Genomic DNA, 144,179 nt, shown 5'->3' with positions numbered 1-144,179 from the left:
TTCAGACTGTGGAAATGTGACTATATTTTCTATATTTAATCGGAATGTTAGTATAAATCAAGACTTTGACCACCACTATGAGTGGATCCTATTACGTTCTGATTAACCCCTACTGAATCTAGAATGGACACAACCTCTGTTCTCAGAGGGTCTTCTGGATGATCAAAATGAATATTAAAATCTCCAACAATTAATGCTTTGTCTAAAGAAACAACCAGGTTAGAGATGAAATCTGCAAATTCACAAAGGAATTCAGAATATGGGCCCGGGGTCTGTAAATAATAATTAGCGGAATTGACTGGGTAGACTTATTTTTTGTTTTTAGGTTTTAGTGTGATCCCTAAATTATCATTATAAATAACTGCAACACCTCCTCCTCTGCCAGTTAGACAGGGCTGATATATATAACCGTATCCAGGATGACTAGCTTAATTTAATGCTACATACTCATTTGGTTTAATCCATGTTTCTGTTAAACACAGTACATTAAACTCCTGCTCAGTAATAGTTTCAGTAACAATTGCACTTTAGATCTAAGATCTAATATATTACAGTCCTAACTTCAGATCAGAGATGCTGGCTGTGCATTCGGTATGATTTAATTTTATGCAGGGCGTTTGGAGGGGGTTATTTTTTGGGCTTATTTAAATATTCTACAAGAGAGCTGCATGACCCCTTTTCAAAATTACTCACTTTTGACAATCACCGTTAATCTTTTTTATGTTAAGTTTAAAGATGAATGTGTTAAACTCATTACAGACATGTACAAAATACACTCTTACTATCTAAGCAATAGTCTTCATCATTAAATTATCTGGAACATTATCCTGCATGCTGATGTATGTAATGTATATAAAAAGTTGTATTCTAAGCTGCATTTTATTCTCCATTGGAGCCACGTCTGTTCGTTGTATGTGACATGCATCAAGTCACATGGCTGCTGGATATTGGCAGCGAATCGCCAGCAAGCAACTATATTTAGTAATGGGAAGATCAGACAATTTTACTGACTTGAATCTTTGACTCTCGTTCAGCAAAATTAACAAATCTTTATTCATTTCATTTGTTTGAGTAGAATTAAATTAAAATTGTATATTTTCAGTAGCCAATTTTTTAAAATAAATATGTAAAACCCTGTTTTGACAGGGAAAGTTTTAATGAATTAATTTGCCTTTTCTCACAAGACTAAACAAATATTACTTAATGAAATAAACTGAGCCTACAAAAAGCACAAAGTATTATTTGTTAATTTATATATAAGACCTAATATTTTGTATAAAAAGATTGATCAGAAAGGACAGTGGTGTAACATAAATGCAAATAACATAAATCATACAACAAGGAGACCTGCTTTATTGATGTAATTATCCCCATCATACAAATAAAGTTTAAAGCATTAACTAACTCCTTATTACCAGATTCCATATTATGGAAAAGAACCATCATGACAGAAATTGATACATTTTATAAATTGTAAGAAATAAAAAAGCTAAAATTTGAGACCAGAAATGCATCATGTCACTATAAGAGTAAAAATCAAACCTAACTACCAGCTTGTTTGTAAGGAAGGTTGGGAATTATGAACTAATTTCTATATTCAATACAGAATATATGCGGCTGTCACGTCACAAATGAACAAAAGACTCGGACCAGAGAAGAGACAGAGGAGGTGAACTAATCATTTCTGTTTCCTGTACAGACCCTAAGCGGTTTTCACATTACAAACAACAAAGGATGTTGTGTGTGCGTGGCCAGCACAAAATGAGTCAAGTGAAAGACAATTTTATATATAGAGCACATTTAAGACAACGAAAGTTGACCCAAAGTGCTTTACAATAAGAAATACAATGGTGCTTGAAAGTTTGTGAACCCTTTAGAATTGTCAGATTTTCACACAAGCCCTAAAAAAGTAGACAAAGAGAACCCAATTAAACAAATGAGACAAAAATATTATACTTGGTCATTTATTTATTCAGGAAAATTATCCAATATTGCATATCTGTGAGTGGCAAACGTATGAGAAACTCTAGGATTAGATGTTAATTTGACAACATATGTCTGTGGAAGTGTATCATCGCACGAACAAAAGAGATTTCCAAGGACCTCAGAAAAAGAGTTGTTGATGCTCATCAGACTGGAAAAGGTTACAATGTTGGTTCTTGATTGGAATTCTAAAAGTTCCAGATGAATTTCAGAAGTGGCTGGTATTTAACACAATAATAATAATAATAATAATAATAATAATAATAAAAGCCACAGTGGCTGGTGGAAGAAAATTGTAATTTCAGGCCCTGTTAATAAACCTGACAGATTAACTGTCGTCACATTAAATCCCCAAATACCTGTCGACTTTAAGCATTTAATCAAGATATTTGAAATACTACAAAAAAACAGTGAATTCAGAGAGAAAAAAACTTGAAAACCTCCAGCATAAATATTACAAGGATGTGGATACTCAGCAGTCTAAATGTAAACATCCAAAGTCTAAATGTAAACATCCTCTTTATTGGGGAAATGCAGACTTTCAAGAATGAAATACCAGACAAATTAAGAATTTCAGCATAATGTTCATGATTATAGTTCTGAGAAATACAGAAAAGATTTGTTATTTCAAAATGATGCAAACAAAACAATAAGCAAAAATACCACGAAGATGAAACCTTCCATATTCATAAAATACAAACAGGTTCTGAAAGGTATACAAGAAAGCTAAAAAAAAACAAAAAAAAAAACAGAAGGACCCTGACTTTAGTATTAATTATTTTCACCAACACATCAGTAGAGGTGTCTGCCACCGTTTACCCTTCGGAAAATCAGATTACTATCAGAACAAATTAGAACAAATAGCTACACTGGCTAAAAGATGTATTACACTGAAATATTTACATGAATGTGATGCTGTATGTGAGCATGAATGCCATGTATCTAATAATCCAGCTTGTAAATTATGGGTTTGCTATACATGACCTTGTAAAATCCTCAGTGGTAAACTGCCAGAAGAGAGTGTTGCAAACAATATGCATTTAGAAGAAATTCCAAAATAACTTAAATGTCTCAACTCAGTAGAACAACATGTCATGGCACGAAACATTCCTTTCATGAAACTGCTCTGTCTTCCACGTGGGAAACAAAATGGCTGCCATGGACCTGTTGTGCGTGTTCCTGTAAACATGACAGCTGTGATAAATATTCTTCCACAAAATGAAGGTGATGACAAGATGATAAGGAGAAAACTGAAATGAAAAATAACATACAAATTCTATTATGAGTACAAGTATGTTCAGACTGATAGTATCAGAGATGCTCTGAGATATTTGGTGAGACATAACAAATGGTATGAAGATGAGGAGTTTAATAAGCTGTGGGTGAACTCTGAGAATGCTGAGAATGATGACAACGATGAAACAGATAAAAACAATGTTAAGAATGAGAACAATAATGAAATACGAGAACAGGACATAGCAGAAAACAGTGGAGATGGGAATACACCTGAGGAAGATTGAACCGATGAACCAGGGGAAGATTTGTCATATATTAAAGAGCAAAATGATCTTTTGTCCTATAATAACCTTAATAACCTGTTGACCTGGGTTCAGAAATACATGATCAGTATTTTAATGATGTAGTAAATGTGGCTCCAGCTGAAGGCAACAGTCCTGTCAGGTTGTTATCAAATAAAACCAATGAAGGAAAATGTTTCCTTATACTCTATCCAACTGGTAGGCCAACTTTTCATGATGACAGAACAGAAAAACTAACACTCTCCTGATACCCGAATGCTTGATTACCCAATGCAGATGGATGTTTTGGACGGAGCACAGACTTCATTTTTTATGCACAGTACATGTCAGAGGTTGATCAGATTGTCTGTAATGTGTCCATTGCACTACGCAAAGGATCTGAGGAAATGTTATTTAAAGATGTGACAAACTCTGAATCATTGAAGAAAATCTTAAATTATGATGAGGGGTACAAGTTCTTGAGACCAATTCTTAGCAAACCACCATTCTGGTAATCTGCACAGAAAGACCTGTTTGCCCTTATAAAACAGCTGGGAATACCCATTCTTTGCATCTTTTAGCTCTGCTGATCTGAGATGGCCTGAAATGTTGAACACAATTCTTAGGCAAGAAAGGAAACAAATAAATGTTGATGAGCTTGGCTGGTCTGAAAAATGTAGATGCATAAGACGAAATCCTGTTACAGCAGCAAGAATGTTTGACCATAGATGGCACTGTTTCCAAAAAGATGTCTCCAGCTCAACCAACTGGATAGATAAAAGACTTTTATCTTTTTTTAATCTTTTACTTTTATCGTGTCAAGTTTCAACAACGTGATTCTCCTCATGTCCACTGTCTGTTTTGGGTTAAAAATGTTCCAAAACTTGATCACCAAAGCAATTGTGAAGTTGTTGATTTCATAGACACAGAAGTTGTTAACAGTGTCCAAAAACACAGCTCCAGACATTCAAAGACATGTTGGAAGAAAAACACAGTTCGCAGATTTAATTTCCCATGACCACCATCTAGCCGCACTTTTATCACAAGAGGAAGGAATGGTGATGATTTGAAAGCCAAAAATGAAGACCAAAGAGCAACTGAAAGTATGAAAAAAGTCAAATGTGTGCTGACAAATTGTGACACAAAATTTGATTCAACAAATGCATTTTTTTTTTAAACTATTGGAATTGATCAAGTTCTGCTTGAAAAAGCATGCAACATATGTTCCAAAAAGAACACCATTGTCTTAAAAAGAAATCTGCACCTGCACCTGAAGGAATGGTCTCGTACAGTAGCGTTTATCCCCACTGGAGAGAATCCAGTAAAGATGAGTTTGCCTTTGCATGTGCTACAAAGCAAAGTTGAAAATGAACAATGTAGTGATGGAAACGTTTTTGGATGATGAATGCAGTTGACAGGTACAAGAACAGACCAAAGACAGAACAATTTGAAAATGTATGTCTAGCAAGTTTTTGTTCTGAATACAGAGTACTGTCAAGTTCAACGTTTTCCTCAGAAAAACACTCAGAAAGTAAAACAATTAATCAACAACTGTGGCTATGTGAAGTGTAGAACCTGCAGTTGTAAGGTATCCAAGATTTTCACCTACAAAAATCCATCATTCACTGCTATAACTTTTCTTGCCACTTTATGAAAATTGTCAGCTGAAATTTTTTGTATCTGATACATTTGAGGATTTTTATAACAATGGTGCTGTGAAATGTGGTGATGACATACAAAAAGTGAAATTCATTGTTAATACAGAGGACTGTTTAAGAAAGAAAATGACAAAATCGAGAATGCTAAAAAGCTGTTTAGCTGAATGTAGAGAACCGATGAAAGAACCGATGCAGGCAGGTTGTGGTTTTCCTGTCAGATCTGGAATCAGTTGCTCAGTATCATCTTCATCAGTCAATACTTTATCTTTCATTAGTTCTCTACATTGAAACCAACCATTTTTCTATGCCAAGAGAAGAAGTATTACTTTTACTAAGATCATTAAATGAACAGCAATCTGCAGTATTCTACAGACTCTGCAAGTAGGGTCTGGAGAAAGTACTTGGACAAAACCCTAAACCCTTCAGATTATTTATTACTTGTGGTGCAGGTACAAAAAAAGCCATTTAGTTAAAGCAATACACTATGAATCTACCAGACTATTATCTCAACTGTCTGAAAATCCAGATGATCTGACTGTGATTTTAACAGCACCAACTGGGGTAGCTGAATATAACATTGGTGCAACAACTATTCACAATACGTTTTCAATTGGTGCTTATGTCAGATTACCACATCAGCCCCTCGGTGATGACAAACTCAATTCTTTACGTACTAAAATAGGCAGTTTGCAAATTTTGATCCTTGATGAAGTGTCCATATTTGACCATCGCCTTTTGGCATACATTCATGGAAGACTGTGACAAATCAAACAAACTGGTGACTACTCCTTTCTTGGAAAAGTGAGCATTCTTGCAATGGGCGATTATCTATCAGTTGCCACCTGTGAAAGGAACCCCTCTTTATGCTAATTCAAAAGGAGTGAATCTGTAAGACAATAACTTTGAACTGGCTGAACTAACTATATTTGTCAGGCAACAAGATGCAACTTTTGCTGAAATGTTAAATCGCCTGAGAGTACATAAGAAGAAAGAATGTTTAAGCTCCAGTGATAATAACATTTTAAAGCAGTGTGAAACAGGTGAAGAATGTGAAGAATGTGTTATATATTTCCTAGAAATACTGAGGGTGACATGTATAACATTAAAAAAATCATAGACTGGTATGGGTATGTACAGTTCACAAAGTGCAAGGGCTCACAGTGGACAAAGCTGTTGTATGATTTGAAAAGATCTTTGCAGCAGGGCAAGCATATGTTGCACTGAGCCATGTAAGAACCATTAGTGGACTAATCATTCAGGACTTCAAGGATTCATCCGTAAGGACAAAATAGAGTTGGCTATGAAAAGCATGCCACAAATCACTTTGGAAAACTATATCACTAAATTTGATGGTACATTCAGAATTGCAATGCACAAAGTCTGAAAGCCCACTGTCGTGATGTTCAGGTACATAAAGTCTTAATGAGCAGTGATTGCATTTGTTTAACAGAAACATGGCTGACTGCTGATGACACACAAAAGGTATCACAAATACCAGGATTTGTCGTCAAGCAAAACCCAAAAGGTAACTTTTATGATATCAGTGCTGAGCATTTCACTAATTTAAAAGCTCAGAGAGGATGTGGAGTGGGAGCATATTATTCTAAAAACACTGAGTCAAACGCTTTGTTCCAGAAACCTGTAACTTGGAATGTCTATACTTTGAGGTTCCACATATCAGTTTTACTGCAGCCCTACTGTACAGACCTAGTTCTTTTCTTAATCTGAATTAGGCAATTAGATTGCTGCGTTTACATGACTCAATACTAATTAGAATATTGCCAAATTCTGATTAATATCGGAATATTGTTGTGCATGTAAATGTAGCCAGTGTTATATGGAGAAAAGTCCCAAATAGCATTTAGTGAAAATATCTGTCTCTTGTCGTATTAACATTGTATTGCTCCAAAGCACTATTGCCTGGGTTACCAGTAACTTTACATATGAGACAGAATGCAGTGGTATGTCTAGGTTTGTATGTACAGTATATTTTAAATCATTTGTAGCTTTATATAAAAGATCTCTGAAATAAATATGTGTAAATTCACACTAAATGTAAATGTGTTGGCAAATGAAAATGTACATGTACTGAGTACATCTCAACAATAACAAGTGTTACATGTGCAGTTATTCTGTTTAACACTTTCATCACAATTCTGGTCTTTTATTAGTTTTTTGAAAATAAAATATTCATGAATGCTAATTTTCTTTTAGAAATATTTGTAGAATTCTATTATTAATTTCTAGTTTCTAGTATATTGATTTGTTAATACTTAAAATGTTAAAACTGATAGCCTATATATTTTTGTTTGCTGTAGTTTTTTATTATGAAGTCACTGTTGATTTAATGCCTGCTCTTTAATTTCCTCATACATAACTCAATAGTGATTCCTGAAGGATGTGTATTTTATTATTTGTCTTGCATTAAACAGTTAAAGAGAAATGGCATTAAAATTTTCCTTAAATGTAATTTAAACTTGCAGAGAGAAAAACACATTTCTTCTTATCTAGGATTAATAGTACAAATGCATATCTATGCTATGCTACTACCAAACACAAGCGAACACTTTTAACAACAAAACCACATAAAAATGTTAAGTACCAGCCAGTACTCTCATTTGCACTCACGTTGTGTAGGTTAACATGTAGGTTAACATTACCACTCTTTGTTTCTTGTAAAATAATAGACATCCTTACGTGTTTACTTGTCATACATTGCATCATTTCCTGGTTTGCCAAAGGGCCTAGTAGCAATTATAAGACAGAAAAGTTATCGAGCCCTCAAGACATAGCTCTAAAGAAATGTACCAGGTTTGGTGTGACAAAGAAAAAAGATATTGCATTGATATGGCATCACTTCCTGTTTCACTACAGCAGGACCCAATATAAAATATTCAGTTAGTAACTGTTATCAGTAATAGTCTCCAATTCACATAATTCCAATTTGGTGAAGTTTGGACAGCAGTGAGTGGAAGAGTAGCAAAAAAAACTCATTCTGATCAAAATTAAAATGGCGCACAGGCAGTATAGGGCACTCTTACAAATTTATACACTGTCAGGAAAGTAAAACAAAGGAAAACAAATGGTGGCAGAATTATAATTGCAGGCAAAGAACTTCAAAAGTTATTAGTAGTATTATCCATGATTTATCAGTATTTTCCAACAGGGGCAGCTAGTATTGAAGATTTCTTTCAATAAATAAAGTTGTAGCTGAGACAGTCTCACTTCCTTTATGGCACTTTCAAATTTGTTAGCAATTATGGCACATGCATATTATTGGAAAACTGTATAAAATATCATATGAAATATGGAAAACTATATAAAATATCAAAAATCATTTGATAACTTTTGTAAGGCATGAAACAAGTTTCAATGAATTTCAAAATGACAATCAGGAAGTACTTTTGAAATTCAGATGCTGACATGCATTCACTTAAGCTCACCCAAGAGAATCATAGGAATGTAGAACTAAGAATGTAGGACTGTGAATTTAGCACAAGTTCTTAAAATAAAATTAGGAAAATTATGCAAGTTGTTACAGTTTGTGTAGGTGGCACAGTCATTGAACTTTTCGGGAACATTAGGGCGAGGCCCTGAAGATCAAGTCTCATGGCAATATGCAAATGTCTTACTGAGATACAGCCTATCATCCTGTTTGATACATTTGCCAGTCCATTATGGTCTCAAAATGATGTGATCCAAATTTGGTGAAGATTGGACAAAATTTGGAGGAGGACGAGTAGTAAAAATGGCACTTAGATGGAAGAACTTACAGCATGTCATTGTAACTTTTGGCCAGTAAGTGGCACTATCACAAAATTTGTTGCATAGCTTCAGATCATGGTCCCGAGGATGCCTACCAAGTTTTGTGTCAGTGCGCAAAGTCATTGCTGAGATACAGCCTCAATTCCTGTTTGGCGGCTTTGCCGTCAGATTTGTTGGCACATTGTGGGCAAACCATTTGGAATATTGAAAATTCTTTTGATAACTTTTGTGAAGCTTAATCTGAAGCTGATATTTGCCAAATTTGGTGATGATTGGACAAAATTTATAGGAGGAGTAGCGAAAAAGCTGTTTTTGACAAAATTCAAGATGGCGGAAAATCTAATTAGGTGGAAATTGAGGTTATAGAGTACATTGAACTCGTCTTGATCCAGGGAATCCAGGGATGCATGGCTTTTTAAATTTTGGGCACATGGTTCATAAGTTACCATAAATGTACTTCCAAATTAGGCTGAAATTTGACCCGATGGTGGCGTTACAGCATTGGCAACACTTGACCCAAATTTGGTCAGAATGTTCCTTAGACCATCCCCAATCAGTTTGCCAAATTTCACAACTTTTTACCAGATGGTTCTATGGGCTGCCATAGACACCCTAGCCAGAAGAAGAAGAAGAAAAAGAAAACATAGAATAACAATAGGGTGCCTACGCACCTTCAGTGCTGGCCCCTAATGAACATAGCAAGGTGTTGAAATCAGCTGTTTTGAAGCTGGTGTTGTTGTCATTATAGATAGTGCATGCAATATGGAGGTGGCAATGAGAGAGGCATCACATGGTGTTGCTGGTGGTATGGATAGTACTACATGCTATATGGAGGTAGCAGCAAGAGAGGCTGGGCCACTGCCATACAGAAAGTGCTTACACTGCATCTATGCATCATTTGTTTGACAAATCGAGCAAACCTGACAGACAAAGCATATGGACCTGAGAAGGAACAACCCCCTCTCAAGAAGATAGAGATGGGACTCTTTTTGAGTCAATAAGCAGTTAGCAGGACAGTCCAACGGTTGGAAAGAAGCTGAAATGGATACATACAGAAAATAAACTTCTATTCTATTCACTAGCTGTTCTCTTGGTAAAATACTCAATTGTACTCGTTGCTCTCTTCTCTGGCCAAAGCTTACATTTACATCTTACAGCTTACATCTCATCCACTGAGTAGTTAAAGATTGTAGCTTGTTCCTGAAAATGTGGATATTAGTATTGTTACCTACCCTGGATAAGGACTAGGAATAAATGGGGCCTGTAGCATTTTACTGTCCAATGGTGGATGAGAGCAGGCAACCAGCAACCAAAAAGATTACACACACACCAGAAGAATGCATCTCAATGCATTTAATGTGCATATAGACCCGGTATTTTAATGCCATGTGGCCGGTCAACAGAAAAGAAAGTACATGACACAGTACATAGAACAGTAAACAATCTTGAACAATCTTGAACCCACCAGAGAAGCGGAGTGTAGGCACGCATCGGTCAGGTATTCCTTGACCTGCACACAGGGAAAACATGCAGAGTGTGCCTACATGCTCTTGCATGTACCATTATTAATATTAAATATTGCTAGCTATATACTTTTAGCTATATTAATAAAGGGGGAAAACTCAATATCCTTGCCTAGGGATGTAGGCTAAGTGTTATATTTTTTCCTTTTTTCAGTATTTTGTTCAAAAAATATATTCATAATATGATGAATTGAATTAAATAATCAGCTTACTGTATTCATTCATTCATTCATTCAGTGCAGTATGTCCTTGGAACACTGGTAGGTATACATCCTTGATGCTAGTCCCAGTACATAATAATTATGGCAAATGGGACTTGATTGCAGATGTTTTACATGCAAATTTAGTAACACAGCCCCTAGTATAACAGGGCATACGGTATACATGGCATCTCCTTGGTGTATGTATGAAAGCTAGAATTTGGGAAAATTAAGAGAGAATTGGCTGATTGATTTGCTACTATTTTTCAGAAAGTATCAATTAAGTGAATAATATTAATTTATGACTGCAGTAAATAATAACAACTACTGTAGTTATTGTGGACATTAAATCTGAATAATTCACAAACAGCTGAAAGTGGTAAGCAACATACTTTAACCAATCAATACAGTAAAGTATAAAAAAAGAATATGAGATTTAAAAAAAAGAATGTGACTATAAGAGTGTAATTTAATGTCATCTAAATATTCCAAAAAGGTCTTTTTAAATTTCAGTGCCAATATGCTAATTCTATATCTGTAAAAGCTTAAATGTTCATTCATTTAATGATGGCTTCATATTTTATTAACACACACACACCTGTAACTCTCAACACACATTTATACCACATGGACTGTGTGAAGTGACAAAGTGGAGACTCATCGCACTGAGAAGCAAAGCCATGCTTCCAAGAAGACAAAATAATAACAAATTACACCCATTATTCTGCTGAAACAAGACATGTTTAGTTTGTGTGATTGTAAAAAAGATTGTGCTGTCACTGAAAAAATCAACAAAACATGTTATTTGGCCTGGGTTGCCTATATATACACACATACACACTATATATATATAGAGTGCATATATATAAACATACACACACACACACACACACACACACACATTTGTCGTTCTTTTGTGATCTTTCGTGACAAAAAATTTCCAAAACATTAATCATACCATGGAACACCATGAAGGCCATCATCAACAAATGAAGAAAATGGGGCACCACAGTGACATCACCAAGAACAGGAAGTTTCTCCAAAATTTATAAAAGGACAAGACAAAAAACTTAACAAGGAGGCTGCTAAGAGACCTATGGCAAAATAAAGGAGTCGCAGTACTGATTCCAAGTACTGATTACTCTTTGCATGTAACAACAATCTCTCATATTCTTCACATGTCTCAGCTATGAGGTAGGGTGGATAGACAAAAGCACTATCTCACAAAAAAAACATCCAAACTCAACTAAATCACCCCAGACTATGTGGCAAAATGTGTTAAGTTCTGATGAGACCAATTCCAAGGTATAATAATTCCATAATTCCAAAATGTATGTTTGCTGCAAAAAAAACAAACAAAAAAAACCACATCCCCAAAGAACCACATACCCACGGTAAAGCATGGTGGTGGCAGCATCATGCTTTAGGGCTGCTTTTCTTCAGCCAGAACCGGGGCTTTTATCACGATGGAGGGAATCATGAATAGCTATAAATACCAGTCGATTTTAGTGCAAAACCTTCAGGCATCTGCTAGTAAGCTGAAGTTGAAATTTCCCCTTTCAGCATGACAGTGACCCAAAGTATATATCCAAATCAACAGAGGAATGGCCTAACCAAAAGAAGGTCAATGTTTTTGAATGACCAAGCCAGAGCCCAGACCTGAATCCAACTAAAAATCTGTGGGGTGACCTGAAGCGGGCTGTGCACAGGAGATGAAGTTACAGTTGATGAATATAGAATGTTTTTGCAAGAAAGAGTGAGAAACTATTGCCAAGTCAAGATGTGCCATGCTGATAGACTCTTACCCAAAAATACTGAGTGGCGTAATATAATCAAAAGGTGCTTCAACTATGTATTAGTTTAGGGGTGTGCACACTTATGCAACCAGGTTATTGTAAGTTTTTTTTTTTTTTTCCTATTTTTCCCTAAAATGTTTCTGATTGTTTTTCACTTAATTTTCATACATTGTTATTTCACATTAAAGATGGAAAAAGTTTTGACATGATTTACCTTGGTTTCATTGTTTTACATCACAAAAACCTGCCATTTTAACAGGGGTGTGTAGACTTTCTATATCCACTGTAATTGTACGAGTAGGATTTTAAAAACAGTCCCATGCACTGCTGTAATTGAGACCGGTTATGAACTGGAGTGATGTAGCTGAGGATAAGAAACTGTCAGAGCAGAATTTACACAATGCTGACACTGATAAAATGTCTACATCTGGGTTAAAAAAAAACTTCGGGTTTTACAAATACTTTGGGTTTATATCAGAATACGGAGACAGATATGGATATTTGGAGGAAGAAACAGATTCAGACAGTGTCTTTGTATACACACACACACGCACGGATGCACATACAGGTTATGCTTGTTTTAGATATGCTTGCTGATGCAGTGGCATACAGAACAATTAAAAACCGGTTTGACAGTACACATCAATGATGTGCCATTTAGATTGCTAAAATTTCTTCTCTCATTTATTTTCCATCATGTTTCATTTAAGACATAACACAATACATAACATATAGTGGAGTTGAAGTGAATGTAAAAGCATTTTGTGTGTGTGTGTTTGTGTGGGGAGTTTTTGAATATATGAGCACTTGAGTGTTTGAGGTAAAAGCAAGGCATATCATGTACAAAAGTAAATGTGAAAATATTTTATATCTGTCTTAAGGCATTTTGTCTGTAGATGACCATTAGTGGTAAAAAGAGAGACTATATGTAACTAAACACTGGGCACTAGGCTGGAATGAAACCAGAGAACACCCATATGTCTATGGGTAGAAGATAAGTAACCCGAACTCAGGATTGATCCGTGGCCCCTGTATTTACACTCACAGACCACCTTATTATAAAAAAGATTTATTAGCCAAGATGAACGTATGAATGTAACACATTGTGTTATATTAAAATACACAAATTTTGTCCATTGTCATTTATTTGTTTGTTTGTTTATATTCATCATTCAGCAATCTCCAATGTTGTACCTATAATATGGTAAAAAAAAAAAAAAAAAAAAAAACATTGTTTCATTACTTAAGTGCTGTGAATTTAACACGATTTCTCCTGATTTCAAATATACCAAACTGTAAATTGCATGGTGGTGTTGGTAACGTGCTAGTGTATGCATGCCATATGTTGTTAAAGAAGCAAATAAAAAATGAGGAAGAAAGAGGGTTAGGTATTCTAATTGTCATGTAATATTTAAAGAATATGTGTGCAGAGTGCAAGCAGGGACTCTGGCAAGCAGCCACTCCACTGTCAACAAACCTAAGTGAACAAGTCAGAGTGGGGGGGCGACAGCATCCAAACATCACATTCACCACAGCTCTCTAAGCCCGTGAACCCTCCAGATCTGCTCTTTACCTAAAAAAAAACTATTGACTAAACAAATATGTTTTCTGCCTAGACATAAACACTGTGTCTGAGTCCCGAACACTAAATGGAAGGCTGTTCCATAACTGTGGGGCTTTGTAAGAGAAAGCTTCTACCCCTTGCTGTAGCCTTCACTATGCAAGATACCAACAAGTAGCCTGCACCTTTGGATCGAAGTAGGATCATAAAAGACAGGGTGGATCATAATAGACAAAAAGTTCGCTCAAGTACTGTGGCACGACACCGTTCCATGCTTTATAGGTCAACAGTAGTATTTTATAATCAATGTGAAATTTGATTGGGAGCCAATGCAGTGTGGATAAGATAGGGGTGATGTGGTCATATCTTCTGGTTCTAGTAAGAACTCTGGCTGCTGCATTCTGGACTAACTGGAGCTTGTTGATGCAACTACTGGAACATCCAGACAGCAAGGCCTTAAAGAATCCAACCTAGAAGTAACAAAAGCATGAACTAGTTTTTCTGCATTGTGTAGTGACATTATATTTCTTATCTTAGCAATATTTCTGAGATGACAGAAGGCTATCCTAGTTATATGATCTACATGAACTTCAAATGAAAGACTGGAATCAATAATCACACCAGGGTCTTTTACTGCTGCACATGATGAAACAGAAAGGCCATCCAGAGATACTATCCAATCAGAATTCTTACTTCTAGCTGCATGTGGTCCTAGTACAAGTGCTTCTGTCTTGTCAGAATTAAGTAGAAGGAAGTTAATAAGTGTTTAATGTCCTTTACACATTCCTCAACTTTATTAAGCTGGTGTCTCTCATCTGGCTTTGCTGAAACAACTGTGTGTCATTAGCACAACAGCGGAAGCTAATACCATGTTTATGAATAATTTTACCCAGAAGTGGCATATATAAAGAAAAAAGCAGTGGGCCTTAAGCAGAACCTTGCAGAACACCAAACTTTACATTAATATGTGTAGAGAAGTCACCATTTACATCTACAAACTGATAACAATCTGCCAAATAAGACCTAAGCCAGGAGAGGGCTGTTCCCTTAACGCCAACAACATTTTCTAGTCTATCAAGGAGAATAGTATGATCAGTGGTATCAAAAGCTGCACTAAGGTCGAGCAACACAAGCAAGGAGACACAGAGGCCAGTACTACGTCATTTACCACTTTAACCAGTGCTGTCTCTGTGCTATGATGAGGCCTAAATCCTGATTGATACATTTCATGAATGTTATTGCTATGTAGGTATGAGCATAGCTGCTGTGCTACAACCTTTTCTAGGGACCTAAGGGGAGGTTTGATATTGGTCTATAGTTGGACCACTTACATAGGTCGAGGTCAGGGTTTTTTAATCAGTGGTAGGATAACTGATAATTTAAAAGAATTAGGTACATAGCCAAAGCTAAGAGAAGAACTGATTATTTTTAGAAGAGGTTGAATTGCTTCTGGAATTATCTGTTTGAAGAAACATGTAGGTAAGTGATCTAGTATACAAGTTGATTATTTTGATAAATTAGGAAATTAGTGAAATAAGTTCAGTCTCTCGAAGACAGTAAAACATTCTAATTGCTGATCTGTTATATTATATACAGAGTTAGTTATCAAATTGTCTGGTTTTAAATTTATAATTCATAATGTCATTTAAAAAAATCATGAAGTCATCGCTGCTACATATTGATGGTGTGCATGTTTCTGTGGTGGTCTTTGCTACAGTATTAAATAAGAATCTAGGATTATTTTTGTTATCTTCAATTAGGGTGGAGAGATACATTGATCTAGCAGAACTAAGGGCTTTTCTATAGCTCACGAGGCTCTTCTTCCATGCTGTTTGAAATACTATCAATTTAGTTTGATGCCATTTATGTTCTAATTTTTTAGTGACCTGTTTTAAGGTGCAGGTGTGAATGTTATATCAGAGTGCTAGTTTTTCTTTCTAATTATTTTTTGTTTAAGTGGAGCTACATTATCTGTCATGTAACGGAATGTTCACTCTAAGCATTCAGTCACCTGATCAAGTTCTGTGGGGTCAGACAGTGATCCAATTGTAGTTGATAACTCTGGGAGATTATTGATAAACTCTGTGCAGTAGCTAACATGAATGTACGGCGGTACCATGGTAAGGTGCTTATATTATGGCTAAGACACATTTTAAATGAGATAATGATCTGAGATGGCTTCAGACTGTGGAAATATGACTGTATTTTCTATATTTAATTCGAATGTTGATATTAGATCAAGATAAGTGGGTCCTATTAAGTTCTGATTACCGCCTACTGAATCTAGAATGGACACAACCTCTGTTCTCAGAGGGTCTTCAGGGTTATCAAAATGAATATTAAAGTCTCCAACAATTAATGCTTTGTCTAATGAAACAACTAGGTTAGAGACGAAATCCACAAATTCACAAAGGAATTCAGAATATGGGCCCGGGGGTCTGTAAATAATAATTAGGGGAATCGTCTGGGTAGACTTATTTTTTGTTGCTACGTATGTTATGTTAGTATAAAGAACTTAAACACTTTGAATTTCTGACTCGGTTTTTGTGTGACACCTAGGTTATCATTATAAATAACTGCGACACGTCCTGCTCTGCCAGTTAGACAGGGCTGATGTATGTAACTGTATCCGGCAGGACTAGCTTCATTTAATGCTACATACTCATTTGGTTTGATCCACGTTTCTGTTAAACAATGAAAATTGTTTCATTAACAATTAGCTCTTTAGATGTAAGAGATCTAATATTTAACAGTCCTAGCTTCAGATCAAAGGCGCTGGCTGTGCATTTGGTATGATTTAATTTTATGTTAATTATGTTGCTAAAACTTCTACATTTTAGAAGTTTTAGAAGTTTTTTAGAGTTTTTTCTACATTTTTGTTTAGCCTGTGGAACAGAAAGAGTCTCAGGAACGTGAGTGATGACACATTAAAAAAAATGTCATGACATATTAAATATTAAATATTGAAATTAATATTTCACACTTTTTAATATACAATAACTTGTTCTATACCTTGTTCATGGACTACACCTCATGTATGGATTGAAGAGGTTTAGTTTGAATGTTTGAGATGGGTATGTTGGGTTTGTTTAAGGGTGTGTCCTTCAAACATTTCTTCAGCACAATAAATAGACAACAAAGATGTGAACCCACTATTATTCAGATGATCCTGAATGTCTGGGTGTGCAGGTCAGGTGTGTTATTTGAGGCCACCTGTTTACAGGTGTGTCACATATCAGAATTCCAGGTGGTGATACTAGACTTAGTAATAAAAACTGTCCATCTTAATCAATCTATTGTGACACTCGATATTCATAAAACATGCATACTGTTGCAAGTGGTTTTGCAGTAATGTTTCCAAACATTAGCTCACTCAAAGAAACTCCAGCAGCATTCCAATGAAGATTGTGTAGCTAAAATGGACCACATATGACAATGTATAAATACAATGATAAGGAAATCTGTAGTAGACAGGAAATAGCAATGCAGATCGTTATAGTGATTTCTAGGTGCAGGTTTCAAAAAGAAGTCCCATTGATATTTAAAATTTGTAGCTGTTGTAAAAACACAACACTCATTCTTTGTCCAGAGTGTGTTTAGGCAACACTGTTGGTCAAAGGAAAGGCAGAGAGAAGGGGTCAATCCAGGACTGAACAGTTAGGCCAAAAATACATATAAAACAATTAAGGCCGCTTTTACACTAGTGTATTTTCTCAGCTGCCAGCACACATTTTACATGTAATCCTACAGGATTCAAAAGTGCTGCTGACTGATTTTTTTTTTTTTTTTTTAAGAGAAAGAGACAGAGAGAAAGAGAGACAAGTTTTTAAAAATTTTTTACAAATGCACTGAATGACATCAAGCTTTTTTTTTCAACCAGTCAGGTCGCATTTTTTCTTCTCAATATTGTAATGTATAAGTGAACTATGTTATTTGTTTTCTTGACTGTAATTAGAGTACCTGTTTATGGATTGGATAAATTAAGTGATGCTGAATAGTAAGGGATTTGCCACTGTTAAACCTAAAGCAGATATAAAATTTGTAGACTTGTTGACTAAAAGGTGGAGATATATTTACTAAAATAAGACTTACTACTTACAAATCAAGGGTGAGCATGGTCAGTTTATCATGTGATTAACTAAGAATGTACATGTAAATACACATGCTTTCCTGGGAAAACAATACAGTCAGCAATCTAGACGAGAGAAACACACTGAATGTTTAACATAAACACAACTAGGTTTTAAAAAAAATGTATTAATTGAATTAATTAATGAATATAGTGTTTATCCCAAACAGCAGAATATAAAAACATTCCATAAATGTTATTTCTTGAACCTGCATGATACTGTTGAATTCACCATGTTATTCACCATGTAACATGGATTAAAGTGATATCAAACATGCCCTGAATGGATGAATATTTTGGTTATACACAATGTAAGTAGCCAGATTTATTCCACGTGATCTCTCTGACCCACATTTGTGATCATTTTACTCTGACCAGTCCAGAATCAACTTACTGTCACAATTTATCTACTTTTTTTTTAATTTATCTACTACAGGTTCTCAGTAACAAGCTTTTTTATCTTATTAACATTAAGAGAGAGAAAAAAGTGAGAATACTGCTGCATTAAAAGAATTAAACACTAAAGAATATGCCGTTATAAGAAAATAATTAGCTTCAGGGTGGTGACAATAACTACTCTAACTGGTGAATATAAAAGGTCTACACACACCTGTTAAAATAGCAGTTTGTGATGTAAAAAAAAGAAATCAAGATAAACCATCTTAGATATTTTTCTACTTTTAATGTGATAGCAATCAACAAAAGAGAAAAACAAATAGAAATGTTTTAGAGGGAAACAACCTACAATAACCCAGATGTATTATCTAAAACAAAAATATAAACTAAAATGATCATAAACTAGACTCTATTCAGTGCATTTGCTCTCTGAATAAATTATATGTAAAAGTAGAATGTGTATGGGAGTGTAAATTAACATCTTATTTTGACTGTTAAAAAAATAATGAAGTGACAATTACATATCACAGATGTGTTCTCATGTTCAGCCAATTAAGTATAGCTTCATATATGTACAAACACACAGGCACCAATCAGCCTATTACTCTAGCACACATTTATAGACTCTGAGAATTATATTAAAAGTAACAAGGCAGGGTTTTATAGGAGGCGGAGAGTCAGAGCGCTGAGCATCACAGCCAACACTGAGAAAGAGACAGAGAGAGAGAGAGTTAAAATCTTTTACAAAAAAAGATTTACTAAATAGATTAAATAGCTGATCATACATATACAGTATAGATTTTTGATAATCTCTTCAAACTGAAAATCTGATGGATTATTGTTGTGCTTTTACACTTCAATAGTAAAACCTACCATTAGTGCAGAGGCTTACAGCATTGCTGCTGCTTGGATTCAGGGCAGTAGGATCAGACAGGTCTATTGCCGTTTTGGAGTCATATAGTACAGCTGGATCTCCCAGTTGAGTTCCTGTGGGATTGGAGTGAAGAAACTTTACTGAAAAGGCTGAATTCCTGCTGCCATCTTAAGAGCAAATGTTAGATGAGGAACTAAGTGAACATGGCGATAGACCAGGGGTGTCCATTCTTATCCAGAAAGGGCCAGTGTAAATGCAGGTTTTCATTCCAACCAAGCAGAAGACACATCTGATAGTCTATTGAAATCCAAGACCAATTGATTAAACAGGTGGAATCAGGTGTGGCTCCTGCTTGATTGGAAAGAAAACCTGCACCCACATCAGCCCTTTGTGGATAAGATTGGACACCCCTATGATAGACATTCAGTCTAAACATTCACAATAACTTTCATCACCAATTTTTTTTGAAAAGGAAAACTCATCAAATATGAATGACTTCTAAGTAAATTGGTCACCTGCAACCTGTTTGTCTGAGAGTTAACAAAGCACTTGATGGCTGTTTTAAAAAGTTTAAAACTTTTTTTAAAAAAAAACCCTTTTAAAAGCACTTGCTTCCTGTAGGATTAAATGTAAAACATTTGCTGGTAGATGAGGAAAAAACCCTCAAAGTATGAAAGCAGCCTTGAACTCCTGACTTATTATTTAATTAATAAATATTACATTAGTTAGTAATTACTGTTAAACTAATAAGAAAGGTGTGTGGTTTCAAGAATGAGGAATGTGAGTCTGGATCCACCAAGAGAATTAAAGCCTGATGTACATTATATGGCCAAAGGTTTGTGGACAATTGACCATCACACTCATATGTGCTTGTTGAACATCCCATTCCAGATTTAGTCCCCCTTTGTTGCTGTATTAACCTCCACTCTCCTGGGAAGGCTTTCCACTAGATTTTGGAGTGTGGCTGTGGGGATTTGTGCTCATTCTGACTGATGTTGGGCGAGGAGGCCTGGGGTGCAGTCAGCGTTCCTGTTCATCCCAAAGGTGTTCAGTGGTGTTGAGGTCAGGGCTCTGTGCAGGACACTCAAGTTATTCCACTCTAACCTTAAAACACCATGTCTTCATGGAGCTCGCTTTGTGGACAGGGGCATTGTCATGCTGGAACAGGTTTGGGCCTCTTAGTTCCAGCGAAGGGAAATTGTAATGCTACAGCATACAAAGACATTCTATACAATTATGTGCTTCCAACTTTGTGTTTGGGGAAAAGCCACACATGGGTGTAATGGTCAAATGTCCACAACAGAGATTATTCTGATTCTGATTCTGTTGATTATGCTGGATTTTATTGGATTTCACAAAACTGAAGCTGTAATATAAGCTATAATTTAATATGAATAAGTAGAATGTAACTGTAAAAACTCACCGTTGGTGGTTCCACTCATGATGGTGACTTGGTACTTAGTGTCATCAGCTTTGGTGCTGAAGTTCAAAGTGGTGGTGGTGTTGAAGATACACTGAATAAGAGTCTGGTTTTTTGATACTACACCTTGATTGTTGTATACAGTGGTCTGAGAAAAGAGAAAAAAGATAAACTTGTGTTCAGTCCCACCTTTTATTGTTAATTTTATACAAGATCGGGTTCATAGTTTTGAGTCTTACCACATTTGTAAGGGTCAGACTTGTGCCATTTTTAATAGCAGTTTGAAAGAAGAAATTGCCGCCAGTGGTGTCATTGCCGCAGATAAACACAACAGTAGAGTTCTAAAAAAAAAAAAAAAGAAAAAAAAAAAAGAAAATATATATATATATATATATATATATACATATATATATATATATATATATATATATATATATATATATATATATATATATATGAAAACAGGAGAGAAAACACACTGTAGAATATTGTATTTACATTAATATCTACATTGTTCATTCTTTACCTGTTTCATCAGTCCCAGTGCCACATATCCCGCTTTCGTGCCACTGAGCTCAAAGGAGAAATTTTGACTTTTCGTTTGAACTGAGCTGAAAAAGCAGCTGGAGTTTCCTGCAGGATTGCAACCAGATGCGTTTGAGAAACACAGCTTAGAGCTGCCACATCCGTCACGCGTGATGTTGAGCTGAAGATTAAAAGAGAGAAAACAAACCAACATTAATTCAAGTATGATCAGTGTCATTAACATAACTCAATGAGACATAACTGTGTAGTTAAACAGGAGAGTTAGGAAGAGTGATGCTGATTGTGAATAATAAACTCCATTACCACTACCACTGGAATATTGCTCTTGGGATTTGCCAGGTCTAATGGTCCGGAGCTAAATATTGTAGTCAGATTTCCCAGGGCTGTTCCTGTAGGAATGGAATGGAGAATCTTTAATGAACCTCACTTTTGGTTGAACCCCTGCCACTATCTCTATAATCACTATTTTTTGAGAGAAAATCATATGATAAGTATTAGATGTATTTGAATTGAATTGAGTTAAAATGCTTGATTTACAAAGATTTACAATGACTGTTGGATGCAATACACAAAATGTAACAAAACAACGCTCTTACCAGTCCTAGTTAGTATCAGCTAAGTAACTAGTCTGACTTGCTCTCCAGATTGAATTGAATATTCTCTGTCTCACGTATTCCCCTTGAAATCTCAGCGTGCGTCATGGCTTTTAGGCTGTTTTGCTTGTATTGCCATGTGTGTTTTGTTTTGGTTCATGTCTTTTCTGGTTGTCTTACTAGTGTTTCATTATTACTCTCACCTATTTTCAGTTCCTCCCTTAATTAGTCTGTGTATTTAAGCCCTTGTGTCTCAACGCAAAGTCTAGAGAGAAAGCGACTTGACTTGACACAACTGCAGGAATTGAATCAAACATGCCGTGTGTTTTTTGGATGAAACATTTTTATGTAGATGCTGTAACTGTAGAGCTGCTAAACTGAGCTTCGAGGCTTAAACTGAATCAAAGGAGAGAGCTGTAGCACTGCAGTAATGGCATGTGTTCTGGAGATTTGGACTGATGAAGAAAACGCTGGATGAAATACACGAAATGTTTTAAACTAGTTATTTATATAATTATCTAGTCATTTATCTAGTTATTTAATGTTCTCCATGCTCAGGGGATTTTGTGATTTCTAAGAGCACAAGTTTGTTTAACTTTTTTTGTTTTACTTTCTTATTGCTGTATTTCTGACCAATGAATAAAAAGTTCCCCAATGGCCATGTGGAATTTTTTGTTTGTTAGTCTGTTTGTTTACTTTTTTACTTGTTATATGCAATGTGAATCCACACTAAATAGTAAACTAACCAATAGTATCGATTTCACACTGATTTGGACTCAATGACTGATAGGTGTAAATATAGGTGTAGCCAAATGCATATTTTTCTAGATATTTATTGATATTGGTATTAATCAAATCCAAAAAACCTGCAAATGTAAATGTTAAATGTGAATGTAAATGTGGTTTTTGTTGGATTTTACATAAAAAAGAAGTCATAAGAAAGGCTTTAAGGAATTGGTAAGAAGCACGAGAAATGTAAAAACTCACCATTTGTGGTTCCATTAAGGATAGTGACGTTGAAAGGCAGCTGAGTGAAAGTAGAATTGAAGGTGATGTTGAAGGTACACTGAACAAGACTCTGGTTTGCCATTACTGAACCCTGAATACTAGTTATATTTATGGTGCTCTAAAAAAAAAGAGACAGACACAGAAGGACAGAGATAGAATATTGGTTAGACACTCATCTCCATCAGTATTTGATGTAACATAAACTTTTGACAAATATTGTCAAAATAAATTACTGTAGTGATTTGTTTGCCAAATCAGTCAAAATAAAATATTTATTTCAACTCAATTTATTATGTATATTGTTCGTTTGTTACAGGGGATTGCCCCTGCTCTTTTGCCTTAGGTTAGAGTATATTTTGGATTTTGTTGTTTGTCTAATTGACTAGTTGAATTCAGGTTTGACTCCTGTTATTATCCAGGGGTAAATCGTACATTATTTTGATGATTTGTGTAAGTTTTTTGTCTTATTTTGTGTTGCTGTATTTGCTTACTTGTGCATATTTTCTTGAACAAACCAACTGTAGTCTAATCCTTACATATTAGGTGGAGTGGACATGTAGATGAGGTGTTGGTGACACCGGAGGGCATGGGTGTGGTTTAATTGCAATAATTAACTTTGTTACTCACCTTTTGCAGTGTGCATGTGTATGTGTGCGACCTTGGGACACGGGCATGCGTGGTATGGTAAGAGACTAAAGGTTCCCGTTGGTAAGTCCTCCCTTCCCAGCAGCCAAATTTATTTGCTCAACTTGTTATATTTTTTCCTACTTTACAATCTACTATGACACTGAGACTGCCCATTGAGGCCTAGCTTTTATGGTGAATGATAAACCTGCATTTTCTGTCTTACTCATAGTGGGTTTAGGGTTTGTACATGACAACATCATTTTTAATAAAATTGTGGAATGGTGAACTTGAAATTATTTCTCTGCTCTTGTTTTATCAATCAACCTGTGAAAGTGTACTACAAGTTCTTATGTTTTCTTGTGTAACTACCTTTTAGGTGCAGTCTGTCATATACTATCTACTTTACCCTTGCCCAGATTACATTTATAAATGGTTACTGTTAGCAGCTGTAAGTTTGGTTATTGTCTGTAGGAACTGCCTTCAATATGAAATTCAATGAAGTCTCTTATTGAATTGTTAGAATTATTGCAAATTTTGAGTTAGATTAGGTTGTTAGTATTAACGAACTCTTTCAGTGTCCATCACTCACATCTTACCGTATTAACAGGAGTCAACTGTGCGCCGTTTTGAGTAGCTGTCTGGAAGAAGAAACTGTTGTTGTTGTTGCCGCAGACAAACACAGCACTGACTCCCTAAACAGAAAAGAAATCAATAAAATAGTAGCTCAGTAGAAGGGATGATTTGGACAAGGAAGTAAAATCCTTATTCGAACAGGTTTAGCAGCATATTCTCATTGTCTTATGCAGTTAAGTGAAAACAATGGGGAACAAACTTTTACTTAAATGGTTGCCCATGGTCAGAAACGAAGCTGAGGGTGCCAATACTTTTTTAAAAGTGTGAAAAAGTTTTTGGTTTTATAAACTTCACTGAGAATGGAGATTTCAGAAAAGATCCGGGCAAACAAAAAATCTGTGGAATCGAAAGCAGTAGTTCCAGCTCATTGTCAGGTAAGTTGTTTGACAGTTTATGACCTACTGTTGCCAACTAGGCCTAGGTTTGCTCAGGAGCTTTTTTTTGTGCATGTGTGCATGCGTGCGTGTTTGCATGTGTGTGTGTGTGAGTGTGAGTGGGCGGAGATATTTTCAAAACCTTTGTGGAGGTCAAATTTTTTAAAACAGAAGAGTAAACACTGTTTCGGTGGATGATTTGAAGATAAGCACTACGATTTCATCAATGCGTATACTATACAAATAACAGTTTCTCACACAGTTTACCACTTGTCTGATTGTGGTAATTTTTAAGGAATTCAATTTTGAAATGTGATTTAAAAAAATTAACTACTGAACACCTATTACAAAATCATCATACAAAATATTTGAAAATTTTTAAATGTTCTGTTCCTGACTTGTTTTTGACATGAAACATTGTTCCTGAATTGATTTTGATAGTGAATGGCTCAGACATTTCTATTAGATATACATCTTGAAAGAGATAAATTAAAGGAAACTAAATTAGCTTGAATTAAATTAGCAACTAAAACAGTCAAAGCTGAAATGTTTGTCAATAACAAAGCAATTTTGGTCATATTTGTTTTGTTACTAACATTCAGTTGTCATAAGACATTGAACCAAACCTTGAAACAGAATTAAATATACTGAAGAGCAAAGCAAAAAGACTGTGCGAGTGTAGGCAGAGGATCAGAAAGTATCTGATACAAGACATTATAGACAGAATAAAGGTTTAATTTTAAAACCCAGGACTGATGTAAATACTGTGAAATATGAATATATTGTAATTTAAATGACTGACATTATTGTGTATGACATTATTGTTCAGTCTCAGTGTACAATAAATCATGCACATATTATAGGTACACAACTTGCAACACTTTGTACTGACTGCAAAACCAGTAAATATATTTAATATCAGTCATTTATTATTTATTCATAAACTTTTATTATTGTTTCTAAATTTGTCAACCAATAAAATGTGTTTGTGAGTTAATAATGCTACCTGATTTAGTGGCTGGGTTAGGTTGGTAGTGGCTATGAGTCCCAGTGCCACGTATCCTGAAGTACTGCCGGAGATTTCCACAGTCAGTACTGTACTACTGAGCTGAGTAGAGCTGAAAAAACAGCTGGAGTTTCCTGAAGGATCGCAATTACCCGGAGTCGACACACACAGCTTAGAGCTGCCACAAGTGGTACGAGTGATGGTGGTCTGAAGATCATAAGAAAGAAAATGAACCATCGTTAACCCTTCCGTCCTGTTCATGACCTGACCAATTTCATATCTTTTAAAATAAATATAGCTTATACTGACAATCAGTAAATCAAAATAAGATATATTGAGTTTGTTAAATTTGAGTTACACAACATAGCCTGATTTAAGTCCAGTGATGCTAATGCTGTGTTTTTCTTACATTGAGTGCTGTTGGTGCCGGTAGCTGGGCTTCAGTGAAATGACAAACAGAGCAAACAAACAAAACCACCGCAATCAGTCTGGCCTCCATCTCTGATAACAAGAAAGACACACAGCAAGGCTTTTATGGCAAATTTATACAAATATTTATATATTAATAATATAATTTATAGAAGTAGGGTGTTTACTAATGACTAGTAAAGAAAATAATATATTAAATATAGTTAAAGTTAAATAAAAGCAAAACTGTTTTAAAAAGAAGATTTAAAAAAATTACCTGTAATGATAAGATGGATGATTTTGTATGCTCTGAATAAGATGCGTTGTAGGGTGTGTTGATGCTAAGATGGGTATGTCTTTTTAAACTGTGAGGGCGTGTCATATTCAGCAACTAGCTAGTAAATATAAAAGACCCAAAGTTGAATAACTGGTTTATTATTGGTGTAACATTCCACTGGTATTACAGGAAGAGGAATTCATACTGGTAACACTTTATAGTGAACTATTTAAAACACCAGAGACAGTGCTCATAGAGAAAATACACACTAAAATAGAAATTAACCAAGAAAGTAATAATCTGATGAACATTTGTCATTTAAATTATGTTATTAAGAAATTAGTTCATTTCTTTACTAATATCAATTTTCATGTTGTACTCTTGCTTGGATTGAACAGGAAGAAGTGTTGACCAGACAAAATATTTTGTTATGAAATATATTAAATTGTGAATTTATAATAAAAGACAAAAACGTTTGGTGATCTGTGTACAGTGTGTTCATTTGTTTTTCATTTCAGAATTTAAGAAAATACTAAAAAGCTGTTATATCATCTCCAGAATAGTTTCTGGCTTTAAAACAATAAAAATGACAAAAGAATTCTTGTATTTCTGCTTTTTTTTCATAATTTTAGGTTAATTTTGGAGCTAAAATTAATTAAGGATTTTTGAATGAGCTGGATGTGTATCATGAATTACTGGGTAGATTTCAGATCAGTGTTCACTATGGATCACTACTGACTTTAAAAGAGGTTCATGGTAAAGGTTCATGGAAAAAAAAATCTGGACTTTTACAGGTGCTGCAATTTACTACCATTAAAAACTTCTATTTTAAAAAAAATTATTTTTTTTATTTAAATTTTTTCTCACAAATGTTTATCCCATTTATATCATATCTTTTGTAAAACAGAGGCAAATATACTGAAAAGAACATCAAAAATATTGAGTGAATGTAGGCAGATGATCAAAAAAGGCCCAAATAGTTATCACTAGAATGTTTAACACAGAACTTTAACTTTTAACAAAGAAAGATTCAAACCCTTAGAGAAAAGTAACATGAACTTCACATCAATAATGACAGAATTCACGCGTGATATTTACATTTGTGTTTTTTAGACACTTCACATGTTATATTTTACACATTTTCCTTATGTAGAGCATGTTTTTATTATTCATATGCAGTGTTCTGACATGAATAATTCTTTTTCACACATGATCACATATTCCCATGATGTTATGTGTGGAAAAACAGGAAATAAAAAATCAGGCATGTAAAGAATTATTAGAGATTATTACATACTAAAACATTGCGAAAGGCCAGTTAGACACTCAGTGGTAAAATGGTTCCCACTGAGAGTTAAAAGATTTTAGAAATTTAAGGTCATAAAATGTCTTAAAAATGTATCGATTTTTTTTATGTATTGGTTGGTAACATTAGTGTATATTTTGGAAAATTACACTTACATACACCCACACAAAAGTATTACATATTCTTCCTGTCAGTATTTTTATTGAAAACTCATGTTCTCTTACCATGAATTTTCAAAGTGAAAATTAATTATTGATCAGCAAGTATTCCAAGAAAAAACAAAAACTGAAAAATGCTGCTTGCATAAGTATTCAACCTCCAGAAGCTACAAAAGAAAGATATTATCTAAACGACAACATTATTCAATTATAATTGGCCTTAACCTGTGAAATATTAAAACAGCTCCCATTTTCTGAACAAAAACTACCTCTGTTGAACTATCATTGAATGGACTGTCAGAGATGTGTGATGAGAACAAGACCAAGATATTTGTTTGAGACAAGTTTCAAAGCACAAGAATGGATGGATGGAACAAAATACATGTGAGATTGGATGGAGCAAAATACAGGTGGATACAGGTGAAGAGAACTGGTTTCAGTCTGCTACAAAATCTAAAACTTGGGAGACACTTCACCTTTCAGCAGGGCAATAAGCCCAAACACAAGGCCAAAGCAATCCAGGAGTGGTTAAAAACAAAAAAGTAAATGTTCTACAGTGACCAAGTCAAAGTCCAGATCTGAATCCCATTGAGAATCTGTGGTACTGTTTGAAAATTACAGTGAACAAACGTCATCAACAATCTTGAAGAACCTGGAGCAAATCTAACCAAAGTAATAAAAAAACAGCAAACAGGTTAATCTAGTGCCTCTCATTTTGCAAACCCGTGTGCACAAAAGAGATGTACAGAATTGCACAATCAAGCCACTGTTTCGAGAGTGCTTTTGATGTGAAAGCAAACCTGAGATAATGAGCCACACCCCTAAATGATTCCCTGGCCCTGATTACTCAATTCTGGGACAGCAAATGTAGCATGAATAAGACAGGAGTAATGATCTCTGAATACCTATTCCTGATTTTCACATTATTTTTACACACCATTCATTCATTTTCACATGTGATACTCATATGATGTAACATTTACTTGAGGTCATGTGTTTACTTGAGCTTACATGTACAGTTTCAGTTGAAATATTTTTTCACATGTTCTTCACATAATCACATGTGAAATTTGTCATTTTTCTTTAATGTGAAAGAAGAATATTAAAAATGAATTTATACATTTAGTCAAAACTTTGACTGAATTAACGAGACAAGTGAAACATTAAAATGTTCAGCAGAATATGATGAATACAATCTAAAGTGAAAGAAAGTAGTGATGGCGAAACTCGCACTGCAGGTTGTATGGAATGTCTTCCTGTAAGAACCACATTTTATCATAATGACAAACACAAGCCCATCTCTCTTTACACCTCACTTCAAACTTTACCTGGAATGTTCTACTTTCAGTGTCTCGACACATGAGAATGGCATGTCATAAAGTCAGAAAGATGGTCATGAGAGAGGTTTTAGTGGCATACAAGGAAGTTTGCTGACTGCAAATAATGGGCAGTCACAGGATATCAAGGAAGAGATTAGAATTCACCTGCAGGCTGATTTCCAAGAATCCCCCCAACCACACCCACACACACACACACACAAACACAACTATAGCTAAAAGTTCTTTCTCTGTTCACCCAGCGGAGACCCCACCCAAAAAACATATAACACGTGGATCAGGTGGACAGAGTAGATGCATTAGCACACTAAATAAACTGCTTCACTTTTTTTTTTTATTATATCCAATGGGGAAAAAACTTTTTTTTTCAAGATGTTGTAGGGCATGTTGTAACAGGATCCATTACAGGCACTGCGTCTGTGTGTCATGATCCTTAAAATAATATCTGTCTTTCTAAAAATAAAAAAAGAATTGATTTGTACACTCACCATCCACTTTATTAGGAACACCTGTACAACTGCACATTCATGAACTTATCTAACCAGCCAATCATATGGTGTATGTATAGGGCCCCAACTTTAACCGTGGCATGGTTGTTGGTACCAGATGGGCTGATTGGAGTATTTCAGAAACTGCTGATCTCCTGGGATTTTCACACACAACAGTCTCTACAATTTATACAGAATGGTGCGACAAACAAAAAACATCCTGTGAGCGGAGGGTCTGCAGGCTGAAACACCTTGCTGATGAGAGGGCTCAGAGGAGAATGACCAGACCAGTGGAAAAAGCCCAGGTGATTTTTTTTTTATCTTCAGCTGTCCAGTTTGGTTGAGCCTGTGCCCATGATGCCCTCAGATTCTTGCTTTTGGCTGACAGGAATCGAACCCAGGGGGGTCTTCTGCTATTGTAGCCCTTCCACCTCAAACCAATCCGGCCATTTTCCTCTGACCTCTCTTATCAACAAGGCATTTCCACAGAACTGTCATTCACTCAGTGCTTGGTTTTTTGCACCATTCTGTGTAAACTGTAGAGACTGGTGTGTGTGTGAAACTTCCCAGGAGATCAGCAGTTTATGAAATACTTAAACCAGCCCATCTGGCACCAACATCCATGCCACGATCAAAGACACAGAGATCACACTTTTTCTTCATTCTGATGTATGATGTGAACATTAACTGAAGCTCTGCCACATGAGTGGCTGATTAGATGATTGGCTGTGTAACAATACCAAACTAAAACATTCATTGCATTACGGGAAAAAATTAGCTGAAGCTGGTCATTTAAGGTTACAAAGTAAATAAGGTGATTTCTTACAAAATACCTTGGGAACTAAGAGAAAAAGCAATTATACTGGTTAAGAAAAATCATAAGATATTTTGTAAAAGCTTTATATCACAGCACTGTTGGATTCTTGAATCCGTTTGCTCAGAAGCTGTTCATTAACTTTCTATAACAGCAGCTGTGATGATACCTATGTGTTGACGTGATGAGTATTTGTTTTGTTGAAACCCACATTTTAGTTTGTGGTTGGAATGTCTTCCTGCTGAAACCACATTTTTCTCTACATTCCAAACCAGATTTAATCATCAGACCAGATGAAACTTACATTCCACATACTTTTATTCCTGTAAGAAACAATGGCACCTTATGTCAAAGAGGATGGTCTGTTTAGCTACCATAAAGATAGTGATATGACGTACTGGGAAGCTTAATGAATCTTAATATTGTTACCACAAAGCAAGGTCATTAAAATAATGAACAATGATGCACAAATGAACACTGATGTAAAATCCTAAAAACTGTTTAAATGTAACAGATAGCTATGAAGTAAGGTTTGTCTTTTGTGTCTTACAAAAACGTTCACCTCAAAACACTGCCAAACTGAGAGGAACCAAAGACTTTTAATACACTTAAAGAGACTTTTAAACAGGTAAAGCTGTAACTAATTTTTTCCAACACGGGCAAGTCTACAAAACAGGAATTTACACTTTGCACTTTCCCCCTAAGATGACAAGTGGCAATTTTTGTATAACTGCTTATAGCTTCTATAATATAAGTGATAACAGGAACTTGTTTCAGAGATGTTCCACAACATTAAATTTAACTATAAATAGATAAAAGTAAGATGTGTAGTTCTTTAATAAATAATACATTATAATCTTTGTTAAATTGCTGTTGTATATGACGATTAAAACATTTAGGGATATGTTGTTATAGGACAAAAATAATCTAACAATTAACAGTAATCAGTAGGGTGGTAACCTCCACCTCATCACACAAATATGTCACTCAGTTAGCTATAATACTCATACTATAACCACGTCACACACACTGATTTGTTGCCTTACTTATCATGTCTATGTTATATTGTAATATGATTGAAAATAGAAACAATTGTTTGGCGTGGGATAGAAATGGGGGATTACACCAAGTTTGATTAGATCGTTTGTTAAACAAGAAAGCCTTCAGAGCATCTTCTTCAGACGACAAAATGAATGATCTTGTTAAAATAATAAAAATATTTTTAATTTATAAAGTAAAATAATAATTTAAATCCCAATTTGCGATTCAGTTTTCTTCATTGACATGTTTTGGGTATGAAAATTGCAAAAATGAACTTTGGTGCCATCTAGTGCTTGCTTCTGTGTTTTCATTTTCAAGTTGACCAACATGTAAACATGTGGCTATAATTACAGACACTGTTGGTCAAAATGTCAGGTCTGATTGAGATGGAAAACATTGTGCTAAAACAGGGAAGTAATGAGTAGGACTGTAGTTAAGAATGCTGTTGTAGAGTCCAAGACCAGGATTAGCCAAAATCTAGTCAAGGCCATGTCTTAAGGGGGTCAAGAAGAAGTCAAGACCCGAATTCAAAGAAAATAAGGCGAGATCGAGACTGAAACCCAGAGGACTTAGGGTTCTGGGGGCCCCTGGGCTTGAACCATTGTTGTTGCCCTATACATACACCAAGGCATGAATTTACAATTGTTCAAACCAGAAAAATCAAGGCTGCTATAACACAAAATAGAAGCTACTATAACAAAAACAGCAAGTATTCTCTGAGCAGAGAGACACAGAGTCAACCATTATGGACATCCATTGCAATGGATAAGATTTAAGATATAATTAATAGCCATAACGAGACAAGAACACGAAGTTAAGCAAATTATTTTGAAGTGTGTGTGTGTGTGTGTGTGTGTGTGTGTGCAAATAAGGAGAAAAAGAACAGAGATTACCATGGCAAGCAAAAAGTTAAAAGACCACAACACAAAAGAGACTGAGAAAGTGTGAAATGTCCAAAGGTACACAGAGGAGTCGTATAATCTAAGCAATGTGCAAAATATGCACAACTTGTTTTAGAGCAACATTGTCATACTCAGCCACTCTCATACATTAATTGTACCTTAGATTTTTTCTATTTCTCTGTCAGTATCAATTGCTAATGATTATTTAAATTCCATCACATGTTCATTACAAATATGAGTTTAAAAATGCCCAATTAGTGAGTGTTTTTGGTTTTATAACTAATTTTGAACTGTTATAATGACAAGTTTTACTTATTTCCAACTGCAAATTTAGATAATCATTTTGTCTGTGGTGGTAGTTGGTTTAAGTGGCTTGCATTTCATAGCTCCTATACAGTAAGATCCTACAAATTTAGGATCAGGTGGTTGCAAATGTCAAACTTTTCCCACTTTCCTACTTTAGTGTCAGTCCCTAACAATTCAGCGATGCAGACACTCAGAGAGAAAACATTTTTATTAACTCAAGTTTCTTGATCTGATTAAAATGGGTGTAGTTTTACAAAAGTTTGCAGTGCCGTTCATGAGCTGTGGCTTACCCCAGCAAAAAGAGGCATGATGCCACATGCTTAACATCAAACCTCTACGTAGCTACACTGCACACTCTATTCTAGAAAGGTCTTTACCTTTTAGAAGTTATATTGTCAGGATTTATTTGAATCTAATCTCCAAAGGCTTTTTTCTTTTTTTGTATGTTTTACTATCATATTTTCTGTTGTCCATCATTATGACAATCAGCTACCTTCTTGTGCTAAGACCTTCTGACACTAAGCCATAATGGTAGTGGCTGCTGGTACCTTTCTACTTTTCGCCTCAAATCACTCGTATCCGAAAAAGTCCATCAAGGATTTTCATGAAATTCTGAGCCAAATTCTCTCTGGGACATTCCAGAGTTTATTCTTGGGTTTGCATGCTAACATGTCATAAAATCCTCTGTACTAATTCAACAGTCCATTTTTTCTTCAAATTATCCAGGCCAGCTCAGTGACAGTGGAAGACAGGACACTGCTCTCCTCAGTTCAAGTGAGAGTTTGTAATAGAAAAGTAGAATATGGGCGAAACAAATGCAAAGTGGGGGCATGGTGGCACAGAGTTTGCATGTTCTCCCTATGCTTCTGGGGTTTCTCCGGGTTCTCTGGTTTCCTCCCCCAGTCCAAAGACATGTGTTGTAGGCATTTCAAAATTGTCCATAGTGTGTGAATGTGTGTGCGATTGTGCCCTGTGCAGGGATAGCACCCTGTCGAGGGTGGCCCCTGCCTTGTGTCCCAAGTTCCATGGGATAGGCTCCAGGGTCCCCTGTGACCCTGTGTAGGATAAGCAGTATGGAAAATGGATGGATGGACAAATGCAAAGCAACAGAGAAAAAGGAAATGAGAGACAGTGTCCTGAATATCAAACAGACAAGTGACTAAAAGATTACTACACTGATTACTATGACTCAGAAATATTCAGAAGTACTAAGCTATTTTTTTTCTAAAGTTAGGAAAACTATTCTTCAGTTTTCCTAAAGTGAAATGAAAATTAATTGGCCAAAACATACCTGGACCAAAACCCACAACAAGTTGGATAAAGTTTTTTCCCCCTACCTTAGCTATGATGGGATTCTTCTTTTTCTTTATGTTCTTTTCCTTTGGCTTTAGTGGGTAAATGTAAAAAAAAAACAATTATTATTATTATTATTATTATTATTATTATTATTATTATCATTACTATAAAAGTCTTCAATAGAAATCTTAAAATGAACTGAAATGCATAAGATATGGTGATTATACCAGCTTTGCATGTCCTTGATTCACTACTAGGAGCGCTAATCCGAGGACCACCACATAGCGATTAGTGATTAGTGATGCCACAAACATCATCTCACAGGCATATTCTCTCCCCTTCAGTTACAGTGACACTAGCCAATTGTCAGTGTCTGTGAGCTACAAAAGTATGTATGCAGAAGAGGCAGTCAGCACTAACTAACATCATGACAAGGCATTAAAAGCACCACAATTTGCAGCCTACTCCCACACTATGATCTCCTGGAGGATCTGGCCTCCCAAAGGGATAGCTACCTCTGCTGCTCACAAGGTAAGTGCTGCTAAGCTAACTCGTACCTGACAAATACAAAGCCAGCACGAGGTGCTGTATGATGCTAGCACAAATCGCCAGTTTTTCAGGACAGGTTGACCTGTTGCCAAGAATGGATTACTAAACGGGTCTACCACGTAAAGTATTATTAACTACCCAGAGTCAAAGGGCCAAAAGTCACCCTGAAACAGACTAGATATAGCCTACACAATAACTTTAAAGAAGTCACAAGAAAGAAACCATCATTACACCTTCAGCGTTTATCACTTTAGTTTTCTTTAGGACTTTGGGGAGCAAAACCTCTGTTAGTGATGACATTCAATTTTTCCTCTTAGGATAAATCTGAAAAGAAAGTACAAAACAATGGCTCCATTAAAAGCTCTAAGGGGCCTCTTAGGGGTGCCAAGAGAGAAACAGATGAGGATCCCCACTACGCCCCTTCAGAAACTATAAATACAAATAAATGTGGTCTGCAGTCTGTCAGAATAGAGCCCCTAGCACATATAACATGGTCCTCCAGACCAGTGTACAACTACAACTACCTGAATTTCGCAGGGCAGTGTGGGCCGTTAGAGGTGCTGAAAGTGCTTCCTGTTGAAGCGTTTTGTGCTGTGAAATATCATGCATACCAGATAACCTACACTGTGCTCTTGTGATGTGTCATTGAGTCAGTGCTCCTTTAAATATGTAATGCTAGGCCTAAACTGGAACATATAAATTTCTTTATATAATCATAATTTTATGATTTTTAATAGCTTATAGGGCCCTACAGCTTGCAAAAAATATGAGGATGCCCCCTGTAATTGCAGATATAATATTGTCTAATATCATCATCCTTTAAGAAAGGGATGTTTGTGTGGACTAAATGCTTAAAAAAATTAGTCTTGTTAGTGAGGGAGAAAGGTTTGAGAACCTTTTGGAATTATCTGGATTTCAGCATTAATTACTCATATCAAAGAATAATTTAAATTCGTCTGATGGTTTTAAATACAAACATATGACAAACTGTCTGTACTGTTTATTGACTTGCTTATATTCAGTCTGTTAATCTTTTGAATATTGTACTTTGTAATTGTGTATGATTGTTTTTTTTTTTTTTTTTTATTTTAATTAGAGTACCTGTTTAAAGATGGTACCTGTTTAAAGATAAATTAAGTAATAGATAATCATGTTTAGAAGATACTCACTTTTTCCCCAAAAACAGTCAGTTTAATGCTGAATATTAGGAGATTTACTTCAGGTTCCTGGGAGTTCAGTTAGAGGAAGGCCTAACCTGGAACACAAACACCTCTGAACTGCTGAAAAAGGCCCAGCAGAGACTCTACTTCCTCAGGGTGCTGAGGAAGAATAACATCACTCAGAGACTCCTGCTGTCCTTCTACCGGTGCTGCATAGAGAGCATCCTGACCTACTGCATCGGTGTATGGTTCACCAGCTGCACAGCGGCTCAGAAAAAAGCGCTCCAGAGGGTCATAAACTCGGCCCAGAAGATCGTTGGCTGCCCTCTCTCAACACTGGAAGAACTACACAGTTCCCACTGTCTCAAGAAGGGCCAATACATCCTCAAGGACACATCACACCCCGGGCACTCTCTATTTGAACTGTTACCGTCAGGACGGCGATACAGAACAATCAGAGCAAGGACAAACAGACTGAAAAATAGTTTTTACCTTACAACCATAACTACACTCAACAACCATAACTATACTCAATAAAACGCTGCTTACACGGGAATGTGCAGTAGGTGGGAAGTATGTATGAGGGTGGGTTAGGTTGTTTTTAACTTGCTTTAGCTTATTTTAGTACAGTATTTCTTTTATCTTTTTTATGCTACTTAGCATTTTTCTTTTATATGGATGAAAGTTGAATGTATGTATGACTGCGCACCTTAAACTGATTGACACTTTAAATTGCGTTGTACATGTGGCATGTTACAATGACAATAAAAGTCTAACTAACTAAATAACTAAAGGAAGAAACTCATAAAATCACTCAAAGCCATAATCACTCAAATATCGGCAGCCTGAAAGTTTAATATGGACACAATTAGGTAAGAAAATTACTGCATTTTTAATTTGATTATTAGTCCAAAATATTTTAATCTAATTAATTAAATATGTTTATCTCATAGTTCTGGTCAGAAGGTGTTGATTAATTTTCTGTAACAGCAGCTCTGACAGTAGTGCAGCTGCAAATCACGTTTGCATTAATGCGCTTGTTCTAATACGTTATCATTTCTATAGTAACAGTTTATTCCCAAGGACTTGTATGACACTGTAACTTCAGCTGTAACTTTAAGGTTTTCAACACAGAATATCAGTTTGCGTCACGATTGCAACTAAACCCAGGGTTAAAATATCACATCTTTGGTTATGTATTTAATATATATACAAGAATTTCTGAAAGAACATACTGCAGTATTATTATTTTAGGTGAACTGACGAAGTGAAAACATTTTTGTTGTGGATTCAGAAACAGTGATTTACAAACAACTGAAATTATCACGTAAAGTTCTCTGATTAAATTGTTATATGTAAAAGTGGAAGGTAGAATGTCTATGGGAGTGTAAATTAACATCTCTTATTTAATTAAAAAAACTGCTACATTTACAAATCAGAATGTATGCAAATTAGATCTCTGTAAAAGTCAAACACAAACATGCTTTCATGTTCAGCCATGGATGGCTTCATACACACACACACACACAAATGATCCTATCATTTTAACATTAAATCATAGACCCTGAGAATTATGGTAAAATTAACAAGGCAGGTTTTTATAGGAGGTGGAGGGTCAGAGCGCTGAGCAACACAGACACACACACAATGTAACACCTCCGACCTCTCTTTTCCACCCACAGAACTGTCGCTCGCTCAATATTTTTTTGTTTTTTGCACCATTCTGTGTAAACTCTAGAGACTGTTGTGTGTGAAAATTCCCAGGAGAACAGCAGTTTATGAAATACTCAAACCAGCCCATCTGGCATCATCATCCATGCCATGATCAAAGTCACAGAGATCACACTTCCCTCATTCTGATGTTTGATGTGAACATTAAATGAAGCTCTTGACCTGTGTCTGCGTGATTTTATGCATTGCACTGCTGCCACATGATTGGCTGATTAGATAACTGCGTGAATGTGCAGGTGTACAGGTATTCCTAATAAAGTGGGTGGTGAGTGTGTACGTGTGTGTGTTTACATGTTAAGAAGCAACACATCAGTAAAAACCTGTGTAATATGTGTTTACCCTGAGTCCAGAGGCTGATGATTGAGTTGCTGCTGTTCAAGACGGTGGGATCAGTCAGGTTTAATGATACTTTGGAGTCAAAAAGTATAATTGCATTTCCCAGTTGGGCTCCTGTGGAATTGGAATGGAGAATCTTTACTAAAAAAGAAAAAAAAAATCATGCTGCCAACTTAAAAGCAAACGTTAGATGAGGAAATGAGTGAAGCTGAAGTCATTAATGTCTGATGCATTTTCCTTAAAATGAAAAAAAAATTTGCAGATGAAACTGATTTGAGACGACTCTCACAATTTGTGTTGCGTTTTACAGTAGCATTTTTTTGCATCCAATATAAGCACAGTATGAAAACAGCCTTAAAATCCTGGCTTATTTTTTAAACTTAACACATTACTGTTAAACTAATAAGAAATGTATTCAGTTTCGAGAGTCTGGATCCACCAAAAGCATCAAAGCCTGATATAAATGTTGAATGTGAAGGTTATGTTAAATTTTATTTGACTTCATATCGGCATTGAACTCTGATTTCCAGAACACCTTGTGGCCTACGCTCCAGATTACAACACCCAGCATACAAGATCACTGTCATATTCCTGCTCACCCCATGACTGATTGCATTCTCTGTTCCCATCATCGACTACACATCATCCACTACACACACACGCACATATATATATGTGTGTGTGTGTGTTTTTGTATTTTTTTTTTTTTTTTTAGTTGTAAGAAATGTGTGTGATGTTTGGGGAAATGTGTGTACCTAGTTGGGAAAAAGCTGTAAAGTATACATACATAAAAACAAACAAAAAAAAAAGAAATAAAAAGGACTCTTAGGCATCATCTTGTCGATCATGAGGATTTGGCCACAAAACCTCCTCAACATCACAACTAATGTGGTTTCATTCATTAGGAAAATGAGACAGCTCTGATGCCAATGGGAAGTACATAGCGTGTTGAAAGTGTTTATAGAATTTTGCAAAATTAATGCAGCAGAACTGCAAACTCTGTTGAATCAATAAGAGTGTGTTTATTATTGTGAAGGAATATTGTGTGATTATGGGATTTTAGCATAAGGAATCAATTATTTGGTGTATTTATTCAGTCACAGTGTGTATCCAAAAGAGAAAAACTGTATACAAAAGGTACAGTCAGTTGTGGAACAAATATACATGTAAATACAAGCCATACATCTCAATTGTAAAATCCAGTAAAGTACAACAATAATTTCTATAAAACTATACAAAGCAGTTTAGATTGGGTTGGTGTCGTTGCTGAGCTTCTCTCATTGTGAGTCCATGGACAAGGACGTTGTCAGTCACAGTGACCCAAATTTCATTTGATATATCTGTTCTTCTGGCATTGTTTTGGTCCATTAAAAAAAGAACACACATGTTGCTCTTTTATTCCATCCTGAAGTTCTGATTAGTGTGTGAACAATTTTGCTGCTTAGTGTTTACAAATGGAAAGTTGTGTGTTAATTGTGTGTTAATGGAGTTCATGTTGTGATGTTAGTGCTTTCTGAATGCAACCTGTGCTTTATGAATGAGATTTACATGTTAAGTTCTGCGCAAATAGTGCAACTGATCAATAAACATATAAAAAGTGTTTATAGTTCTGGGAAATGTGTCATTCGTTTGAAAACAGAAGTGAAGGATATCTTGTTGATTGTTCCAGGTTTAATGAGTATGCAATCAATAAAAACTTCAAGAGAGAGAAAAAAGAGAGGCTGGTGAGGGAATAACTGTTTATGGCTGATGTAACGTAAGTGAGAACAGGAACGAACTAGTTTCACTGACGTTCCACAACATTAAATGTAACAGTAAATGGTTAAAAGGTGCAATGTGTCTTTCAGTGATACACTGAAAAGGAACACTTCAGGACGTGAAGAAAAAATAATTGCCTCCGCTTTGTGTCACGATGTGTCACACAACTCCATCATGAGTCATAGTTTCTTTGTTACTTTACACATACGCACGCATATTTCTGAGTTTAGATGAGCCATCTGACATGCAAGAAGAACAAAAAGAAATTACCAGTTGTGTAGACTCTCATTCACAATCTTACGTGTACATCACTCTTAGATAAAGACATGCGTCTGTGTTTATTTTTTTACGTCACACAGAGAAACTTTAAACAATAATGTGCGTGAGAGAAGCAAAGTGTGTATATGCTGTACGAATATTGTTGGGAATGTATGTATCAAAATATGAGAAGGCTATACTCTGGATCAGGTGAGTGTGCTCATATAATCAGTTAAGCTCATATAATCAGTTTAAGTGTCTAAGTGATTGAGAAAAACTAAAGTCATTGCATGAAGCTGAAGATCCTGTTTATACACACTTGTATGGCCCTAACATATACATAGTTAACTGTTGGTCCTTTCCCAACTAATACCTGATATTGACATAATTACAGGTTTTTTCTGGCATTTGAAATTTGAAATCAGTAAATTCAGTGCACCACTTTTCAGTGCAGTGTTAGTCAACCCTGTCTCCTGCATTGGGCCACAAGTTTTCATTCACATCACACCTTACTGTGTGTCTTCTCGAACACAATTTGTATTACAGAAGTGTTGTCAAATCTTATCCAGAAAGGGCCAGTGTGGGTGTAGGTTTTCATTCCAAACACGTAGAAACCACACCTGATAGTCTATTTAAAGCCAAGTCTATTGAAAGCTAAGATTAGCTGGATAAACAGCTGGAATCAGGTGTGGCTCCTGCTTGATTGGAAAATAAACCTGCACCCACACTGGCCCTTTCTGGATAAGATTGGACACCCCTGTATGACAGATTAGGCCCATGTTTGCTTACAAAAATCATTCCAACGATGTCCAGTTTCTTTGTGTGGATAGTAACAAGTGGAAAACAAACACCTGGGAACCTCTTCAGCTACACCGGGGCTCACCTGTGATTGGTTGATTATTTGTTTATTTATTTTTAGATATTATCGTTTTTAAAATGTAATTTTAAATACAGTAAAACATTTTTTTGCTGTTTTGCTGGAGGTTGACTTTGAATGAGAAAAGAAAATTTGAAATTTGAAATTTGAGTGTTGAGAATGTGTGTAGCTAATTTTTAAAACTTGAAATCAGATAAGAGATCCAAGAACTATGAATCAGCCAAGTAAAAAAAGTACATTGTAATCTGGATTTACAGATAAAAATAAAGCACGCTATACAACATTTCTAACATTCTTTGTATGTTTTTTGAAAGAAGAACATCTTTCATGACCTGTGCTGTGACTTTTCTCACTTTCCTGAAACACTAACATAATTCCAAAAAACCAGTAAACGCACCACTCATAACTCTATACCAGCTGTGGAAAAGACTTTCAGGAGACCTCATCCACGTATGTCAAAACATACAAAGTCAGGACAGAGGAGTTTACACTTTGTGGTTTCTTGGTAATGTGACAACCTGCATTTATTTGGTCTTATCAATTTCAAGAAAGAAAATAGAGAGGCTGGTGAGGGAACAACTATTTATAGCTGCTATAACGCAAGTGAGAACAGGAACTAACTTGTTTCCTTGATGTTCCACAACATTAAATGTAACTATAAACAGACAAAAATATGTGTTGTTCTTTAATAAATTAACCACTTGTAATCTGTAAATAGCTGTGGTATAAGAGGAATAAAACACTTAGGGAGTGTGCTGTTATAGGAAAATAATCAACAGCACACCCCAATGTGTACTCTAAATTTTGCTCTTGCTATTGAACTGCAATATTCAAGTGAATCAAATAAAAAAGAATCTCAAAATGTATTAATCATAATTTGTAAGGGGAATGTAGAAAATCCTGAATCATTATGTTCATTAGTGTTTCATTATATGAGTAGTGTGTTATGTGTATTATCTTCATATTCCATCACACTATAATTAAATATATGAATGGAATAAATTTTTTAAAAATGAAGTGATGAGTATTTGTATGCTGAAACCAACACTTCATGTTGTTTGGATTGTCTTTCTGGTGAACTCACATTTTATCTGTTCATAAACCATAGAAACAATCTTCAGAATTGCTCTTGTATGACACCATGACACCTCACAACAAACAGGGCCAACTGTTTAAGTGAAACTAGCAGGAAGATGGTAATAAGATTAACTGAGTATCTTAATAACATACAAAGAGGCTTGTTTGAGCAAAAAACAAATGAACACTGACATAAACACCTAAAAATCTAAGTCTACATGTACATGGAAACTCCCTTTTTAAGAGCACATTCTGAGAGTTATTCTCTTAAAGAAAATCTGATAATACAAAAATGCAAGCCACAGAAAATCTGTTAAAGAAATCTGATTTGTATGAACTGATTGTGAAAGGAAAGAGAATGTAAACCTGTAATGACGTAAATTCAGACAGACACCCAAAAGATAATGGGACATAAACATCCAACACAAAACTAATATCTATAAATCTCAGGAAATGACTCACTTACGTTTTGATATTTTGGAACAGAACATGCCTGGCATCCTGCTGAATTATTAGATATATAACGTAGAAACGTTTTGGAATAGGTGTAATGTTCAGAAATGAAATGGTGAAAAATAAATGCAATCTGACATGTTACCATTAAATTACCATTAAAGTTATGCTCAAAAGACATGTTCTCATTTCTCAGACTTTAACCTCCCTTAAAGATAAAAGGAGCAGGTTCCTATTATTGAATCTGAGTTTCGAGTAAAATTCTTTAAAAAGGTCCCCCTTGTGCCACAAAACAGCCCTGACCCATCGAGGCATGGACTCCACCAGACCTCTGAAGGTATCTGGCACCAAAACATTACCACCCACATTTTACACTTATACCCCTTCATGGCAATGGTATTCTTTAATGGCAGTGGCCTCTTTCAGCAGGATAATGTGCCCTGGCACACTGCAAAAATAGCTGAGGAATGGTCTGAGGAACATGACAGAGTTTGAGGTGTTGACTTGGCCTCCAAATTCCCCAGATCTCAGTCCGATCGAGCATCTGTGGAATGTGCTTGACAAAGAAGTCCGATCAATGGTGGCCCCACCTCGCAACTTACAGGACTTAAAGGATCTGCTGCTAATCTTTTGGTGCCAGATACCACAGCACACCTTCAGAGGTCTTGTAGAGTCCATGCCTTGACGGCTCAGAGCTGTTTTGGAGGCACAAGGGGACCTACACAATATTAGGCAGGTGGTTTTAATGTTATGGCTGATCGGTGTATATATATAAAATATAATCTAATAAAAAGTAACTCCATCCTGGTAGCAACTTCTGTCTGCTATAAAGGTCTTTCAGTGAAAATTCAACAGTATGAGACAATGGGTGGTAAATCTGTCCTAAAATAAAATAAATGTAAATAAAATAAAGTGAGAATCCTCTTTCGTTGTTTTTTTTTTCTCAGTATTGAACAACAATCAAATAAAATATGCAGTTCCACTTACCATACAAACACAAATCATTTTTTGCAATAAATATAATATAACTAGGGTTAGGGTTAGACTAAAATTACTATTTTATTTTATTTTATTTTAGTTTAGTTTAGTTTAGTTTATCTTAGTTCATGTTATTTTATTTTATGTTATTTCATTTCATTTAATTTCATCAAATCAGTTTTATGGCCATAACTAAAACGGAAATGCTGAGAGGAGAAGGAAAATTCAAACTTAAAATAAGTTTGCTTTTTTAAAAAAATATTCAAAAGTTCGAATGAATTATAAGGAAATTAAAATGCAATGTTTACTTTGTATTTCTTTTCCATGAAAACACACAATGAATAAGTCCTAGCTTGTATTTATTTTATTATACATTCAAAATACGTGTCATCTCATTTCCAGGGTGTTTCACAATGCAGACAGGCGCATTCCTTTCCCCATAGTCCCATCTATGGGTCTTTATTTAATGAATTTTGAACACTTGAAGGAACTTTATAACAGGCATAAAGTCATTTTTGTTTGTACACAAGTATTTTCATTCATTAATTAATCAGTAGCTCATGTTCAGGCATGTTCGTATTTATTTCAGCAGAGTCCAGCATGTTGGTTTCAATTTGGATAAAAAACACCAGTGAGTTTTCAGACAGTGAAGGCTCGTGCCTTATCTGATGCATATCGTTATGTTTCTCCAATAAATGTATTTGTAGCCTTCTATTGTGAAGTGTTGATTTGTTAGCTTATATTGTTGTTTGTACACATGAGCAGATCGTACCAGTGCGCTATGTACTAGGAGGACTAAGACCCTTTTAAACCTATATGATATTTTGCTTACCAAAATAAACAAACACAAACAGGAAGCAAAGGCAATTAATTTTAAAGACAAAACAATTACAATTTACTCTTTTTTTAATTTTTAAAAAAAATTTAGCTGTACAATTAATTCACTCCTAATGATTAATTATTAATAATATAGTGGGGCCCAAAAGTCTGAGATCACATTGAAAATCTGGGGATATTTTTTCTTTAAAACTAGAAACTCTTTTAATGTTTAATATCTTGAATATTCATTATTTAAGATTCTAATGTATTCAAAAATTCAGATGGGTTATATTGATCATGTTAAGTGCTTTGTTAAGGTGAGATTTTCCTTGAGTTCTTATCTCTTCCACTGAGGCTCATGTTTATTGCCAGTAATATAATTTGTAATGAAACAGTTTGTATAAAATTAGAAAACAATGCAAACTTTTGGACTCCACTGTGTATAAAGAATTAATTATTAATTTTGTCAGTTGTTTTGATTTGTCTGCAGTTTTAAAGACAAAAGAACAGAAACAGAAGTCAAACAGTTTCATCATGTAACATATAGTAAAAATGCTGAGAAAACTGATGAACCGACTACAGGCAGAGTGGAATATCTACAACCAAGAGATCAATGTGCAAAAAAGACAAATCATGAGATGTCTCAGATGATACAAGCTTTTAAAAAAAACATACAGTGTTTTTTAGTACTCTGGCTGAAATGTGAAATAATCAGGACTAGGCTTGTGCAATATAACATTATTATCGTCCCTACACGATATTACATTCATATTACATCCCTGCCCATTCCTTAATCTCATCCCTTGCTTTCTGTCAAGGTAAATGGGCAATGTTTTGAGTTCATTAATATAAAATAAAATCTATCAGTGTATGTTCGACTTTAGACATGTATATATTTATTTAGTTTATTATATTTATTAGGGATGCCAGCAAAAAATTTCAGCCAAAATTGTTTTTCAATTTTGACCCAAAAAATGAAATAAGTCAAAGCAAACGCTTACACATAATCATAATGGTGATGATAAGGTGATGAAAGCAACCGTTTTGTTTTTTTCTTTTTGACCGGTGCTCTCCTTCACAACAATGAGCAGCATGAACTGTGAAAATGTCAGATACATGAACATTAGGCAATCAATTTGTAAAAGGATTATATCAAAATGTGCTGTTAGGTTTTTTTAATTATTTACTGCACATCACTGCAGAATCACTTAAAAATCCACCATACAGCTGAGTTTTTTGCCCACAGTTCCTGGCTGCACAGCTGCACAGGTAATATTATTACGCCTCACATCCCTCTCCTTATCTGACATGGTAGAAATGCTCGTTTTCATTTTAAGGCTAGGGGTTCTGGAAAATTATAATTAATCATGATATTTTAAATTGGAAAATAATGATGATCAGGCGAAAATCAATATCGCAGAAGGCTAGTCAAGATGTTAATAAAACGGTAGACATGAATTAGTCTGAGTTATTCTTACTGTCAGTGTCTGTAACAAGAGAGCAGTGTTTACAGCAGGAATGTTTCAATGTTTCAATGTTTGGTATCACTGCTGAGTGGAGGAGTCGAGAATGTCTAATAGAACTGAATGGAGTTCGATTAGATTGTGATCAAGGAAAAGGTGCAGAAGAAAGTGGAGGAGACACCGGAGGTGGGGTAGAGGAGGAAGTGCAGGATATGGATATGTATATGCCTAACGTTCAGGAGTGGAGGCAGAGGTGCTAGAGAAGAAAGGTGGAGGAAGAGAAGCATAAGGAGGAAGAAATGCAGGGGAGGTTAAGGGGGTAGAGGTGGAACATGTGATGCAGGAGGTGGAGTTACAGTATGCAATGTAGGAGTGTACTAGGTTTAAAGTATGTTTAATGACTGTTCCTTTTAAATGTGAAGGTGCAGGCGGTGGATGAGGTGGTGGAGGATCATGTGTAAAAGGTGGATATGAAAGTGTAGGTGGAGAAGTTGCAAGATGTGTCATATGACTGAAGGTGGAGAAGTTGTAAATGTGGAAGTGGAGGACGTGGATGTGGAGACAGAAGAAGTGGAGGTGGAGAAGATACATAAGGTGGATCTGGAGGTGAAGAAGGTCTAAGGGGTGAATGTAGAGGTGCAGGATATGGAAGTGGAGGGGAAGAAGGTGCAAGATGTGGGAGAGGTGGTAAGGTGGAGGATGAAATGGAAGAGATTCAGGAGGATGTGGTGGAGAAGGTGCAGAATGTGGTGGTAGCATTGTTAATTGTTAATTTAGGAGCCAGTCATAGAGGAGAATAAGAAAGTGCAGGTTTTGGATAAGGACACTGAGAAAATGGAGGTGTATCATTTGGAGATGGAAGAGGAGGACATACAATCTGTTTAAGGACTGTGTCAGGACTGAGCTAGAGGTTCTATGTGTGCTTCAGTGTTCTGTGAAAGAGAAGAGGAAATGGAGGGGCAGGGAGAAGTGGAGGAGAGTGAAGCGATGGAGGTTGAGGTGCTAGAGGAGTTAGAGATGCCAGACGTGGACGAAGAGGAGGTCAATGAGGTGGCGTAAGTGGAGGCTGAGGGGCTGGAGGTGGACATTGTGAAGGTGTTGGAGGAGGTGGAGCTTTCTGAACACTGCAGCTCCTCTCTGATGATATTGAGCTCCACCAGTCCTTGATGCAGCTGCTCTGCCACCTCCCTGATCTTTTTGGCAAATTCCGACTTGGCTCCTTTCCTAAGTTCGTGAGAATCCTTTGCCACAAAGTAAATATCCATGGCAACAAAGAGCCCGGTGAGGACGCCTGTTGCCATGGCTGCAACCTGCACTGCTCTGGCTGCTGTGCCACCTGTTGCCATGGTGACTTGTGTTAACCTGGTGATCTCATTGGCGTTGATAAGTACTGCTTTGCCTGCCATGGCGCTGTCCTCGTAGATATTGTTGATTCCAGAGAAATCATTATCATACACCTTTAGCTTTTTCACCTTTAGACAAAATGGGATTAATCATAGTTTACAATGTTAAAAGGATTTTTAAAACATTCACTTAGTCATTAATTTATCATCAGTAGTTGAGTTGCTGTGGATGCAGTATTTAAGTATCTGTCCAACTTGGCTTTTGAAGTAGTGTAAGCTAGCTAACTAACTAACTAACTAACTAAGGTTACAAGTTACTTAGGTTTCATGTCAGATCTGTTAAATCTGTCCAACTAGGCTTTATAAGTAGTGTAAGCTAACTAACTAACTAACTAACTAACTAACAAACTAACAAAGGCTACAAGTTACTTAGGTTTCATGTCAGATCTGTTAAATGTAACCTTGTAAAAAAGGTCCAGTTAAAATCAATGCTCACTACATGATGGAAAGCTTATTGAACAGACTGCTATTCTTTTACAGGTTACACAGAACTCTTGTCCTTACCCTGGGAGCATTTAACTCTCGCAGGTTCTCGATGCCTCGTTTGATGAATCTTGTGCATTTGTCAATGTCAGCCATCTTGCTCTGGAAGTCCTTCACAATGCGCTCCACTTTCTTGCGGTCCATTGAGCCATGGACAGTGTTGGAGATACCGGCCGAGGCCGATGTTAACCCGCCCGCCGCAGCCACGCCCAGGCCCACTGCTGTGATGATCAGGGATGTTCCCATAGTAACAGGTGCCAGGGCAAGGCCTGCTATAGTGGCCACACCCCCAACAGCGCTGGTGGAGCCACCTGTGATCTGGGCCACTTTGGTCCTTTTGTTGAAGCGGTCCAGACCATCAGCAATGAGGTTGAGGTCAATGATGTGCTGCCAAAGAGCTTCTGCTCGCTCTGAAAACAGCTGATTAAACACACGAATGCCTCGTTGCACCTTTTCGGCTGTTAATGCAAATGCCCTAAAGAAAGGAGAATGAATGTAGAATTTACTGATATTTTACAATTTGCACTAAAATGGGAAAAAATTATTTTTGCAATGCAAAGCCACTGTGTCATGGTTCTAGAACACAGAAATAAATACTAATCTGTTGGTAAGCAGCTTACGTAGCCTCCTCTTTTTCCGTCATATCTTCATTGTTGGACATCGGCTCCCATTCTGAACAACACAAGCAGACACTATGGTTATCTTACTACTCATTTATGTCACACTTTCTCAGCCTTAGTTTTGCTACCCACCTAAAATCTGTATATATGCTTTAAACACACTCACGTTTTACCGTACTCCACCACTCCATGAGGCTATCAAGATCCTGTGACAGAAAACAAGTCATTTACCTCTACGTAAAACTAACCGTAGGAAAAAAATATGTGGATGTATTTCTGAGAAACCTCCTTGTCTTCGCTATGAACTCGATCCAGTCGAAACTCATTCAGCTGCTCCATGAGGGAGTTCTTCTTTAAGGGAGAAAAGACAAAATATGTAAACAATCCCTTATATAAGCTTGTCCTCAGTTTGCATGTTTTTTGATTGCAAATAATTTTTAAAATACATTTTCAAAAATGCAAATCTTCAGCATGACTATAATATTAATATAACAGTACTATTATTATGACATCTGTATTAATTATCAATATCATTTTAGTATTAAATATGCATAATAGTGAAAGCACAATGGAAAACATTAATGATTTTTGCAAATTTTTTAACTGCTAGGTGTTGCATCCCCTGAAGACCAGTGGATCTGAACTAATATAGACTTAGTAAAGGTATAGTTTATAATTGCACTTGAGGTTTTCTAAAATACCAGTTCCTGCTATCTTATTAACCTTTAGTTACTTGAAGACTTACAGTGGATATAAAAGTTTACACACCCCTGTTAAAATTGTAGGTATTTGTGATAATAAAAAAATGAAACCAAGATGAATCATGTCAGCTCTTTTTCCACCTTTAATGTGAAATAGCAACCAGCAACATTCAAGTGAAAAACAAATAGAAACATTCTAGGGAGAAAAAAAACACTACAAAAACCTATGTATGCACACCCCTTAACTAATACATTGTTAAAGCACTTTTGCTTGTAATACAGCTCTCAGTGTTTTTGGGGGTTTTCCAACTTCACACATCTTCATTTGGTAATTTTATTCCACTCTTCCTTGTAAAAATGCTCCAGATATATCAGATTATGAGGGGATCTCCTGTGCACAGCCCTCTTCAAGTCATTCCACAAGTTTTTGATAGGATGTAGATTTAGGCTCTGACTGGACCATTCCAAAATGTCGATCTTCTTCTGAAGCCGTTCTTTTGTCGACTTGGATTTGTGCTTTGGGTCTTTATCATGCTGGAAGGTGAAATTTTTGTTCAGCTTCAACTGTCTAACAGAGGCCTGCAGGTTTTGTGCCAAAATAGATTGGTATTTGGAGCTATCCATGATTCCCTCTATCTTGACTAGAGCCCCAGTACCAGCAGAAGAGAACCTAACTATAGTTTGATGCTGCCACCACCATGCTTCACCATGAGTATAGTATTCCTGTATTATTTTTTGTCAAAAAAATATCTTTTAGAAGTTTAGAAGTCCTACTTTGGTTTCATTGGACTATAACACATTCATCTTTGCCACCGTACCCCACAGCCCAGACATGTGAAGAATACGAGAGATTGCTGTCACATGCAAGGAATGACCAGTACTCAGCAGATATTCCTACAGCTCCTTTAATATTGCTGTAAGTCTCATGGCAGCTTCCCTGACACGTTTTCTTCTTGTTCATTTGTCTATTTTCAAGGGACATCCTGTTCTTGGTGACGTCACTGTGGTGCCCCATTTTAGCCACATTTCTTTTTCTTTTTTGTCCCTAAAATGTTTCTATTTGTTTTTCACTTAAATTTTTTTGGTTGCTATATCACATTAAAGGTGGGGAAAGATTGGATACGATTTACCTTGGTTTCATTTTTTACATCACAAAAACCTGCAATGTCAATAGGGGTGTGTCAACCTTTTTATATTCACACATTCTACTGTGTTAAAGGCACAGCCAGTCAAAATTGCCACTATTTACATATACATATGAACAAGTCAGAGCAGAAAGAAACCTATAAAAACTGAGTTGATGACCATATGTTACCAATACTGCAATAAATTACCATTTTCATTTTTCACTGCTTATTTCACAAAAATAAACACTGCTTGTCGTTTACAGGCTCTGTAATTTGTGTTCATTGTACAGAAATATATTGCCATAATGACAACAGGCCATTAACTCCTCAGCACTAATTAAACATCCCATTTTTTGTCAAATCAAACTTTTTACTGTGCTCAGTCTGGCTGAGGGTTTGTAATTAACTTCTGTGTAGAGAAGTAGAATACGGGGGAAACAAAATCAAAGCAAAAGTGAGGAAATAGAAGAAAATTTCCTGAATAGTGAACAAGCACCTTTTACAGCTGTGCATGTAGCACTATGTAGATGCACAAAGTAAGCAAATTCCAGCAGCATTACAGCCCCAGCATGTCTGGAATTGGGTCCATTACTGAAACATTTAGTTTAATTCAGACGTGGGCACCTACACATGGTTTCAGTAAAACCAAGTAAAATTCCCCCCTCTGAATACCTCTAAAACCTCAGTGCCATCTTCTCCGCTCCTCTTCTGATTCATTTTACTCTGAAATAAAGAAATACTTAATTAATTTAATAAATTTATGTTTTACAAAAAACAAGCCCCATTCTGCATGTACAGTTCAGTTATGCAAGAAAAATGAACATAAATTCATACATAATACATATACATAATTAGTTATACTGCACTACTCAACACCCTTGATGATGTTATGATGCTCTACATGAAACAGAGCTCAAATTATTTTACGGCAGAAATCAGGTTCATGTAGACATAGTGTACTACTCAAGTGGACATTACTGTTGTAAAGGAAAATACTGCACTTAATTAAGTCTAATTAGCAGCCATTTGATTTTCTTTTCTAAAGCAGAAAATCAGAAATAGTCCACTATATGATTTATGATTTGATGTATAACATTGGTCTGGTATTTAATTTCAGTTCTGGACTCTTCAGTTCTTAATAAAATTTATTTAAAAAAAAAAAAAAACTCATCTAATTCATGCATGTGCATCAGCTTTAATTTCTAACATATATTTTATTTAATATTTTATGTCAAAATCAGAAATATGATAGCAGGTTGTTTACAGTTTTTCATTTTCCTAAAGTGAAATGAAAAACTGAAAAACTGACAAAAATGTTTTTATCCCCTACCTTAGCTGTCACATGAGGCATGAAGGGATTCTTCTTTTTCTTTACTTTCTTTTTCTTTGGCTTTAGCGGATAAATAAACCAATATTAAACTTTGTTATTATTTTATTATTTATTATAAAAACAGAAATGCATAGGATATGATGATTATACCACTACTTTCTCTTTCTCAACTGTAGCAGCGGCTTCGTTCACACACTCCTCACTGTGGTCCTGTTACACACATTTTAGACGTGCAGTGTTGAGAGAGCTTGTGAAAATATTACACAAAACATTTGAATGCAATTTAAAGTTTCCTGGATCTAAGCAAAATGTCCATCTCCAACTGGGTTCATTTACATTTTTCTACATTAAATTATTGTTTCTGCACATTTATTATCTAATTATTATTGTTACTTGATGAACTTGTAAAACTGTGTGTTTGATATTTTTATCATTCTATAAATGTGCACTAATATTTTAAAGTAAACACACTCTACCTCAGTGCGCTCGCCAACGTCCTGATTTTCCATCTGGTATAAGACACACACACACACACACTTAATTTTATCATTTCATCAGTGGATTTCTAGTACTTTAGATAAAAGTGTCCATATTCAGAGTCTGTGATTTAAGTCCAAAAGTTATGTCAGTATTTACATAGGGAAAGGTCCTGGAATTCAGAGTCGGGTTATGCAGCTGCTTAAGTGGATTTTCTTAGCTCCACATTCAGATTATAAAAATCAACTGTGTGTAGATCACACATCAAAGGTTGCTAGATTTTTCTTGTTCTTTCTTTCTAGGTGTGTGAGAGCAACATGTATTGTAGATCTGTTGCAGTGATATTCAAACTGGAGAGGGTCCATGTTAGCAGATGGCGATGTGCATATATAGGTTTTAACTAGCTGATCAAAGTGCTTCATGACAGTGGAGGTCAGTGCGACAGGGCAGTAGTCATTCAGGCAGGAGACAACAAGTGTCTTGGGAAATGGGACGAAGGTGGTCCTCTTGAAGCATACAGGGATAGCTGACAGACTGACCTCCACACACTGGGTGGCACAGGCTCTGAGGACCAGGCCATGGATGCCATTAAAGTAGAATTACCCCTTGAAGGAAGCGGCCACATCTGGCACAGATATGACTAGAATACAGCTGTTCTGGTCCACAGGAATTCTTACAGCAGATAATTGGTATTTAGTATTAAAATTGGTATTCTTCAGCTCAGAGTGAGCATAGTGTGTGTTAATATACTAGTGAGGTGGACACGTGTACATCACAGTTTTTACTCCCTTTTGTAGTCTGTTACTGAGCGCAGGTCACTTCACATGCGCTTGAGGTCTGGCCCATGTGGGATTCCACCTTGACCTTTTAGATATCTGGCCTTCTTGTAGTTCACCAGGTTCCCAGATTTGAAAGCAGCAGTCCGTGCTTTCAGATTGGCGCAGACATCACTATTGACTCAGGGCTTCTGGTTGTAAAAAAAAAAAAAAAGACAGATTTTTCTGAGTTCTGCAGAGAATCCCAGCACATCTGCCTCTGTTATATCTCCTTTGGTTTTGCAGGTGTATTTGTAGACAACTGGCAACTGAATTGCACTCATCCAGGACAGCCTATTGTTTTGTGTTTTATTTTCTTCATCATGCTCTGACAGTTACTCACAAGATGCTAAACTAAGGCCATAAAATCATAATGTGTGCTTGTGAAATAAGTAAAGAATAGCATTCCAGGCCTGGGTGACCATTACAGCTCCTTAGCCGCTGAGCATTTGTTATCGTAAGTAGTCTATATTGCTGTTGAGTTCTCCTTGTGTTGCTCTCAGTTATTGTCTGGATTTGTGTTCTTGTCAAGATGATAAATGAGTGAGTGTTAGCATAATGACTTTGAAACACGTTTCAAACATTAAATCAAGTCAAGCTATTGTGATCGGGGAGCTGAAGAAACCTCAGACCACACGTACCATAGGATTAGTCTGAGGACTCATTCAAGCTAATCGGTTGGATTTGTCACTTTATTGCATCATAAATAATTTGAAATAAATCAAGAAATTCTCAGTTGTAGAAAATGAATGATCACCTGTCGCTTTGTCACTCACTAGTATGAATGTAAGGTAAAAGAGAGAGAGGAAGAGACTGAGTAAATCTCTGCTGTACCTGATGATGATCCATGTCAGTTGGATTCATATTCAGGCGGTGTGTGATGGAGTTCATCACCTGATGAACAGGAAAGCTGATTAACATCACAAACATCACAATCTCTGTTTTTCATAGTTATACAGTAACACACTGCACCTCCTCACTGGGATTTGGAGAGACACGAGGGGTTTCATCTGCTCTGTCTTTCTTCCCTGTGATGTCTAAGCTCCCAGCACCCTGAAACACACACACAGAGCACTGTTTGTTTTTCAGTCCCACATGACTGCTATAACTGACACCAAAAGTCCGACTGAGTCTCGTGAGTGTTATACACAGAAGGGAAAAGAAAGGGAATGAAAGTGAGAAGTGAATGGAAAGGGAAGAGAATGAAAGTGGGAAGTGAATGGAAAGGAAAGGGAATGAAAGTGAGAAGCAAATGGAAAGGCAAGGAAAAGAAAGTGAGAAGAGAAAGGAAATCTAAAAGGTAGGATATTTTCTCATGCCATTCCTCTAAATAAATGAATAAATCATGGTATAAGGGGAAAAAAATAAGGTGGAATTGTATCCCACTAAAACTATTGCCTTTAAATGCCTAATTATTATTACACACACATTAATACTGTGGCCTCTTAGAAGCATTTCCTTATAATGTTATAATCATGTGAGTGTGAACGTGGACAGGATTTAACTCCCTTTTACATGCCCAGTGACTTCCATTCCATTTCTCGTGCAAGAGAAGTAAAATGATCTAAACTATAATACATAAGGTTCACTAGTAAAGCTTAGTGAAAGTGAGAGAAAAGGGAGAGTGAGTACTAAGGATCTAGGCTATAAAATCGCTGAAAAGTGAAGGAAAATAAAAAGGAAAAATAAAGAGCTCCCTTTTGAGTTGTCCCAAGCCTGCCTCCCATCTCCTCATTTCCGGTCAAACCCGAAAGAGTGTCACATTGGTGCTGAAACCTCTGAAATTGAAGAAGTCCTCAATTCCATGGAGTCCTCACCACTCACAGAGATCATCAAGATCCTCGCTGGCATCCACCAGATGCAACATCTGGCCCTACTGGAGCTGCACACGGAACAGGAGCAGTGCTTCCAGGCCTTTCTCCAAGCTAGGACAGAGGATGGGCAAGTCTGGTCCAGCTCACTCCAGCAGTAGCCATGCCCCACATTACGCTCTCCAAAATGGGACCGCAGGACGACCCGGAAGCATTTGTTGAGCTCTTTGAGTGTGCTGCGGAAGCGTGGGGCTGGCCAGACTCACAGTAGACAGTCCACTCGGGCTGCACCTGTCAGGGGAAGCCCAGCTCACAGCTTCTGATCGCAAATCTGCTGGAGTACCTGGACCTGAAGTGGGCCATTTTGAACAGGTCAGCCACAGCCCCAAACAGCATCATCAGTGCTTCCGCTCGCTGATGCTAGGTGAGCTTGGCTGCCCATTTGCATTCCCCCAACAGCTCCAGGACACCTGTTCAAAGGTGGCTGCTGGCATAGGAGCATGGTGCTGAAGATATAGTCAACCTAGTAGTGCTGGAGTAGTTTGTCACTGATCTACTGGAGGGATTGGCTGGAATGGGTGGTGAGCCACTGCCCCTTCTCCCTCTTTCTCTCGCTCTTCCTCTGCCCTCCCCCTGTCCCTGAATCATGGAGACAGGGGCCATTTCCCCTGAAACCAGTCCCCCAGTCCCCATTCAGGTTGGTGACTTCAGGGCCACAGTTGTGAGCGTAAGGCCTGAGCCAGTGCCATGTGATGGAGGTGAGATCATTGGTCCGGGTCCCCGATGTGCCACAGGCTGCCCCCAGTTGAGCTGGGATGTACCACAGACCAATGAGTCTTTAAGGGGTTACATATCACACATTGGTGGATTCAGGCTGTAACTAAAACTCAATTCACAAATGCCTGGTTCAAGGTGAGGCACTGGGTACAGCATGCTGGGTGAAGTGTGTGCATGGGGATGTGCACGAATATCGACTAGTGGCTATCACTATTCAATTCCAGGTACAAAATCATAAAATAGAGGCAAAAATATAAGTCATCACCTCACCCGTCCACTGAATTTGGGAACAAATTGACCGGCATTTCAGACATTATTGAGGGGAATGTGTGTGGATGGGTGCTGCAACAGTGAAGCACGGTGAGGGATGTGTGCAGCTGGGGAGGCATCGCCTGGGCCATCGACGGCAGCTACATGTCAGGAAAGGCACGGAGGGTGGGGAGGGCCCTGCCCCCCCATGCTTTGGGGGAGTTCCCCTTGGAGATTTCCTCTTCATGTTGTGAATGTTAGCTGGTGAATCTGCCAGCCACCCTAAAAGCACCATTGCACCCCCGTTCCATTATTCACGGCCCAATTCGAAAGATTTGGTATGGACCTCTTCGGGCCATTGGAACGGACTGCACAAGGGCAACACTTTGTGTTAGTCTGGTGGATTACGCAATATGATACCCCAAAGCCATGCCACTTCACATCATCTCAGCACACAGTATTACAGAGGCACTCTCCAAAATCATCTCCCGGGTCCTGACAGAGATCCTGACTGATAAGGGCATCACAGTTGTGTCACGCACCTTTCGCAAACTATACAAAGTCTTAGGGATTAAATCGATTGATACAAGCGTTTACCATCCTCAGATGGATGGCCTGGTTGAGCAGTTTAATCAAATCTTTAAAAATATGATTTGGATGTTCATGCACAGGGATGCTCAGAATTGGGATAAGTTGCTCAAACCCCTAATTTTCACAGTACAAGAGGTCCCACAAGTCTCCGCAGGGTTCTCCCCATTTGAAGTACTGTATGGATGCAAGTCTTGCAGTGTCTTAGAAATTATGAGAGAAAACTGGGAGGAGGGACCTTCAGAGAGCAAGAGTGAAATTCAGTATGTTCTCGACCTGAGAGCAAAACTCCACACATTGGGGCAATTAACACAGGAGAACTTGCTACAGGTGCAAAAACATCCCAGCTGTATAATAGGGGAGCTTGGTTACGTGAGACACAGGGACATAAAGTTGGACATAAAGTGCTCATAACGTGCTCAAATTATTACCCATATCATGCTCCAAATTACTCGCCAAGTGGCAAGGGCCCTTCGAGGTCACACAGCAAGTTGGGGATAAAGCATGGAGGTAAGGGGGACAAGGAGGTAAAGCAAACGGATGGAGGCGGTGTGTGGCAGATATACCACCTCAATCTACTTAAACCATGGACAGAGGTAGTGCCCGTAATTTTGGCCATGGTTGTTCCGGAGGGGAAGGAGCCAATACCAGAGGTGAATCTAAAATGCGTGGCTCAATCCACCCCGGTTCCCTGTGCAGACCACCTCTCACCCTCCCAAATTACGGAGGTTGTCAAGTTGCAAACGGAAAATTTCCTACATGTTTTGAATCTACCTGGTCACATTAATTTCATAGAACACCACATGAAACACCCCCAGGGCTGGTGTTACACAAAACAAGTGGTGTGGGAAGAGCTCACTGCCATGCTCGATTTGGGAATAATCGAGGAGTCCCACAGTGACTGGTCCAGTCCGGTGGTCCTGGTTCCCAAGGCAGATGGTTAAGTCCGGTTCTGTGTGAGCTTTAGAAAAGTCTACATGGTGTCTAAATTTGATGCATATCCAATGCCCTGCATTGACAAACTGCTCGATCGGTTAAGTGCAGCTCGTTTTTATTTGACACTAGATTTGACAAAGGGATACTGGCAGATCCCCTTGACTTCCATATCTCATGAGAAAATGGCCTTTTTCACACTGTTTGGTTTACACCAATTTGGGACCCTTCCTTTTCGTTTATTCGGAGCCGCAGCAACGATCCAAAGACTCATGGACAGAATCCTCCGTCTGCACACTGCTTACACCAGTGCCTATCTGAATGACATTATTATTTATAGTAATGACTGGCAGCAAAACATTCAGCATCTGAGGGATGTCCTGAGATCCTTGAGAAGGGCATGACTCGTGGCAAACGCAAAGAAGTGTGCAGTTGGACGTGTGGAAATATGGTATCTGGGCTACCACTTGGGCCATGGGCAGGTGCGTCCCAAAATTGATAAGACAGCAGCGATTGCAGCCTACCCAAGACAAAAAAGGAGGTAAGACAGTTTCTGTGGCTGGCTGGCTGGTATCTTAGGTTTTATGCCTAATTATTGGGATGTCACCAGCCTGCTGACTGATCTCAATAAAAAGAGAGCACCAAATCCAGTCCAGTGGACAGAGCCATGCCAAAAGCAAAGGAAAATAAAAAGGAAAAAAGAAGAGCCCAATTCTGAGTTGTCCCAAGCCTGCTTCCTGTGTCCTCATTTCCAGTCAAACCTGAAAAAGTGTCACAAGTCCATTTTAAACTGAATTCTGTTGGTTTCACTTCCACTCTTAACTTCCACTTCCACTTCTGATTAGTGAAATACAAAGAAGAGTTTGTGTTCCCCACTCTGCTGATGTACAGATATTTTTCATACCTGGCCATGACTTAGAAAGATCAGCACTACTGTTGTGTAACTCTTCATCAACTGAGAGATCGTCCTCATAAAAAAAAAGGGATGGATTAGAGACCAGGACTCATACTTTCTCTAACAAGTTTGTTATTACACTCCATTTACAGTAATAATGTTCATGACGATCATGTGTCTCAGTACTGTTCATCCAATTAGACATACGATTCAGGACTGCTACTCGACACTATGATTAAGTACAATTAATTTGTGAACAGTAGATTCAGTACTGTTTGTTAACAACACAATTCAATAATATTAATCCAAAATATGATTCAGTTGTAATGATTCATGACTTGATTCAATACGTTAAGTGTACAATATGATTCAGTAATGTTAATGAAAAATTTGGAATTGATTTGGTGGACTGAATTGATTGAATTGATATGGTGTTTTATTCCACTTATACAAATATACACATTTTTATTATTCATTAACCTATGACATGTCATAATTGTTTAGTCATTTAAAAAAATTGTGACTGAAAACGTCCCTAGGTTACGTCTGTAACCATGGTTCCCCAAGAACGAGACGCTGCGTCAACAACGCTTTGGGAATGCCTTTGCGTGACCACGATCTGAATCACATGTGTAATCCGTCCAACGGAATTGCGTGACGTCACCGGCAGGATGACGTAGCGACCCGGAAGTATAAAAGCACATGTGGTGGAGCTAACTCTTCAGGAGAGTGAAGGAAGCGCTCGCAGGAATGCAGGAAGTATGGCGCCGAGACGCAGCGTCTCATTCCCTCAGGGAACCATGGTTACAGATGTAACCTAGGGAAGTTCCCCTTCGGGAACTCGAGCTGCGTCGACAACGCTTTGGGAACAAGTATCCAACGCCACCAGACTGACAAATCCCTGCCTAGTGTGGAAGGGCACAACTAGGTCGAGAGAACTGAGGAGCCGGGAGTGGCATTGAGGTCAAGGCTGTAAAATCTGATGAAAGTCAGAGGGGTGGACCATCCCACAGCATTCCAAATATCCTGGAGAGAAACACCAGAGGAGAAGGCCTTGGAGGCCACCATATTTCGGGTAGAATGAGCCTTCATGCTTTTTCTGGTCATGGTCCCGAAAGGGAGGTGAACAGAATGCCTGAAGCACGACTGGCCGTGGAACCACAGAGAGCACCTTAGGAACATACCCCGGTCTGGGGTAAAGAAAGGCTCTGGCCATGCGAGGGGCAAACTCTAGAAAAGAGGGGGCCACAGAAAGAGCCTGAAGGTCACCGACTCTCTTCAGGGAAGAGATGGCTAATAGAAATACAGTCTTGACTGTAAGAAATCTCAGAGACACCTCCTCCAAAGGTTCAAAGGAAGGTTTAGAAAGGGCCTCTAAAACCACGGCCAAATCCTAAGAAGGCACTCTAGGTCGTACTGGGGGCCTCAGCCTCCTGGTACCACGGAGGAAATATGTCACTAATGGGTTTCTCCCCAGAAATTGCCCACACAGCGGAGCATGATATGCAGCAATAGCAGCCACATGAACTTGAAAAGTGGATGGAGATACCCCTGTGGCAATCCGCTCTTGCAGAAATTCCAGCACTGAACCAACCTGGCAGTTAACTGGTTCTAATCGACGGTTTTTACACCATGACGTGAACAGAGAGGAGATCCCATCTGACGGGAATCTCCCAAGGAGAGTCTTCGAGAAGGGCTACCAGGTTCACAAACCATGGCCGGCCCGGCCAGTAAGGGGCTACTAATAGAAGACGTACTCTGTCTCAGCGGACCCTCTCCAGAACTCCCAGGAGCAGAGTGATCGGGGTGAAAGCATACAGGCGTAGCCTCGGCCACGTCTGTACCATAGCGTCCAGTCCAAGAGGAGCTGGGTGAGGGAAAACCAGAGGGGACAGTGCGAAGTCTCCTGAGTCGCAAACAAATCCACTTGTGCTCTGTAAAACATCCTCCATTTCTGTTCCACCACCCCTGGGTGGAGCCTCCATTCCCCGGGCCTCAGCCCCTGCCTCGACAGGATGTCTGCCCCCTGATTGAGATGCCCCAGGATATATACTGCCCTCAGTGAGAGCAGCTTCCCTTGGGCCCACAGAAGGATCTGGCACGCCAGCCTGTAAAGGGGGCGTGAGCGCAGACCCCCCTGCCGGTTCAGGTAGGAGACCACTGAAGTGTTGTCCGTGCGGACCAACACATGATGGCCCCTCAGGTCTGGGAGAAAATGTTTCACTGCTTGAAACACGGCCAGCATCTCCAGGCAGTTTATGTGCCACTTGAGATGGGGCCCTTCCCACAGACCTTGGGCAAGGCCACTCATGACCTCCCCCCAGCCCGTGAGGGAGGCATCTGTCGTTAGCGTTACGCGACGACAAGGAGCCCCCAACCTGGGGCCTTGTAACAGGAACCATGGTTTCTTCCACATGTCTAAGGGAGAAATCGCTGGAACACCGCCGACTGTGTCTTGGCCTCCTGGAACCTGTCAACAACTGTATTTACAGTGTCGCCGAACAGGCCAGTCGGCACTATCGGGGCGTCCAGAAGAAAGACCCTGTCTTTTTCTTTTAAATTAGACAGGGTCAGCCACAAATGTCTCTCCGTAGCCACCAGGGCCGCCATAGACCGCCCAATTGCCCTGGCTGTCTCTTTAGTGGCCCGAAGAGACAAATCCGCGGCACGACGCAGTTCCGCAATGTCGTCATTATTTATATCATCTCCCTCGTCCAACTCTTTAAGCAGGTCAGCCTGGTATGCCTGCAACACCGCCATGGTGTGCAGGCAAGCACCAGCCTGGCCCACCGCCGTGTACACCTTGCCCACCAAAGCCGAGGAGATCCGAAGCGGCTTCGAGGGCGAACCCCACGATCTGAGCTGCCGCTCTGCCTCGGCAGAAGCGGGACCCGAACCCCGAGGCACACTAGAGAGAGCGCCCTCCTCAAAGAGCATCCTCCGGGAGCGGAGCGTACGCAACGAAAGCCGGACGCAATGGGGGCAATCAGCTCCCTCAAGAGCTGATCGAGCATGCTCCACTCCCAAACAAGCCACACACAGACTGTGAGTGTCCCCACCCGTAATGAAACACAGGCAGGGAGAAGCACATAGTCTAAATGATTGTTTGCTTTTGCTTGCCATTGATATAATACTGAGACATACAACAATAAATCAGACAAACACACATAGAGCGCTTACTGAACAACAGAAGCTGGCGCCGGCTCCACCGTATGTGATTTTATACTTCCGGGTGGCTACGTCATCCCGCCAGTGACGTCACGCGATTCCATTGGACAGATTACACGTGATTCAGAGCGTGGTCATGCAGAGGCGTTCCCAAAGCGTTGTCGACGCAGCTCAAGTTCCCAAAGGGGAACTCAATGTTCAATTCAAGGTGACAAACACTCACTGAGTTTCGATTATCAAAATATGTAAATGTAACAGCAAAAAATGTGCTTACCCTATATTAACCCTAGCAAGTAAAATGTCACTCATGTGACTTGTAGTTTGTCTCTTGTGGGCATGGCTTGTGCAGTGTTTTTTCCAATTACAGACATTAGTAGCTAACTAACTGGATTTTACCATATTCAGCCAGTTAAATTTACCTGAACTCCAACACACACTGTATGATTCACCAGAAAAACTTAAAATTATTATTTATTTATTTATTTATTTATTGTTTTTTAATCCTTATTGTTTTTTTTTAAATGTTTATATAAAAAGCATTTAAAAATTTAAAAGAAAAGTACTACTATTATAATAATATTGTATTAACTCTTTATAATATTAGAATAATATCTGTATTGTTATTTGTATCAGAACAATAATATCAGATTATTTACTGATACAATAATATTGTATTTGAATAATAATATCAGTTGTTAAATGGAATATTAAATACAGTTAAAAGCAAAGATAAAACAAGTTAAGTGAAAAAGTCAGCAAATTCTGAATAAACGAGAATACAATTGCCAGGCTGCTCTGAATACAAATGTACATGTATTGGGTAAGGAGACAGCCGGCTCAGCCTTGTGCCATCACTAGAGGGAGGCAGAGAGCAACCAGAAACACAGACCAGTTCCTGCTACCAGAGGATGCCAGAGAGCATTCTTTTAATTATAGTCAGTGCTGGCCTCACCTGTGCCTGGTGCTATTTAAGGAGAGCTCTACATTCACTCAGTGCACAGTCTTGAGTCAGCTCATGCATGAACTTCCAGCTGCGTGCTGGTTTGCAATTCTTGGCTGGTAATTTCTGGTACTCTTCTTGGGTACTTTGTGGTAATTTCTCTGGCTTCTCTAGCCAACTCTCAAGCTTCCTAAGCTCTCAGCGTAATATATATATATATATATATATATATATATATATATATATATATATATATATATATATATATATATATATATATATATATATATATATATATATATATATATATACTAAGGGATATACTATAATAGTAAGGGTAATGTTAACCCTATAATGTCCCTTAGTTCATCCAACCCTGTTTTTGAGGGTGGCTCACTGGGTTGATTTCTTGCCTCTGTGCTGTGGAGATCAGTGTTCAAAGCCTGCATGAGGTGACCTCCCCATTACAGTACTGTTTTAGTTTCTGTCTTTGTTCTCTAATTTTCTTACTAAAAAAGGCCATATTAAACTGAATTCTGTTGGTTTCACTTCTACTTCTGATCAGTGAAATACAAAGAAGTTTGTTTTCCCCACTCTGCTGATGTACAGATGTTTCTCCTACCTGGCCATGAGTGCAGCTCTGAGCCGGTTTGGGAGAGTGTCTGAAAAAGCCGCTCGGCTCTCCTCCTGACTTTTCCTGTAGATAAGGAACGAATGACATCAGACACACAGCACTGAGACCAAGAAACACCCAGACAAGTAAACAAGAAGGGAAAGAAATATGGAACAGACTTACAGAAAGATCAGCACTGCTGCTGTGTGACTTTCCATCAACTGAGAGATCATCCTGATTAAAAAAAAAAAAATTATTAGAAAAAAAAAGTATTAGAAACTTCAATTCATTTCAGTTTTCAATGCGATTCAGAACTGTGTTTAATGACAATATGTTACTGAAAGAATTCCTTGCTGAGGGTGTGTTAGAACAGTTTACAGCAGAACAGGACATGGCTTTGCCACAGAAATGTCCAGAGCTTTAGGTGTGTGTTGGAGTGTGTGTGTGTCTGTCTCTGCTTTGGATTTATGATTAAGTGAATTCTCTCCTCTACGGATTGCTGTGTTAGGATTTTTTTTCAGTTTACTTTCATTTTTCAGAATGTTACACCAAAGACTGAAACTTTCTCTCTGTTTTAGTAAAAGCCAGTAAAATTCCCCCTCTCTGAATACCTCTAAAACCTCAGTGCCATCTTCTCTGCTCCTCTTCTGATTCATTTTACTCTGAAATTAATTAAAACAAGCACCATGCTGCATGTAGAGTTCAGTCTCAGTTATGTAAGATAAATGAACATAAATTCAAATATAATACATACATAATTAGTTATACTGCACTATTCAACACCCTTGATGATGTTATGATGCTCTACATGAAACAGAGCTCAAATTATTTTATGGCAGAAATCAGGTTCAGGTAGTCGTAGTGTACTACTCAAGAGGACATTACTGTTGTAAAGGAAAATACTGCACTTAATTAAGACAGATTAGCAACCATTTGATTTTCTTTTCTAAATCAGAAAATCAGAAATAGTCCACTATGTGGTTTGTGATTTGGTGTATAAAATTGGACAAGAGCAAACAATCTGGTATTTAATTTCAGTTCTGGACTCTTCAGTTCTTAATAAGATTAAATTTATAAAAATGCCTCATCTAATTCCCGTGTGCATCAACTTTTATTATAACATTTATTTTATTTCATATATCAGAAATCCAATAGCAGGTTGTTTCCAGTTTTCCATTTTCCTAAAGTGAAATGAAAAACCCACAAAAATGTTGGAATAAAGTTTTTATCCCCTATCAAAGCTGTCACATGAGGCATGAAGGGATTCTTCTTTTTCTTTACTCCCTTTTTCGTTGGCTTTAGTGGATAAATAAACCAACATTAAACTTTGTTATTATTTTATGATTTATTATAAATTTTTCCCAGAGAATTGAATAGAAATGCATAAGATATGAGAATTATACCAGTACTTTCTGTTTGTCAGCCGCAGTAGCAGCTTCGTTCACACACTCCTCCTTGTTGTCCTGTTACACACATTTTACACATGCAGTGTTGTGAGAGTGTGTGAAAATATTACACAAATCATCTTAATGCAATTTATCTTCAAACTGAAGTTTCCTGGATCTGAGCAAATCTCCATCACCAACTGGGTTCATATAAATATTCCTACAATAATTTATTGTTTCTGTACATTTATTATTATTGTTACTTCAGGACCTTTTTTTTCATTCTATAAATGTGCACTAACATTACAAAGTAAGCACACTCTACCTCAGTGCACTGGCCGACTTCCTGATTTCCCATCTTGTATGAGACACACACACACACACTTCATCATTTCATCATTTTAGATAAAAGTGTCTGTATTCAGAGTCTGTGATTTAAGTCCAAAAATTACATCAGCATTTACGTGGGGAAAGTTCCTGGTATTCAGAGTCGGGTTACGCAGCTGCTTAAGCGGATTTTCTGAGCTCCACATTCAGATTATAAAATCAACTGTGTGTAGTTCACACCTCAGAGGTTGCCAGATATTTCTTGCTCCTACTCTCTAGTGTGTGAGAGAAGTGTTTATTGTAAGTGCAATAGCAATGGCCATAGATATGTTGGAGTGATATGCAAACTGGAGAGGGTCCATGTTTGCCTTGAATAGTGGTAGGTCAGTGGTCAAGTCTTTTGTGTACTGATCAGAAAGTTGTGAGTTCAAATCCCAGCACTGCCAATACTGTCCCTGCTGGGTCCCTGAGAAAGGCCCTTAACCCTCAACTACTCAGTTGTATGAATGAGATTAAAGTTAAAAGAAAAATACTTTCACTTCTGTAAATTGCTCTGGAAATGTAAATATAGATTTACCCCTTGAAGGAAGTGGCCACATCTGGCACAGATATGACTAGCATAGAGCTGTCCTGGTCTACAGTTGTAGTAGTAGTTGGTCAAGACCTTTCTCATATTTGCCCTGTTGAAGTCCTCAACACTCATCAAGACGTGAATTTTCCATGAATGATTTTGTATATGTCACGTCCAAAGCACGTGATTTATCTGCCTGAGGTGGAATGTAAACAGCTGTGAGCATAACTAAACTAAATTCTAAATTGTAAAAAAAACTAAATGATGTAGATAAAACATTTGGATTTTGATTAACTCCAACATTCAGATCTCAATGTCTGGCTAGAACTGTAACATCTGAAGCCCAGTGACTGTTTACTAAGAAACAAACCCTGCCACCTCTGTGTTCTGCAGTTTGCAGTTCTGAGCTTGCAGTTCTATCCTGATGCTAGATGGTGAATCCTGCTGGTGTTAGCCATAGTCTGGTACCAATACGTCCACCAATATTTCCGTGAAGGCAAAAACACAGCGGTTCCCAACATAACACTGAAACTTAATCCATGTGATCGTTTTATCATCCAGTGACTGAACATTCACCATAAAATTCTCTGCAGAACTCAGATAAAATGTGATTCGGTCCTCCTGAGTTCTGCAGAGAATCCCAGTACGTCTGCCTCTCGCGTCTCCTTTTGTTCTGCTGGTGTGTTTGTAGACAGACTGGCAACTCAATAGCACTTGATCCAGCACCGCCTATTATTTTGTGTTTTATTTTCTTCATCATGCTCTGACAGTTACTCACGAGATACTAAACTAAGGTCATGAAATCGGAATGTGTGCTTGTGATATATGTAAGTAATTAACACTCCTTGCCAGGGTGACTATTTGCTCTGCTATCAAATATTCTACAAACTTTCTATTAGACTACTACTCATCTATTAATTTCTATTAATTAGGTCTATTAATCTATTCATCAAACTATTAATTAAGAGATTAGACAGGGTGATTACTGTAGTCATCCCCTCATCTTCCTCTCTGCTCTTCACAGAATCCTAAAAGAAAATATGAGAAAAATAAATTTTATGTAAGTAATAAACCACCATGTTCACCCCCAAACCACCAGAGGGCACCCTCCCTTCTTCCTTTGTTGCTGAATTTATTTCCTGTATTTGGGCACACCTGTCTTGTGTGTTACTTCTTCTATATAAGTTCTGGGTTTTCCCTCCTTAGTTGCTGAGCATTTGTTGTAAATCTATTGTAAATAGTCTGTATCGTTGTTGAGTTCTCCTTGTGTTGCTCACAATTATTGTTTGGATTCTGTTTGGTTCGTCTCAAGTTGAGAAGCGAGCAAGTGTTAGTGTAATGACTTTAAAGCATGTTTCAAACATTAAATCAAGTTAAGCAGTTGTGAGCGGGGAACTGAAGAAATGTCAAACCACACGCACCAGAGGATTGGTCTAGGGACTTTTTTGAGGTGATCGTTTGGATTTGTCACTTTATCGCATCATAACAAATTTGCATAAAATTGAGAAATTCTCAGTTCAAATGTCACTGAAATCGCAACTCTGTGTCGCACACCTAGGTGAACAATCACCTGTCACTTTGTCACTCACTAGTATGAATGTAAGGTAAAAGAGAGAGAGGAAGAGACCAAGTAAATCCCTGCTATACCTGATTATGAGCCGCATCAATTGGATTCACAGTCAGGCGGTGTGTGATGGAGTTTATCACCTGATGAACAGAAATGCTGATTAACATCACAAACATCACAATCTCTGTTTTTCATAGTTATACTGTAACACACTGTACCTCCTCACTGGGTCTTGGAGGGACGCGAAGGGTTTCATCTGCTCTGGATTTCTTCTCTGTGATGTCTGAGCTCCTAGCACCCTGAAACACACACACACATACACACACACACAAACAGCACTGTTTGTTCCTCAGTCCCACATGACTGCTATAACTGTGATGTTATTCAGAGGAGGGAAAAGAAAGGGAATGAAAGTGAGAAGTGGAGGGAAGCAGGAAAGGAACTGGCCATTATTATTATTATTATTATTATTATTATTATTATTATTATTATTATTATTTGGATGTTTTATTTACATTACATGCTCGACTTCGTACTAGCTTCATTCTCGGATTAGATTAGCAAAGCAAGCTAACTGTACTAGTTACTTACACTTACCAGAGACACCAACAATCTCTGCTACTTCCTTACAAGCTTTATTTTTCTTCGTAATGTCTCTATACACATTTAACGAAAGGTCATATATGATGAACCCCCACTTACAAGTTTGTTTTCCATTTTTATAACAAACTGTAAATGGGAAATAATTGCAGATAGGAACTAAACTTGTGAGCAGGGAACTGAAGAAACATCAGACCACAGGTGCCATAGGACTAGTCTGAGGACTTGTTCAAGCAGATTGTTTGGATTTGTTCCTTCTTTACAGTATCATAGCTAATTTGGATAAACTTGAGAAAATCATACTCAGATGTCACTAACATCACAGCTGTGTGTCAACACATACACAGAAAATGTTGCTTTGTCACTGGAAAGTGTGAACACAGGGTTAAAGAGAGAGAGAGATGAAGAGACTGAATAAATCTCGGCTGTACCTGACTACGATCCATGTCAGCTGGATTCACACTCAGGCGGTGTGTGATGGTGTTTCTGAGCTCCTAATGAACAGAAAAGCTAACATCACAAACATCACAATCTCTATTTTTCATAGTTATACTATAAGATACTGTACCTCCTCACTGGGTCTTGGTGGGACGCGAGGGACTTCATCTGCTCTGGCTTTCTTCTCTCTGATGTCTATGCTCCCAGCTCCCTGAAATAAACACACACACACACACACAGCACTGTTTGTTCTTCAATCTCACATGACTGCTATAACTGTGAGTGTTTTTCAGAGAAGAGAAAAGAAAGGGAATGAAAGTGAGAAGTGGAGGGAAGTATGAAAGGTACTGGCCATTATTATTATTATTATTATTATAATTATTATTATTATTATTTAAAAACAAGTGAAATGTTGCTCATGTTGCTTGTAGTTTGTCTCTTGCAGGCGTGGCCTATATAGTGTATTTTTAGTTCCAAAGAGAAACAGTAGTAGCTATATATATTTAAAGCACTAACTAGTTAAACACAAATTAAATAATGCACTAACAATGTGAAAATCGGTTGTTTGATTTACGTTATGTGCTCAACTTCATATTAACTGTACTAGCCAAATACACTTACCAGATTCATCAACGATCTCTGCTACTTCCTTACAAACTTTGTTTCTGAACATTCCTATACACATTTAGCAAGAGATCATATTTGCTAGGATAAGATGAATCTATGCTTATAAGTTTGTTTTCCATTTTTGCAACAAACAGTAAATGGGAACTAATTGCAGGTAGGAAGTAAAGTCGTGAGCAGGGAACTGAAGAAACGTCGGACCACAGGTGCCATAGGATTAGTCCAAAGACTCATTCAAGCAGATTGTTTGGATTTGTTCCTTCTTTACAGTATCATAGCTAATTTGGATAAACTTGAGAAAATCGTACTCAGATGTCACTAAAATCACAGCTGTGTGTCAACACATACACAGAAAATGTTGCTTTGTCACTGGAAAGTGTGAACGCAAGGGTTAAAGAGAGAGAGAGATGAAGAGACTGAGTAAATCTCGGCTGTACCTGACTATGATCCACATCAGCTGGATTCACACTCAGGCGGTGTGTGATGGTGTTTCTGAGCTCCTAATGAACAGAAAAGCTAACATCACAAACATCACAATCTCTATTTTTCATAGTTATACTATAAGATACTGTACCTCCTCACTGGGTCTTGGTGGGACGCGAGGGATTTCATCTGCTCTGACTTTCTTCTCTGTGATGTCTGAGCTCTCAGCACCCTGACACACACACACACACACACACACACACATCATAAGTGTTATTCAGAGAAGGGAAATGGAAGGGAATGAAAATGGGAAGTGAGAGGAACAGGAAGGGAATAATAATATCAGTGTTGTTAAATTGAATATTAAATACATTTTAAAAAAAAGATAAAATAAGTTGAGTTAAAAAGTCAGCAAACTTAAAATAAAATTAGAATAGAAACTGTAAATAGAAATTCTGTTGGTTTTACTTCCACTCTTAAGTGCATTTCTGATTAGTGAAATACAGTGAAATATGCAGATGTACAGATGTTTCTCCTACCTGGCAATGAGCATAGTTCTGAGCCAGTTTGGGAGAGTGCCTGAAAAAGCTGCTGAGCATTCCACTTGACCTTTCCTGTAGACAAGGAACGAATGACATCAGACACACAGGTACCAGTGCAGGTACCACACATTCACAGATAGGGGACACACTTTTATCAAAGTACTTTTACAGTAACCAGGAGGACGTAACACTAGTATTCTTCATCCCTGCAAACTATCAAAAGGACTCAACCAGCCTTTGTCCATGCTCTCTTTAGCTTAACCACTACGCTGGATGGACCATCACCCTCATGGTGAGACCATAAAAAGAGAATGGCTCACATCACCCATCAGTGTATAAATCAGCCACTGCTGCCCAATAGCATCTTGCATTCTCATTTTTCTTGTGCAAATTTACTTTTAATGTAAGTGAAACTGCTGCTTTCAACTTTGTTCAACGGCTAGACCTCCACGCAAATCTACAGACGGATGAACCTGCAAATTTCACGTATACATGAAGACAGACTCAATCATACTGCATCGCCATTCACCTCGAGTGGAGTCACCATCGATCAATGTGCAAACTGCACGAGGACATCTCGTCCTCGCAACGGTGCTCATTCACAGCGCACATTCCTCTCACGCCTGCTACAAACTGAGCAACTCCAAGTAAGACTGTACATCTGGGCACAAAAAGACAATCTTTACTTGTACTGTGTTGAATAATCTGAAGCTGCAGATTGTTTGTTAAAATCAGCATTCTTTTAAACAGAGAATCGCACACACCACCGCAAATTCTCTCCTACTTATCTCTGTGATCTCCCTCTCTAATAGTGCATTTTGGTGCTTCTTCTTTTCACTGTGTTTCAATAAATTCTAGTTTATTGAACAGTTCATTGCTGTGTTGTGGGTATTACTTTGATACTGCAAGAAGCCAAACTATTCAGAACTCATCCCTCAGAAACCAAGTCACTGATTATTATTGTTCTCAGCTAAAATTAATAATTTTAAAAAAGAGCTATTCTGTGAGACTGATTAATTACATTTACAGTGAAACACCTTTACTGCTTTTATGTACCTCATGTTTCTGTATAAACAGACACATTTCCCCTAGAGCACTGAGCACAAGAAACATCCGGGCAGGTAAAAAAAGAAGGGAAAGAGTAAGAAACTGACTTACAGAAAGATCAGCACTGCTGCTGTGTGACTCTCCATCAACTGACAGATTATTCTGAAAAAAAAAAATTTAATAATAATAATAATAATAATAATGTGATGGAGTAGAGACCAAGATTCATGCTGCATGGGTTTTCTCTCATGGGTGAGTTATTACACACTTATTAATCTCTAGTAATAATGCATTATAAGGATCAAGTGATTCAGATTCTAGGGTTCATCCAAGATCCGATTCATCTGATTTAGCACTGTTTACCCATGATTCATAACATTCAAGTGATTTAGTATTTTTAAACTATATTATACAGCAGTTGATTCTGGTATACTAATTTGACTGGACAAGCAGTGTTCCAAATCACAAGAGTGCTGCTATGTAACAGCAATGGTACACTTCACTGTGTGTATACTCAGTACAACAGCACTCTTGCTTCTGTAATATTGCTTAAATATTTGATAAGTCTTAGTCCTTTATGTCATTCAGTACTGTTAATACAATTCAGTACGGTTTGATTTAATACTGATAATACTAAATAATGTTCTGCTTACTCTTGAACTGCTGTTGCTCAATGGAGTTCTGTTTACGGACACTTTATCTTGCAGGGTTACATAAACAGACCAGGTCCCAGTGTAAATATAATTACAGTTTGGTTTGATTCCTCACCTGTTCGTGTGTGGTAGAATTGGATGATGTTTTTCTGAATCCACTGAGCACTCCTCTTTTTTTCTAAAGAGAAAAAACAGGGGAAATGCTTGATATCATCAGATTTGTTTGGATCTCTAACTTTTTCCATTTTTACAAACTTTATGCATTTCTGCATATCCCACGCAATGTAAATGTGCATAGACCTGCACTGTCAATATTCTGAATGACCTTGACTCTGAAAACTTGGACTGAGCTGTGATGTTGGATAATGTAAATATTTAAAAAAAAAAATGCTTGCCAGTGCTGAGCAAGCATTTTACTGCTACTGCTACATAGACTACTTATTATTAATATAGATAATAAATGTAAATACTAAATCTACTACATAGGCTACTTATTAATAGGATAGATAATAAACATGTAAATATTAATAATAACACAACAACAAAATATACACAAATAAGTAGTAAGAAAATAATAAATTAAATTACATCAAACATACATTATCTTCATTATCCACACTGCAATGGCTCCCAATCAAATTTCTTATTGCTTATAAAATACTACTTCTGACCTATAAAGCACTGAATGGTCTCGTGCTGCAGTACCTCAGCAAACTTTTGGTCTTTTATGATCTGCCTGGCCTACTTCGATCACCTCGAATATTGGAGGCTACATCAGGGGGTAGAGCTTTCTCTTATAAAGCTCCACAGTTATGGAACACCCTTCCAATTAGTGTTCGGCACTCAGACACAGTTTCAGTCTTTAAGTCTAGGCTGAAAACATTTATTGAGTCAAGCCTTTTATGAATAGTTTTTTCTTAGGTAAAGGGGCAGATCTGAAGAGTTCTCAGGCATACAGTGTTGTGATGAACTGGGATGTGTGGATGCTGTCACCCACCTACTCTCACGTGTTCACTCAGGTTTGTTGAAGGTGGAGTGGCTGGCCACTTTATGTGGAGTGGCTGGCCATTATGGGACAATAAGCATACCTAATACTCTCCCTCTCTCTTCCTCTCTCTCTCTCTCTCTCTGTCAAGCTACACATGCTACTCCTGAGATGCCAGTGATCCTGACCCCTTCTGCTCTCTGGACCTGCCTGATCCATCCTGATACCCTACTTCTGGTTGGAGTTCTCAACGGTTGAGATCACTCACTGCTGCTGGGGGTGGCACCACATGCACGGCCTTAAAATCATTGGGATTGCCAGGGATGGTGACACTTGGGGGCCATGGAGATGGCTTGGGGATCTCATATGGGTAATTGTACTGTGATGGCTTGGGACTGTGATTGGGACGAGCACCTTCGTGATGGCTTGGGACGAGCACCTTCGTACTCAGGACTCCATTCAGTGGACAGTGGATAGATTTTAACCAACCGGACTTCTTTTGCGAAAACTGTGATGAATTTACTGGTTGCACAACTGCACTATTTGTCCATTTAGTACACAGAGAAGGGATTTATTTATAATTGCACTATCTGTTAGAACCCAGATGAGTATGGGTTCCCTTTTGAGTCTGGTTCCTCTCAAGTTTCCTCCTCATATCGTCTCAGGGAGTTTTTCCTTGGCACCGACGCCTCTGGCTTGCTCAGTAGGGATAAATTCACATATTTACAATTTATTTTCGTTTAATTTAATTTGATTGTATTTATATCTGTAAAGCTGCTCTGTGACAATGTCCAATGTTAAAAGCGCTATACAAATAAAATTGAATTGGAATTTAATTGAACATACAGCAGTAGTAAAGTTAACATGACAGATGGCTCAAGCTCAGTTACATCACGATAAACATTAATAAATAAACAAACAAACAGATGTGTTTATTTATTTATTTATTTTTAAAGAAATGAAAAGAAAAAGTACATTCTGCTGTGTTCATGGTAGGACCGTTATTGTCGTTGGCCACTCCCCTAAGAACAGCGTAGAGACCGTTGACCACGCCCCCAATATCAATGTCATTTGAGAGCCCGTGAAGTTAACACTGACAAGTTACAGCGTTACGTTTTTGATAAACAGGGTTTTTTTGTTTTTTCAAAGCTAAAACTAAAGTGTATTGTCTGTCAGTGTATTATTATAATCATTTCAATACCTAAAGTCAACAAACTGCATTGACACTGGTCTTCTGACTTCTCAAGGTTGAAGTGCGCACCCGGTAGTTTATTATTTAAACCCTTTCAAAGTATTCAAACCTCTCACTGTTCATTCTGACACTCAATACTGACACATTTAAACAAAAAAATTACCGAGAGAAGAGAAAAGAGAGAGAAACTCGCAAACTTACCATGTTTCTTTCCGAGCTCTTCCTTATCACAGCGAGTTAAGGAGGAGTGAAATGAGATTCAACTGGAAGTTAGTGAAACTCTTCCTCTGGGTGTGTTTCCTCAAGGCGCTCCGCTGCTACTCCTGCTTCCTGACTGAAAAATTTTCCACTCGGTAAAAAAAAAAAAAAAAAAAAAGATTTAAATGATCGGTGTGTTTGTGTTTTAAAACGCCTTCGGGTTTCATGTGGAAGGCCAAAGAGGCCACAAATCATGACCGCTTGCTGTTATACATGTTTACCACATTCTTGCTGACTTCGTCTCGCTATTTCCAAATCTTTTACAAATCCTCATGCAAATGAATGCAAATTTCATTTTCAGAATGGCATAAAAATGAATAAACATCCGTGTATGTAGGAGCAATCAAACATTAACATTCAAAAATTACTACCTGGTTGGATTTTGTTCATGACTCAAACTCCACATGAACATGATGACTAGAATGTCATCTTAAAGGATGACATTGAGGTGAATACATTGAGGTGGAGTGACAACAACGCCCTCTGCAGAGCCAGGAGGAGGCGCAGTGATGACAATGTCCTTTACGGAGTCAGAGGTGGATGCAGAGACGCCCTCCGCAGAGCCAGGAGGAGGCGCAGTGATGACAATGTCCTTTACGGAGTCAGAGGTGGGTGCAGAGACGCCCTCTGCAGAGCCAGGAGGAGGCGCAGTGATGACAATGTCCTTTACGGAGTCAGAGGTGGATGCAGAGACGCCCTCCGCAGAGCCAGGAGGAGGCGCAGTGATGACAATGTCCTTTACGGAGTCAGAGGTGGATGCAGAGACGCCCTCCGCAGAGCCAGGAGGAGGCGCAGTGATGACAATGTCCTTTACGGAGTCAGAGGTGGATGCAGAGACGCCCTCCGCAGAGCCAGGAGGAGGCGCAGTGATGACAATGTCCTTTACCGAGTCAGAGGTGGGTGCAGAGACGCCCTCCGCAGAGCCAGGAGGAGGCGCAGTGATGACAATGTCCTTTACCGAGTCAGAGGTGGGTGCAGAGACGCCCTCTGCAGAGTCAAGAGGAGGCGCAGTGATGACAATGTCCTTTACGGAGTCAGGGGTGGGTGCAGAGACGCCCTCCGCAGAGCCAGGAGGAGGCGCAGTGATGACAATGTCCTTTACGGAGTCAGGGGTGGGTGCAGAGACGCCTTCTTCAGAGCCAAGAGGAGGCGCAGTGATGACAATGTCCTTTACCGAGTCAGAGGTGGGTGCAGAGACGCCCTCCACAGAGCCAGGAGGAGGCGCAGTGATGACAATGTCCTTTACGGAGTCAGAGGTGGATGCAGAGACGCCCTCCGCAGAGCGTTTTGAGAGGACCATCATGCTGGGAAACATGGCACAAGGGGAGGTGTTGTGGGGTATTAATGGAGGTGAAATTATATCACAAAAACATCATTGCCAAGCATATTGCAACACAAAGCTTGGGGAAGAGAATCAGATTTTTAAGGCAGCTAGTACACGAAATACTCTTACCATTAACTGTGATCAAAACATCCTTTTCTTCTTCCTGCTAATGTTTGTGGTCCAGCTGTATGATTTGTATAAAATTCAGTTTTGTTTGTGTTTTTTTTTTTTCTTCTTTCATTGCATTCTACACCCCCGTAATATGTGCGCTGTGTGCCGCCACTGCCTGGCGAGTCACTGACCCCGTGCTTCAGTTTCCTGAAACACAAGAAGGGGGGTTCTGTGTAAAAATTTAACTACTGATGTAGACACAAATACATAAGTAAATAAATACAGATGCAGATGAAAAAATAACAGATGCAAAAAAAATAGACCAAATAATAAATTAACAAATAAAAATAAATTTAAAAATATACAAGAAAACATAGAGGCATACATTAATAGATAAAGACTTAAATAAAACTGAAATACTATATACACAATTATGTATCTTTTAAAAATAAACTAGTTTTTTATACACACACACATTTTATATATATATGTATATATATATATATATATATATATATATATATATATATATATATATATATATATATAACTATTTTTTATGCGATAGCAACATTTATGATAAGATTTGTTTTTATCCTTGTTTCATCCACATTTCTCCAGAGTCCAAAGTTTTCTTTACTGTGCAAACATAACACTACTATAATAAAGGCAAAGCAGATACCCCTCCTCACACTTCACCACAATCCTAACAATGATCTTGATGCTGAATTTGATTTTCCTGCTCTTTGTGAGCACAAACCAGGCAGAGGACATTTTGGAGCCATGCGTAAGCAGCTTTGTGTCAGAACTGAGGAAGATCAAAACCTTAGAGGCTGAAATTCAAGAGCTCAGGAAACAGATCACAGGTAACATCTGATCATCAAACATGATACGTATCCATAATATAATGTACTGCCTGAAGAGAAAAATCATTAAAATTTCTTCTTCTTCTTGTTTTTTAAGAACAACCCAAAGTGGCATTCTGGGCCATACCTTCCAGTGATACTAATGCAATTGGACCATTTCAGGAATATCAGATTCTGGTGTACAAAAGTGCTTTGACCAACATTGGTAATGCCTATGACACAACAACAGGTAATTAATCTGTAAGAGGAAACAAAGTTAGGTTCGTTCTATTATCAGTGATAAGGTTTAGATTGTGGGACATCTATAGTGATTATTTACTTACTTCAGCAATAATTCAATAATTGAAATCTTGCCTCCAGGTATCTTCACAGCACCGGTGAGAGGAGTATATTACTTCAACATTGTGGTTTTCAATGCAAACTCCCTTGCAACTGGTGTGCATATAATGAAGAACGGAGTGCGTGTGGCAGCAATAACAGATAATGTACCGGGACAGGACAGTGAGGACACAGCGAGTAACTCAGTCACTCTGCTGCTTGAGAAAGGAGACCGGATTTACAACGAGCTCCTGGTGAACCGGAAAATTTACACTGATACAGGAAACCGTAATTCATTCAGTGGCCATCTTCTGTACGCAATGCCCAAAACTCACTAAACACTGATGCACACATTGATCTGGAGACATTAGTAATGTTGAGATGATATCAGTGAAGTGGCAGAATGCTGCCGCTCATTTTATCCATAGTATAAAATTATTAAAAAAAGATTATAAGTTCATAATAATTGAAAAATCATCATAACAGCAAATAAAAAAAACATGCATACAAACCGAGTGGCTGTTTAAATCATTAAGAAATATACTGTACGTACAAGAATATGAATAATTTAGTTCAAGAAATATGAAAATACATAATGTTCGCTGGGTTTTGATTAGCAGTGACAGTGTTGAACACTACACTGTATGTAGCATTAAATGAAGCTAAACCTCCCAGATATCGTTATATACATATAACGGTGTCACAGTTATTTATAATGATAAATCTAGGTGTCACACAAAAACCTAGTCAGAAATTCAACGCGATTGAAGTTCTTTGTACTAACATAACATATGTAGGCACAAAAAATAAGTCTACTCAGTTGATTCCGCTAATTATTATTTACAGACCCCTAGGGCCATATTCTGAATTCTTCTGTGAATTTGCAGATTTCATCTCAAACCTGGTTGTTTCTTTAGACAAAGCATTAATTGATGGACTTTAATATTCATTTTGATAATCCAGAAGACCCTCTGAGAGCAGTTGTGTCCATTCTAGATTCAGTAGGGGTTAATCTGAACGTAACCCACTCATAATGGTGGTCACACTCTTGATTTAACACGACCATTCGGATTAAATATAGTCACACTTCCACAGTTTGAAGCTATCTCAGATCATCATCCTATCTCATTTAGAATGTGTCTTAGTCATAATATATGCACCTTATATTATGCCCTGATGCCCTGCTTCTGGTTGGCATTCTCATCACTTGGTCGCTGCTGCTGAGGATGGCCCCACATGGACAGCCTAGAGATACATGAGATTACTGAGATGGTACCACTTAGAAACCATGAAGATGGATTTGGACTGCAATTGATACAAACAGTTTTGATATGAAAGCTTTAGGACTGCAATTGCCACGAACAGTTTTGCACTCAAGTCTCCATCAGTGAACAGTTGATAACTTCAACAAAATGGATTTCATGTGAAGACTATAATGAATTTCCTGGTTACACAGTTGCACATTTAGACAATATAGCACACAGTTATAGAAGGGATTTATTTACTATCTGGTGTCACCCAGATGAGGATGGGTTCCCTTTTGAATCTGGTTCCTCTCAAGGTTTCTTCCTCATATCGTCTCAGAGAGTTTTTTCTTGCCACCGTCGCCTCTGGCTTGAATTTGTAAATACTGTAACTAGTACTTTTTTAATACTGTAGCTAGTATTAAAAAATAGACGTGTATCTACATTTAGTGCAAAGTGTTTTATAAAGTGCTTTACACTGTAGAAGTAACTTAATGTATACTATAATGTATGGCAAAGTGTTCTGTTTTTGTCCTTAAGTTTGTGTTTTACTTTTTTAATGTGGTCCATATTTTTAATCTTCCCTCATGCTTGGGACGCCAGATTAGCAGATTCCTACTGGGAGTTTAAGGGTGTGACGCAGAGATTTTGCTGTGCTGCAAAGCATAATATCCAGAATCTGTTAAAGTTGTTTCTTCACGAGTGCTTTTATCACCTCCAGTACCTGATTTTTCATCTTTTTTTTCCAAATTCACCTTCTCATATTCCTAAATTTAAATGCCACCATCTTTCTGCATTATGTAATTTTTTTTTGTCATCTTGGTCTTGAAGCCACATAGGATATTAGCTGGGCTTTTTTCCATCATACCTCATGGCTGCTCTCATCTGGGTGTAGTAACGTCTGAGCAGATGTTCCTATTTACAATCCCTACCATATGGTCATGCTTCACAGTAAATGCTGATCCTTACTGCATCTCTTTATAGCAAATCTGATATACAGTACTATAATTAATGTTAAACATTAAGCCTGTTTGAGACTGTGTGATTTCGGTGCTGTTTTAAGATTATTACTCATCACATTGTATCTCTTTATAGCAATCTCTTTTATTTCTTTTACCTTTTTTAAAACCAACAAACAAGATGGTTGTTGACTTCAGGAGAGCATGGAGCGACCACTCTCCGTTGAATATCAAAGGCTTCTCCATGGAGATCTTCAAGGGCACCAAATTCCTTGGTGTTCACCTGGTGGAGAACCTGACCTGGTCCCTCAACACCAGCTTCACAACCAAGAAAGCTCAGGAGAGTCTCAATGTTCTACAAAGGCTGAGAAAAGCCCATCTCCCACCCCATCCTCACCATATTCTACAAAGGGACTATTGAGAGTATCCTAAGCAGCTGCATCACTGCCTGGTTTGGAAATTGCACCGTCTCAGATCACAAGACCCTGCAGTGGATAGTGAGGTAAGCTGAGAAGATCACGGAGTTTCTCTTCTCTCCATCACAGACATTTACCCCACATACTGCATCTGCAAATCCACTAGCATTGTGGATGACCACACACAACCCTCACACAAACTTTTCACCCTCCTGCTGTCTGGCAAAAGGTACCAAAGAATTTGGGGCCTGTGTAACAGTTTCTTCCCACTCCGTCCACTTTAGCCACACTAGAACTGTGTACTAGTTGTACTAGACATTGCACTGTCCTTTACTGTGCCTTTTCTTCTGTTTTAGGAAATTTGTACTTGTCTTGCTCTGTTTGAACACATGCACTTTATGTAGTGCTGTGTAGGTCTGTGTAGTCTTTAGTTAGCTCTGGGTAGTCTCAGGTAGTTTTGTGTTGTTTTATGTAGTCCTGGAGGAACATTGTTTCATTTTACTGTGTACAGAACAAGCTGTATATGGTTGAAATGACAGTAAGAGTCACTTGACTTGACTTGACATTTTCTTCTAACAATAGACCTGTGATTAAAGAAAGTTACTAGATTCTGTTTATATCATCAGTCATTGTGATCCAGGCTCATGTAGAAAACAGGCTCACTCAAACTCCAAAATTCTTCAAAGTGATCTTGAAACAATGAGATTTTTTTTATCTATTAGTATGTCTCATGTTTATGTTTCTCCATCATGGCTACCATATTTGTAGTTGTCCTCTGAGTTCTCCACTGTCCTCCTATTGGTTACTATTTTAGACAAGTGTCATAGCAGTGCTTACACTCTGAGATTTTTATCAGACGTTTCTCACACTGACACGGCATTGTAGTCAGCCAACTTTTGTCTCAATGGCACTACATTGGCCAATGATAGTATCAGCATGTCACATTATGCATTCGAAGACCGCCAATCTAAACCTACAACCAAGGAATTCCTTTAAGATCTGTGACAACAAAATCAGGCAGGAAATCATGCAGTGGAAAACCAGCTTTAGTGCAAACCCACTGAGCAAAGATATGTCCAAAATGTCTTTTGATCGTCTTTGTCGCACATTGAAAAGACATCCCCTGAGGAGCCAGAATGAAAGTTTTTATTACATCTTTTTATGAACAATGATTACATCCACAGGACCTCTGTACAAGGTTAAAAATTAGTTCAAGTGTGGTCATTGTGGACTTCTTTTCAACTGCAGACTCGTTTAGAAATCATTTATACTGTTTCTGGACCAAGTAAACAGTCACACGCTGCATTCAATTAAAACTCACTCTATTTCAATGTAATTTACATTTGTAGTTATAAAAAAAAAAAAAAAACAATCCACCTAGCACATGCGCTGCACCTAGGAAAAACAAGGAGACAACTTAGATTTAAAATTAATTACTTTTGAAAGGAACTAAGCGGGCATTACATTTGAAAACTGCCATAGTATAAGAAAATATTCACAACTGTAACACTGATGTTAGATCGTTTCTGGTTGACTTAACATGACCATCATGTAGAACGGCTAATGTACTAGCTAGCTAACCTAGCACCATCATTTGTCACTAGTTAACATTAATGTTAGCTTGACCTGTTTGTTCGCTAGCACATAGTTATTTAGACAATGCTTGTTCAGTCGCTTCTGCTAACATTACAGTTATGCTATGGCAGTTTTCAAAAGCCCAGCTCCTAACACTAATTATGACTGAACCCAACATTTAGCTAACGTTAGCTAGTTACCATGGGGGCCAATTAAGCTAGCTTAGGTGGTAGCGCTAACTAGCCACAGCAGCTAACACTATGCAACTTCATAAACATAACTTAACTTAGTTGACCTTACCTTAGGCGTGTTCAACTAGCTTGATGAGTCGCACTTTTGCCTTGCTGCAACACGGTCCTTGCCAGAGCAGCACATCACATGTATTGCAAGCAGCGATGTTCACTGCCCGATCTGAGTAGCGCATGTTCGAGCGTGTCCGCCGGCAACACCACTTGGACACACATGCAGAAATGCAGTAAAAGTTTGTTATAGTAATGATTATGAGTACATTTGCTAATGATTATTTTTGATGGCATTGCGTGATTGCCTCTTGTACATAGCATCTCACGTTGTGTGATCGCCTCTTGTACATAGCATCTCGTAGCATAGAATTTTTTTTTTCAATTCCATTCTATTCAATGGGGCTTTATTGGTATGAAAGTTTCAAGAACAATTGCCAAAGCAGCAAACAATTTGTCCAAATATTTGGAGAGTACACAATAACAACAATATGAACATTATGCTATGACAGGCAATCACACACCACTACTGACACTGACAACTTACGAATTGAATTGACAATTCATATGTCGATTTTCTGCACCTGTCTTGCATTTCCACAGATGTCCAAAAAAAACTCCTAGCCAGACATTTAAATATTGAACTGCATGCCTACGTATAAGAGGGGTCGTAATCAGACATCCACATCCAGAACCTGATTTGCTTGTCTTGCAGACATACAGCTTTGGTCCTGGACCGACCGACGCAATATAGACATGATCTACATGTCTGGCAGACGTCTCATGTTTGCTGGAAAGTTATCTGAAGCTTTTGGCTTTCTTTACATTTGTCATTCATTCTTTTCAAATCTTGTAAAATTGTGAAACTGTTTGCTAAGATCAGCACTAGACCTACTTTAGCATTCAGTTATGTGCTAGCAGTGTAAACCTCAGGCTTCCAAACAAAATACAATTTCAATTCTTAAGGCAACAATTTGATATTTGATGATACCACTGAATCAGCTGTACAATAAATACAATATAATACAATAAAATATGATTTCATATCCTCTGATTGATGTGACCAAGTTTGTTCAGAATCTGGGGTGAGACTACGCTTAGGCTACATCCACATTAATCCAGATAGATCTGAAAACTGCGTTTTCGTTTTAAAAAGCTGTCCATCTACACTGACGTTTTCAAACATCTGAAAATGCTTACATCCCTATACTGCACATGTGTAAAATGTAAGAAGCTTTGGTCTGCTTCATTTCTATCAGGCATTTATTTACTTTCTGTCTCTTTGAATTGATGCAGCAATGTCGAGGAAATGCAGTTTTTTTTAATGGACAGACGAAGACTCTGAAGCTACACGACTCTGATCTTCAGTTGAAAGAAAGAAAGAAAAAAGAAAGAAAGAAAGAAAGAAAGAAAAATGTTAGAAAGACTAAGCATTAAGGGCATGGCCCTCTTCTGGCTCAGGTCTTATTTGACTGATCGTTATCAGTTTGTAGATGTAAATGGTGACTTCTCTACGCATACTACTCATGTTTTGCAAGGCTCTGTTTTAGGCCCACTGCTCTTTTCTTTATATATGCTACCTCTGGGCAAAATTATTCGTAAACATGGTATTAGCTTCCACTGTTATTCTGAGGACACACAGTTGTATGTTTCGGCAAAGCCAGATGAATTTACTGGTTGCATAATTGCACTATTTGTCCATATAGTATTTATTTATTTATAATTGCACTATCCGTTAGCACCCAGATGGTTTCTTCCTTATATAGTCTCAGGGAGTTTTTCCATGCCACCGTTGCCTCTGGCTTGCTCATTAGGGATAAATTCACATATTTACAATTTATTTTGGTTTAATTTAATTTGATTGTATTTATTTCTGTAAAGCTGCTTTGTGAAAATGTCCATTGTTAAAAGTGCTATACAAATAAAATTTAATTGAAGAAAGAAAGAAAGAAAGAATGAATGAAAGAAAAGGAACTCAGAATTAAAGAGAAAGCATTGAGGAAAAGAAAGAAAGGGAACTCAGAATTAAAGAGAAAACAGTGAGGAAAAGAAAGAAAAGAAACTCAGAATTAAAAAGGAAACATTAAGAGAAAGAAAGAAGGGGAGCTCAGAATCAGCAAGAAAACAGATTTCAGAAAGGGAAGAAGGGGGACTCAGAAGTGCAGAGAAAGTAGATTAAGGGAGGAGAAAAAGGAATGTAAGACTAAAGAGGAGGCTAGAAAGAGAAAACCTGATTTCGAAATAAATATTGTGGGTCCTTTAAATTAAGAACGATTTGTTCCATTATCATTTGGTGCCTTTAATTTCGGCCAGGGAGAAGGCCATTTTGAGTTGTCATTTCCCACCTCACCATGGTACTCATGTGTTAACATGTGTTAAGCCTAATGTTCTGAAGCTCCCGCATTTCTGACCCCACATCGTGTCACGCAAGCACCACTACACTCACATGCATTGCTTCTGTAATCAGCTTGGTGGCTTGCTCTACAGAGCAGGATTCCCAAACTGCTTGGTTCGCTCCCTTGGTTCGCACTCGGTTTTGGTTGAGCTGTTTGGCAGCCAGCGTGCACTTCCTCATCTGCTCTCACACTTGGTTCCCTTAACAATATATCATCTTTTGGAGACAAATGGGCCCTATACTGTGCCTCTGCCCACACCACGCACTGAGCCCCGTAACAGTATGTCCACACCAGCAAAGGAGCCAGCGAATTTAGAGTGGATAGTAGAAATCGTGGCTGGTCAGGCCACCACTCTAGGTAAACACAAGCAGGCGTTGGCAGTGCTATTCAGGGCATGTCTGAGCGCATCACACAAATTCAGTCTCTGTTACAGCCCCAACCCGCTCCTCCCACAGAGTCAAATCATGAATCAGTTTGCAAGATGAGACTTCCCGCTCCTCAGCCATATGCAGGATAAACAGGGAAGTGTAATTCTTTTATAATGCAGTGCTCGCTTGTGTTTGAAATGCAGCCATCTCAGTTACCTCAGAATGGGCTAAGATCACCTACATGATTTCTCTGTTGACTTGGAGACCACTGGCATGGGCCACAGCAATCTGGCAGAATAAATTAACTGACCACTCCACCGTTGACTCATTCAGGAGTCATCAGCAGAACCCATGTACTTAGGTGCCACTGGGCTTTCTCCTCGTGAGAAGGAGGTCCATAGATGCGAAAACAGGTGCTTGTATTGTGGGCTGGCTGGCCTATGTCCTCACATTGTCCTCACCTGATGCCAAAAGGCAGGGGCCATCCCAGGACAGGGGATCTGTGATGGCCCCAGGCTCTAATCCTCACATGTCTGACCTCTTCATTCCTGTCACAATCACTTGGGCATATAGTCAAAAACTAATCTGGAGGCTTTGTTGGCCCTGGAGCGACTTGCAATTTTATTTATGAGACCGTAGTGAAGAGACTGGGGTTGCCAGTGGACCCGCTTCCCAATCCCATCCTGATCTCTGCACTTGATGGATGACCGTTAGGGTCAGGGCCCATAGCCACCCAAACCTCACCCATTATACTCCAGCTAAACCGCCACACAGAACGCTTATCCTTTCATGTGACCTGGGTTCCTGAGCTGCAACTTGTGCTGGGGTTCCCTTGGCTTCAGGAACATAAGTGCTCTCCATTGGGAGCCAGACCCGGGCAGTGGCCCTCTAGGAAAACTTTGTCCTGTTGAAGATGCATCCTCAGCCCTTTTTTGGGGTCATACATCCCCATTTTCAGGACACCCTTGAGCCACGAGAACTAGAGTTTTTTTTGCCAATGCTTTTGGTGGCTCAGAGAATCCAAGATGGCGGCACGGCAGTAGCACGCAGCGGCCACTCCGGATACAAAATGGTGCTATTTTTGTCTTTAGCCCGACTTTTAACAGCACATGGACATCGGAGCTACCAGTGTTCGTGTATACCACCGTCAGACACTCCTAAACTTCGAAAACAACACTACAGCTACCCTGCATGATGATCTGCTGGAGAAGCTGCACGATCTCGGCTTGCTGCGGGGACCAGGCCTCCAGCCTTCAGCGTCGCCTGATGCCGGTGCCCAGGGGAGGGGGTGTCGCAAGAAGTGCGTGAGAAAGCAGAAGCGCGGCAAGAGGGCAGGGGTCCGTGCTAGGCTAAAAACAAACCCTAGCCGCCCGTCTCTCCCATCCATCCTGATCTCCAATGTCTGCTCCCTGGACAATAAATTGGATTACATCCGACTCCAGCAAACTATGCAGCATGAATTCAGAGACTGCTGCGTCTTTGTTTTCACAGAGATGTGGCTCAGCGACAGAGTTCCGGACGCCGCCATTCAGCTAGACGGACTAGCCTCGTTTCGTGCCGACAGAAACACAGCTCTGTGAGGTAAGGCTTGCGGCAGCGGCTTTTGTGTTTACATCAACACGGAATGGTACAAGAACTCAGTGCTAGTTTCTAGTTACTGCTCATCGCTGGTGGAGTTTGTGACTGTCAGATGCAGACCAGTTTATTTACCACTGGAATTCACCACTGTCCTCATAATCAGTGTATACATTACCCCCAGCGCTAATGCTAAAGACGTGCTCTGTGAACCGAGCTGCAGAATTCAAACCCTGACGGACTGTTTATTGTTGCCTGAGATTTCAACCATGCAAATATCAAGTCAGTGCTCCCTAAATTCCATCAGCATGTGGACTTTGCAACGAGAGGGAAGAACGCGCTGAACCTTGTTTACACAAACATCTCCCGCGCATTCCATGCGGAGCCCCGCCCCTACCTCGCCTACTCAGACCACTTCTCTGTTATGCTAATCCCAGCATACAGACCGCTCGTCAGAAGCTCCAAACTGGTTCTGAAGCAGGTGAAAACCTGGCCAGCAGGAGCCATCTCTGCTCTTCAGGACTGTTTTGAACACACTGACTGGCACATGTTCAGGGAAGCGGCAATTGACCAGCGACTTCACCAACTTGGAGGAATACGCGACATCAGTGACCAGCTATATTAGCAAGTGCATTGATGACGTCACCGTCTCCAAGACCATCACCACACACTCCATCCAGAAGCCGTGGATTATTGCAAAGGTGCATGCGCTACTGAGGACTCGAGACTCCGCCTTCAGAGCAGGCGACAAGGCGGACCTAAGAACAGCGAGGGCCAAACTGTCCCGGGCCATCAGAGAGGCAAAGCGCACACACACTCAGAGAATCCACAGCCACTTCAGGGCCAGCAGAGACACACGGCACATGTGGCAGGGCATCCAGGCCATCACCAACTACAGGACAACATCACCTGCCTGTGACAGTGATGCCTCCCTCCCAGATGCGCTGAATGACTTCTACGCTTGGTTTGAGGCACAGAATGGCGCGACGGCGAGGAAGACCACCCCTCCTCCCAATGACCAGGTGCTGTGTCTAACCAGAGAGGAGGTGCAGCGGCTAACGGACTGGTGCAGAGCCAACAACCTGTCTCTGAATGTAGACAAAACTAAAGAGATGGTTGTTGACTTCAGAAGAGCACAGAGTGACCACTCTCCGCTGAACATTGGCGGCTCCTCCATGGAGATCGTCAAGAGCACCAAGTTTCTTGGTGTTCACCTGTCAGAGAACCTCACCTGGTCGCTCAACACCAGTTCCATAACTAAGAAAACCCAGCAGTACCTGTACTTTCTGAGAAGACTGAGGAAAGCCCATCTCCCACCCCCCATCCTCACCATGTTATACAGAGGGACTATCGAGAGCATCCTGAGCAGCTGCATCACTGTCTGGTTTGGGAATTGCACCATATCAGATTGCAAGACCCTGCAGCGGATAGTGAGGAAAGCTGAGAAGATCATCGGGGTCTCTCTTCCCTCCATCACGGACATTTACACCTCACGCTGCATCCGCAAAGCCACCAGCATTGTGGCATGAAGGAACACACACACGCACACACACACACACACACATACATATCTACACACAACTGAACATCCTCCATCCTCTCTGCAATTTTTTTGCAAGTTTTTGCACATGTTTATGCTGCTATAAATACTCATTATATTACACTGTTCATAGGCTGCTACTCTTATGTTTACACTTATGTTTACACGATTACAACTTACGTACTTATATTGTACTCTTGTACTCTTTGCACTATTTGTCACTAGGTTCACTTTTAAACAGAACTGTGTACTGGTCTGTGCTGTAGTCATTGTACGGTCTTGTACTGTCTTGCGCTGTCTGCATTTGTTTGCACTTGTGCACTTTATGTATATATTATGTAGTCCCTTGTAGTTCTATGTTGTTCTGTGTCATCTTATGTAGCATCTTGGTCCTGGAGAAACGTTGTTTCGTTTCACTATGTACTTGTATATGGCTGAAATGACAATAAACTCCACTTGAACTTGAACTTGGACAAGGATGTCCAGGCCTATGTGGCAGCCTGTCAGGTTTGTGCCCGGAACAAGGAGCCCCACACATGCCCACCCAGCCTACTTCAGCCCCTGCCCATACCCTCTTGCCCCTGGTCCCATCTTTCATTGGACTTCATTGCAGGTCTGCCAACATCCCAGGTGATGGCAGTGATACTGGTCATTGTGGATCGTTTCTCGAAGGCCTGTAAGTTCATTCCTCTGCCTAAACTCCCTTCGGTCAAGGAGACAGCCAAGCTTCTCCTGCAGCAAATGGTTCAGGTGCATGGCTTATCAAAGGATGTGGTCTCTGACCAGGGATCACAGTTCGCCAGCAAGTTCTGGAAAGCCTTCTGCCATCTTTTGGGGCAACGGTTACCCTATCCTCAGGTTTTCATCCAAAATCTAATAGCCAAACTGAGAGAGGCAACAAAGATTTGGAGCACTCCCGCAAATGCTTAGTTTCCTCCAAGCCCTCACCTGATGTGGGTGGAGTATGCTCACAACACCCTGTGGTGCTCTACACTGGGCATGTCAGCGCATGGTGCGCTGCTGCCACAAAGTCTGACAGAAAGCCATATTATCTCTGCAAGCTACTGTACAGAGAAGAACTACCAATCAGAGGAGGCACCCGGGCCCAAACTTCCAGCCAGGTCAGAGGGTATGGCTAGCTACCAGGGATCTTCCATTGAAGCTGGAGTCCAAGAAATTGGCCACACAGTATATTGGACCTTTTAAGATCCTTAAGAGCATCAATCCGGTGGCGTACTGCCTAGAACTCCCCCATACCATGAGAATCAATCCCATCTTCCATGTCTCTCAGCTAAAACCATTTCTGTGTAGTCTTCTGGTAACCTCCACTCACCCATCCCCTCCAACTCATATTATTGATGGAGCCCCAGCCTTTACCATTAGACGTATCCTAGACTCACATCTTCTTCGGGGTGCCACCCAGTACTTGGTGGACTGGGAGGGTTACGGTCCAGAGGAACGCTCTTGGGTTCCGGCTCAACACATCTTGGACCCAGAGCTCATCAGGGAATTCTGTAGGAATTGTGCAGCTGGTCTGGGAACAACAGGAGCTGTTCCTAGAAGGGGAGGTAATGTAATGTTGCAAGTGCCCTCTCAGGCAAATCCACGGAAAGCTACATGGGCTTTTATCACAGACCCGGTGTGTGGGTAATCAGCCTAAATGTGCTGCACCTGGCCACGCCTCTTTATAAGCCTGGCTTTGGCTTTGCTTTTTTTTTTTTTTTTTAAATAAGCCCTCCGAATGCCTTACTCGGTGTGCAGACATAGATCTGTGCTCATATGTCTTCTGGAGACTAGAATGGTCTCTGTGGCGTTCCCGAAGGTGGTTGTCTAGGCGTATGGCCTGAGAGATTAGGAGGTCTAGGTCATCAGGACAGTCCATAGAAGCTAAACCGTCTTTCAAAACCTCACACAGGCTGTTCAGAAAAGCAGAAATGAGTGCTGGCTCATTCCAGCCATTCTCCGCTGCAAGGGTGCGAAAGGAAATGGCATAACCCGCAACGCTGTTCCTGCCCTGACGGAGCTGCAGCAGTTGCTTGGCTGCTTCCTGACCTGAGGAAGATTGGTCGAAAATCTTCAGCATGTTGCCAGTGAAATTTTTGATGTTGGCACATTCAGGACCTTGCTTTTTCCAAATACCTGTTGCCCAGGCCAGGGCTTTGCCAGTTAGCAGCCTGATAATGTAGACCATCTTGGACCTATCAGAGGGCTAAGTCTTTCTGTCACACTGTAGGGATTGAACCTGGGTCTCTGGAGTGATAGTCCAACACCAATCCACTAGACTATTGGAGAACACAGACTCAAGTGCAGAACAACCCAAGTAGTGTCCAAAAGATTTATTAAAAGGTTCTAGAGGCCAACACAGAAAAAGCACCAAAAAATAAGTCCAAACATGAAGGCAAACAAATCCAAAAGGAAAATCCAAAAATCATTAACACAGAGGCAGGCAGAAAGTTCAGGAGACCAGGCAAATAAATCCAAAGGGAAAATCCAAAAATCGTTAACACAGAGGCAGGCAGAAAGTTCAGGAGACCAGGTAATAGTAACAAAAGGCACAGAGTTTGCAACACAATGGAAGACAAAGACTTAGCAAAGACATGGACATGAGACAGGGTTTAAATACAGTGAAGGTAACAAGCTAATAGATCACATGACAGGGAGACAATGAGGTACAGGTGAGCAAGGTAATTACAAGGCTAGGCAAAGTCAACAACACAGAGAGTAATTTGGCGACCTCTGGTGGTCAAAACTGTTCATTAGTGACAATTGCATATTTAACATTAATCGTGTAGTCATGTATGTGATAAACACATCGCAAGGGTTGCAATAAAAATAATTGAATTATTAAAGTCACAGAGGTTTAGATTGGATACTGTTCCTGTAAGTAGTTGACGTCTCTTCTGCGCATCACTCAACGGGCAGATAAATCAATAACAGCACACCACAAAGCAATAACGCAGACCACAAAGCAATAAATGGATAAAATCTTTAACAAATTTATGGGGAAAAACCTTGATGGGGTAGTTTCAGTCTCAGATAACACGCCTGGAACCGACACCGAGGAAACAGTAGGTAACTCGGTCTCGCTGCTGCTTGAGAAAGGAGACCATGTCTACCTGGAGCTCCTGGAGAACCAAAAAGTTTACAAAGACAAATGGAGATGCAACACGTTCAGTTTTCCATCTCCTCATTACCATGTAAACTTTGTCGTAATGGAGAGCTGTTTTCTCAGGTCATTACTGGTTTTTAATATTAGAAATACACCAGTGAGTGCAGAGAGAGAGAGAGAGAGAGAAGGAGAGATGAGCTGCACAATGAGAGTGAACTAAAATGAGATGTTTAATTTAGTGATGCTAGTTAGTAGCTATTAGTTAGCTCATTATCCCCTTACTTCAATATAGTCATGTCATTATTGTAACTTATTATCTCAGTGTTTGGCCTTAACTTGTTTTTCAAGATATTATGTAGTTATTTTTAAATATTATATCATTATTTCAACTTAATCACTTATTGTTTCAAAATAGCATGTCATTATTTTAATTTAATATCTCATTATTTTTACTTAACAACATGGTTCAAGATATTATGTCATTCTTTCAAATTTCTGACTTATTATTTAACACCCCACAATCTATCAATGTGACTGGTTTATTGAATATTATTTATGACCATTATGAAATTTCATCAATGTAAGTGTTAGGAGTCAACACCTTGAACCCACCTGAACGCTTTAAAGTGAATTACCAATCATTAGACGTCTAACTGAATTTCACTAATATGAACGGAAACTAGTGGCATATTGCAGACAAATAAAGCACGCTTTACAATACTCTTACAATAAGCCTGGTTTCAATTTATTAATTATAGTCCTATATCAGACTATCAGAAAGCACAATACTTTAGCGACAATTGATGCAAAACATAATGCCATAGAACCAGATAAATAGAGCAAGAAATAGATCATCAAGAAATGAACATGAGTATCTGACCTCACTAATAAAGAAATACATCAACATATGGAATGGTAAGTGGGCTTATATAGCACCTTTTAACCTTAGCAGTTCTACAAAGCACTTTACAATGTTTCACACTTACACACCATAGGCAGATAATGCACGGTATCACACCACCTCCTCGCTTAGTCAATAAAGAGTTCTTTCACTGATGGCTTAATTAATCTTTATTGTGGCTTGATGCCATCTTGGCCACCAACGCCACTCTGACCACCGTCGAACTGAAATTAACACAAATTACAATCAGAATAGTACAATATGAAACACAAAATAAAGACATAAAAATTACAAATAAAAACATACTTCGCTGGATGACCAACACCTTGGAGGTAGAATGATGTTTAAAACACACATTTATTCCCTTTCTTTACTTTGTTTCCTTTTGTTTTAACCTTAATTGCTTGATTTGCCGACACGCCACACTTCTGTCTTTCAACCAGGCGTGCGTCTCTAACAAGGGTCCATCAGAAGGAACAACAAAAAAAAACAACAGTTCCTACCAGATGACTACTAAATTTCTCTTAAGCACCTATTATTACCTATCATTCAATATTATTTAAATAAAAGGTAAATCAAAATTATGGCAGTAAAACATGGCACTAGCCTGCCATCAGGAGCAACTTGGAATTCAGTGTCTTAGGGTGCCTAAGACTTTTGCACAGTACTGTATATATGTGCAAAAGTCTTAGGCACCCTATTTTTTTAGTACAAACTTTGTTATGTGACCACTTTTCAGACAAAAACATCATGAAGGCTGCTGGGTTTTGCTGCAAAAATAAGAAGCTCCAGAAGAACTGTGGCTGGTTCTGCAAGATGCTCAGCAACACTTATAGCTAGTTTCCTTATAAAACTGCACTAACTGTACCTGAGACTTTTTTTTTTTTTTTTTTTTTTTAAAGTGAAGGATCGTCACACCACATATTGGCTTCATTTCATTTATTACTGTCTACTGCTCTTTAGAGTTTTTTTTATGTAGAAACATTTAATTTCATTATTTTTGAAGGCATCTTTGCTCTACAAAATTTCTTTGCATGTGACTTTTGCAAAGTACTGTATATATATATATATATATATATATATATATATATATATATATATATATATATATAAAAACCATGTGCAATACAATACAGTTAATTTATTCATTTTTAGTTCTTTAATAGATTGAGTACATTTACAATAGTGTTCATTTTTATAAGTGATGTAAATCACTTATAAATAAAATGAAAAATCTATGAAAGTGTGAAATCTCTCCACTTTCTGACTTAATGTCTCTCGCCATATAGCTAGCCTGGTCAGATAAGCTGCCTTCAGATAAATAATTTACAAAACAGACTTGTGTTTGGATTCATGTTTAGAAAAACTAGAGTCACTGAACTATGGCCAGTTTTTTTTATATTCAGCTGTAGTTTGCTGTAATACTGATGTCCGCCAGTCCTTAAAACAGGTCCACTTTGTCTCTTAATTTTGCCCCTGTCTTTGTTCCACAGTTAAAAACCCTGTGTGGAATATTACAGCCAAATAAAACACAAAAGACACTTACAATAATCCTTATTTCAGTTTATTCATTTATTGATTTTAGTTGGAGATAAACCTTACCATAAACCTAACCTTAAAAATGTGTTATGTGCTCTACAAGATGGCCTGTTTTTAACTTCTGTCATTAACTACAGCACTGTTACAAAGAATATATATTATAAACAGAAATCAGAATCATAAGAGAGGAATAAGTAAAATGTTTAAAATATTTAGGTTTAGGAATAAATATGACAGAAAAAGTGGAAACATCATTTTATGTGCACACCTCATACAGCTAATTTATTTTTTCTTTTTGGAAATGAACTGTAAAAATGCATACTCCATTTATTGTAAATTTTTAGACAATATCTGATCCTGTGGTCCATTATTGTAGTCAAAGTAAGTATTACATACATACATAATAATTATGAACTCATCACAGTTTATGTCATGAAATCCAAGGCAGCTCAGATATCCAAATATGATATCCACACTTTGGACTGGACTGATGATAAATTGTAACATTATGGGCTCTATAGTTGCAGATGTTCCAAGCACTTTGAAGGGCTACAAAAAATTTGCATCATATGATTAATAAAATCCATTTTTTAAAATTGTACTAAATATAGTACTTAATTGTATTTCTCTAAAACTGCATAAAATTTAGTGGCAACCTGTTGTGCTGGATTTTTTTGTGGAAGATGTTTCCATCTGGTTGAACCTTCCAGGACACACTGGCATTTGTATCCAGTTTCTGTTTGATCTGAAAAATAGAACAATGATTTAATAAAACCTATTTTTTATTCAAGGTTCTGTATTATACATATCTATTGTAGAGAAAGGATATTTAAAAGGGTACAGACCAATCAACATGTAAAAAATAAGGCTAGCAGCAATATATATACGGTATGTGCTACTCTTTTCTGAGTTCACCATGAGACAGGTGAAAACGCCTGTGGTGCTAGGGAGAGGCCAAAGGTGTGACTTTGAATAAGAATGCATGTACTTGCAAGGCAAATCTTTTTTCTGTGTTCTGGGGCAATGATGACATGAAAATAATGTCACACCTATAGATCAGCAGTCTTGTGGTGGCATGGCCTGAACAATTCAATTCAATTCATTATTATTTGTATAGCATTTTTAACAATAAATATTGTCAGAAAGCAGTTTTACAGAAATCTTGAATGTAGATTCAGACCAAGGCAGAGGTGATGGTGATGAGGAAAAACTCTCTGAGACGAAATGAGGAAGAAATCTTGAGAGGAGTCAAAAGTGAACCCATCCTCATCTGCCTGACAGACAGATAGTGAGATTATAAATCATTACTATGATCTGACACCCTTAGAATATGAAAAGGGAGGGTCTTTAGGAACCAATTTTAAGCCTCTCAAATCTAAAACTGGATGAAACTCACAGTTCTTCTTCTGAATAATGAAATAAGCTGAATAGAACCCAAGAGAGAATTAACTTCTTAGGTCAGAGCAATAACTTGTTTGGGGTCTAATATCAGTGAGGCCATGGAAGGCTAGCGGTGAAGCGTTATCCCAACCATTGTCATCAGGACCCAAATATTGAATGACTGCAGGCTCATAATGTTATAATTCATGGAATATATTACTCACTGCTACTTAATCAAACCAGAATACATGATTTAATCAAGTGTCTCTTGTCTTTCTTGCTTCATTACATTCTTCAACCTGTATCTTTAGTCCCTATTCTCCATAGCTCAGTACCCCAAAGCTATTTGCACCACCATATACTAGCAGTGCTCGCCACTGCTACTGGCTCTCTTCCTCCAGTCCTCATTAAAAACCAATCCAAATGAGTCATGGTCCATTTGTCTCTACTTTTCCCCTTAAGCTTCCAAAAGTATGAAATCTGCTACAGTGCCTCTAAGTCTCAATGTATCAAATTATTTATTTCAGAACATAAAGCCATCACATATTTTACCTGCTCTAAAATGGCTGACTGCACAGCAGGATCAAACATACTCTCATCAGCCTTCACCTGCAGTTTCACGACGTATTTCACCACTGGGACTTTGCAAGACAAAATAGACATGCATGAAGACATGAAGTGCATAATTCAATGATTTTCAGACATCTTCCAAGCACAAAAACCTCTTTTCATTACTGCTATATTTCAATGAGAAAACCCAGCAGCATGTATTCCTGTAGACACAAATCCCTTCATCAAAAGGCTATACACCATGCACACTTCCATTACATCACTGTCATTAAAATTATTTGTAAAGAGTTAGACTTGGCACTTGACAAATTTGGCCCAACTTTTCAGCCTTTTTTCTCTTTTGGCTGACCCTTTGACCATATTTTTAGTGGCATCCCTAATCAATAGAATAAACCGATGTTAACTCTATATGTGTCTAATGTTAGCTAAGTGAAACACAAGTATAGATTTTATTTCACACTAATGAACTCAAAACATTTCCATTTATTGTGATTGATAATGAGGATGCTGCGTCAGCACATCTTTCAAGCAGTAAAATCAAGTTGAGACGAGGGATTACTACTGTGAGATGTTGGAAGGGGGCAGACCTCCCACATCTCACAGTAGGGGTCTGTTTTTAGAGGAGAATTCAAAACACCTACGCAATTGTCAATAATTCCAGATTCATATGTTAAGACTCTTTTAGTGTTTTTTTTAGTGATAACTCATAGCAGCCTGCTCCGATGTTAAATTAAGTACCTCCTTTAAAAAAAGTGTAAAGTATAGCAGTTTTTCTCCTCTAATGTTGGCCCACAATGTTTTTGGCAAATACACTAGTAAAGGACCTGAAAAAAAGCCAGTTAAATCATGCTTTGGCACATATTACATGAAATAAATGGAATTGCTCTTTGGTGACTAATGATGTACTTGGAAAATATAGACTCTCTTTCTGAAATGAAAGGGTATTTGACCCATATTTTATTTCGTGCCCTCTTCTTGTGCCTTTAATCTTATTTCAGTATTGTGCTGTCATCTTCCTTTTGCTTGTTTCTCTTAGTTAAATCACTATCTCCATTATTTCATCAGCATGGGTGAGGTTTGCTAGACCACCCCTTGGAGGGATCTTCTCCAAACTATAAGACGAAGTTGATAAGAGTGCAGATAAATACAGTATTATAATGCAGGGTATAAAAAAAACTAGTGGACAAGAAATAAATTTGGTACATTTGCACCATCAGGAAGGCAATGATAAATTCATTTTAATTTATTTGAATTCTTTGAATACTTCTTAGGGCACCATAAAAGGTCCTTGAATAGTGACTTGAAGGAAGTATACAGGTAAATAAGAGGGAAATATAGTTTTTAGCTGTCACAAAATAATGAAACATTAAACTAAAGACAAATATTGGTAATATCATTTAACCTTTGGGCTTTTGAAGTTTTCTGGCTGTCACAACAGATCACTAAGTGTAGATATGAAAGTAAAGGACTCACTGAAGTCACAGATGAAATAGTACTGGTTGGTGCATTTTTTATCATCAAGTATTCCGCCATTAAGTGTGCCGCAGTTTTCCTGAGGATCAGCATTATCAGGCAGTGGGGATTGCCACAAGAGGGGGTCTACTTTGGTCCCATCTACCCACCTCCAGCTGTCCCTGAATAGACCAAACCAAGAAAACCCCTGGACTGTTGCCACTTGCTGTACCAGGCTGTTATCTGTGGAATTGAACGTGTTGGCCAGGTCTGTGTAATACTGCCTGCAGTAAGCCTGAGCATCAGCCCAGTTCATGACAGTAGTGACACCAACATACCTGTTTGCACCACTAGCTGTGAAATAAGTAAAAAAAAAATCATTAACACTTTTAGTAGGTAATTAGACAAAAAATAAAATGCAAAGACTCCTGCATAGGTTTTAATTCTTTAATTAATCAAATGTATTCTCATCAATTATGACATTATAAAATGATCAGCTCCAGTTGGGACGTCTGGGATTCCCTCAGTTCTTGACTGTTATAAGCTTTTGTTTCTAATGCATGTTCCTTTGCATATTACTTTCCAGGGCATGTTTAAATCTTTACTAAATAAAAACAGCCAAAAGTTCTGGTTCTACTTCAGGACCTCCAGGGCTGTGTCTTGTAGAACAAGTAGAGGAATCTTTGTGTATGACATCACCTCTTGACCATAATTGTGACCCCACGTGGGTAGCCTATAAAAGCTCACTGCTATGTGCCATTTGTCCTCATTCCCACTATCGTCTTGCCAGAAGTTCGAAGTGGCTTTCAAAGACACTACTTCTAATTGTTTGTTTTTGTGAATAATCATTGTTTATGTCTGTGTGTAACTGAGTGGGAACTGTTTACACAGAGTTACAAGGATTTCTAAACTTTCTAAACCAGTAGCTATATTTGTTTGTTACCATTGACCAAAAAGATGCATATTTCTGGAAAACTTTTACATAAGTGGACAGTGAAGCATAACTCAGAGAAAAGTGTTAACTATCCTCTTCTGGATACATGAGCTTACAGATGCCCATGATTGAAGAAGAATAAACTGACAAAAGACACACAGATGGCTGTGAAATTATCTGTATTCGAACTCCCAGTCTCCCGATTTTCTGTTACCAAAAGATATTGACCCACAGATCTGCTTGGGTTAGCTGGTAAGTCATTGACCAGCTGTTGCCGTGCTTTGGGGAGCAACATACAGGTGCTCTAAAGACAAATTATCCCACTGAGTAAAGGAAGTCATTGTGCGGAAATAGTTAACGCAGGTCATATGATGACTTCTTTCAATGTTTCTGTCTGGTAAGGCGTACTGCCAGGACATGTTATGAGCCTTAAGCTGCAGGCTCTAGTAGTTCTAAATGAACACTGACCTGGTGGTCTGGAATATAATAAAGTAGAACAGGCGTTCTCCTAAACATTTGCCAATGTCATCCCAATTATCAAAGGAGTGAAATACAGTGTTGTAACATGTTGGCTAGATGTGTGTATGCAACCTGGTTTATTGTTATCATTACATGTACCTTCCTCTCATTATGCCCATAGTAGGCTACCTGATAATGCAAAATTTGTAGGAATTTCAATGTGCAATGGAGGTATCCCTGGATTTCAATACAAAGATAAGAAAAACTAAAACAAATTAAATCTGTATGTCCACTCACCATCATAGCATATGAAGGCTCTTTTATGTTCGCACGTCGAATCCCACCACAGTCCCTTTTGGTCTATTGCAGCACAACTTTCGTGACCACCTAAATTATTAGGTTCTCCACTGCCCCACTTACTTAGAGTTATATTCTTTAATGGGAGATCATTCAGGGACCAGCGCCAACTGTCATGATCATTGTACAGTCCTAGCCAGACAGGCCCAGTTACATTTTGTTTTGCTAATATGTTTCCTAGCATCACCCAATCAATTGCTGTTTTAGATGTAGCCTGGTCGAAGTGTGCACTCCTGCAGTATTTCCTCGCGTCTACCCATGTCATGTTTCTCTTGATCAGGATAGGGGCTAATGGGATGGACAGGGTGACTGGAACAACACCTGTTGAAAATATTTTATTTATTTATTTATTTATTTATTTATTCATTCATTCATTCATTCATTCATTATTTACTAATATAATATATAATAAATACCATATTATAATATATTATATATTAATAGATGTATATTAGATTAATAATAGATTAATAGATTTAATATATATATATATAGTTGTTATTGTCCCTCTTTTGGCTGCTCCTGTAAGTGTTCACCACAGCAGATCATTTGATTTGGCACAATTTTACAGTGTGTGTGGGTGTGTGTATATATATATATATATATATATATATATATATATATATATATATATATATATATATGTATGGAGAGAGATACATACATTTATATATATATATATATATATATATATATATATACACAGATATAGTGAGTTTATAGTCAGTTTACTAATTATTTATTATTTACAATATGTTTATTAATGTCAATAGAATAAATTAACATTATTGTATTATTAAAACATTACTTCTCCTTCAGAGATAATCTAACCTAATCTCATCTCTCATCTCAAACAGTTAGGTTAGGTCAGGTTAGGTTCAACTTTACTGTCATTGTCAGAGTACGAGTACAGAGACAATGAAATGCAGTATATATGATGTATAGCTACATACAGTATTGTGCAAAAGTCTTAGGCACATGCAAAGAAATGCTGTAGAGCAAAGATGCCTTCAAAAATAAAGAAATTAAATGTTTCTGCATTAAAAAAAGTATTATAAAGAGCAGTAAACAGTAATAAATGAAACAAAGTCAATATTTGGTGTGACGATCCTTCTCTTTAAAAAAAAGTAGTTTCAGGTACAATTAGTGCAGTTTTATAAGGAAATTAGCTGTAAGTTTTACTGAGCATCTTGCAGAAGCAGCCACAGTTCTTCTGGAGACTTTGACTGTCACACTTACTTCTTATTTTTGCAGCAAAACCCAGCAGCCTTCATGATGTTTTTTGTCTGAAAAGTGTCTCTTACATAATCTGCTGCTTTCTTTACTGACATACAAACATTTTTCTGTAACATTTAATTTTGTGCTGGAAAACTAATATTTGGAAATCTAAAATGTTTTTGTACTTAATCAATAGATATAATGTAGAAGTCATAAAATAAACATCTATAACAAAGTTTGTACTAAAAAAAAACAGGGTGCCTAAAACATTTATGCAGTACTGTATATATAATATACAATGTATAGCTACTACTGCATGTTATTGGAACTAAGAGACAAACTACAAGCAACAGGTGCTACACAAGAGCAATGATTTCTTACTAGTGTGAACCTGTAGCTCACACCTCTATATGGTTTAGTAATCCTACAACATTAATGGATTTGGTTATGGTAAATTAAAATTATTCCCCTTTGTGAAGTCCTCAGGTGATTGGCTAAAGAGATTTCTGAATTGCAGGTGAGGTAGAATTACGTGTCTTATAAGTAGTTCCCAAAGTGTTTACTTCCCAGTAAACATCTGGATAGGTATTCTTAAAATGTTGACTGATAAAGTTGTGGTGATTTCTAATACTGTAGTCTGATAATTGTAATACTGTAATTACAATAAGTTATAATTGAAAATTGTATACATACATCAGCTGTGCTCTCCACAATGTTTAGACTTTATCCTTAAATCAGATTTGAGTATAACTATCAAGCTTAACATTTCAGAATACAGAAATCGATATGCAAATTAGGCAATAGGTGTATTTTTTTAATGTGCAAAAGATAGAGATGTTATATGAAGTTTTTCCTTTCACCTTTAAAATATTCTTTTCATTTAAGAATATAAAACCAACTACATCTGCTGCATTACAGAGCAGCGTAACTCATTCAGAGGAAACCGCTATCCACCCCCCTCTGCATACATGAGCTCACAGATGCCCACAGTTGACTGTGATTGAAAGGACAGAGAGAGTATGTCCCTCCCCAGGTACAGATGACTGTGGCATCATTGGGATTTGACCTCATGATCTCCTGACAATACAGGGAATGCGTTCCTGTTGCACCACTCAGAAACCCAAATAATGCTAACTGATCAAACTATTGTAGTCAAGAAGAATTGAGAATTTATCCCTTTACTTTTATTTGATTAATTATTTCCTTATGGTCTTTAATTCATCTGAATGATAAAGCAAAAATACATCTCAAGAAAACATTGTTTATAAATATGTACTGTATGTTCTTACCAATAAGATACAGGAGATGAATAGGATTCGGCTTCATGATGGACAAGTAGCTGAAGAGTATTAAAAAAAACAATTACATTCAAAGGCTTAAGCATAAATGTAATAATGATAACATTGCAAGAAAATCACCTACTAAAAATATAAATGTGTGAGAGTGTGTGAGGAATCCAAATTTACAAAATCCGTATAGTAATTCATTTCATTTCTGTGAATGATATGTTTGCTATCACGTAGACCAGTGTGTCAACGTGGTTAAGACTTACAGCTTGGCCACTAATCAAGTAACACATTTATTTATCATAAAAAGCAAATAAAATTACTAACTCAATTTTTCTCTTATTAAGAGTGTACCATTAAAGAGTTCTGAGTATTTAAAATGCCATGAGAATACCATGCGTATTGTTTAAAATATAGAACCTTTTAATAATAACCACGGATGGACAAATAGATAAACCCTTTTGTTTTAATGTAAGAGTGTAAAACTACTTCTGGATTTTCACAGTATGTCAGTAAGTAAAGGTACAAAAATAAATCATAGTCATCTTTTAGGAGTGCTATTAAGAAATCACACAAATGTCTATTTATTGGTATTTACTCTAAATATAGGCATATATCACCTCAGCACACCCATTAGTCATAACATTACATCTACAATATCATACAATTTTTTGGAAACCAAAAAAGATTTAACACAGAAAGGCAGGCATCAAATTTTTTTTAAAAAATGCATATAATAAATGCATCAGTGTGCAACAACGTAAATGTACCTGTAGTCTGTTGTTTCTTTTTTTTTCAGACTGCTCTCCTAAACGTCTGTCTTCACTGTCATCATCTGACTTTCTGAAAAGCTGCTAAGCCTTTATTGCTCTAGAGGGAATATTCAAAACAGCCTATTTGGCAATAATTTCCATCACCTGGACTGATTTCCATCCCCACTTTCTCATTTTATTTTAAAAAAGTAAAAAAATCAAATTCAAAAACACTGACCAATCATTCTCAGGAAAACAGGAATGAGCTTTTTTATATAACTATAGGTTATACATCGTATTTGTAATCATTCACAATATTGTGTAGTTTATGGAAATCCAAAATGCATTTAAAACCTCAAAAATGAAAGGCACAAAATAAATACATTTGAATACATTTTATTAACAAAGTCTGACTTCTTCCCTGGGATTAAATCAATACCTCCAGCAACACTTTCAACAACAGCAACCACTTTTCTGCCTGATTAGACTTATGTGGGCATGTCAGATAACATGATGATCCATAACCATAATGATAACGTAATGACAGTGTCATCTCCAGGGCCACATAAAACAATTAGGAACATTGCTAGTGATAGAAAAGGATATAGTTTGCCAGTGAAGCTTGCAAAGATCTGATTAACTTTGTCATGTCTTACTATTTATAACATCATTTATACATATGTGAAGAACTTGACTTGCCTATCTTTTTATACTACTAGACCAAAATTTATCTCAATTATAGTGCACGCTGCTAATTCCTATTCCTTTCACCATTAAAAATAAAACATGAGATGGATCTACGAAGAAGTACTATACACAAATTACAATTACACAAAACCAGTGTGTGTGTATATATATGTACAGTCACCAACCACTTTAATAGGAACACCTGTACACCGGCACGTTCATGCAGTTATCAACCAATCAGCCAATCATGTGGCAGCAGTGCAATGCATAAAATCATACAGATACAGGTCAAAAGCTTCAGTTAATATTCACATCAAACTTCGGAATGGGGAAGAAGTGACTCAGAAAAAGTGATTTCTGTGACTTTAACAGTGGCGTGGTTGCTGGTGCCAGATGGGCTGCTTTGAGTATTTCAGAAACTGCTGATCTCCTGGGATTTTCACACACAACAGTCTCTAGAGTTTACACAGAGGCAATCATAGGCACAGACTCACTGAAACTGGACAGTTGAAAACCGGAAAAAAGACCAGATGTTTTTTTTGGTTTTTTTTGTCTAATCTTCAACTGTCCAGTTTGGGTGAGTTTGTGGAACTTGGAACTTGATGTGGTCTTTTGCTGTTGTAGCCCATCCACCTCAATGTTCGATGTTCTCTGCATGCTGAGATGCCTTTCTTCTCACCACAGTTGTAAAGAGTGATTATATGAGTTACTATATTCTTCCTGGCAGCTTGAACCAATTCGGCCATTTTCCTCTGACCTCTCTTATCAAGCGTTATCTTAGCGTTTCCACACACAGAACTCTTACTCACTCAATGTTTTTTGTTTTTCGCACCATTCTATGTAAACTCTAGAGACTGTTAAAATCCCAGGAGATCAGCAGTTTCTGAAATACTCAAACCAGCCCATCTGGTACCAACAACCATGCCATGATCAAAGTCACAGAGATCACACTTTTTCTTCATTCTGATGTTTGATGTGAACAGTAACTGAAGCTCTTGGCCTGTAGAGCTAAATTAATAATAATAATAATAATAATAAAGATTTTAAACTTCTTTCTGTGCATAGTCTGTGCAATAATTAAGATACTGTCTAAAAAGCGAACAAAATTAATATGAACAGAATATCTTTCTGTTTGCTGAACCTGTCTGCTAAACCTTTGTTTATATGACTATTTAAATTCTCCTTTTTTCTTTTTTTTCCCCATTTGGATAGCATTTTGCATGAGATCTTTTCATAAAGTTTGCATATGAGACACATTTAGATCACAGTTTTGCCTGATATGACAGCAGAGATTTACAATGCTTCCATAACATTTAATTAATAATTAATTTACGACACAAAGTATTATTACTAAGAAAACAATCCCAATCAGCACTGATTCTACTCCTTTATAATGAAAAGCAAATTTCAAAACAAAAATGAGGAAGCAGTTTCTGGTTTCTATAAAAAATGATTCACTCTTAAATGTTAATTATTATTTATATAAAGGTTTGATCAGTCTATATAAAGTATGCACATTTTATATAACTTAATACATAAGACTGACTGTCATTTAATTTTTTTCCAAATGTCCACATTTTTTCCAAAACAAACATTTGCAAATGTCCAAACCCCACTTTCCCCCCTCAAATACAGACTTTGCCTTTAAAACTGCATGTAATAAAAGCCACCTTTCTCTGACGTATATGCATTTTATTTGCATCTTTTAAATTAAAATTTAATTTTGTACAGTATTGTAGTATGTTCAGGAAATGGAGGAGTGTTGTGGCTGTAAAATTCCTAGATTAAAGCCAAAGAATTGATGATTGAGTCATATTTACTTTAAATATAGTGTTCTATATAGAACCATATAACTATATAGTGAGAACAGAGTGTTTCCTTATCACAAAGGCTTCCAGGTAAAATCCTCCTAGGAAGCTAAGAACCATTCATTATTCAGAACTACTGTATAAATCCTTGAGAAATATCCTTGGCACAAAGGACCAAGTCAGTTCAGTTAAATGTTAAACACCTGACAGGTTCTAGTTATTAAGAAAAAAAATAATGAGCTATAGTGTGTAGTTTGTGCTACACACTTATCCAGTTAACACACACATTCTTAGAGAAAATAACTTAAGGTGTTTTTAGGGGTTCATTGGATAATTAAGGGTTTTCAGGGTTCTACCTGGAAGCTTTTCTGATAGGAAAGCATGTTGTTGTAGGGTTCAACACCTATAAAACCTTTAATGGTTCCCCTAAAGGGACAAAAAAAAAACCCTTAAGGGTTCAAATTTTTAAAGAGTATATAGTGTATAGAAGGGATCCCTGGAGGACTACTGGTTAGGCCTCAGCACGCTTCCTGGCCAGGGAACCAACCCCAGTACAAAACAGTGCACTCCCAGAGTCAGTCCCAAGCCGAGCTAAAATTGGGGAGAGTTGTGTCAGGAAAGGCATCCGGTGTAAAAACTGTGTCAAATCAAATATGTGGACCAATGATCCGTTGTGTTGAACCCCTAACAGGAGCAGCCAAAAGAACAACAACATTGTGTATAGAAGCATAAAAGGAAACTACATTTACAGAAAATACAGATACAGAAATAACCATTCAGAGCTTTCACAGCTCCCTTAAAGATCCAGCAACACATCACAAAGATCTAGTCTAGAAGTTATGAAAGCATGCGTGAGTTTCTCAGCATCATATTGGGTTTGTATATTCCTTATATTGCTGGTTTGTCAAATGATTATAAGCAGTTTTAGCAGAAATCAGCAAACTAGCTGAATTAGTTCCCAACATCAAGGTGCTAAAAAAGAACCTTGTGAAACATCATACTGCACTTCCTTTTCATACTAATTATGTATTTTCCGTATGTATATAGTAGTATTACATTACCATAATTCCATTTCCAGATGCCTCAGGATATGAATGAAAGAATTTAGAATGTAGCTGTACTACAGCTGGCCAACAAGTGTTTAATAAAAGTACTTTGAGTACTGTGTGAGACTGTGCTGGTCTAAACATTATAGTTGTGGAGGTGACTGAGAAAGCTTGTCTCATGCCTTAAAGCTCCTCAACTCATTTACATAATTAGCTTCTTACTGTTAGCCATAGCTTCTGTGGTGAACCTACTACCAACTGCAAAGCAAAGAACACTGCTTTTTTTAGGATTTCTGAGTTTCTTTTTCTGTCTTTTTCTTTTGAGGTGGGGGTCTGTTTATTTGTTAGAGGTGATGTCAATACTGCTGGATTCTTTCTGCATGAGAATTACCAAACCTGCATCTAATTTGAATGTTTACCATTTTATATATACAGTCCCATGTGAAAGTATTGGAAGAGCAAGTCCAATTCTTTTTTGTTCTGTTTTTGCTATACACTGAAGACATTTGGGTTTGAAATGAATATGCAATGATAGATCAGAATTTCACCTTTGGTGGCAGACCACCCAATTTTAGGTGAAAAAGTATTGGAACAGATAGTCTTAAAGTAAATCAAATAAATAACACTTAATATTTGGTTGCATATCCCATGCTTGATGTCCACTGGCATCACCAAACTATTGCATTCTTCTTTTGTGATGCTTTTCCAGGCTTTTACCAAGCTTCTGTCTTGTTCTTGTTTGTTTTGGGGGGTTTCTCCCTTCAGTATCTTCTTCAGGAGATGAAATGCTGCTCAGTTGGGTTAAGGTCTGTTGATTGAATTTGTCAGTCTAAAACCTTCCACTTGTTTCCCCTGATGAAGTTCTTTGTTCTTTTGGCAGTGTCTTGCTGCATAATGAAGTTCCCCTTAATTAGATTCTCTGTATTTCTTTGTGAATTCCAATCTTGCTTTCTGTTTTTTACTGCTGATGAGTGGTTTGCATCTTGTGGTATGGCCTCTATATTTCTGCTCTCAAAGTCTTCTTCAAATGGTGGATTGTGATTCCTTCACCCCTGCCCTGTGGAGGTTGTTGGTGATGTCACTGCCTGTTGTTTTTGGGTTTTTCTTCACAGCTCTCACAATGTTTCTGTCATCAACTTCTGTTGTTTTCCTTGGTTGACCTGTTTGACGTCTGTTTGTTAGGACACCAGTGGTTTCTTTCTTTTTCAGGACATTCCAAATTGTTGTATTGGCTATACCCATTGCTTGTGGAATGGCTCTGATAGATTTTCTCTCTTTTCTCTGATCGACTTTCCCTTGTTTCAGGTGGACAGCTGTCTATATGTATATTTGTGTGACATGGAATATTTTTGATAAATGTTCTCAGCTAAGCTTGTTATTTTGAGTCATCTCTCTAAGAACCTAAATAACAAGGATTTAAAAGTGTTAGGCAAAAGAAGTGAAAGAGATTCGCATGCTATATGTAGGTTTAAAGGACTAAACAAAGCAAACTAAACAAAGTCAGTGCATTCATAAGAAGAGACAATGTTAATGGTCAGTATGAACAGTTTAATTGTTCTTTCCATACAGATTTTGTAATAAATGAGAAAGTTAAATCAAGATTTTTTAAAAGGAGAAAACAACAAAAATCAACTGATTCAGGATTCAGGAACTGTGGAGTTCTAGGTCAGGAGAATTCCTCATGAGAGCTCTTCAAGAATCAGGTGAAGGGCTCCTTAGGCTCTAAATCCAAATCTCAAATGTTTCCATGTTAGTGTGCAGATTTCATCAGACAGAATTGTATTAATTTTTAATTTGTGACTTTTGCATGTGTGTCTGTGTGTGTCCAGTAGAGGGCACACTTAACACATTAAAATGAAGAACATAAGCCACACCTTCTGGGGCAGACAGGCTGTCTGAAGGACAGAGGTGAAAAAATGAATGGAGCAGGAGCACCCAAAGGGCACTGCATCTAATTTTTTCACATGTAGGAGAGCCTATAGGGCACTGTATTTCATTTTCTCACATGTAGGGGAGCCTGTAGGGCAGCACATCTCATTTTTTCACATGTAGCAGAGCCTATAGGGCACTGCATCTCATTTTCTTACATGTATGGGAGCCTATAGGGCAGCGCATCTCATTTTTTCACATGTAGCAGAGCCTATAGGGCACTGCGTCTCATTTTTTTACACGTACGGGAGCCTATAGGGCACTGCGTCTCATTTTCTTACATGTACGGGAGCCTATAGGGCACTGCATTTCATTCTCCGACATGTAGGGGAACCTTTAGGGCACTGCTTCTCATTTCATCATGTTTTCTTGCACATAGCAACACCCATGTCAGCTTATATGTATTGTGTCCTGTGGTTGGAAATTTCAGGAATAAAATGCTCTATTGTTCTAATAAATAGCCAGAATATTACTTTTTTAATATGATATCTTTGTCATATTAAATAGGCAAATATTTGGACAGTCAGAAAATAAATCTGTATTTAGACAGTCCATGGATTTATTATTTTGCAGTTAAAGTTGTCCCTGGCTAAAGTTTGAGGATGTGGCACATCAGACAGTTTGAAGAGAGAAGAGGCTTATCAAACCTGGAGTTCAGACCACTAGACCCAGTACACCACAGATTTTATTTAAAAAAGCCAGGTAGTCACTGATCCCACAGTGTCTCTGATCCCACAATGAACAGAGCTGTGTGGAATATTAAAGATAAATAAGTAGAAGTTTATTAATTTTAGTTCTGCAAACATCAGAAAACATATCATTCACCACAACCCTCATTTAAATGATCTAAAACAGAATTCAGGAGGCAGATAAAATGAAACAAAAAGCACAATCGACATCTAGATTACAAATTAAAACAGACCTTAAACTGACAGTTGAAGGCACCTTTATTTATTGGTGGAGAAAAACCCTGCCTAAAAAATGTCTAACGTTTTGTGGTCCAGAAGTCTGCATGTTTAATTATTTACAGTACATTACAGTATCTAATTCTCACAAAAACAATGAGGACAAAAAAAGTTATAAAAACAGAAATCAGAAACAAAAGAGACACAGAAATAAACAAGTTAATAAATAAAATGTTTAGGTTATAACATTATATAAATAGATAAATATTTATGAATAAATATTTAATCTGATCTGACTGAGAAAATGTGGAATCATGATTTCATGTGTGTGTATTCCACATATAGTCATTTTTTTCCCAAAAAAAATTAACTGTAAAAATGAGTTTTGCTGTAACATTTTTTGTAACATCTGACCTCAGAGAGCATCTGGTCCTGTGGTACTTTGAAGGGTCAGGGTCAAAAACAATGATCACAGTATTCCCAAAACCAGAGGAATAATCAGATAACCAGGCAGGAGTAAAACAGACAGGTTAACATATTTTCCAAGCAATTTCAAGGGCTACAAAAAAAACAGAAACAAGAGGGTTTTAGCAGTGTATACATCATGAGATACAAACAATTTCAAAATTTTAGCATATACTAATAATAAATGCCATTTTCATCATTGTATGAAATTTAATGTTCATTTGTGCTGCACTCAACAATGTGCCAAGCTGACTTTGGGCCATATCCATAGTCGGCAAATTAAATCAAAGTTACGTCAGTATTTATGCGAGGAAAGTTCCTAGAATTCAGAGTCTGGTTACGCAGCTGCTTAAGTGGATTTTCTCAGCTCCGCAGTTGGATTATTAAAATCACTCGTGTGTAGTTCATGCCTCCGAGGTTGCCAGATTTTTTTGAAACAGAGTTTTTCACTACTGTCTAGACCTCTGCCTTTAACTCTTCTTACCAGAGGACAAAAAAATTGAATTTTATTCATTTTAATTAATATTATTAATTATTTAATATAACATATTGTGGTTGCATCAAACTGCCCTGACAGTGGCACTGGACTGCATGCGTAACTCTTATGTAATTTACAAATAGCACTTCTGTAGTTACATCTGAAGTCTGAATACTGAATATGGTCCTATATTAATATCACATGAAAATGCACCACTGTTTCATTTAAAGAAATGCAGTTTCCTTCAAAATGAATATAAAATGAGCATTTAGAGGTAACCTGTTGGGCTGGATTTTCTTGTGAAAGATGTTTCTGTCTGGCTGAACCCTCCAGGACACAGTGGTCTTTTTATCCAGTTTCTGTTTGATCTGAAGAGCAGAGCTATTATTTTATTACTGCATAATAAAACCTGCTTCTTACAGAAATCTGGATGTAGATTTATTTGTTCCCTAATGAACAAGCCAGGGGTAACAGTGGAGAGAAAATACCGCCTGAGATGGCAAGAGGAAGAAACCTTGAGAGGAACCAAAAGGGCTCAAAAAGGAACCCATCCTCTTCTGGGTGACACTGGATAATGCAATTATAAATCATTATTATGGATATGAAAATGGAGGATTATCAGGAACTAGTTCAACTGTTTCAAATTTAGAATCTGTCCAATAAGTTATATTTTTTTCACCTGACCATAGTGTTATATTATCACTACAGTGCTATGCAATCTGAATCCAAAATATTTTATCCAATACCTCTGTGACTAAACAGAATTACAAAAGAACTTTAAACAAAATATTATGGATTAATATTTGGAGCTGTCGCATGACTTACCTGCTCTAAAATGGCTGCAATCACAGCAGGATCAAACACACTCTGATCAGACTTCACCTGCAGTTTCACTGCATATTTCACCACTGGAACTGTGCAGGACAAAACAGACACGCACAAAGGAATAATTGGTAATATAATTTTTTTTTTTTTTACTTTCACAACAGATCACTAAGTGTAGATATGAAAGTAAAGGACTCACTGATGTCACAGATGAAATAGTACTGGTTGGTGCATTTTGTATCATCAAGTATTCCGCCATTAAGTGTGCCGCAGTTTTCCTGGGGATCAACATTATCAGGCAGTGGGGATTGCCACAAGAGTTGGCCAACTTTGGTCCCATCTACCCACCTCCAGCTGTCCCTGAATAGACCGAACCAAGAAAACCCCTGGACTGTTGCCACTTGCTGTACCAGGCTGTTATCTGTGGCATTGAATGGGCTGGCCAGGTCTGTGTAATACTGCCTGCAGTAAGCCTGAGCATCAGCCCAGTTCATGACAGTAGTGAAACCAACATACCTGTTTGCACCACTAGCTGTGAAAATAATAGGTAAAGAAATTACTGATCAGTGAACTAAACAAAAAATTATTCTTTTATTAATCAATTTTATTCAAGTTGATATACAGGCTATATTATTTCCTAAAGAAGCCAACATGGCAGTCTGGAACATAAAGAAGTGGAAACGAAGGTTTAAAATGTAACCATGGTTCCACAACTGAGTAGAAAGCATTTTTCTGTTATTTTAAACTGAAATGTAATTAACAACTGAAATATTTTTAACTCTTGCTGAGGTGTAAATTACATTACAATTTATATGAATTGTATTGACATTGGCTAGATGTGTGCTTTATGGCATCTTTTTTCATTATGAAGAGCCAGATACGTGCCCACACACATTCCTTTCATTACTACTGTGCTAGGCTACCTGGCCGTGTAGCAAATGGAACTAGAGTTTGACCAAGAAAGGCTAAAGCAAATTAAAATAGACGTGCACTCACCACTATAGCATATGAAGGGGTTTACGTCTAGGCAGGACATATCCCACCACGTTCCATTGTTGTCTATTGCAGCACAGCATTCATGACCGTTCTGATTATCAGGTTGTCCACCAGCCCACATTCTTAGGGTTATATTATTTAACAGGCGACTGTTGTAGGACCAGCGCCAGGTGTCTAAGTCATTGTACAGTCCCATCCAGACAGGCCCTGTGACATTTTGTTTTGCTAATGTGTCTCTTAGTTTCAGCAAAGAGGTTTGACTTTTAGCCATAGCCAGGTCAACATATACAGTCTTGCAGTAATTTTGTGCATCTGCCCATGTCATGGTTTTATTGATGAGGAAAGAGCTTAATGTCATGGTCGACAGGATGACTGGAACAAAACCTGTTGACAATATTTTATTAATGAGTTTTAAAGTATTAAAGAATTTCATTGTGTATGACTAAAATTATAATGACTAAAAGATAAAACTACCTGGTGATTAAATATACATGGACTATTACATTACAAGGCATGCTCTTATAGGAAAATAATTAACCATGCGGTGATGTTCTGAAGGTTTAGGGTTAGGACTCTTCTTCCATTATCATACTCATTTCCTTTTCCCATAATATATAAAGCACATGGACACTCATACACACCATGAAGCCATGCTAAGTACTATTATTAGTGTATGGCCGTGAACCCTCTATGCTTCAGGGGCACTGTATCACTGCTGACCCTGAGCTCCGACCCCAACTTCCTAACAAGCTGGGATGACGCATAAAGGTTTCTTATTCTAAAAAGTTCTGGGCCATTCTTTCTTGCCGTGCTTTTGTTTATAGCTGTTTGGTTTACCCAAAAGCTCTATCTGGCTCTCCTGGTCAATGCTTATTACTCTTTGCAAGTTCACTCTGTTCACCCCAGAGATGTGGACAAAATCCGACAAGTTCTATTTCTTTTCTGCGGTAGAGCATCACCATTTTTGACCAAGCTCAAATGTTTGACTAAGCAATGCTATCTCAAACATTTGCAGAGTTCAAGAAAGAGTTTGGAGAAGTATTTGACCATCAAGTCTCCAGAAAAGATGCAGGTTAGAGACATATTCATTAAAACCAGGCGAACTGTGACCAGGTTCAAGGTTCAAGATTTATTGTCATTGTCAAGGGGGTTATGCTTTCTCCTTACCCAAAACAAAACCTGGTTTGTTTGAAACCACACAAACATGAGCATGTGTATATACTGCAGACATAAAGGACATTTTAGAGTGGAATGCACACTAAGACCCAGGAACACACAATGTGCCCAGACCAAGATATCACTCCTATTACAGAAAATAAGAAAATTACTGTTCTTGTGTATTTTTCATAGTGCTCGCAGTTAAACTGCTTTCCAGCACTCATCAATTCCAGTGCAGCAGGGAACTTCTTAGATGTAAAAGTAACCCAAATGCATTCCCTTGTACCACTAAGAAGCCCTCTCAGCCCTCAGCCCTCCTCAAAAGGTGAGATTATGTCTTGGTCTTTTTCTCCCTTGTCATACCATCTGGTGCACCCCTTTCCAGAAACAGAGACTACACTCTCTCTGCTCCAGAGAACAAGGCTATGAAGGAGTACATCAAAGAGTCACTCAAGCAGGGGTGCATTCTCTGCTCAATAGCAGCATTCATAACTACATCTGGATGCTATAAATATTTGGTCATTCTATATGGGCTAGTTAATGCACCTTTGGTTTTCTAGGCATTGGACACTTCGAATCTGTAGTTAAACTTACCCATACAAAAGTTAAGTCCTGGTACATTTAATGTAATAAGACAAGTTAATTTCACAGGCTACCATTTAGAAATACCACCTAGTTATAGACTTGCACCCACAAAGAGAGTTCCTTGTACTTGGTTTTTGGTCTGATATGCACTGTGAATTGTGAGACCTTACACACATACTGTAAAATGTCATCTTAGCAAGTATAAATGTCTTGAATATAGTCAGATTTATCTAGTATTTACTATGATAATATTACAGTATGATTATTGCACCTATTTCTAGTGCACAGTGCACAGATGTGTTCTTTTCTAAATCAGATCCAATCAATTGAATTTGCCACAGGTGAATTACAGTCAGGTTCTAGAGACCTCTTAAGATAATCAAAGCAAAACGGATGCATCTGAGCTCAATCTGGAATGCCTTTAGCCAAGGGTTTAATTGAAGGGAGACAAATACGAACAGCAGCTCCAAGTGATTTCGACTGGTGTCCATTACCATTTCAGTGACTGTCATCATATGGAGAATAAACATCCTATAAACGTCATTTGCCCAATAAGTCTGTTGTCCAGTGAGCATTAATCTTTCATGCCTTTAAAACACTGTGTACTTGAATTTGTAATAAACACTCAGAGATGCTTCAAAGGAGATTTTCATGCAGGCTTTGCCACTCACCAAAAAACATTTTGAGTTTAATGAAGTAACAACGCAATACTGCAATGAAATATTTAAGCATTTGATTCACTGAAATAGTGAATTCCACCAATGATGAATAATATACACTCTTTGTTCAGGGGCATTTTAATGAAATTTTAGCTGGGCTTCCTGTGTCTTAAAGCAATCGCCTGTATATATAGTGTTTAGAAACTTTATATAGTTTATAAATATGTATGTTCTTACCAGTCAGACACAGAAGATGTAAAAGCATCAGCTTCATGATGGACAACTAGCTGGAGAGTAGTAAGAAAAAAAGTTAATTCATATCTATTCATAACCTTAATCGTAATATATGCACCTTGCCACGCTACCGCATGTACATTCACGTCAGGTACTGCACAAAGTTTTATCAATAATCTCCCAGAGTTATCAACTATGATTGGATCACCATGTGATCCCCAAGTACTTGATCAGGCAACTGAATGCTTAGAATCAATGTTCCGCTACATGCTAGATAAGGTAGCTCCACTTAAAAATAATTAGAGAGCAAAAGCTAGCACCCTGGTATAACGATCACACACGCACCTTAAAAAGGACCACTCGAAGATTACAACGTAAATGGAGTCAAACTAAATTGGTAGTATTTCAAACAGTATGGAAGGAGAGCATGCTGAACTATAGAAAATCTCTTAGTGCTGCTAGATCAATGTATCTCTTAAAACTAATTGAAGATAACAAAAATAATCCTAGATTCTTATTTAATACCGTGCAAATTTAACTAAAACAATGATAGGGAATAAGACCACAATAGAAACATGCACAAAATCATTATATAGCAGCAATGACTTCATGAATTTTTTCAATGGCAAAATTTAAAATATCAAAAAATTCAGACTATTAAATTAAATCCAGACAGGTTCATAAATAAATCTGTAAATAATAATATAATAATCAGATCAACGATTAGAATGTTTTACTCCCCTTCGAGAAACCAAACTAATTTCACTAATTTTCTCATGAAGATCATCAACTTGTGTACTAGATCCTTGTGTACTTACCTACATGTTTCTTCAAACAGATAATTCCAGAAGCAATCGAACCTCTTCTAAAAATAATCAATTCTTCCCTTAGCACTGGCTATGTACCTAAATCATTTAAATTAGCAGTTACCTAACCCCTGATTAAAAAACTTGACCTTGACCCCATTCAACTGTCCAACTATTGTAATGCTGCGTGTGCCTTCTCAGGCAAATTCGCAGCCACCTGCACAGGCTTTTATAACGCAGAGCTCTCATGCAGGTAATCAGCATAAACGTGCAGCACTGGGCCCTGCTTGTCTGAGAGGACAATATGTAGTGTGGAGTGGAACCAAGTGCGGAGATGGTTCAACTCCACACCATATATTGTTCTCTCAGACAAGCAGGCCCTGCACGATGTTATTGTACATCCTAGTGCCAAGACTCGTAACGACTATAGGCCAATATCAAACCTCCCCCTTATGTCCAAGATCTTAGAAAAGGTTGTAGCACAACAACTATGCTCATACCTACATAGGAATAACATTCATGAAATGTATCAGTGAGGATTAAAGCCTCATAATAGCACAGAGACAGTGCTGGTTAAAGTGGTAAATGACCTACCACTGGCCTTTAATCAGGGTCGTGTCTCCTTGCTTGTGTTGCTTGACCTTAGTGCAGCTTTTGATACCATTGATCATGCTATCATACCATTCTCCTTGATAGACTAAAAAATGATGTTGGCGTTAAGAGAACGGCCCTCTCCTGGCTCAGGTCTTATTTGACTGATCATTGTCAGTTTGTAGATGTAAATGGTGATTTCTCTACACATACTAAGGTAAGGTTTAGTGTTCCACAAGGTTCTGTTTTAGGCCCCCTGCTCTTTTCTTTAAATATGCTACCTCTGGACAAAATTATTTGTAAACATGGTATTAGCTTTCACTAGTTGTATGTTTCAGCAAAGCCAGATGACAGACACCATCTTAATAAAGTTAAGGAATGTGTGGAGGATTTTAGACACTGGATGCTTATTAACTTCCTTTTACTTAATTCTGACAAGAGAGAAGCACATGTACTAGGACCACATGCAGCTAGAAGTAAGCTTTCTGTCTACATATTAACTCTGGATGGCCTTTCTGTTTCATCATGTGCACCAGTATCAGACCTTGGTTTGATTATTGACTCCAGTATTTCATTTGAAGCCCATATAGATAATATTACTAGGATAGCCTTCTTTCATCCCAGAAATATTGCTAAGAAATACAATGTCACTACATGATGTAGTGATGATCACAGATTATTGTGATGGCTTACTGTCTAGCTGTTCCTGATGTTACCGATGGCTTACTGTCTGGCTCTAGATAGTTAGTCCAGAATGCAGCTGCAAGAGTCCTTACCAGAACCAGAAGATATGACCACATCCACCTTATCTTATCCACACTGCATTGGCTCCCAATCAAATTTTGCATGATTATAAAATACTAATTTTGATCTATAAAGCACTGAATGGTCTCACACCACAGTATCTGAGTGAACTTTTGGTCTTTTATAATCTGCCATGCCTACTTTGACCAAAAGATGCAGGCTATTTGCTGGTACCTCGAATAGTGAAGGCTACAGCAGGGGACAGAGCTTTCTCTTACAAAGCCCCACAGTTATGGAGCAGCCTTCCCATTAGTGTGGACTCAGACACAGTCTCAGTCTAGGCTGAAAACATTTATTTAGTCAAGCCTTTTATGAATAGTTTTTTCTTAGGTAAAGGAGCAGATCTGAAGAGTTCTCAGGCATACAGTGTTGTGATGAACTGGGATGTGTGGATGCTGTCACCCACCTACTCTCACGTGTTCACTCAGGTTTGTTGAAGGTGGAGTGGCTGGCCACTTTATGTGGAGTGGCTGGCCATTATGGGACAATAAGCATACCTAATACTCTTCCTCTCTCTTCCTCTCTCTTCCTCTCTCTCTCTCTCTGTCTGTCAAGCTACACATGCTACTCCTGAGATAGTAGTGACCCCTTCTGCTCTCTGGATCTGCCTGATCCATCCTGATGCCCTACTTCTGGTTGGAGTTCTCATCAATTGGAAATCACTCACTGCCGCTGAGGATGGACCCACATGGACAGCCTGAAGATCACTGAGATTACTGAGGATGGTACCATTTAAAAACCATGAAGATATCTTTGGACCACAATTCATATGAACAGTTATGCTATGTTGGCTTAAGAGTACAGTTGCTATGATAGCTTTAGGACTGCAATACAGTTTTGCACTCAAGTCTCCATCAGTGAACAATGCATAAGTTCAACAAAACAGACTTCATGTGAATTTCCTGGTTACACAATTGCACTATTGCACACAGTTATAGAAGGGATTTATTTATAATTGCACTAGCTTAAATGATTTTCTCAAAGACAGAGAGCATTGTTTCTTGTTCCTTTTTTTTAGTTTCTCCTATTGAACCTTTATCTAATATCCTTGAACCTTTACCTAATAAGTCTAATATCCTCTCTAGACAATTGAATGGTATTTGTTAAAAATCATCCAATTTTACAGAAACCTAAAGCATTTATTCAAACTTTTCTTGAACACATTCCATTACATGTGCTGAGAAAAAAAAATTAAATCTAAAAACCTGAATTTCATTAAAGTGAATGATTTATATGCTAGCAGGCAGACTAGTGTGTGGTTAAGAAATGCTCCTTTGTCACCGAATAAATAATAATTTACAGACAATTCCACTTCTGGAAATAAAATGTTTTATATGATCTATTTATCATCCACAGCACATAACATTAATGATACACTCTTAGAAAAATGGTTCTCCCAATACAATTTCAACTTGAAATGCTTGCTGTAGCCTTCTTTTACAGAAACTTCTACAGATAGACAAATAGAAAAAAAGTTTTTTAAGAGTATGTAACTTTTTCTTTTTTTTTTTTTTTGTTACAGTATACTATTAAATAAAGGTAAAAAGGAAATCATACTTGTAATCCCATCTCGTAGTGTGTATTCTAATAATGTTCTATTTATTTGTATTTGCTCTAAATGTCACCGCATATTGCCTCAGCACACCCTTCAGTCATGACATTACAGCAATGTGTACTACAATATCATACATATCACATAAAAAAAGCACATTGTATCACAGAAAGAGAGGTATGAAACCTTTCACATACACAACATGCATACAATAAAATTATTAGTGTGCAGAAAAAAACTTACCTATAGTCTGATTTTTTTACGCTTAGACCACTCTCCTAAACATCTGTCTTCTTCACTGTCAGCGCCTGAGTTTCTGAAAAGCTACTGAGCATTTAACACTTGGGTTGCAAAACACTTTATGCAAAACTGTTATATTCGTAACAATTTCTATCACCTGGACTGACTTCCATCTCCACTTTCATTTTATTTTAAAAGATCCAAATTGATTGAAAATAATAACTCATCATCCTCATACACAAATGGAAAAAATACACCATATTTGTGAACACAATACATTGTGTAGTTTATGGAAAAACAGAACTTGTTTAAAACCTCAGCAACAGCACGAAATATCCAAAATCATCTTTACAATTTGAATACATTTTCTTAGCAAATTAAACCTCCTGGCAACATGGTTCAACAAAAATACTTTTGCAACCCTAAAAAATTAACACTTGTAAGTTCAAGACATATATACATGTATTCAGACTCCGATTTTATTATAGACTGAATTTTAAATGGAGTAAATTGACTTGTTTGCACAAACAATAATGCATAATGACAAAGAAAAAACATTTTTAGAATTTTTTTCAAATTTATTTAAAATAAAATACAGAAATTTCTCATTTAGACTCTTGGTTAAGGCACTCTAAATTGAGCCGTCTCCATTCTAAATTAAAAACTAAATTGGGCAAAAAAGGTAAGTGTTTTTAAATAATTTCTGAGCCCACTGTATATCCTAACTATGATTTAATTATAAACTACAGTATAACTATAAAAGTCCTCTTCCTGAATTATGCGGGCATGTCTGATTACATAATGACTGACAGTTCTAGTGGTAGAAAAACATATAAGAATCATATAGAAGTGGTTTTTACCTGCGAGTCATGAACATGGCATGGTGTATTTTGTACATAAATAGGATGAGATTGCAGTTTGGATCACTCCAATGCTCCTTCCAGCTAGGTTTAAAAAATCCACTGGCTATTATAGTATTATAACCTACTAATGGCTATATTTCGTAAATTTGTATGTAAAGGAACTGCAGTATGTTGTTTTCACAAGATTCTGTTTTAGGGAACTAAGTTTGCCACAGTAAAGTGTCACCAAAGTTTCTCTAAACAGAAGGCCAATTTAAAGACACACGGTGAATGTTTAATGGTAATAGTAGATGATTAATTGGTTAGTAATTAATTTACTGTTTTTAAACCATATCTGGTTTGAGTTTACATAAGTGGTTATTCAATTACTCCAGCAAATTTAAAGAATTTTGTTCACATTCTCTTTGTTTGCATTTTATACAATGGATTTTTACAAGAATATCTTCCTAATTATTTATGGCTTCACCATGCAAAGAAATTGTGCTATGAATGTACTAATGTGGATTTATTAGGTTCCACATAGAATTTTAATTTTTTACATGCAAAATGCAGTTTTGGTCTTAATGTAATATATAATAGTGGTCTTCAGTATAGTACACAAAGTTTCCATTTAAACAGAATGTTTCACACAAAAGTCCAGTTGCATGTGATTCTGTCTACAATACCTCCAAATTAATTACATTTTTCAAGATGTACTTTTATAAATATAGAAACTATAAATGACAAAATAGCTCCTCTAAAACCACACTGCTTTAAAAGAAAAAAATGTTATTTTTTGCATGCTTTTTTTAATTAGACGACTGAATCAGAATTTTTAATCTGAGTTTGGTCAATATTTGCTGGGATACTGTGTACTCAGCTAAGCTTGTTATTTTAAGTCAGTTCACTAAGGTGGCAGGTACCATATCGTCTATTTAAAAGGGAAAAGAGGTGGAATAGATTTGCATGGAGGTTTAAAGGACTCCCAAACAAACTAAACAAAGCCTGTATTTATATTGTACAAGCATAATCCTCCCCAATGATGGTCAGTCTGAAGACATTAATACTTCTTTTCATGTAAATTATTGTGATAAGTTTGATAGCTAAATCAGGATCTTTAAAGTTGAAAACAAAAAAACAAAAATCAGATTTATTTAAGCATATAACTCATAGCAGGGATGTGTAGAGAGGGTATTTTAAACCTAAACATCAAAATAATTTGATGTGGGGAAGATTCATTCCATTTTGATTTCAAGTCTGTCCACTTGTTTAGGCATTCATGAACCATGGAATTCTCATTAAGGGGAGAGTTCCTCAGAGGGGAAAAAATCTGAAGCTCAAAAAGTCACATCTACCTGAATTGTACGTAGAACTCAGCTTCTCCCTGTACAGTACCATAAAAGAGTTTGTCAGCTGATAGATGATGAGCTGCACCATTGAACTAGTAAACTGGACATCTCTTATAGGTTGATGTGACACCCTGTGAGAGGTGTGAGAGAGCAGCTTTTATGTTTATGTTTGTTGAATTCAGTAATTGTATTTCACGATTCTGCTGTTATCAGTTCTAGTGGCACTATAATCCAGATTACTGACATTTATGATAAAGTATACGGTATATTCAATTCAATTCAATTTTATTTGTATAGCACTTTTAACAATGGACATTGTCAGAAAGCAGCTTTACAGAAATATATAAATTCCGAGCAGCTTTTAGCAGAAATATATAAATTCCGAGTATAAATTTAAAATTTATAAGTTGATCCCTAATGAGCAAGCCAGAGGCAGCGGTGACAAGGAAAAACTCCCCGAGAGGACATGAGTAAAGAACCTTGAGAGGAACCAGACTCAAAAGGGAACCCATCCTTATCTGGGTCACACTGGATAGTGAAATTACAAATAATTCCCTTCTATAACTGTGTGTTATATAGTCAAAAAGTACAATTGTGAAACCAGGAAATTCATTATGGTTATCAACTGTTTACTGATGGAGACTTGATTGTCCTTGGCCATTGCAGTACTAAAGTTATCATGGTGATTGCAGTCCTAAGCCAACATAGTAAAACTGTTCATATCAATTACAGTCCAAAGCCATCTTCATGGTTTTTAAGTGTATATTTAGGCTGTCCATATGGGGCCATCGTCAGCAGCAGCGAGTGGTTTCCAAGTGATGAGAACTCCAACCAGATGTAGGGAATCAGGATGGATAGGCAGGTCCGGAGCACAGAAGGAGTCAGTACTCCTGGTATCTCAGGAGTTGCATGTGTATCTCAACAGAGAGAGAGAGAGAGAGAGAGAGAGAGGGAAACACAGAATATTAGGTAAGCTTATTGTCATGTAATGGTTAAGGACAATGTACATTGTGTTCAATCAAGCAAGCAGGGACTCTGGCAAGACTAACTATGACAGCATGACTAAAAGAGAGAGCCAGAAGGTAACACAGACATGAGGGCACCCTGGATCATAAAGTGGCCAGCCACTTCACCATCAACAAACCTGAGTGAACGTGTGAGAGTGGGGGGATGACAGCATCCAAACACCCCAGTTCACCAAAACACTCTATGCCCATGAACCCACCAGAACTCCCCCTTTACCTAAAAGTTACCTAAAAATGAAAGGCTTGACTAAACAAATATGTTTTCAGCCTAGACTTAAACACTGAGACTGTGTCTGAGTCCCAAACACTAATGGGAAGGCTGCTCCATAACTGTGAGGCTTTGTATAAAGAAGGTTCTGTCCCCTGCTGTAGCCATCACTATTCGAGGTACCAACAAATAGCCTGCACCTTTTGATCGAAGTAGGCATGGTGGAATATATTTGCCTGTTATGTTATTTGTATGAAAGTATTTACACAATGAGCATGTTGATAAATGCACATGAGAGTAAGGCAGTTCTTTAGAAAAACAAGGTATACTGTTTTGCTTATCAATACATACTCAATGCATCACATGATTGGTGGAAGACAGCTGTATGCATATATTTGAATTCTACGTGAAAGCCATGAGAAATGCATACAATGCTCTGACTAAATAACTAATTGGTTTGCCATAGGAGCTGATCAATGCCCCTGTGCACCAACCAAAACCCATAGAGAAGTGGTTTGCAGATTTTGGTGTGGAAGAACGTGGTCCTTATAAAACATCTGTAGGATGAAGTGTTACACGAGCTGCAAGGCAGGCTTGATCACCCAACTCCATTGCTTCTTTTCATCATATAGAAGAGAATCTCCACGGCCATGTTCCAAAAGCAGCATCACCAAGGGAAAAAATCTCATTTCAGCTTAAATGGGGACATTAAACATGACATTTTCTCAAGAGCATTTCCTGAAGGGGACATCAAAAAGATCCCACCTTATTTTAAAATCTGGAAGTAAGTAATAGCACATATTTCCTCCTTTTGTGCAAGACTTCCAGTTCAATTCCACACATGCTTGTAAATGTAGTAAAGTAAAAAAAAAAAAACTACTGTGACTACTAGTTATTGCTGCTATTTGTTATAAAGATGGTGTTATTATCATCAATATAAATGTTTTTTTTCTTTCTGTTAAGGAGATCTGTGTGAGGGAAGACATGAACAGCTAACTCATGTCTGCAGTCACTCAGGTTTCCTGAATAAAAACTGTTCATTAACTGCAGAAACTCACAGTATTTTAACTTTTGATACCTAAGTACATTTCCAAGTATTTTTGTACTATAACTCAAGCAGAACTATACATATAAAAAAATCTCTAGTTTTATTTGTCAGGTCAACCCAGGTCACAAACTCCCAACAGTCACCGCGACCTACAAATATGGCCACACTGGACTCCACTTCCCAGAATGCACTCACACGTCCTCATTCACAGTCACCTGACTTCTAACAACACACACCTGTTCCCAATTCTCACACGATCACAGCCTCGATACATACACTCTCTCAATTGCTCTTCACAAAGTATACGCTCAGCTTATAGTGACAGAATACTTTGCCTCCTAATGGATGCAGCAGGAGAACCAGACTGGCAGCAAGCTGTTATGGCTCATGGGCAGTTGATGGGTGAACATCAGCAGCAGCTCGCTGAACTCAAAGCAAAGGTTAACCTCCTTTCACAAGCCATCATCTCAGTCCACGACACACAGCGCATATCATCCTATGAGCGATTCGTGACGACCCGTGACGAGCAGCTTCACTCGACTCGCTCTTCGACTTGGCCATCCGCCTCGATCGTCTGCTTCTCAGCCAGCCACCAACTCGTGCTGAAGGAGGTTTCACCAATGCCTGCACCACCGCAGAGCCCACGCAGCTGGGGCGAACTCGGCTAAATGAGGCAGAGAGAGATAAGCGCCAGAGAGACCAACTTTGCTTCTATTACGGGCAGGCCAACGATCTCATTGGGTGGTACCCTCTAACGTGCCAAAAACCAGAGCAGCCACAAACGGTGAGTTCATTTCAATCATTGTCTCATCAAGCATTCACATTACTCATGGTTATGCAACACCCAGGCACCGACCACCTTCTACAAGAGAAACACTGGTGACCCAACATGTTCTCTGAAGTACACCATGCCATATCCTCCTGTCCAGCCTGCAGCCAAGCCAAAGCTCATAGAACTATGCCCACTGGCAAGCTCATGCCGGTGCCCACACCCCAATGTCCCTGGTCACATCTTGCCATCAATTTCCTCAATGATCTGCCCGAATCCCAAGGTAAGACTACCATATTAGTCTACTACATACCACCATACTACACCATACTTTCTTGAAGTCTCTGCACCTCATATCTCTCCCTAATCTACCCTCTGCTTTTTCCACGGCAGAGTTCTAGTTTAACCATGTGTTCCGTTACTTTGGGCCCTCAGTTCACCACCCAACTTAAACAGTTTCAATGCCTACTGGATTACCAGCCTCCCGGATTACCAGCCTCCCCTATTCCCTTGGAACGGTAACCCAACTGATTCACCGGTATTAGACGAATTGGTTTCAGCAGAGCAAACAAGTTTGGGAGAGCACTCATTAAAGACTAGAATAAGCTGCATAGACTTACAAAGCCAATGCCAACCGACACAGAGGATAGAACCCCAGTTACTGACCAGGTGACCGAGTATGGCTCGCCACCCGAGCCCTGTGACATCCATACTCACGCAAGAAACTCAGCCCCAGATACATCGGTCCTTTTAGAATTTGCAAACAAATCGACGAGGTAACTTACAAACTAGACCTCCCTCGTCATAGCTCCACCATTTCACGTCTCCCGCCTGAAACCAGTAGTACCCGGCGCCCTGTGTTCCTGTGTTTATTGCCTGACCTAGCGTGTCCCGTTTGCCTATAGACTGATCTTTGGCTGTTTTTGACTACGTTATTGCCCAGTGTTTTTGGATTGTTTGCCTACGTATCATTAAACTGCTCAACCTGCGTTTGAATCTGTCTCCGCCTCCATTTTGTGACATTATTCAGGTATAAGATTTTTTGCGTTTTGTTAGCTGCTAATTATGACCTATGAGTGTAGCGATGTGACTCTACAAGTTACTGTTATGAACAGATGTAGCTAATGTTAGCTTGCCAGATAGTCAGTCTCATGGTTATATCAGAGAATAAACAACTCCTGAAATAGCTTTATGCTTGTCTGCATCAACTGCTGTTTAGACACACTGGACACCACTGGGCTTTCAAACAACTAGCTAAACTCGATAACATTTAACTTTGTTCACACGCAGTTTAATTTGCATTTATGTGTTGATATTATCCTGATAAGATGCCACCTCAGAGTTTTCAATGGAGCCCAAACACTCCTCTATATACAGATGCACACCGTGTACCATGATCCTGACCAGGATAAAGTGCTTACTGAAGAATCAGGAGCAGATTAATGCACAGGCTAACCTAGATTGTAGCCTATGGGACCACAGTGATTAGGGAGCCTCTGTTCAACAGTTTTTACTTCTATTTTTTTAAACCATCTTATCAAATCCCATTCATTTATTCGATTGATCCATAATTATTATTTCTACAGTAGTAATTATTAGTGTTACTGGATGGAGGTTTCAAAATAACAAACAATTTACGAGCACGCTGTGCGCATGATCGGTTAACGTTCAATGTCAATCTCAACTGTAACCTCATTAACCTACAAGCAACAGATACAGGGCTGTAACCACCACAGACATGCCCCTATGTCCACCATAACCACCATAGACATCAAATCAAAATGCAATCAAATCAAAGAAGACTTTACTGTTCACAGAAGTTGAGCGACGCTTCAGTTTTAACAGTGTTTGTCTCGTCACACTGACGATAACACATTACATTATGTGAATAATGTAAATGTTTGCATCCCTGAATAATACTATCAGTCGTTTAACGTTTCTATTGTAAAAGGCAAAACTTAAACTAGAACATAAACACTATAAACAGTGCAACCAGTAACCATAATCTCACCACACACGTAACACAGACACAAACATAAGCTTAATGCTCCAACAAAGCAAGAAGTAAAAACACGGAACTTAAATATGGAGGCTGATTGGGAAACACAAAACAGATGTGCATAATCAAGGGAGGAAATGGAGCAGACAACCAAAGAAGAAGTTCAAAAGGTGAGGATGCCCACTAGTGGTCTAGGGAGGAATTGTCTATGGAGGCCATGATACAACACCCCCTTAAAGCACGGCTCCTGAAGCGCCCAAACTTACGAAGACCTGGCCCCTGGGAAGTGCGGCGACGACTGCAAAGCCAGAGGGGGAAGCGGCAACCACGGTGAGGCCAGAGGGAGAAGCAGTGACCACGGCGAGGCCAGAGGGGGAAGCAGCGTCCTCAGCCGAGCAGGGGTGGAGGGGCGATGTCCTCAGCAAGACAGGGAGGGAGGGCAAGAGCGAGACCCCCCCGCTCTGGGCTCGTGCCCTCTCCTCATCCCATCTCTCCCACTTATCTAAGAAGTTAATCCACTTATCAAGCTCTTCTCTAAGCCGGAGTCAGGCTTCCCTAAGGCGGAGTTGGGCTAAGGATTAACTACTGCCATGCCTGTTCTGCTGCATCCACATGTGGTTGGAGCATTCTGTCGTAAGGAGAGTTCATGGAGACAGATGCAAATGCCGAACCTCTTTAATGGAGAACAAAACAACAGAGAAGCAAACAAAACACAGGGAAAAAGAACCAAAAATGGGAACAACAAAGGGCTAGGCAAAGAAAAACTTAAACTAGAAAATAAACACTATAAGCAGTGCAGACAGTGACCGTAATCTCACTACACACATAATACAGGCACAAACATAAGCTTAATGCTCCAACAAAACAAGAGGGGGAAAACACAGAACTTAAATAGGGAACCTGACTGGGAAACACAAAAGAGATGTGTATAATCAAGGCAGGATATGGGGCAGACAACCAGGTGAACGAAGGTGCCCTCCAGTGGTCACGGGAGGAATTGTTCATGGAGGCTGCGACACCAAAAGTGAAACTTTCCCAGAAACCTTTCCCTAAAGAGTGATGGGGACCAACCGCATATTAATGCTCATGGTTTTGGAATTAAAAGTTCCACAAGAACATTGTGAAGTCTCACAGTTTCCATCATGCAGAGTAGCTTGGTGTTTGATGTAGCATGGCTTATAATGTACTGTACAGCATCTTCTCATAAGCCATTACAAACAATAAACAGTCTAGAATATGGTGAGAGCAATGTAGCTTGAGTAAAGTCTTTTTTTAACACATGATTGTTCTTGTCACACGTTTTGGTAAAAGATTGGTGTCACATTTAGCTATTTCATTATTCGGAATTAGGTAACCCCATCCCCCTCCCCGCAGCTCAGTTGGTATAATCTGAATGCGGATCTACGCGTCCGTCCATTCAACACAAAAACATTTTTTTTAAATACATTAAATCCTTGGATATTTGTCACAACCACTAATTCATTGACTCATAATGCCATATCCATAAACGTCACTTTAGCTACTTTTTTTTAAACTACAGATATGTTTGCACGCACCTCCCTGCACATTCCACACTTGGTTTAGTCCAACTGGTTCTTCATTGGTTGAATTTCAATTGTATTTCTCACCAGTACATAGTGCACTAGAATGAAGTGTAGATACTATGCAAGGAAGTGCGCGTCTACAGGAAGTGGCGATTAATTTGGAATTCTGCCTTCGGCTGGAGAAGTTTTAGCTCTTTAGTTGTTCCTGTGGCTAGAGCTCCGGCGCTCCTCCTCACACTTTTAGAGGATATACGCTGTTTATTCAGGGGATTTATTATTATTATTATTTTAGTTTAAACCGTGATTATAAAGTTTTATTTGTTTTTTGTTTGTGTTGGCTGTCGCTCAGCCGACTGGCAGTTAGCGCAGTTAGCTATCTTAGCACTCGCTCACTCCCGGCGCTGAGGATGCCGACTGTGCGGGACAGCAGTGCGAGCCACCCGGGCGACAACCCTCACCAGGTCCGGGTCAAGGCCTACTACCGCGGGTAAGCGTGTGGCAGGACACTGCTCTTTATTTTTTCCTTTATTTCACCTTTAAGACACTATATCACTGTTTAAATGTACATATAGTCTCTTTGTTTTTGGAATAAAATCAGACTTAGCTGTGAGGCTAAACTAAATTAGCATTGTGTGTTATTGGAGTGTTCGTAGTTCTTGCCTTTTTTAGTTTGTTATTCATATATTTTTAAATAGATTGTTAGTTAATTAATATTGTCGCCGTTTGTTTTTTTCGTTTAATGTTTGCCAAAAACTTTTTATCATATGCTGTTCAATTTTTTACTTATCAGTAGTTTTTTAATCACGTATAAAGCTAGGGAATAATAATAATAATACTAATAATAATACAGGGTGTCCCAAAAGTCTCTATACATGGGGGAAATTAACACTTTTTTTTTTTCTTTTTTTTTTAGCTTAATGTAACTTTATTTACAAAACATCCTTTACATGATTGCCATTTCTGTGTAAACACATCTTTAATTATTAATCATATTAAACATTACAGTTGATTAATTTCCTTTGTATTGCTGTTTAATAAATATATATTTTTTTTTAAATTATTTAAATAAAAGATATTATCTTTCCTTAGAATGTTCTGTTCTGCTGACAGAGATTGTATTTAAAATGTACAAAACATGAAACAAATTGTACACAAATAGAAACTGTATTTACTAGTTAATATTATTTATTGTTCACACCGAAAGTGTTGTATCACACAGCACTACACTGTGTGTGTGAGAGAGAGAGAGAGAGAGAGAGAGAGAAAAGTGTGTCCATCTCTGTCATTTTCTCTAATGCAAAGGGGACTGTGTACATTAATAACCACAAGAGTGATTATTTATTCTTCACACACACACACACACACACACACACATTTACATCCTCAGTATCGGTGTCTCTCTTTGTTGTTTTGTAAGACGGAAATAGTTCTGTGTTTTAGTCACAGTGTGTGTAAGAGAGAGGGAGAGATAGAGAATGTCGTCACTCAGGACCTGATAAACCTGTAGTGTGAGGAAGTTGTTCCCATTCCTCTCTCTATCTCTCTCTCTCTCTCTCTCTCTCTCTGTGTCTTTCTCTCTGTGTGTGTGTCTCTCTCTCTGTCTGTGTGTGTGTCTGTCTCTCTCTCTCTCCATTATGTTAGAATTAGATATGAAGGCAGGTCTTACACTTGAAACACCGCTAACTTAACAACCATGGAAGAGGTGAAAATAAGAATAATGAGCGAATTGAGCCTAGCAGAGCTAAAGTACAACCCGAGACATCTGTAAACATCTCAGCAGCAAACGGGGTTGAGAGAGGAAGCGTGTTAATGGTTCATGCAAAAATTAAAGGATATACTTTTTATTTATTATTCTTTATGCACCAAACAGGGGTTTAGAGCATACAGAAGTATTCATTATTCAACAGCATGACACTGCTGAACTGTATGTAGTGATGGGTGGAGACAGGAATTACACCACACAGTTTACTACAGACAGGAATGGAGAAGAGCTACACAGTCAGTCCAGTGAAAATGAAGGACTGGCAGCTTTAGTCAAACAGTGTGAAATACCCGGTGTGTGGAGAAGCAGGAGTGAGGGGATGAGACACGTCACGTCGTTCAGGGTGGTTGATTCCAGAGGGATCCCAGCCATCTACAAAAAGAAGCAGCAGATAAGAAGTGCTGGGTTAAATTAGGTGCTGAAAAAGAAGAAACAAGAGCTTTGGTCTTATTTGAAGGAAAAGGTGAAGGGTGAATTAATAAAGGCAAAGATTTGCTCAGTTAAAGACACAAATGCTCCTAGTTTGCCTACGTCAGCCAAACGGGACTTTAACATCTGCTCCAGCTGAGATGAGACAGTTAACAGCCATAGACTTTTGTACAGACCTTTACAGTGCTGAAACTTGTAAAAGTGAAAGCATGACAGAACTGTTCCAAGAACTTTCACAACTAGAATCTGCACAGAGATGAGAACTGGACTCCATCATCACGTTAGATGAAATTACAGAAGCAGTGAAACAGCTGTCCACTGGTCGCTCCTCCAGAATGGATGGACTACCAGTGAGTTTTACCAGCATTTCTAGTCAATCTCGGGAGGAGTCTTTTATGACATCTTCATAGACTCTTGTAAGAATGAATCATTACACATCAGCTGTCGTCTAGCCATCCTGTCCCTACTACCTAAGAAAGGTGACCGGAGAGTGTTGAAGAACTGAAGACCATTTTTGTTTGGATGCAATAATTCTTACAGAACAAACATACTGTGCATCCATTTGTATAATAATAAACAACCTGTTTTTTTAAGAAACATAGTTCATATAAGCAAAATGAAGAAAGGCAATCTGGGAATTCTATCAGCAGTTCAAGAGAAAACTCTATGAGCATTTTGGTGTGGAGAAAAGTTTATATCCTGCATCAGACTGCTATATTCAGTAGTGTGTGTGGTCGGTGGGGGTCTATGCATGCCAGTTCCAGTGACTAGAGGTATCACACAGGGCTGTCTTTCATCCAGCCATCTTTACTGCTTTGCAATCTGCAAGAATAGTCTTGAAGCATATGAGGATGCATCTTCAGCCAGGGTCAACTGCAACAAGTGTGAGGGATAGATATTTGATTGACCTCTCTACCACTGCCTTAGTTTGGGAATGAGAAGTGTTAGGTGAGCACCTGGGCAATAATTTGTTTAAGCAGAGGAATTGGGAGGAAGTGCTGGAGAAGGTGTCAGCTTGATTGTCTAAATGGACTTGGCTATTACCACAGTTGTCATACAGGGGGATGGAGCTGGTGATGAACATCTTCTGCTTCATCAATGGATACCTCTATGCTTTCGCACAAACTCATGGTTGTTGAGCCACCAGAGGGACTGCTAGACAGTTATACGATGAGCAGGGGACTTACAGTATAACCATCACCTGTTTTTAGTAAGGTTGGAACAAGTTGATTTATCCAGTCTCAGTCAACTATCTGTGGAACAATGCTCTGTGGAAAACCCTGGAGGGATGGTAATGGAAGAACCCCTACTTCCTAACCAACTAATATACACAAGCATGTCTGCAAAGGAAAGGATGAAAAACCCGGCCAATGCATGGAAATCAATGGGTGGAATTCTGCTGAAGCCTTCAAGGAGGCGACAGGAATACAGTCCTCCAGATTGGCAATAAAGCTGCTGGAGGAGATGTGGATGGTTCTACCTGAAACTTACAGATAACTGGCACAGAGGGGACGTCTGCATGAAGGAGAAGAACAAGTAGAACCTCTTGTAATGAAGGTGATTCCCTGCTGTACTTGAGGAACAGGAAGAGGACAGAACAGTTGTGCATCTCCATGTCCTGTGTGAAGGTAACACACTGTGCCTCACTGAAAAGCATCCAGTGGTCAGAGTGGCTGGACCTGTTCAAGCAGAACCTCGCTCTGAGGAACAGGTGGTATAAGAGTGGCTGAGTGGCTGGACCTGTATAAGCTTCCTGTAGAGAAGCGAACAGCTGATCTGCAGTGGGTTGATAGCTCACTGCATCTAATTCACAGGGCAATAGCTACAGACAGACATGTGGCACACCAAAATCCAGCAGTAACAGGACAGTGCAGGTTTTGTGGCCAATCAGAAACTGTGGAACATTTGTTTTTACAGAGTGTGAAACTGTGGAGTTTGTTTTTTGAATAGATGTAGTTTTAAATTTATGAACAGTGGAAATGACATGTTAAACTGGTAAAATAAAGATGTGTGTTGAAATTCTCTCTCTCTCTCTATCAGTCTCTTTCTGTGTGTGTGTGGGTGTGTGTGTGTGTGTGTGTTGAGGTGATGTCACTTCTTATTTGTTGCTCCTGGAGTAAAATTCTAAATTGGTGTAATGAAGATGCCCTCTCTCTTCTTCTTCATCTCCAACTTCTGTCCCTTCTTCTTTGTCTCTGTCTTCTCTCTATTAATCATCTTTTTTTTTTCATCTCAGTCTTCTCTCTCCTCATTTCAATCTTCTGTCTTCATCATCTCTGTCTCTTTCATCTCCATCTTTTCGTCTCTCTCTTCTCCAACATATCTCTCTTCATCTTCACCTTGCCGGTACTTGGTCTTGCTCAATTGTGGCAGAAACTGGAGATAGTATTGAACAATTTCTATTACTGTTTGATAAATTATTTATATTCTGTGTGCCCACCCCCGTCTCTCTCTCTCTCTCTCTCTCTCTCTCTCTCTCTCTCTCTCTCAGGGACATCATGATCACACACTTTGAGCCGTCCATCTCGTATGAGGGTCTGTACAGTGAGGTGAGAGACATGTGCTCTCTGGACAACGACCAGCTCTTCACCATGAAGTGGATTGATGAAGAAGGTCTCCCTCTCTCTCTCTCACACACACACACACACATACACACACACTCACTCTTAGAATATGTACACACCTTTATAAGCTACTTACACATTTGGTCTTGTGTTAAATATGAGTCTCGTACGAGTTATAATTAGACTTATCATGAACGGATGATTGGCATGTTTTATTTGATTGGTGTGTGTGTGTGTGTAGGAGACCCCTGCACTGTGTCGTCTCAGCTGGAGCTGGAAGAAGCTCTCCGTCTCTACGAACTGAACAAAGACTCTGAGCTTATCATCCATGGTGAGTTCAGCTCCTCACCCTGATCTGTTCACTTAGTAGTTCAGAAAGACAGAGTTTCTCATTCCATAAACCAAGGTGAGAGCGAGTCTGGCTCAGTTGCTATGCCAACAATATGCTGTGAAGCAGGTTTATTCAACCCTATGGCATCATTAACATAATATTCTCACAGATAACTCTGAGAGGGTGGCAGGTAAAAACAGTCGGAGACAGCCACACAACAGACCGGAAGTTAGGTTAGGTTCAACTTTATTGTCATTGTCAGAGTACAAGTACAGAGACAGTGAAATACAGTTAGCATCCAACCAATAGTGCAAATAGCAAATAAGTTAAAATGAGCTAACAAGGTTACGGTGCAATGAGTTAACAGTGTACTGTTGTAAGCAATATGATACATACCAGTTGAGATAAACAGTATACAGGTAGAGGATTCATGCAATATGATGCTGTGGATACATACAGTGGATAAAAATGCAGATGTGCAAATAGCAATAATGTGCAAATAACAGTCTGATATGTTATAGTAATAATAATAATGTAATAATAATAATAATAATAATAATAATGACAGATAGTGCAGTAAAGTGCAAGTACTTGCAAATAATTGCAAATAACGGTAGTGTCTAATGCTAATGTTTAGTTATTAGGTGGAGTCTGGTAGTTAATGCTTGGAAGCTGAGTTCAGCATCAGTACAGCTGAAGGGAAAAATCTGTTCATGAGTCTTTTTGTGCGACAGCGCAGACTTCTGTAGCGTTTTCCTGATGGGAGACGCACAAACAGTCCATGATGAGAATGGGAGGTGTCCTTGATACCTCTCGCTCTCTGCAAGCAATGCTTTTGATAAATGTCTGAAATGCTGGGCAGCTGTGTTCCAATGATATGTTGGGCAGTTTTCACTACCCGTTGTAGTGCCTTCTGGTCAGACACTGTGCAGTCATTGTACCATACTGTGATGCAGCTTGTAAGGATGCTCTCAATGGTACAGCGAGAGAAGTTCACCATGATCTGAGGAGCAAGGTGAGCTTTCTTCAGGCTCCTGAAAAGTACAGGTGCTGTTGCACCTTTTTGAGAAGAGAGGAGGTGTTGAGGTTCCAGGAAAGGTCAGCGGCTTCCAGGAAAGGCCCGCTCAACCTCAGTCCCATTAACAAGGATAGGGGTGTGGAGGATTTCAAGGAATTCCGGTAGTCCACAGTCAGTTGTTTGGTTTTCTGTGTGTTAAGGTCGAGGTTGTTATTGGCACACCATTTTACCAGATGCTGAACCTCTTCTCTGTAGGCTGTCTCGTCTCTGATCAGGCCAACCAACATAGTGTCATCTGTGAACTTGTTTATTGAGTTGGAGCTGTGCACAGGTACGCAGTCAGAGGTGTAGAGGGAGTAGAGGAGAGGACTCAGCACACAGCCTTGTGGTACAACGGTGTTTAGGATGATGGTGTAGGAGGAGTTGTTGCAAACTCTACCAGACTGGGGTCTGTTGGTCAAAAAGTCAAGAGTCCAGTTGCAGAGAGTGGGGCTGATACCAAGACTGGAGAGTTTTGTGATCAGCTTAGAAGGAATGGCAATGTTAAACGCAGAGCTAAAGTCAATGACACATACCTCACATACAATCCTCACACACAATTTCTAGATGAGTGAGGGCAGAGTGAAGGGCTGAGCTAATGGCATCCTCTGTTGACCTGTTATGACGATAAGCATACTGATGGAGATCCAGTGATGGTTGTAGGCAGGCTTTCAGAAGGGCCAGCCTCTCAAAGCACTTGACGGTGATGGAAGTAAGAGTGACTGGATGGAAGTCGTTGAGTGCTGTTGCAGCACCATGCTTTGGTATTAGCACAATAGTGGCGGTTTTGAAGGAGGTGGGGACAACTCCTTGGGCCAGCGATAAGTTGACTATATCTGTGAAAACTCCGGCTAGCGGCCATCGGGGCCGGCATCCTTGCGTACATCCACCCTGCTCAGTATGGAGCACACATCTGTGGTGGAGAGAGACAGTTGGGTATCACCAAGTGGAAGCTAAGCTTTGACTGACACTGTTGTATTTTTCCGGTCAAAGCGAGTATTTGTGTTGAGCTCCTCCAGGAAGGAACTGTCATTGGTTGAGGGAACGGTGTTGGTTGCCTTGTAGTATGTGAGAACCTGGATGCCTTGCCACATGCATCGAGGGTCAGAGGTGTTAAAATTGTCCTCTGTCTGCAGCTTGTATTTGTGCTTGGAATCCTTGCTTCAGGTTGGCCCTGGATGCACTGTAAGCTTCCCGGTCTCCTGACCTGAAAGCAGCATCTCGTGCCTTCAGTAGGAGACAGACTTCTTTATCCATCCAAGGCTTTTGAATGGGATGTGTTTTAACTGTCTGAGCTTTCATATATCATCTTGTGTTTGTGCACTAAGCAGAAGCAGAGGTATCTTGTTTAAAAAATCTTACAAAATTATTTGCTTATTGTGCACTTGTTAGTTTAAGAATGCTTCTGTGCACATCTTTGCCATATTTTGACACAAAACAAACAGAAAAAAGAAGCTCTTGAATTTGCCAGATATGAACTAATCGATGGATTTACTCAGAAGAGTTGCTTAACCAATCAGATTTAGTAAAATCAGTCACCTGATGATTGAATGAAACAGATTTAGTCCTTCCCACTCAGTAGTGAAGGATGGAAGGAAGCTTTTATGACAGAGGCTGTTTGAAGCGAAAATGATAGAGCACATCAAAGTATTTGACACAGAGCTTGATATTGACATCTGCTGGACAATAAAAAAAATCATGATACAGCACTATTTTCTACAGCCTCATATTCATCACATGCATTTAGACTCCGGTTTTTCTGAGTCTCAGAGCGTTTTTAGAAGAGTAAAGGCTTCAGACAGTGAATCATTTAACAGCATATTGTGTCATATTTTAGGATTTTCACACATAAAGGGGATTATGTGAAATTTTTATTAATGGTACATTGACTTATGATGTGTCTCAGGTTTGATCTCTGTAAATGTTTTTTCTAAATATTCCATTTCTTTTACAGGTGTATACTACTTGTAATGTTTATCAATAATTAATTATTGACGACAGGAAGAAAGCTGTGTGAATGGAACATGAACTGAATCTGATGATCTCATGGCATACACTCAACCTCCTTTACGCATTTTTGCCCAGTAGCTCTGCATTTTAACATCGGAGTACAGTGCTACGAGTTATTGCTCAAAAACATACCCCAATACAGACATTAGATGAGGCAGTCGACCAATCAGCTGAATCTGGAATGATTAACAGTTCTGTTGGTGTTTTGAACTCTCTGATATTAACAGACCCTTCCTCTGTAAGCCCTGTCGGTTTTAGTTAAAGTGTAGACACTAGAAAGTAACCAAGATGTCCACATCTCAGTTTGAAATATTTATTAATGATATTAGTAAATTATGAATGAGTGAGGGAAAGTTGTGTGAAGGAAGCATGAGTTGAATCTGATTATCACATGGTGAGAGTGTGGGGATTAGATAAATCACCAGAAGGGGGTGCTGTTTTATAACACTAATGGTTCTAATTACATATTATAGGCTGAATGTGTTGAAGATGGCTAAAAATGTTTTAAAAATCTGTTATTAATAATAACGTTAAGGTATGAATTGATCACATCATCCTGACATATATGGTTGTCATGAACAATAGTTTGATACGTTTTTATTTTATGCAAATTTATATTCTTGGAAATCCACTTCAGCATTTTTTTTTTACCACGACAGCTCATGGTCGTGTTTTTTTTTTTTTTCATGAAAATATAATTGATGAACGCTCGTAGTCCTCAGTTTTTTTTCACTTCAGTGGTGAGGACTACACAACGCTAGATGTTTTTTGTGTCATGCATCCATCGTAGGACTTTTTCCGTTCACCGTGAACATGCTTCTGTCAGTCAACACACTCAGATTACAGAAATTCTGCTTCACTGTTTTGGAACTCATAACTTGTTCATGCAATTCACTCACTCAGTGAGTGTGTTATGTTTGTGTGAATCTGACTGTGTGTGTGTATATGTTCCATAGTGTTTCCGTGTGTCCCGGAGAAACCTGGCATGCCTTGTCCAGGAGAGGACAGTGAGTCTCCTCACACACACATCTTTAATTATAATTAACTCCAAATCTGTGTTGATGTTTAGATTTTGGGGGAGTGTCCTAAACCTGTGTGATTTTAATCTAACTTAAGTCTCAGAGAGAGATACACTGTGTGTATGTGTCTTTGTGTCTGTTCAGAGTCGATTTATCGGCGTGGAGCTCGACGCTGGAGGAAACTCTACTACGCTAACGGACATGCCTTCCAGGCCAAACGATTCAACAGGGTACTGATCATCACTAATAATAATAAATGAATGTTGACTCTCTGTGACCTTTAACACATTAGCACTGTGTGTGTGTGTGTGCGTGCGTGTGCGCATGTTCAGCGAGCTCACTGTGCTATCTGCACTGACCGGATCTGGGGTCTCGGCCGCCAAGGCTACAAGTGCATCAGCTGCAAACTGCTCGTCCATAAGAAGTGTCACAAACTCGTCACGCTGGAATGTGGCAGGCAGATCCAGGTATTGTGTTAAGTATTCTGTGTTAATTACTGTGTTCGTGACAGATAAAGCTGCTGTGTTAATTACATATTCAGTTAATTACGTATTACAAGTACTGTGTTAACTGTATTGTGGTAATTACAGCAGATACAGGCACTGTGTTAATTACACTGTGTTAATTAAACATATACAACCACTGTGTTAATTACACTGTGTTAATTAAACATATACAACCACTGTGTTAATTACACTGGGTTAATTAAAAATATACAGGCACTGTGTTGATTACAGTGGGATAATTAAAAATATACAGGCACTGTGTTGATTACAGTGGGATAATTAAAAATATACAGGCACTGTGTTGATTACAGTGGGATAATTAAATATAGTACCAGTATCTGTAATTAAACCTACCTGTATGTGTTAATTGCTGTGTTAGTGCTGATAAAAGTGCCGTGTTAATAACAGGTTCTGTGTTACGTTGTGCTAATTACACTGGGTTAATTAAACATATACAGATACTGTATCAATTACAGGTTCAGGTACCATGTTAATGACTGTTACGTTAATTACAATGTTAATTACACAGATACAGTGCCTTGCAAAAGTATTCGCATAGCACATCTAGCCACTGGGACTTTTCCCATTCTTCTAGTCAAAACTGCTCCAGCTCCTTCAAGTTAGATGGGTTGTGTTGGTGAACAGCAGTCTTCAAGGCATGCCACAGATTCTCAATTGGATTCTGGAGGTCTGAGCTTTGACTAGGCCGTTCCAAGATGTTTAAATGCTTCCCTTTAAACCACTTCAGTGTAGCTTTAGCATTATGTTTAGGGTTAGTGTCCTGCTGGAAGGTGATCCTCCACCCCAGTCTCAAATGTCTGGCAGACTGAAACAGGTTTTCCTCAAGAATTGCCCTGTATTTAGTGCCATCCATCTTTCCTTCAATCTTGACCAGTTTTCCAGTCCCTGCCGAAGAAAAGCATCCCCAAAGTTTGATGCTGCCCCCACCATGCTTCACTGTCGGAATGGTGTTCTCAGGGTGATGGGAAGTGTTGGGTTTGCGCCACACGTAGCATTTCCCATGGCCAAAAAATTCAATTTTAGTCTCATCTGACCAGAGAACCTTCTTCAGTATGTTTGGGGAGTCTGCCACATGCTGGTTGGTGATCTCCAAATGTGTATTCTTATTTCTTTTCTTTAAGCAATGGCATTTTTCTGGCCCTGCTCTGTGGAGTGTACGGCTAAAAGTGGTCCTATGGACAGATACTCTCATCTCTGCTGTGGATCTTTGCAGCTCCTTCAGTGTTATCTTTGGTGTCTTTACTGAATCTCTAATTAATGATCTCCTTGCGTGGCCTGTGAGTTTTGGTAGATGGCCTTCTTTTTAGTTTTGTAGTGGTGCCATATTCTTTTCATTTTGTTATAATGGATTTATTGGTGCTCTGTGGGATGTTCAAAGTTTGGGATATGTTTTTATAACCCAATCCTTATCTATACTTCTCCACAACTTTGTCTTTCATCTGTTGTCTTTTTGTTGAAGATATCCACTGTTCACTGATGGAGACTTGAGTGCAATTGTTCGTGGCAGTTGCAGTCCTAAAGCTAATTGAAGACCTAAGCCATCATAGCATAACTGTTCATATGAATTATGGTCCAAAGCCATCTTCATGGTTTTTAAGTGGTACCAGCCACAGTAATTTCAGTGATCTTCAGGCTGTCCATTTGGGTCCATCCTCAGCAGCAGCATCCAGACATCCCAGTTCACCACAACCCTCTATGCCCATGAACCCTCCAGATCTGCTCCTTTACTTAAGAAAAAAACTATTCACAAAAAGCTTGACTAAACAAATATGTTTTCAGCCTAGACATTGAGGCAACTCTGAGACTGTGTCTGAGTCCCAAACACTAATTGGAAGGCTGTTCCATAACTGTGGGGCTTTGTAAGAGAAAGCTCTTCCCCTTGCTGTAGCCTTCACTATTTGAGGTACCAACAAATAGCCTGCATCTTTTGATCGAAGTAGGCATGGTGGATCATAAAAGACCAAAAGTTCACTCAGGTGCTGTGGCGCGAGACCATTATAGGTTTTATACCGTTATATCATTATAGGCTTTATAGGTTAAAAGTAGTATTTGGCTTTGCTGAAACTTACAACTGTGTGTGATCAGCATAACAGTAGAAGGTAATACCTTGTCTACGAATAATTTTGCCCAGAGGTAGCATTATATAAAGAAAAGAGCAGTGGGCCTAAAACAGAACCTTGCGGAACACCAGACTTTACCTTAGAACGCATAAAGAAGTCACCATTTACATCTACAAACTGATAACAATCAGTCAAATAAGACCTGAGCCAGGAGAGGGCTGTTCCCTTAACGCCAACAACATTTTCTAGTTTATCAAGGAGAATAGCCTGATCGATGGTATCAAAAGCTGCACTAAGGTCAAGCAACACAAGCAAGGAGACACAACCCTGATCAGAGGCCAGTAGTACGACATACACCACTTTAACCAGCGCTGTCTCTGTGCTATGATGAGGCCTAAATCCTGATCGATTGTTACAATAATACAGATTAATTATACATACTGGTGTAGTGCTAATTATTGTATTATTTACACAGACAGCGGCAACACGTAAATAACAATGATGTAACAGTGATGTTAAGTGAGTGTTAATTGTTGTGTGTGTGTTGAGCAGGAGCCAGTACTAGAGCGAGTGGATCAGGTGCCACACCCATCTGAACACCCGGAGCCAGGTAATTAACACTTTCCTGGAATCTGTGATCTGTACTCATCAGATGGAGCATCTGCATTATTGTGTGTGTGTGTGTGTGTGTGATTACACATTTGAGAGCTGTCTCCAGCATGGCTGTGTCTCAGTTCACATTGCTGAGGATCTAATGTTCACTTACTCTTTTGTTCAGTTCTCCCTCGTAAGAACTCCAGTGAGAGCATCAACCACATGGGAGAGGAGCATGAGGTCAGAGCTCAACACTGATATAACTGTGTGTGTGTGTGTGTGTGTGTGTGGGAGAGATGGTGGGAAGTATTAATGCGGTGGGGAAATATGATTATAACTCAATGCAGTTAATGAGAATACTCACAAAAATAGTAACACAGGACTGTGTGTGCGCGTGTGCAGGCGGTGAGCAGCAGGGACCCAGGTAAAGCCCCCTCCAGTCTGGGTCTGTCCGATTTCGACTTGCTCAGGGTGATTGGGCGAGGGAGCTACGCTAAAGTGCTGCTCGTGCGCCTCAAAAAGACTGAACGCATCTACGCCATGAAGGTCGTCAAGAAGGAGCTCGTTAACGACGATGAGGTAATTAACACTTCATAAATGACAGTGTGGTTATTAGCACCCCATACAAACGTTGCTTGTTAACATTGTGTACAATATCAGATTCACAGTGTTTGTCTGTTAATTCTCTCTCTCTCTCTCTCTCATTCTGTGTGTGTGTGTGTGTGTGTGTGTGTGTGTGTGTACATGTACAGGACATAGACTGGGTCCAGACAGAGAAGCATGTGTTTGAACAGGCCTCCAATCACCCGTTTCTGGTGGGCCTTCACTCCTGCTTCCAGACAGAGAGCAGGTCAGACACATACACACATACACACATACTTAGACACACTTTTCCACAGTGGAATGTGTTGGTGTGGCCTATATATGAATAGGGTGTGTGATCTGGGACATGCCCACAGTTGATACTGTGTGTGTGTGTATACAGACTCTTCTTCGTGATTGAGTATGTGAACGGAGGAGATCTGATGTTCCACATGCAGCGACAGAGGAAGCTTCCAGAGGAACATGCCAGGTAGGGAACAAGTGCGCACTACACTACTGACTTGAAGACGAGATTAGTCTATATCAGGTGTGTTACCTGATCACCTTTGTGCTACCCACACACAGAGGATACAGTACTGTTATAATCCTAAGGGTGTGGATTGGCATGATGTTGGTGCTTCACCAGGAAGTAGGAGGTGAAAATCATGAATGCTTAAACATGAATAGAATTTCAGTTAGTGGCCTTGGCTCCTTATGCACAGGAATTAAATAACGTTACACACCGCAAACATATGTTAGTATGTGGCTAAGCTAAATTGCACGCGCATGTGTGTGTCAGGTTCTACTCAGCTGAGATCAGTCTGGCTCTGAACTACCTGCACGAGCGAGGCATCATCTACAGAGACCTGAAACTGGACAATGTCTTGCTGGAGTCTGAGGGACATATCAAACTCACTGACTATGGCATGTGCAAGGTGTGTTCATGTTTGTGTGTGTGTGTGTGTGTGTGTGTGTGAGAGAGAGAAAGAGAGAGACAGAGAGACAGACAGAGAGGTAAATGGAAATGATTAACGTTAGTCTCTAACTGAACATCTACAAGGTGACTTAATACTTCTGTGTGTGTGTGTGTGTGTGTGTGTGTGTGTGTGTGTGTGTTAGGAGGGTCTGAGGCCGGGAGACACCACCAGCACATTCTGTGGCACCCCGAACTATATTGCTCCTGAAATCCTGAGGGGAGAGGACTACGGTATACACACACACACACACACACACACTTTTCATACAAGATATTTATGTTTTAAAACATTTACTCGCAAGACGCACACACACTCAGGTGTGAGTGCTATATAATCATATACCTTGTACACTAATTGCCTATAGTGTTACTGTATACTGTTTGTATGTGAAGGGTTCAGTGTGGACTGGTGGGCGTTGGGGGTGCTGATGTTCGAGATGATGGCAGGCAGGTCTCCGTTCGACATTGTGGGCAGCTCCGACAATCCAGACCAGAACACGGAGGATTATTTATTCCAGGGTAACACACACACACAGAATCAGAGAATTACACGGTCACACAATCTGCCACGTGGATAAATAGGACAATAGAAAAGAAATATGACTGTATGTAAATGTGTTAATGTTTTGATTGTGTGTGTGTGTGTGTGTGTGTGTGTGTGTGTGTTTTGTGTCAGTAATCTTGGAGAAGCAGATCAGGATCCCCAGGTCTTTGTCAGTGAAAGCTGCCAGTGTACTGAAGGGTTTCCTCAACAAGGTAAACATATATACACACACATGCCCACACACACACACATTTAGTTCCCTGTAATACTACTGCTAATTAAAAAATATTTTTTGTGATGAGTTCTGTGCTAATCATGTTAAATGCTTCCCGAATGCAGATTGGCTAATTTAACGCTACCTGACAAGCGGTTGTTTGACTGTCACAGTGCCCCCCTGTGAACATATATGAACATATCCAAACTATCAATTTTTATGACAATCCAAAACTTACCGGCAGATGGCAGGCATATTGTTTACAAATGACAGCATAATTATGGTTGCTCAGCCAATCAGCCCTAGGATTATTTTGGCAAAGAAGGTTGTGAATTATGTAAAATAGGCTAAAAATCCAGTATTTTATTCAGAGTTAACTCTGAGGGTTTAGTACTTGGAGTCCAAACATGTAACACCATGTTATAGTGTCACCATCAGTTCACAAAGTAATTGGACTGCTAATAATTTCAGCTGTCTCACTCTTCCTGTCTGTCTGTCTGTCTGTCTATGTCTCAGGACCCTAAGGAGCGTCTGGGTTGTCATCCTCAGACAGGTTTTGCTGACATTATGGCTCATCCTTTCTTCCGTAATGTAGACTGGGACCTGGTGAGTCACTCTGTCTCTGTGCCTGCCTGCCCCTGTCTGTCTGCCTGCCCCTGTCTGTCTGTCTGCCCCTCCCGTGGTCGGTTGGTCTGTCTCTCATTGTCCTGGTCGGTCTGTCTCTGCTCTTGGCTGTTTGTCTTTGCTCTAGGTTATCTGTCTGTGTGTCTCCGTCTGCCCCAGTCTGTCTGATTAATTTATCTAGACTGCAGACAGACGAGTCATTGTGTGAAACTGATGACTGTAATGTCTGTGTGCGTGTGTGCGTGTGTGTCTGTTACAGATGGAACAGAAGCAGGTGGTTCCTCCCTTCAAGCCCAACATCTCAGGCGAATTTGGACTTGATAACTTTGATGCACAGTTCACCAACGAGCCCATCCAGCTCACCCCCGACGATGAGTGAGTGTCTTTGTGTGTGTCTGTCCCTTGTTGGAGAATATAAGAAGGGCCTCCCATTTTTTTTTTTCGAAGAAGAAGAAGCAGACATGAAGCATGAGAACACTGATGTGTTGCTCCAGCCCCAGTCCTGGCTCAGTAATGGTGTAGAGTGACATTATCACCTGTACTACAACACTAACCGCATCACTGCCCCGATCTAATCTTTGTGTGTGTGTGTGTTGCAGTGACGTGGTAAAGAAGATTGACCAGTCGGAGTTTGAAGGCTTCGAGTACATCAACCCACTGCTGATGTCAGCAGAGGAGTGTGTGTAAGGAGAGTGTATGCGGTTACACACTCATTCAACATCCGAGACAGATGGGGACTGTACGTGTGTGTGGAGCTACCATTGTTTTTGCCAAATCTGTTTTTTTATTCCATAGATTCGCTCCTCAAACTATCTGTCTCACTCTCTTTCCCGGTTTGTTTGCTGTGGCTGTCTCCTTCTACTGGGCCTTGGAAAAAAATGACCAAATTATACACTACGTGTGTGTGTACACACACACACACACACACACACAGCATATTTTGGAGCTCATTAACAAGTACCTCCTTTACAGTTTATTATGTGTTCCTCACACACTACATGCTACATACTACTCTGATTCTGTATACCTTGTGCGTGTGTGTGTGTGTGTGTGTGTGTGTGTGTGTGTGTGTGTGTGTGTGTGTGTAAGAGCTCTGGCATTCCCTCCTCTGTTTTTAGATGAAATGAAACACTAATGGAATTCCGCTGTTCTTATTCGTTATTTTTTTTTATTATCGCTGTTACTATTTCTGTTTCTCTGATGACGCTGTTAAATGGAGAAAAAAAAAATCAGTTTTAAATAAAAACACTTGGGATAATAGTGATGATCAAACACTTATTACACTGTTATTGCACTCTTATTACACTATGTCACAACACTTGAATTCTGGATTGTGATTGTTCAGAAGGTGTTGATTAATTTCCTGTAACAGCAGCTCTGACAGTAGTGCAGCTGCAAATCACAGGTTTATATTAATGTGCTCATTCTAATACGTTATTGTTTCTATAGTAACAGCTCATTCACAGGGACTTGTACAGCGGACGCTCCACATAAACAAATTTAAAATAATCGTTGATGTGGTGAACTTTCTGTAATTTATTTAACATGTATAGAAGGAGTCTCCAGTGTCAACACTTTGTAACAGTCAGAGGTGAAGCTGTAACTTTAAGTTTTCTGACATCTTCAGGACAGAGAAGTTAAGTGGAGTCAAGGGGGTTAACGTGTTGAATATGTAAATGAAGTTCAAAGATCGGGTTATTTACATTTACATCAACTTATAAAAGCAGAGTTCAGCTCTATTTACTGTTTATCTGCCTCCTAAGCCCCACCCCTGACTCCTAAGCCCTGCCCAATTTAAATGATTAAGTAAATCCTGATTTTTTTTTGCCAGAAAAGAATCAGATGATGTTTTGATATTGCTTCGATGTCAAACCGTAAAGACTGAACATTCAATACCATATAATACACACATACTGGACTGTAAGACTTGCTGTCTCACTCAGTGTCACACAATCTAGTGCACTAATAAAATACCTAATAGGAAGCTATTGATTAGATATATTAGGACTCCAGTGCTATTCAGTTTCAAACAAGTAGCAATAAAACTGTTTATAAAAAAAAAAAAAAAGAGTCAGGTTCTGCAGGTTGCATCTGAATTAGACCCAAAGCTAAATGCAGATGTACACACACAAACACACTGCAGACTTAACAAATGGTGCCTTAGCTTTGACCCTTGTGAGCTCAGGTCATGTGACTGCACAGACCAGCAGGGGTCAGGAGGTCACAGTGGGAGACGCGGGGGTCAAGAGGTCAGTGTGAATCTGTGCACTGTGTGTGAACCTTAAAAAAGCGTGTGTGTGTGTGTGCTGAGACATGAAAACCTGACAGCATACCGAGTGTAAATGTCACACTTGTTCATGTTTGTTCTGTATTCTTAAAAAAAAAAGTGTTTATTAAACATGCAATAAAACAAGAACACAAACTTGATCATGTCACACATCAGCATTAGCTTTTACTTTCAGCAATGACATAACTACAATAAGTAAACCGGTAACTACAATAAGTGTGTGTGTTTGTGTGTGTGAGAGAGAGAGAGAGAGAGAATATTTCTCAGGGGACCATTTAGACTTCCAGAGAGCCAGTTAATGAACTGCGTGTATCGAATTTCTGCCTCTTTATCCTTCACACACTGAATGAAATGCAGGAGGTATCGCACACACACACTGCATGTGGTGTTACTGCGGTGTACACTCTGACCAGCTGACAAATCCTGTATGTGATCAGAAATCAGTATTTCACTGTGAAGCCCCTTTTTACTGCTGTTGGGTTAAGAGTGTGTGTGTGTGTGTGTGTGGTGGAGGTTCTGTGATCAGGCCCCGGCCTGAAGCGAAACACAAACACAGCACCTTGGGCCACATCCATCACTGTGTGAGCTTTCAGAGTGTGAATGCAGTGTGGTGTTACCGAATGAGTGTGTGAGTACACGCCGACTCTTTAGCATCTCAATACAGCCTGACAAATGGCTGCTGAGGAACTTTAACACTGACTGAGCAGCAGCTCAGCGAGGAGGGATAGCGTTTATTCTGGAATAAAGTTCTAGTAATGTGTTATCGTTTCTATAGTAACAGCTCATTCACAGGGACTTGTACGGTGGACACTCCACATAAACCGATTTAAAAATGTGTGTAATTGTTGATATGGTGAAGTTTCCTTCTTCTGGAAGTAAGGAGACGTTTATGTAACATGTATAGACGGAGTCTCCAGTGTCAGCGCTTTGTAACAGTCAGAGCTAAAGCTGTAACTCTAGGTTTTCCAACATCTTCAGGAGGAGTTTGGGCTTTGCGGTTTCTCAGTAACGTGATAAGCTGTGCTTTTTTGTCATAGTAACTTCAAGAGAGAGAAAAAGAGACTGGTGAGAGAACAACTGTTTATAGCTGCTATAACATAAGTGACAACAGGAACTAACTTGTTTCATCAACATTCTACAATATTAAATCTACAGACAGATAAAAACAATAATGCTTTAATAGATTAAAAATAGGTAATCATTGGCCAATTGCTGTGGTATAAAAGGAAAAAGACACTTGAGGATGTGCTGTTACAGGAAAAGAATCAACTTTTGGTAGTAACAGTAATTTTGCTTCATATCAGGCATGCTCCAAGTTTTTTATTCCATATTATTTATTATTACATATTAACTATATGAAAAGAAAAAAGGTTTGAGTCAGTATTACTTTAACATCATGTTTAAACTAAGTTGGGTGTCACTGTATTTGTGAAAAGTCCACATGAATTGTTAGCGGTTAATGCATGTAATAAACAGTATCACTTGAGTTATAAAGTCTTTGTTTTTTTTTAGTAATTCATCAACACATCTGAGGTAAATGTTGATGTTTCGGATGGTTCTGTCTGTACACATGTACACTGTCACTGTAACTTTTCGCTGTCTGTATGGTCTGTATGGTTGGTTATGTGCTAGCCAAATATTCTCCTCAGCCATTAGCTAGCTTATTATGCTCCGTGTTCAGGTTTCCCTGTTGCCTGGCAACAGTGTTCTGACAAGTTTAATTACTTGAACTGTGTGTGTGTGTCTGTGTGTGTGTTCAGCTTCCTATTATTACTTGTGCAACTGTATGTTCAAGATTTTGTCCCCAAAATGTCTGAATTTCCTGTTAATCCAGAACGCTGTGCTAGCAAATATGCTATCCCATAATTTCAGGGGCGCTGAGGGGGCGTGGCTATGGGCGTGGCTTCTAAAATCAGCTTTAAAATGGAGGATGCAGGTGAAGACGTTTCAAGAGAAAGAAATGTAAAAATTAAAAAATATGTATATTTCTTCCCTCTCAAGATATGCAAAATACAGTGAATTCAGTTGTGTTCAAGTAAATTTTAAAACCTCTCAGGTTTTCAGTCATGGAAAGTTTAGAGGTCAGAGGTCACAGTGGTATTAGCTGTATTGTTGCAGATTATTCTAAAGGTTTTCTAAACAAGTCTGAACTTTTTTCCCCCAAATGAACTGTATTCGCTGCAAATCTAAAAAAAAATAGCGTGAATCAGAGACAG

The 144,179-nt window shown here is 38.5% G+C and overlaps 7 protein-coding genes across 20 annotated transcripts; 2 read left to right on the top strand and 5 right to left on the bottom strand.

Annotated features, from left to right (window-relative positions):
* Window positions 1-18,794: 18,794 nt before the first annotated feature.
* LOC113540681 (putative ferric-chelate reductase 1) lies at window positions 18,795-26,390 on the bottom strand. Of its 2 annotated transcripts, none has more exons than XM_026937317.3 (11): window positions 26,295-26,390; window positions 26,019-26,110; window positions 25,610-25,816; window positions 24,193-24,288; window positions 22,949-23,087; window positions 21,672-21,757; window positions 21,349-21,528; window positions 21,062-21,163; window positions 20,826-20,970; window positions 19,402-19,515; window positions 18,795-19,232 (listed from the first exon to the last, which is right to left on the bottom strand). In XM_026937317.3, the coding sequence occupies exons 2-11, from the start codon at window positions 26,106-26,108 to the stop codon at window positions 19,189-19,191; spliced, it is 1,203 nt and encodes a 400-aa protein (XP_026793118.3). In that variant the 5' UTR covers window positions 26,109-26,110; window positions 26,295-26,390; the 3' UTR covers window positions 18,795-19,188. The 2 variants fall into 2 exon arrangements, with proteins under 2 accessions (XP_026793118.3, XP_034159092.2); XM_034303201.2 differs by having other exon boundaries at window positions 21,678-21,757.
* Window positions 26,391-43,461: 17,071 nt separating this feature from the next.
* On the bottom strand, window positions 43,462-73,036 carry LOC113540685 (uncharacterized). 10 transcript variants are annotated; one of them, XM_034303581.2, is made up of 27 exons: window positions 72,887-73,023; window positions 70,624-70,686; window positions 69,967-70,017; window positions 69,338-69,469; window positions 68,806-68,880; window positions 68,418-68,498; window positions 68,281-68,343; window positions 67,350-67,430; window positions 67,213-67,275; window positions 66,400-66,480; window positions 66,262-66,321; window positions 65,601-65,642; window positions 64,042-64,074; window positions 63,735-63,794; window positions 62,515-62,565; window positions 62,341-62,415; window positions 53,330-53,410; window positions 53,192-53,251; window positions 51,542-51,574; window positions 51,216-51,275; window positions 51,066-51,125; window positions 50,408-50,458; window positions 48,193-48,258; window positions 48,074-48,113; window positions 47,908-47,959; window positions 47,309-47,762; window positions 43,462-46,873 (listed from the first exon to the last, which is right to left on the bottom strand). In XM_034303581.2, the coding sequence occupies exons 4-27, from the start codon at window positions 69,353-69,355 to the stop codon at window positions 46,295-46,297; spliced, it is 2,319 nt and encodes a 772-aa protein (XP_034159472.2). In that variant the 5' UTR covers window positions 69,356-69,469; window positions 69,967-70,017; window positions 70,624-70,686; window positions 72,887-73,023; the 3' UTR covers window positions 43,462-46,294. The 10 variants fall into 10 exon arrangements, with proteins under 10 accessions (XP_034159472.2, XP_053089372.1, XP_053089374.1 ...); XM_053233397.1 differs by lacking the exon at window positions 69,338-69,469 and having other exon boundaries at window positions 72,887-73,036; XM_053233399.1 differs by lacking the exon at window positions 69,338-69,469 and having other exon boundaries at window positions 51,222-51,275; window positions 72,887-73,036.
* Window positions 72,887-74,626, bottom strand: LOC128318128 (melanoma-associated antigen E1-like). 3 transcript variants are annotated; one of them, XR_008301622.1, is made up of 3 exons: window positions 74,397-74,626; window positions 73,315-74,247; window positions 72,887-73,034 (listed from the first exon to the last, which is right to left on the bottom strand). XR_008301622.1 is itself a non-coding variant. In XM_053233406.1 (2 exons), exon 2 carries the CDS (start codon window positions 74,244-74,246, stop codon window positions 73,374-73,376), a length of 873 nt encoding a protein of 290 aa, XP_053089381.1. In that variant the 5' UTR covers window position 74,247; window positions 74,397-74,625; the 3' UTR covers window positions 72,887-73,373. The 3 variants fall into 3 exon arrangements, 1 of the variants encoding a protein (XP_053089381.1); XR_008301623.1 differs by having other exon boundaries at window positions 72,887-73,019; window positions 74,397-74,625; XM_053233406.1 differs by having other exon boundaries at window positions 72,887-74,247; window positions 74,397-74,625.
* A 429-nt stretch (window positions 74,627-75,055) lies between these two features.
* LOC113540546 (complement C1q-like protein 2) lies at window positions 75,056-76,073 on the top strand. The gene is made up of 3 exons (XM_026937110.3): window positions 75,056-75,244; window positions 75,342-75,473; window positions 75,605-76,073. The coding sequence occupies exons 1-3, from the start codon at window positions 75,091-75,093 to the stop codon at window positions 75,898-75,900; spliced, it is 582 nt and encodes a 193-aa protein (XP_026792911.1). The 5' UTR covers window positions 75,056-75,090; the 3' UTR covers window positions 75,901-76,073.
* A 14,988-nt stretch (window positions 76,074-91,061) lies between these two features.
* On the bottom strand, window positions 91,062-99,125 carry LOC128318203 (macrophage mannose receptor 1-like). Its single transcript, XM_053233670.1, has 6 exons — window positions 99,083-99,125; window positions 96,516-96,896; window positions 94,847-95,179; window positions 93,356-93,444; window positions 92,080-92,168; window positions 91,062-91,972 (listed from the first exon to the last, which is right to left on the bottom strand). Exons 1-6 carry the CDS (start codon window positions 99,117-99,119, stop codon window positions 91,939-91,941), a joined length of 963 nt encoding a protein of 320 aa, XP_053089645.1. The 5' UTR covers window positions 99,120-99,125; the 3' UTR covers window positions 91,062-91,938.
* Window positions 99,126-106,024: 6,899 nt separating this feature from the next.
* On the bottom strand, window positions 106,025-116,714 carry LOC113539948 (putative C-type lectin domain family 20 member A). 2 transcript variants are annotated; one of them, XM_053233671.1, is made up of 7 exons: window positions 115,603-116,713; window positions 111,610-111,659; window positions 108,971-109,354; window positions 108,174-108,506; window positions 107,975-108,063; window positions 107,429-107,517; window positions 106,026-106,765 (listed from the first exon to the last, which is right to left on the bottom strand). In XM_053233671.1, exons 2-7 carry the CDS (start codon window positions 111,644-111,646, stop codon window positions 106,759-106,761), a joined length of 939 nt encoding a protein of 312 aa, XP_053089646.1. In that variant the 5' UTR covers window positions 111,647-111,659; window positions 115,603-116,713; the 3' UTR covers window positions 106,026-106,758. The 2 variants fall into 2 exon arrangements, with proteins under 2 accessions (XP_053089647.1, XP_053089646.1); XM_053233672.1 differs by lacking the exon at window positions 107,429-107,517 and having other exon boundaries at window positions 106,025-106,765; window positions 115,603-116,714.
* A 7,782-nt stretch (window positions 116,715-124,496) lies between these two features.
* On the top strand, window positions 124,497-140,936 carry prkci (protein kinase C, iota). The gene is made up of 18 exons (XM_026936874.3): window positions 124,497-124,870; window positions 129,066-129,187; window positions 129,380-129,469; window positions 133,493-133,543; window positions 133,700-133,785; window positions 133,888-134,022; window positions 136,695-136,752; window positions 136,921-136,976; window positions 137,139-137,315; window positions 137,489-137,586; window positions 137,722-137,808; window positions 138,118-138,253; window positions 138,438-138,525; window positions 138,688-138,813; window positions 138,971-139,050; window positions 139,569-139,658; window positions 139,936-140,051; window positions 140,276-140,936. The coding sequence occupies exons 1-18, from the start codon at window positions 124,791-124,793 to the stop codon at window positions 140,361-140,363; spliced, it is 1,764 nt and encodes a 587-aa protein (XP_026792675.1). The 5' UTR covers window positions 124,497-124,790; the 3' UTR covers window positions 140,364-140,936.
* Window positions 140,937-144,179: the final 3,243 nt, after the last annotated feature.

This window comes from Pangasianodon hypophthalmus, chromosome 4 (genome assembly GCF_027358585.1).
Source record: "Pangasianodon hypophthalmus isolate fPanHyp1 chromosome 4, fPanHyp1.pri, whole genome shotgun sequence".
Classification (NCBI taxonomy): domain Eukaryota; kingdom Metazoa; phylum Chordata; class Actinopteri; order Siluriformes; family Pangasiidae; genus Pangasianodon; species Pangasianodon hypophthalmus.
The sequence above is the reverse complement of the archived record's forward strand: the minus strand, read 5'-3'. Positions and strand labels throughout refer to the sequence as shown.

What these genes read in the sequence shown, in the direction of transcription:
- LOC113540681 (XM_026937317.3), bottom strand. Translation starts at nt 26,108, where the DNA reads ATGGAGGCCAGACTGATTGCGGTGGTTTTGTTTGTTTGCTCTGTTTGT. An exon ending in CCTTAATGGAACCACAAATG is followed by an intron (nt 21,758 to 22,948) that starts GTGAGTTTTTAC and finishes CCATTCCTACAG; the next exon opens with GAACAGCCCTGGGAAATCTG. An exon ending in TGTAAGCCTCTGCACTAATG is followed by an intron (nt 19,233 to 19,401) that starts GTAGGTTTTACT and finishes TCTCTTTCTCAG; the next exon opens with TGTTGGCTGTGATGCTCAGC.
- LOC128318203 (XM_053233670.1), bottom strand. Translation starts at nt 99,119, where the DNA reads ATGAAGCCGAATCCTATTCATCTCCTGTATCTTATTG. An exon ending in AGCCTTCATATGCTATGATG is followed by an intron (nt 95,180 to 96,515) that starts GTGAGTGGACAT and finishes CTTATTTCACAG; the next exon opens with CTAGTGGTGCAAACAGGTAT. An exon ending in CTATTTCATCTGTGACTTCA is followed by an intron (nt 93,445 to 94,846) that starts GTGAGTCCTTTA and finishes TGTCTTGCAAAG; the next exon opens with TCCCAGTGGTGAAATACGTC.
- LOC113539948 (XM_053233671.1), bottom strand. Translation starts at nt 111,646, where the DNA reads ATGAAGCTGATGCTTTTACATCTTCTGTGTCTGACTG. An exon ending in ACATCTTCTGTGTCTGACTG is followed by an intron (nt 109,355 to 111,609) that starts GTAAGAACATAC and finishes TATTGTCAACAG; the next exon opens with GTTTTGTTCCAGTCATCCTG. An exon ending in CTATTTCATCTGTGACATCA is followed by an intron (nt 108,064 to 108,173) that starts GTGAGTCCTTTA and finishes TGTCCTGCACAG; the next exon opens with TTCCAGTGGTGAAATATGCA.
- LOC113540685 (XM_053233397.1), bottom strand. An exon ending in CACCAAGACCCAGTGAGGAG is followed by an intron (nt 68,344 to 68,417) that starts GTACAGTATCTT and finishes TCTGTTCATTAG; the next exon opens with GAGCTCAGAAACACCATCAC. An exon ending in ACGGAAAAAGAGGAGGCTAC is followed by an intron (nt 47,763 to 47,907) that starts GTAAGCTGCTTA and finishes TCCTTTCTTTAG; the next exon opens with GGCATTTGCATTAACAGCCG.
- LOC113540546 (XM_026937110.3), top strand. Translation starts at nt 75,091, where the DNA reads ATGATCTTGATGCTGAATTTGATTTTCCTGCTCTTTGTGAGCACAAAC. An exon ending in GCTCAGGAAACAGATCACAG is followed by an intron (nt 75,245 to 75,341) that starts GTAACATCTGAT and finishes TTGTTTTTTAAG; the next exon opens with AACAACCCAAAGTGGCATTC. An exon ending in TGCCTATGACACAACAACAG is followed by an intron (nt 75,474 to 75,604) that starts GTAATTAATCTG and finishes TCTTGCCTCCAG; the next exon opens with GTATCTTCACAGCACCGGTG.
- prkci (XM_026936874.3), top strand. Translation starts at nt 124,791, where the DNA reads ATGCCGACTGTGCGGGACAGCAGTGCGAGCCACCCGGGCGACAACCCT. An exon ending in GAAGTGGATTGATGAAGAAG is followed by an intron (nt 129,188 to 129,379) that starts GTCTCCCTCTCT and finishes GTGTGTGTGTAG; the next exon opens with GAGACCCCTGCACTGTGTCG. An exon ending in TGAAGGGTTTCCTCAACAAG is followed by an intron (nt 139,051 to 139,568) that starts GTAAACATATAT and finishes TCTATGTCTCAG; the next exon opens with GACCCTAAGGAGCGTCTGGG.
- LOC128318128 (XM_053233406.1), bottom strand. Translation starts at nt 74,246, where the DNA reads ATGATGGTCCTCTCAAAACGCTCTGCGGAGGGCGTCTCTGCATCCACC.